The sequence below is a fragment of the Melanostigma gelatinosum genome, assembly GCF_949748355.1.
Source record: "Melanostigma gelatinosum genome assembly, chromosome: 16".
Taxonomy (NCBI): Eukaryota; Metazoa; Chordata; class Actinopteri; order Perciformes; family Zoarcidae; genus Melanostigma; species Melanostigma gelatinosum.
The window spans coordinates 21,838,700-21,960,595 of record NC_136649.1 but is presented as its reverse complement, the minus strand read 5'-3'; the positions used below and the strand labels follow the sequence as shown (position 1 = coordinate 21,960,595).

The following is a 121,896-nucleotide window of genomic DNA, read 5'->3' as shown; positions in this document are numbered from 1 at the left end:
GGAGGAAGTTCAGTGTGGAAAGAGAAAGACTGAAGGGCAGAGTGATCGATTCAGGAAGGGAGTGGAGCATCAAAGGACTGTTAGAGATAGGGGACAAACAAGTTCAGCTTAAAAGGGCTTCATTTAATTTATGAATGGAACGGGTTTAATCAACAATATAACTTCTGGTTGGTTTATTATCATTTTTCCTTTTTTATTATTTTCTTGAATTTATAAATAATTATTATTGTGTTTAAATGATAACTGTCATAACGTCATGATGTTACACACTCCGGTTCACTAGGTGGCGGTATGCACCTTAAACATTGGTTTGTAGTCCGCCATTAAACTCAAAGAAGAAGAAGAAGACGCAGAAGACTCATCTCCCAGTAGTCTATAAAACTATTGCAGTTAGCTTAGCATGCTAGCTGGAAACAGACCGACGGGGACGGAAGTTATCAACACAGCGCTAGTCAGAGTTTAATGAGAGTAAACGGTGTTTTAACGGAGTTTGTCTGGAGGAAACGTTTCTGTCGCTGGTGGATTGTTTCCTGGTGTCCTACGGAGCTAATGAAGTTAGCATGCTAGCAGGAAGTAGACGGACCCGAACGTAACCAGTAACACAGTGTAGGCCAGAGTGAGCAAACCGTGTTTCACGGAGTTTGTCTGGAGGAAAAGTTTCTGTAGTTTAGTGAAAATGTCTAAAGTCCAAATGCTGAGATGTTTAGTCAACCAGCGACTAACTGCGGCTGCTGAAGAGATATTTGGTCTGTTTGAAAGAACGATAGCAGAGTACGAGGAGGAACTCAATCGTTCAAAAGAGCAGAACGAGCAACAACAGAAACTACTGGACGCTGTTTACAACCCTGCAGTCCGGATACAAAGAGCACGTGGGTTCACTTTATTTACACTTAAAGTACACGTTTGTTCTCTTTGATATGTTCATGGTCACATGAACATATCCTGAACAACCTGATCAATGATAGAATGAATGAAACAATCATACAACATAGATAAACCTTGTTATTGTGACACATACAGACCTATGTAGATATTCATGTGTTCAGATCTGGCAGGAGCTGGTTTGGTGACTGGCAAGTGTGAAAATTAAATTATTGATAATCATAAAATGATTAACATCAATAGGATTATTAAAATATATCAATGATAACAGGGACCATCCTGGGATCAGCTATTGGTTCAGAAACGGAGCGCACCTCTGATGCACGTCCACGGTTACGTTGTGGCTGCTTCTGAAGGTTCTATCCACTGTTTCTACGGTGGCAGGTTTACGTACATTCGTCAACTATAACTGCCCACATGATCACATCTCAGCCGGACTTGATGCAGGTTCTTTGAATACTTCTTAACAATGTTGGGCAGTGCCACACTTTTTTGCCATGTAAACTATTGATGACCTCATTGCTGCTGGTGCGTTGTCTTTACAATTTGTGTCGGCATGTCTGTTTGGTAACTGTGCACAGGGAGTGTGAGGGAATGATGGCAGGAAAAAAAAGTGTATCTACAGGAGACTATTTGCTCAACACTAATATTTATTTGTCACGTCTCTGTGTGTGTTTACTGTTTTCCAGCAGACGTCCAGCAGCTGTTGGTGGTTAAAGAAGAGGTTCCCGCTGAGCAGCAGGAGTGGAGCTCCAGTCTGGACCAGGAGGACCCAGAGCCCCCACACATTAAAGAGGACCAGGAGGACCCAGAGCCCCCACACATTGAAGAAGAACAGGAGGAACACTGGACCAGTCAGGGGGGAGAGCAGCTTCAAGGGCTGGAGGAGGCTTATTTCAAGTACTCATTCACTGGAAGTGAAGATGATGAAGAGGAAGCTCAGTCCTCACAGCGTCAAAGACAAACTGAACAGATGGAAACAGAAGCTGATGGAGAGGACTGTGGAGGACCAGAACTAGACAGGAACTTAGATCCAGAGAGACGTCCAGAACCAGATACTGATAACAAGACTGGAGAATCTTCCGACAGTGATTGGAAGGAGACCAGAGAACCTCAGTCAGGTTTACACTCTGTGAAACCTGATGAAGTCCATGTTAGTGATTCAAGATGTAGTGCTGGTGAGAAACTATTTAGATGCTCAGAGTGTGACAAAACATTTGGCAACAAAGGAAATCTGAAGATACACGTGAGAATCCACACAGGAGAAAGACCTTACAGCTGCTCAGTTTGTAAGCAATCTTTTTACAAGTCTTCAAATTTACAGACACACATGAGAATCCACACAGGAGAGAAACCTTACTGCTGCTCAGCTTGTGACAAAAGATTTAAGCGCAACAGAGATCTAAAGGTACACATGAAAACTCACACAGCAGAGAATCCCCTTTAGCCTTTTTACCCAATCAGCCCTCCGCATACCCCTTCGAGCGGTGGGCCCATAGGGCGGCGGCTCAATGTAGATTTTTCGGGTTGTTCCTAGTCGAACCATATGTCTCATGTCCCGGAAACCAGACCCTCACCAGCAGTTATATGCTTTTTGTTTCTTTCATTGTTTCATCGAAATGATTGATTGAAGGGTAAATATGGAGACAAGTGTATTGGCATACAGATGAGTATATGTATGTGTGTTTGAAGACGATAAATTTTTTTTGTCCTTCCCTCTCAATAAAAAGAATAATAAAACAAAAGATATCCACTCACAGCAACCATTGGATACACAAACTACCAAGTAGACATATCAGAGAAGTTCAGGAAAAGTTCATTCTTTAACATAATATCGTAATATAGAACATTATAAATATAGTACAGGATATGTAAAAGATGCAGTATAATAACATGGGTAGCTACCAGTGGCGGGTCGTGCATTTTATACCTGGGCCTTCACTGCTGTCCTGCAGCTGAAATACCACCTTACAACCACATTGTGGCGCCACAGCACATGTTTAAGGCTGTAACTATGTACGTCTCGTATTAAACAGTTCGGTCCGAGTTGTTTACGCTCGAGCATTTAGAGAATGCAAAAGCCTAAATTCAGGAAAATATAATGTTCTCAGCTGGTCTGGCTGTGGGATCCACCGTCGTTCCTTAATGACTCAGAGAGAGTGACATTTTACTTTCACAACTTGAACGTTGAGCTCACCTCTGCAGTGTTTCTCTTCCTCTCAGCACCTTGTGTCATGGTGCAGCTCAACTCAGTCAGAATGCATTTTGATTGGCTGACGTGACTCACATGTGATTCAGTACCCATCAGCCTCAGCTGGCTGTTGAATTTCGTGATAGGCACGTGCTCGCCCACTGACCAATCACAGCACACTGCACCTAGCGGGAAAGCTACAGATGAACACTGAGCTACAGTAATGCTGACGTCATTATAGGCCGCCAGCGGCCGCTGACACCTGTAAGTTAAAACTGCACAACTACAACATGCTGCTTTCACGCCAATGCATCAGTAATAATAATCTCATGTAGCACATAACAGTACTGACTTATTTTAATACTTTAAGTACACATTCTGGATTTTAGTCACAATGTCGCAGGTCGGAAGAAAGTCATGAAAAGGTTATATGATAGTATGATGAAAGAAGTCAAAGGTTTCTCAGGAATCTTAGACTTTTATCTCAGTCGATGTTTCGCTTCTGTTTATCTGTTGAAATCCACTTTTTCCAAAAGACACAGTCGACACAACAAATGTACAAACACTCGATTTTTATTCCCAAGAGAATAATCCAACAAAGTGTGCAGAAGCGTTGTAATAAATGAAGCGCTGGGATTAAAAGGACAGTAATCAGGTTGGGCTTTAAAGTGCAGCTACAAACACTGGCTGAGTCCAAACCTCTGCATCCACTAACAACTGAGGACATTCTGAGAGCTGCACAGAGAACGTCACAGTATGATCATATAGACGAGTCTCAGATTCATTCAGGTTATGAACCATCACTGATAAATAACTACACATGTTGGCATAACAGTGATCTTGAGATGGTTCAAGCTGCACCGCGCAAATGTGCTTTAAATGGAAGTAAAAAATGTAATTATATTGAATTAAACTGTAGAAATCCATCTAAACTTGTGTTTTTGATGATTTTGTGATTGTGATTGAAAAGACGCAAATTAAAAAAATGTTAAATGAACATAACTGCCAATATCACCGGATTTAGATGTTAAAACCTGAACGATGATGCGTCTCTTTAGTGCCAGATAAACTGTGCAGCAGGCAGCCAGAAGACAAGCGGAGGAATTAAAGAAGAGGATTACTTTAGACTTCAGTTACAGAGGACAATATGATCGTTTGTGTTCCCAACTGTGCAGCCATCACATGCGTCTTCATAACAAACAGGTCTGTAATGGAAGAACTCAACTGGATAACCATCGAGAAAAACCTCACGGAGCCTCAAACTAAAGGACAACTAGTGATTTTATTTCTTAGGTGAGCAGCGTATAAAAATAAACTTTATCTTACAAAGTGGAGGTGCTGAATGTCTGACACAAAAAAGGTAAAATGCCAACAAATCCAATTCTGTTCTTCATTAAACTGCTTTTAAGTTGTTTCTTCAAGTTTATAGAGAAAAACAGGGAAGACACGAACGGCAGCAAGATGATACTTGGTAATCTCAGCAAAATACATCACATAGTGTTAGCAACTGAAATGCAACCGTGCATTTAAAATTGAAGTGTGAACTGTTTTTGACAAAAAAAAGTCTTAATATCTTTTTTTAAGAGCTTTCATCCACATCTCACGGTCGTCTTCGGCCCGAAAAAATCTAGTAAGAGGATGCAGTTCAGATGTTTTGTGTTACGACACTTATTTCTTACAATATTGATCTCAATACAAACACACTTCATGCGTAAGCATATTTTCAACATTATAAACGTGTTAAAAAACTAAATCTTGAGTGATTCAAAATTCACAAAATTGTTCACCAAAAAAAAAAGGTTTTCAGTTTAAAAACTTAGAGCAACCTTGCATGAGGGGATAGTTTGGGTTAAGAAATGTTTAAATTTCGACTTAAAGGTCCATTCGGCATTTTCCATTTTGTGAGAAGTTGAACTCTGACTTTGTGCCTCTCGTGCAGCACCGTTAGAGTGACGCCATGTTTCACCAGCTGAATGCTTTTAACGTGACGCAGCAGCAGTCAGAAAAGTTTTAACGTTACAAGTAACAGATAACGGCGGACTCCGCCACAAACGAACGAGCTAATGAGATCTACTATCGAGAGAGGAAGTCCCTCCTCGTCCGGCGTCCCACCTTATTAACCGAGATGTGCAGACAATATTTTATTTGATCCTGTTTGAATTTTGCCATGAAATACACAATTGATGTTTGTCAATTTAAAAGATAATTATGCAAGTAAAGAAAGACGTAGTTTGTTGTTAGTTTTGTGTGAAACCGCTCACTGAACTACATCTCTCGTCTCGCTCACTGTGCAACACCAACGTGGCCGTTAGCTCGGCTTGCTAGCTAGCTAGCTTAGCGGTGTTCCGCGCACAAATGTCACGCTGTGTTACCGGACGTGTTTTCATCCAACGTCGAGTCTTTCTAATTACGTATTTTCTTCTTTATAAGTCAGTTTTACGACAGACTGCCACTTCCTTGACTTGCAAAATTATCTTTTAAATTTGACAAATATCGTCGGTGTAATTTAAGGCACGATTGAAACACGATGAAATAATTATTTGTCTCTGATCGTTGACTACCGTAAATATTTTTTCCCAGAATTCCCATGGTGGTCCACCGGAATGGGCGGGACTTGGCCTCTCTATAAAGTCTATTTATCAGACAGAGAGGTAATTACTAAAAGGTAATAAAGAGGTCATAACTAAAAATAATTTTTATTATATCGTACTTATAGTTAAGAAATAAAGCTAATAAAGCACAACTTAGCTCCCAAACGGACCCCCCCCCCCCCCCAACTCAACATGATGGAAGGTGATGAATTCACATCCTGGCTGTTACGACGATAATAACAAAAAAAATAAAAAGAGGGAAAAACTCTGTTTGGGACAAAAGTGATTACTGTTTACAAATGTTACAAAAACTATGCGTCAGCGGTAAAAACGATGCGAGTACGTCGTACCTCGTGTTAAAAGTAGGAATAGTTGACAAAATAGCTCATACAAAACTTCAATACATGAAACTACATTCAAAGCATTTATTTATGCGTTTAAGCTTCACTCGAATCAGTGAATAGTCGTTTCCTCAGACGCCGAGGCCTAAAGATTTAAATCTGTGAGTAGTTGTAGCAGAGAGGAGAGTTCATAATAAAAGTTTACAGAAACGTGTCACCTGAACTTCCTGCTGTCTCTTAAAGGACAAATCCAACTATTTTGTGGATACATCTGTGATGTTCTTTGCATTTCAGGACGTATTCTCTCATGAAATCTTCCTCACCCTGCCTCTTCTGGCTCCTGCTTCAGTTAGAGTATCCTACATTTCCCAGAATGCCTTTCACTCCTGCTCAGAACTCGCCCCTTTCTGGTCTGTTTCCTGGTAAACTCTTTGTTCTTTAACCTGCGTGAGACAATTCTTCATCTGGAAGATCCGCGTTCAAACTGGTCAACCGTCACGTATCCATCAGCCTCTACTTGGTGCTTAGCTGACCTCTGTGGCGAGTCGGTCAAATAAAAAGAATTATCCCGACAGGGATCCGTGAAGTGTCTCATCACCTCTTCTAGGAAATAAAACCCAAGATGACACAAAATAACTGCAGCATATAATGATTAAAACAACTGTGCCTCTATCTCACGTTTTACTGCATCTCTGTGAAGTTATGAAAAGGTGTAACGACACATTTAACATTTGTCATCCTGTGAAACGTTCAACAGCATCAAAGGATGATGTGGCGAACAAAAGTTTGTTCCATATTTATGTAGAAACAATGCTGCATGTCCTGATTTATGTGTTAAATCAAAAGGGATTAAAGAGCTCTGACCAATGCGACGAGAAAATAATAAGAAGTATCAGCGTATTTGTGGTAAACAAGATGTACAAAGTACTGGTTATAGAGGTAATAAAGTGTTTCCTTCTGTATATAAATCACCATGATAGAACTGGTATCAAGGAACCGATGAGGAATCAGACGGATAAGCAGAATCAGAACTGGCGTTAATAAAAATCCAAACGATGCCAAACCCCCGGTGGGACCGGGTGTGTGCTGCCCAGAGGGAAGTCTTGTGGACTGCCTGCACGTCACTGGTCCCGAGCTTCATACAGCAGTTTAGCCGCCTGCGAGGAGACATGTGAGAGTACATTAGATCAACAGCTGCAGTCAAACACAATCTGCACAGTTAGACATCAACGTCAGCTCGCTGTGCATCAGTCGTACCTTGTGCATCGCAGCCAACCACAACGAGGCCGCCTTCTTGTCCTCGTCGTCGGCCTCCATGCGGAGCTGCTGGGCGTCTTGGGAGCCCATCGGCTTGAAGTGGAGCAGCATGCCGTTAGCGTGCGACGTCCCTCCTGCACACAACACACACACACACACACACACACACCTTCAGTTAGACATGGACACACACACAAAAGAAAGACTGATGGATTTAACTACATAAGCCGATTTGTTTTATTTATTTTGTGTCTTTTGTCTTTCAGGCAGCAAAGAAGAAGATTTAAGTCTTCAGCTCAGACTGGATGAACTTTTGAGGAAAGTTATTTCAACATTTTAAAGTTATTTCTCCACAAACAAAGGTTTGACAACAACTTGTCTCTCTTCTGGCTCAATAGAAACATTATTTAATGAATAATAAACTGAAGAAAACGAGAAGAGTGTGTTACAGTTTCATGTCTAGTGAACACAAAGAATCAAAACTTTATTGTTCCCTCGACAATATTAATAACAAACCCGACCTTAAAACATGTCTTATTCTATTTGAGCTTGTTTTTATTTTATGTTGTCTTGGCTCTTAAATGACAGTTTTAAATTTTTATTTGAATGAATTTTTGTTTATGTTTTATGTAAAGCACTTGTTGCTGAAATGTGTTGTGTAAGTAAACTTGCATTGCCTTAGAAATGATGAATAAAGAGACACACAGATGCAACAACGAAGAGACGTCGGGTAAATTGAAGGATGAGAAAAACACGCATGACGTTTTTCAAAATAAAATGCCGCACAAAAAGAACGATGAGAGTAAATTAGAAAGTGTAGACGGGACTAAAAAACATCAGATAATTTGCCACCATGTTGTGAGAAAACACAGAGAGGAAGAGTGACTGGACAAACCATGCACTGCACAGGGAAACGTTATTGACATTTGTGTTTTATTTTCCACCGAGATGCTTTTGGGACTCAATGAGGCGTAAAAACATCTCTTTCGGTTTAAATTTCAGGCATGCACACAAGATGAAGAAACCACATCTGGAAACAAAGAGGAAAAGGAAATGATGATGATGATGATGAGCGAGCAAACACCGGAGTGAACCAAAGCTAACCTTCAGAGACATACTGAGTGTCCAGCAGACTGGTGTAAGTGTGAATGTCATTCTCTGAGCCCAGAGGAAGACGAGGAAGAGGAAGAGCCACCAGAGACAGCAGAGGACAAAGAGTTTGTTTGTGTAAAATGTTGATCAGGAAATCTCTGTTGAGTGGATTCATCTCAAGGAAACCAAACATGGAGACACAACAACTTCCAGGAATTTAAACAATAGAAAAAGATCCAAAAGGCTTTATTTTTGTTAGTTTATCAAAAGAGTCACAAACATGAATTAAATTCTGATGTTTCTCACCTCCCGGACTCGACCCGTCCATCAAAATCTGCATGCTGGAGATCCGAGACAACTCCACCTCGAAGTGACTTTCACCGTCCAGGAACAGATACCTGACGTGTGGATTGTGAAAGACAAGAAAGAAGGAAAATAAATGAATAAAGGACAAATCAAAGCAGGTTGACGAACAACAACAGTCTGAATCTTTTGGTGTAAAAAGTAAAAGGTTTCGAGTATTTCTCGATTCACAGTGACTTTAAGAACTAAAATATAAATGCTGCCTGCTCCATGAATAGAATCAGGAGACTCGGAGCCTTTTTATTTCTCAGACACTTACAAAGTGACACTGGAAAACTTTCTGTGTGATTCTCAGTGTGTCGGATTCCCGTCCATCAGGAGCAACAGAGCCTCGGTTTGTGTTTTTAAAGCTCACCTGTGGTTGTTGGAGAGGCGACACGTCATGGTTTCAGACTTCTCCGACGTTCCCAAAGTGACGACGAAGGTTCCACCTGGAAACACAAGAACACAAGTCCACATGTGGGTGAAGAGAGGAGACGGGAACATTCAACTGTGTTCACATCTGGAGTACGGCTGCACAACGCATCTTAGTTTTATAGAAATCACAATATTCAAATCGCAGGAGGCGCAATATTCATTCATTGTTGAAATACCATTTTAGATTAGTTATCGTGGTGCTGTAGATGATGTCCTGGCCCACACATCACATTCTACAGACTTAAGAAAACATCTTTGTTTGGTACAGAATGAGAATAATCTCCTCTAATATCACAAATCACATCGCAACTTCAATATCAGTCGAAATAATCGCAATAAGATGTTTTTTTCAAAATCATTCAGCTCTGATCTGAAAAACAGCGAACAGATAATCATCGTGAGTGTTTTGGCAATAATGGCGCAGACAAATGTTCAACCTAAAAACATTCAAAATGTTTCCCACAAAAGAAAACCAGACCCCCAAATGTAACCGCCAATAGAAAAGCTTTAATATAAATCTGGCTAGATGTCAAAGCTCTATTCAGCACCGGGTCTCTGACCCAGAGAGTGTCTGCTCTGAAAGAATAACTATTTTATTGATTAACTATTTTAATCATTTGTCAAGAAAATAAAAAAGTAAAACATTCTTTGGTTCCAGTTTCTGACATGTGAGCGTTTGTTTGTTTTATATCTTCGTAAACTACTACTACTACTACTACTACTACTACTACTACTACTACTACTACTACTACTACTACTACTACTACTACAAATGCTTTGACTACTAATACTACAGACTGAGACTGTGGAGCTCCTCACCTCCCAGGAGCACTTTGATCTGCTTGTCGTAGAACTCCGTCTCTTTCTGGGAGGCCAGGCTGCAGTCGGCACACTGACGCACCGGATCCACGAAACACATGCGAGGCAGCGCCACCTTCTTACTGCAGCACTTATCACAGAAACACCGGCCGCACCGCCGGCAGTGGTGCTGCAGGAAACACGAGTTACAGTCACATTTAATGTAATCATGATAATATAATGTTGTCACGTTAAACACAACACACTGCATATTACTCAAGGAATACCTGTGTGTGAAGGCGGTTTGTTAAAAGAAGCACTTGTGCTGCCTCAGCACTGATTAATAAAAAGGTTGTTCATTTCTTTAACAAACGTTAACGTGAGTGCTTAGTCCCTCGTCTGTTTCTGTTTTCTTAGTCAGATAAAGCTGTGATTTGTCGTCACGGTGTCGTGTTGCCAAAAAGGAAACAGACCTTTCTTCTGATGAAGTCGAACTTGGTGTCACACTGCATACACCTCGGGCACTGGAAGACAGGAAAGAGGACAAACAGGAAGTTACACAACATGCCGAGTCGGGGCGAATTCAAGTGCAACAGCAGCTCAGAAAAGATACTTTCTATATATCCTCGTATATCTTTAAATCCATTGTAAAAAATAGTTGCAGAACAATTTTATGAAGACTCACTAATTAATTGTTATTATACTAATTGTTTCATCAATTCTGAAAGCAGGACTTTCACTTGCATAGTGTTGTTTTCCATTTTGGTTTTGCTACTTTTACTTCAATAAAACCTGTGAGTATTTATTCTACCACTTTACAACCAGTCATAATCGTGCCTGTTGCTTTTATTCACCGTTTACATTTTAATCTTGAGCGGCGGAACCAGCAGCAGAGTGATTATTGACTTGTGTTGGCTGTAGTTCAGCGTCTGTCTGGTCAAAGTGCCTCTGAGAGCAGCCACAGCCTCCCTGAGCCTCCTCCTGTCGCTTTACTGACACGAACACACAGAAAGCAGCTAGTATAGCCGCTACTAGCATAGCAGGTAGCTACTAGCAATCCTGGGGCCTGCGATGTCCAGCGGCGCATCAAGTTAGCCACAGTTAGCGCGGAGGGAACCGGATGTCAGGAGGCTTTCCCTCGAAAATAAAAGTGCTTCACCCACAAAACACAAAAAAATGAACATAAATGAAATAAATGAACATAAATGAAGCTCCCCAGCAGTATATAACTTAAATAATATGCATATTCACCAGATACAATCTTTAAAGCGATAAACGCATAAATGCATCAATACTTTGTACTTTTACTCGTATGTATAGTTTAAAATGCATGACTGAGTACTTTTATACTGTGGTATTGTTACTTATATAAATAAAAGACCTGAGTAATTCTTCCACCACTAGTTTTCATATCTTTCCCTTAAGTACATAATTCAGTAAATTCATTTTGTAACTTTCCACCACTTCATTTAGTTTAATCCAGTCCCAAACCTCATCCACAGCCTCCGAAGAGTGAATATTTAGGATCAGATTTATAAAGTTCTACTGTTACTAACATAAGCAAAATACTTGTGTCATTATTATTATTATTATTATGGCTAAAACTAGGAAATTGTACAATAAGTGTGAGATTGTCTGAAGTGTCATTATTGTTTTAAATGTAATGTCGTTAAAGTAAGGCCACCAATCAAGACAAACAAACAAACACCACATAATCTTTAATTAATTGTAATTAAAATGTGTTTTTAACTCAATTCTGTTAAAGTCGTTTCAGTTCACAAACAGCGCGTTTATTTTGAAAATCTTAACCGGAATAAGCTCTGTTTACCGTCCTAGCTAGCTTGTCGCAAGTGTCCGCAGCTTCGATAGCTTCTCGCTGTCAACACAAATCCGCCCCCCGTTGCCTCACCTCTTTATCCGGGACCCACTGCGGCTCGTCCAGGGAGAACGGGCTGTTGAAGGCTCCGTTCTCAGGCACCATACGGAGACCGCTGGGGCTCTGGACGAGCTTCTTCCCATCGGGCACCGCGGACATTTTCCCTCGTTAGCAGCTGTCTCTCCTTTCGTTACAGGGACTCTCCGTCAGCCACGAACTCACGTCTGGACACGCCCTCTGACGAATGATTGACAGGGGGCTGGACGAATCAAGAGCACAGAGCTGATGTCACGTGGTCCGTTCGGGTTAAGTGGAGTGTTGTTGTTTTTTACAACTCCACCCAAAAGAGAGCATTACGAGTTATTATTTGTTATTCATGCTAATTTCAGACTTTGTATTAAACTGCTGCTGCTCACTTAAAGTCCTCACGTGTTTGTTTTATTTGATGAATGTATAAAACTTCCTTCTTTGCAATGGAAATATTATATAAAATACAATAAACCTTCATTGACGCACAAAGAAAGAGAAAATGGGTTATTACTGGAGCAAAAAGACAGCTGTAGTACAGATGAATGACATAAGAAAAATAATAATTAAGGAGTACATATATATATATGTATACTTCTTAATTATTATTATATATACTGTTATATCTACTCTATTCCATATATTCCGTAGCTGTCATAAAAATTACAATTTCTGCTTCTGAAATAAATAAGAAGAACAAATTGCTAAAATTGAATCAACTCAGAACTGTTGTGTGAGAGTTCTGTACATTATGTTTCGCATGACATCAGATATTAAAAATCACAAGAGACACGTCACGGATTTGAGCGTTTTATTTAAACACAGAGGAAACCTAAAATAACTTCAGTTTGCAGACAAACGTCCTCACAACTCCAGTGAAGTTAGAGAGTAAAGAACACCGTTCTGAACAGGTTAACATATTTCTGGTGAGATCTGCTGTCATGATGATGCTCTATTACACTGTTATTACACTGTTATTACCGTCTAACAACACTACAACAAGAGGACTGTGCAGTCAGCCTACATGTCCGAGAGGACAAGTCATGAATGCCAGTTTCATCCAGGAACATTTTCTGTACGTACGAGATGCAATGCTGCTCTGCAGGAAGCAAAAACATCCTTAAAATGATTTCATGTTTCACACAAAACAAAAACAAAATCTCACTTGAACGAAGCTGCTGAAGATCAGACATAAAAGATGTTTGTTCACTTTCTTTTAACAGAATACAGTTTTAAGTTTCTCCAGACTTCCTCTGAGTGACTTCAACAAAATAACTGAACAAAGAGCAGTGGGAGCTGGTGTCTCTTATATCTTAACTATACTGTTAATAACTGAGACGTTCTGTCGCAGGACGTGACCAGAATATTACATTTGTAGTATTATACAGTAAAATATAAACAATTATCTGATTATTACTTTTAGAGCTGCAGATAATTAGTTGAAAATTAGTCAGCAACAAGTTTTTTTCTTTAGCAAAAATACGAATATTAATTTATATAATTTACTTGTTTTCGTTTCTCCAGCCAACTTGGAAGATTTCCTGTAGAAACAAATCTGTAAAATCATTATTTTCTGACATTTTATTAGAATAAAAATGATTTATTCAAGAGCATAATCAGCAGATTAATCAATAAAGAAAATAGTAACGTACTCAACCGCTGGCTCATTTTGTAACATCTTCTTCAACTTAATATAACATAACATTAACTGTGACATAATTATTCCAATTAGATTGAATTAGTTTATGTAAGAAGGGAAAAGCTATTTTAACATTGCTGCATTTCCCCCAGACTGCTAGAAGGTGATTCATTTAAACCCTCGTCCACATCACGGCTCCACACAACAACACGCTCCACACAACAACAACACGCTCCACACAACAACACGCCCCAAGGGTTTTTATGTGGAATTTCCAACTTTGAAATTTCAAGTTGTGCAAAAACATGATTTATTCACAAATTCAGGTAGAAAATTGTGTCCAAATATTTATTAAAGTTGCCTAATTTCAGTTTTTCATTTTCTGATTTCTGAAAAACAATATTTATGATGATAAATTAAAAATGTAACAACAAATACGTTCAACATCAGGTTACGTTCTATCAGTTCTATCATCAAAGAAACAAATTCAAAAACTTAAAGTTTCCTTCAAACCACATAAGCTCAGATTCAGATTTTTATTTTTCACATTTGAATTATTTCGGTCTTTCTTTGCTTCCATATAAACCTAATTTGCATTTTATTCTTGTGTAAACTACATTCAGAACATTAAATTACATCTTTACAACACTTCGTCACTTTGTTGCCAGTTGCTGCAGGTGTTGCCTGTCTGTCGTTGCCCTAAATGTTGCCCGGTTCATCAGAACCAGCAGACGTCGTGAAGTTATGTGCCTCGTTACTTTGTGCAACAAGAAGACGACGCGGATTAAAAAAAGACTGATCAACAGTCGACAAGAAGCTTCTGTCAATAAAATCATCAGGAAAACAATAAGAAGCTCATTCAAAAAATTCGATTTTTAACATTTTAAAAATCACTTTGACTAAATTATTGCCGGCACAGAAGGAAAAATAACCATGAATATTATTCAAGTCATCAAATATATTCAGTTTATATATTTACATGTCAGGTCTTCATCTTTGTTCTTTTAATGGAGGGAAAAATGATTCTTATAAAATAAGGTTTTGAAAGCTTTCATTTAAATTCTCTACTTCGCTCCAGATGTTAATTCATTTTCATCAAATCAGAATCAGAAGAGTTTGTTTTAAACACAGGAAGGTAAAGTCAAAGCAAAGCTTATTGCACATCCCAACTAGAGTCCATGTACTCTCACACAACAACAAAGAATGTAAAATGCATCAGTCACATGATCTGATCTGTCAGTACAATAATCAATAGAAAGTTAAATGTTTGCAGTGCAAACATCTCATTTATGAGAGACACATTTACACACATGAAACTGAGTTCAACTCACCCCAGCTTCAGCCTTTCTGTTGTGAGGATTTGCAGCTTTTCTTTCTCTTCTTCTTCAGTAAATTGAATATTTTTGGAGTTTTGCAGTTGTTTACGTTTATGTTTGCAGTCTTAAGTTATTTGTGTTTTGGATCCAGCTGCTGCTCAAACAGATGTTTCCATCCTTCTTGTTAGTGATTCATTCTAGTTTTAAATAACACTTTACAAAGTGAACCGCTGATATACAGTGATATAAATATCTGTTAAATTATATCTAATATAACGAGCTATAGGAGGAACATCCCTCTTATTTTGGTTAAAGCAAATATATATTTTTACATTTGCAACTTCGTCTCTGGAATAATTCTTGCATGATAATAAGTATTTTTAAATATTTCATAATTTGCACTTTTTGGTTGGATTTGTTTCGACTTTCCTCACGTGGTAAAGTGTTGTCTTGAGTTAACACCGACAATCAGGAAGTAACCCGAATGCTGTAACATTTCTCCGTTAACGTGAACGTACAGCGATCGATCCTGAGAGCGTCCCGCCTCCGTACTTAACGTTTAAGAAGACAGCGCTGATATTCAGGAAGATATTAAGATAAACTCTTCAGAGCAGCGCGAGGACAGAAACCAATAAAACATCATTTACAAAAAAAAAAACACAAATGTAAACACAGAACTTCATTCGGAAAAAGCTAAATGAACACAGGACGGAACATTTTAGGGAAGAGATGTAACTTCCGCTGTCTTAATTCATGCGGAAAATAATCTATTTCAAATATTCTCTGTTTAGCTCCTCGTGTAAATATTTCTTTGTTACAGATCTTATTTTCTTAATTAATGTAAAAACCCAGGTCAGAACCTCCATTAGAAAGCTGCTATTATCTAAATCTTCTGTTATGAACACGAAGAAGAGGAGTAAAGCCGTGACTTTTAGACTCTATTATCGACGAACATACAGTCGTGTTTACGTCCAAATGTCACGTACATTTGAACCGGATTTCTACAAACTTTGTACAAGAAGTTGCAAATGTTTCCATTAATTACCGTAATGTGATTAAAACGGAGCACTGGATTATCTGATGAAGATAAAGAGTTTACTCAACTCAAACTGCCGAGCTCATCTTCGTCTTCACCGACTTTTTAACTGGACCAACGAGCTGAGAGAGAAATGTTTGTACAAAGAGCTCCACTCTGCATTCAAGCGCCAGCATTAAATATAAAAAAAGGACTTGGATTTGAGATCACTTCCACCAGCACACATGTAACAGTACATACACATATATACACACACACACACACACACACACATCTCTCTGTATGCTCCTCTTGTTGTGTCTCGAGGAAACAAAACACCACAAACTTTCCCAAAAAGTGCAGAGACACGTAGGAACCTGCACAGTGAGCACTTGGTGGTGCGATGCTGAATTAGGAGGGTCTGGACAGGAAGTGACCAGGAAGTGACCTCTCAGGCTCCGCCCCTAAACTCCTCCAGGGCCGAATCGACCTTCAACGCGCCAGGTCGGTGTGGCTGGCACTCAGGTCGCGACTTATTCTCAGACGATTATTTCGTTCCTGGAGGAAAAAAAGAAGAAAAGAAAACAGATATTAAATTAAGATTATATTATATATATAAGATTAATATTAATGCATCATATTTATATTTGTTGATTATTCTACATCTCATTGATGTCATTAAAGTAACTAAAGATATTAAATAAATCATGAAAAAAACTACAATATTTGTCTGTGAACTAGAAGTAGAAAGCAGGAAATAAATGGAAATACTGAAGTATCGTTAAAGTACGCTAAATTGTAAAGACAGTACTTGAGTAAATGTACTTCCCACCACTGGATATGATATGAAAACATTTATTGTTCGGTAGCTCTGTGATAAAAGTTCAGTCTTAAATACTTAAACGTTGAATGTGACTTTATCTGAAAGAACATTTCTCGATGTGTCAAATAAGAACAAAAGAAAACCATTCTGTGTGTTAATAGTTTGTGTTGATTAGTCAATAATAACGATGTGAGAAGTTGGTGTGTGAGTCTCACTCATGTTGTGTTATCAGTGATGAATATGACAAAGAACCTTTAAGACATGAAGACACGAGCGCGACTGAGAGGAGAGTAAAAGTTCTGCAGTGGTTTGTTTCAACAATCTCAGTGAACTGACCACCTTCAACTTTGAAGTATTCTTATTAAAATGTGTATTTTTGAGTCCTATCGAGAGCATTTGGGGATGTATTAGTAAATGAATGTTTTGTTGTTTCTTTCTGATCTGCTGTGACTTCAGTCTCTAATGTGTTGAACACTCAGACATCCGTTGACGTGATAATCAAACTTTAGTTTCACTATTTAGTTTCAAAACTTGAAGAAAAACTCTGTAAGTGTTGTATTTTATCAGCACACTTTAAAGTGTGTGTAATCTTCCTGTATTCAGAGGTAGAATAACCTGGTTAGGGCCACAAACAATTTGGATTATCAAATAATCAGTTGATTGTATATTTTAGTAAATGATTTTTTCGTCAGAAAATACTTAACACCGCTCACAATCTCTCAGATTTAAAGTTGATTATTTTTCTTTGCCCGACAGCATAAAAACTTAAAGATATTAAATTTACAATCATTTCTCATGATTCAGAAGCTGGAATAATAAGTTATTTTGCATTTTTTCCTGATAAATTACAATGAATTAAATATAAATGTGGTTATAAACATCCTGTAGATGTTTTCTGATTCTTTCAGAAAAGAACCTGATCATTTGATAAATCTTTGTCCGAATTAATAAAGTTATTCCGTGTACGGAAGACATTAATCCATTTAATTAATAGATTTTATCGTCTTAAATAAAGCTCAATAAAACCTTTATTGGAGATCACAACAGTGTGACTGTGAGCTCGACCTTTGAGGAGATGTTTGTCCTTTAATAGAATCACAGTTTTACTTTTAGACGTCTTACTTGGTCGGTCGCAGCCTTGTCCACCACGTTAAGAACCCCCAGAGAGCTGGCTCGCTTCATGCTGCACCCAGAGGGACATGCGGGGGGGGGGGGGGGGGGGGTCAGAGGTGAGGGGTCAGAGGTGAGAGGGGGGTGGAGAGTCAGCTGTGAGGATTTTAGCTCAATGGAGATGGTTACGTTTGTTTATAACATCCATGATATTTTCACACAACGGTTACTTTAAATAAAACTTCCTGTTTATGAGATTTAGAAAGTTCAATATCAAACTTTTGGCATCAGTTTCTAATATAATAATTATAATTTAGGCTTTTTAACTTTTCGGTCCTTTAATTTAAACCACCATCATGTGGAAGAGCGCTGCTTTCACTTCTACGGTTAGTTGTAAAAAAAACTTTGATTATTCTACAGTAGAAAAACATGACAATTATTTACTAAACTGATCTTTAAAGCATCAATAAATGACTTATTAATAAAGCCGTTAGTTACATCTAAATAAAAGGCTCCTTATTGGAAAGTGGTACCAACATTCTAGTTCATCTGAAACAATCTTTTTATTGATCAGCTGTGAACTGAAATGTATGTGTATATATATATATATATATATATATATATATATATATATATATATCAGTTAAGTTCGTGCACACACCGACATTCATGCAACAAAAACGTCAAGTTCAGTAAAGTCAAACTGCAGAAACACTGTCCAGATCCAGCTCATTATATAATAATCAGAACAATACATAACTAATAATATTACTACTTTTTTGGAAGATATACGTCCTACTGAACAAAACAAACACTCAGTTTCATGTCTGTTAAAGAGAAATCTACCAAAAGCTTTTTAGACATTCAAACTCAACATTAAAAACACGATTTAAAATTTTAACTGAAGTTTTGTTGCACTTCAACCGTTCTCTATTCCCTTGTTCCCTATTCCCTTGTTCTCTATTCCCATGTTTCCTATTCCCTTGTTCTCTATCTATATCACAATCAAATAAAAAGGCATATTACACTGTATTAGTTGAGATAGGAGTGGGTTAAGAGAGCTCTTTAAGTTCTACACGTGAAGCGAAGCGACCTTTGAAACCTTTAGGAGGATATTTTGGTGACTCACCTGATTTATATTTTAGTGTTGATCTGGAAAAAGGTATTTTTATTGTCAGATATCAATAATAACGTCTAAAACCGACTTCATTCGCTGGCGGGAAGATTCAACTTCCATTCTAGAGAAAACATTTATCAAAGAAAAATCATTTCTGGTGTAGTAGATGGTGGTTTCTTAAAGATTTGTTAAAATGGACGTTTCTGCAGTGATCTGACGTCACTGATTGGTCCTGATGATGATGATGGCAGTGACATCATCGTGTCCATCAGAGAGGAAGAGCACAGAGAGGAAAATGGAAACCAGTGAGCACACAGATGAGGCATGCAAGTTCAAACATTCAAGGGAACAAATTTATTCATAAATAAAAAACAAAAAACAAAAATGAACAGCCATGCAGACAAGTTTGTTTTTCAGAGTAAACCCCACAAAGAAAAAATGAAAATAAAATCCAAAGAAAGTAAAACTGAACTATATTTCAAAACAAATTGAAATAAATCGTCCAAAAGCCACGAAATGCAATAAATAGGTTTCACCATTAGTTGTTAAAATAATTAAAAAAAAGGCGTCACAAGAATAAAAGCATCTCGGAAGCAGACATCAGATTCTACACGTCGCCCGTCACAGCATGCCGTCAAGTTCAGAGCGTTTTCATCAGTTTGCTTCTGTACATGTGCTGCTTATTGTACACACACTTTTCTACTAATCATGTTCAGGTTTGGTTTCTACGACGGAATATTACGACCGCTGAAAGAAAAAGAGACTGAAGCTGAAATATTTCAAGACTTAAGCTGTAATATTTAAGTAGAAAGTAATATTTCAGGAATTAAGTCAAAGTTTTGAGAATAAAGTAGGAAGCACCGTTACCAAAACTTTTAGATTCTTACATACAGCTTTCCCTCAAAATCTTGCAATTCTTTTTTCAAAATATTAAGCTTTTTTAAATTAAAATATTTCATTTTTTAAAGTTAAAATATTGCATTTTCTTCCTCAAAATATTAACAATTTTTATTAAAATAATGGGACTTTTTTCTTGACATAATGTCCCGTTTTTTAAATCTAAATATTACATTTTTCCTCACAAGATATGTCAAGTTTTTTTTTTTTTTCTCCATAGTCTCTTATACTTACTGACCAAACCAAAGCATGAAGAAGAAAAGTTGTCCACTGTACAGATGCAGTGAGGACAGAACAGCAAACCAATGTGATGGAAAAAGCACCAAAGTGTGCCAGTAAGAGCTCCATCATTTCATGTGCAAACAGCTTTAGAGTTACTTCACCGCCAGCAAAGCAGAGCCAATCCCTTCTTTTACGTTTCGGTTAGTCCTCCGGGCCTCCAGTGCATAAAGTCACCTGTCACCTGGGTGGGCCAGGTGTCTGTGGGGATAGTTACCCGGGGTTTTTGGGCTCGCTGTCTCGGGACGAGCCGCCGCCCTTCAGCTTGCGGACGAGTTTCTCGCTGCTGCGACGGATCGACGCTCTCAGTTTACTGAAGGAGCCGCTCCTCTTCAGAGAGCCGGAGCCGTCCTGATGGGAGACGTCACAGCGTTACACTCTTTCACAACACACTCCATTTTATTTATTGTTTTAATCGCTGCACATACATACAAACCAGGAGTGTATAACATGTGTGAACATTAGCGTAAGACTGGTGTGTTGTTGGCCAAAATTCAGGCCTTCTTTTGAATTTAATCATCAGAACTCTGACTTTTTCTCATCTGTAAAAAGACATTGAGTTTTGAGCAAAGAATTCAAAATACTGCATTCAGTGGCTGAAACAACATTTTTATACAATTTAGTCTCATTCATTTGGAATTTCTGGGACCATATGCCAAAAATATTCAGGTCATTCTGGATGAAATCAAAATGTTTGTGTGCAGCAGTCTTTAAACGTCATGCACACAACAGAAGTGCATGATCGTCCATGCAAAACGATGCAGATTTGTAAAGTTCTGTAAAGTTGCATTGTGACTCCCATGCTGCACAACTTTGGTCCGCCCACACAGGCGAGTCCAGTTACTGAGTGGCACCTTCATCTGTTGCTGCATGGAGTCCTACGTGACCCAAAAGACTAAATAACTAAAAACACCTGCGTGGTTGTGCAAAAGCTTTAATTTAATGTTTCCTGTTCCAACCAGTCTACTGAGCCTGGACAGATTCATAACCTCAACACAGACACAGAGGAGTTTTTAGTTCTTCAAACCAGAGAATATGAATCTAAACCTCAGTGACTACCAGTAGTCAGTGTCTCTAGCAGAGTAATGTTAGTCTGGTGCCCAGTGAAACGGAAGAGGAAGAAACTGAGAATGAAGCAGAGCATGCTGGGTACTGGGAAAAAGTATTCAGCCAAACTTCTAAAATCTGATTTCATCTCGAAAACAGTGGTGGAAGAAGTACTTTTACTTCAGTTAAACTAGTAATACCACAGTGTAAAAGAAAAAAGGTACTAAAGTGTTAGCGTCATAATACTTTAAGTACCAAAAGTAAAAGTACTCTTTATGCAGAATGGCTCATTTCAGAATATGACATTATTGGATTATAATTATTGACGCATTATAAGTATCATTAATGTTGCAGCTGGTAAAGAAAAACACACAAATATAAAATAAAACATGATTCATTGGTTGACTGTTATTAATTAATCTCACTCTGCAGTGTAACTAAAGCGGTCAGACAAATGTAGAGGAGCATAAAATAAATATATTCATACAGTATATATATATATATATAAATATATTCATACAGTATATATAATTATATATTATACATTATATATAATATATATATACACAACATATATATATGATAAAATCAATACTGGGCTGGTAATTGATAAACTGTAAATCAAACACGGTGGTTCTTTTGGTTCAGTCTTTATGATGATGAATATATAAATAATACAGTGTCAGAACATTTCTAGTAAGTAAACTAAATCTAAGGATTTGATCTGTTGCAGAGGTGAAGAATAAACTTTCAATCTGAATAAAATCATTTAATTCAAATTCAATTCACCAATTTTCCCTCTGTGATCAATTAAAGGGAAAATCCGCCTCCTTTTGTGTGGACGTCCAGTCCGTGTTGATGGCTAATGGAGCAATAAAATCCTCCCTGCATGTTAACTTGATGCATCATTCTCCCTTAAAGATCATCGAGTGCTGAACGAGCGTCATTACTTGTGGAGGATAATTTCTAATATTTGACTGATGGATAGTTTTTACTCCTTCTGGGACAAATGTGAGTTATTTTGAAGCTAACAAGGACCTGGTGATGTAGAGATCTCCCTTCAATGAGACAACGTTGCGTTAGCTTGAAGTATTTTAACTACTTTGACTCGAGTTCCAGGACCGAGAGTGCTGCTGCTGAGAGGTGTTATTGATGTTAAGAGCTCACTCACACAGAAAGAGAGGGAACACACAAAGAGGCGACAGCCACAGGTTTCAGGTGAGCAAAGAGTTTAGGTTTTATTAGAAGTTAAGAAAGACAAACTGTCAGATGCACAAACAGGACAGGAAGGACACGCAGAGGGATTGTTAGCAAGGAGCCGAGAGCAGAGACTATTTTAAATTCCCAAATTTCAATTGAACTTGTTTACAGCAAACTCCCTTCACCCATCGGGACATCTATATCCAGAGATATACAGAAGGTTACAGGCTGCATAAAGTGTTCGAAGCTTTAACTCGGACCATTTCATACCTGGAAGGCAACTGACACACGGTTGTATTGTAGGTTTAGTTTTCGATTGATCGGTGGACCGTCAGCAGGATGTAATCAGCTCTGTGTCGTTATATTCCTCCTAACTCACGTTAATCACAACCTGATGAGTCCAAACGTTGACTTTTTTCTGTCCAATAAAGATTTGGGAATGTTGTGAGTGTGGATAAATAAAGGACTGAATATGAACACAACTTCTATTTTACCATATTTTTGACAACCTCTGTTTGTAGGGAAATATATTAATTGTGCAACAGGCTGTAAAATCTATATTTCCTCTTTTATTTTATCTTTGCTGTTTTAGTCGTACAGATCTTCAAAAATGTCGATAATTTTTATCACGTTTGTTCGACGCGTCTGATCCTTAAATGTATCAAAGAAAACATAGAATGAGTGCTAACATTGAACTTATTGTTATGTTATGAACTTTGTATTCATCCATGATATGTTGATGATTAATCTGCTGTTCGTTTTTCTTGATTAACAGGTGTATTGTTTTGTCTGAAAATGACAGAATACAGTGATAAATATTTCAAATGATAATTTACCAAAATCCAAGATGACATATTTAAATTGTTGATTTTATCTTGAATGTTCAGTTTACGATCATCGATGACAGAAAGAAAGCATTAAATCCTCACATTTGAGAAACTAGAAATGATTTTTGCTCGACATGATTATCTGTTGATCGACTAATCTTTTAATTTCTACGTGCGTCACGTCACCGTTTGTTTGGTACATTATTCTAACATGCTTTAAAAAAACAAACAGCTTAAACGGCCTTCTAATCATTTCTTCAAGCTCCAAGAAAGCAAATAACTTTAAAGCCGGCAGCTGTTATTCTGGTTAAAATGATGTTTGTGTGAGATTTTAAAAGTTGAGAATCCAGGTAAAAATGGAGAGAGTTCTGCTTTAAAGACAAAGTACAACCGTCAATCTCCCCACACAATGTCCCCCAAAACAAGCTATTCACTCGACAGCCAACACGAAGGTTTAAAGACAGAAAGTAGAGAAGCGGAGTGTTAGAGGACAGCAGAAACAACATGAGAAGAGTTTAACGTCTCTCGAATACACACAGTCGAGTACAATGCTTCAAAGACAAACCCAACAGAGAGGAGCTTTTAAAAGCAACATTATCGCTGTGGTTCGACCCGGCGTGAAGAATCCCCGCCAGAGAGCGAGAGAGCGAGAGAGCGAGAGCGAGAGCGAGAGAGCGAGAGCGAGAGAGAGAGAGAGAGAGAGAGCGAGAGAGAGCGAGAGAGAGAGAGCGAGAGAGCCAGAGAGAGCGAGAGAGAGAGAGAGCGAGAGAGAGAGAGAGAGAGAGCGAGAGAGAGAGAGCGAGAGCGAGAGAGAGAGAGCGAGAGAGAGAGAGAGAGAGAGAGCGAGAGAGAGCGAGAGAGAGAGAGCGAGAGAGCCAGAGAGAGCGAGAGAGAGAGAGAGCGAGAGAGAGAGAGAGAGAGAGAGAGAGAGAGAGAGCGAGAGAGAGAGAGCGAGAGAGCCAGAGAGAGCGAGAGAGAGAGAGCGAGAGAGCCAGAGAGAGCGAGAGCGAGAGCGAGAGCGAGAGAGAGAGAGGGAAGAGAGCGAGAGCGAGAGCGAGAGAGAGCGAGAGCGAGAGAGAGAGCGAGAGAGCGAGAGAGCGAGAGAGAGCGAGAGAGAGAGAGAGTCAGAGCTGAAGGAAACTGCAGCGCTGAAGGGGTTGAGGCGAAGTGAAGCCAGGCGAGGCGTCCGTCATGCAGAAGACAAGTTTTTTAGAACCATTACAAGGCATCTGGAGTTACGCCTGCCGGACAGACGGAGCAGAAAGAAGAAAGAAGGAAATACAAACAGTGGAAGAGAGATGAGACAGTTTGAAAAAGAAGTCATGTAGCAGAGAGGAAGGAGAGAAACAGTGGAGGAAGAGAAGAGAAACAGGAGATTAAAGAGGCGACACGGTTATCCAGTTCCCAGATCAGACACAGCACCTCTCCACCAGCTTGTGCTTCAGCTTCAGACACATCTACACCTCTGAACCTCGAAATGTCAAAACACAGCGACCATACAGCTTCTGTGTTCACCACAAATGTATCCATAAACTCTATGGCTATTAGGCTGCTTTATAAAATACAAGGAAAACTAACTAATCCTTCGAGATGCAACAGCCTCTATAGTCCTTCTCTACTCACTTAAATATAGATAAACACGAATACAAACGCAGAAAGGCATCAGATGGTGATCACAGACCGTCTACGCAGAATAACTTCATTCCTCTGTGATGTAGTTTATAGAGCTCGCCACCAGGTGGAGCCTTTGCACAGTTTAACATGACGGAGAGATGCTGTGTCTGAATATCTGGAACATTTGTTAGCACAAGTAGACCGAGGTTACACTTTGTTAGAGCACCACAGAATAAAAGACGGAGGGGATGCAGGCAGGAAAACACATGAGAGCAGCCAGTTAGATACTTTGATGGTGATTTCATACAGAGTTATGAGTACGTTTCCTTCTGTAGGTTCCATTTGAGAAGCTAGAAACTGTATTTTGGGCAATTTTTGCAAAACCAATTACTCGTTTAAGTCATATTTGCTCTGCTTTTGAATGGATAAAACAAACAACCGTTTGCCTAAAATGTAGCTGTAATAAAAAACAGCACATTAGTGATCACAATAATAAACGTATCAGAGCTAACAGAGCTTTGGAGCCTGGTTAAAGGATATTCAACACAAGTCAACCTAAAGATAACCTGCATATTTGGAGTTTAAGCGTTTAATATGTTTTCAGTAAACATTCTCTTCCTCTCTGGCTGCCAACATGCTGACAAAGCAAGCAAAGGAAATAAAATAAAACCACACTTTACATTCTCCGGCAGCAGCTCGTCACACAGACGCAAAGGAGAGGTACATATAAACACAAACATCACACAAAGAGTACAGTACAGAGCCCGTGTTGAGTCAGACCAACACACTGATGAGTCACAGTGATCCTCAGAGGACCGGTTTAAGAGTCAAGTGACTGTTTTAACACCTGGAGGAGAGGGCTGGAGAGCAAGTGAGGATTTGTTGGAAGGCAAAGATTTAGTTTGACAGCTGCAGGGAAGCAGTGGAGGGCAAAAATACCGTGAACACCATGTTTCTACCCATCTGATATAAGTTATAGTCGTCTGTAATATTAGAAACCTGCGCTGTACAGTAGAGCTGCACTGAATAGTTTAAAGCGTGTATTTCTGCAACGTGTCAGATAAAGATCAGGCAACACTAATATTATTTATACATGTGTTTATATGACAAAATATTCAGCTACAGTTCATATTTGTTGGCGTTTAGCCTTTTAAACTGGGTTTTCTACAGACAAGGAGGCAATCTAACAGCCCCATGATTACATTTATACAACCACAATAACACGAAATCTACTTATTTTCCATGCGCTGATGTCATAATATATGACATATGAGGCTTCATTAGAAAACCTCAATAGAAGCTTTGAAGTGTAGTAAAATACACTGGGTAGAGCCCTAATACACGTTTAAATTATATTCATTATGCATACATACTGATCTATATACACATGTTCATTTAATGTGTGCACATTAGTTAGGGTAGCATTGTCACTTTTCTTGTTCCCGCCTCTCTGGTCGCTGCTGTGATGCTGAATAAAGTTTGATTTTATCTTAAATAAAATTGTGTCGTGAAGTTCGTTATACTTTATGGACTTTGTGGAGACATATGAGCCATACCTTTGTTTACTGTCAGGTGAAAGAGAGTCAAACAAGAGCAGCATTATTAAAATGTACTTCCAGCTGAAGCTCTTTCCAGATAAGCCGATATAAATATGTGCAGACATCAGCTGGTGACGTGAGACTAATAACAGCGCGTCTCTAACCAAACCTCCCACAGCCACAACCAGAGGTGCAGGAGGAGATGCTGATTGGCTGTCCAGGGCGCTATGACTCGTGTTGCTGTGTGAGCAGGCAGCAGAAAATAAGATGAGGAGCAGCAGCCTGCAGCGACTCTACATCTACATGTTGTTGTCTCTCCGCCGCTAGAGGCTGGAGGAAACCTGCAGCCTCTGTGAAATGTACCCGCTCAGCTGGGCGTGGTCAACGTGTGTTAACATGAGATGTGAAGGCAGCTTTAAGAGTCACAGTTAGTGGGAAAAGCTCTATAGAAAGAGAGTTTAGTGGTTTATCACGAACAAAGTGCTATAGTATGTAAGTAGGTCAGAGGTTTAGGCAGCGTTTCACTTATTAATCAAAGTGTAACAGTGAAGTACAAGCAAAAGCTACTACGGGAGTTGTGACAGTCAACCAGCACAGACCGTCTTCTGACTGTCGTTTTAAGAGATATTTCTAAAGATTAACGGAGTAAAGTAACAACCTCGTGGTGTCTTTCTGGACAGAAACCACTGAAACCCTCAAACATTTACATCCTTTAAAGTCGACCGCTCACCTCTACGTATTAGTACCCAGCAGATAAAACACGGAGGATCTAATCTGAATGCGTTCGTCAAACACAAAGCACACAATGAACGAAGGGATCAAACTGGAGATTTTGAATCTTCACTTACAGTCAATCAACGAACAACTTTGATTTTAGGTACATTAAAAGCGAAATCACACTATATTTAACCATCATTTGTTGTTTTTATTGAGCAGAGTTTTGATATTTTCTGTCATCTTGAGACAGAAATCAAAAACGCATCTTTTAACTTCAGCTATGAATAATAAACTGGCCTCGGCCTCTTCTGGTTTACGAGTTAACGCATGAAGAACTGTACTTTAACGGCTGTCTATCAGATAACTAGAGAGGAAAACTAGTGATGTGCACAGCAGATGTACTGTAGCTGACATCAGCGTGGATGCAAAGAGGAACACATGCACACCGGCTCCCAACCACAAAGCTATTTAAATGGACCACAACGGTTGTGGAGAAACTTGTGGTTTGTCACATTGCAGCTGTTTCCTGATGTTTCAAATTGCATTTTTACTCGTCAAGGATTCACCCGAGACTTGCTGCGCATTTTATGGTTCTATTTATATTATTTTAATAGCGCCAACCTCACCAAGACAAAGATAAGTAAAGCAGTTCAAACAATCTACATGGAGGGTAATATGCAGTTATTAATCTCTCTGTATTAACAGTATACATGTAGATACGGCTCATATTTATCAGACTCGATCTGGTTCTATGTGGCTTCTGTCCTGAAAGAAACGCGTTGCTTGTTACATAAACATGTGTGGAGACTCTCAGTAGCGTGTCGAGGGCTGTGTACTGTACTTACCCCGTTCCACTCCACGCTCATACTCACTTCCTCGCCACCGTCCGGCCCGCTCTCGTACTTCACCGCGTCGGAGGTCAAGCTCTCGCGGCTCCGCTGCTTCTCGCGGGCCTCCGGCTCGCTCAGGACCTCCGCCACGCGCTGCTTGTGCACAGTGTCCAGACCCTGATGAATAAATAAACACACACACACACGCACACACACACAAAGGCAGCAATAAATGCCAATTCAACGAATCCAATCAATGTAAAAGCTGAGCACCTCTGCCACCTGCAGCTAGAGCACCCTGCCACACACATGGACACTATACAGCTGACAGGAGCAAATTCAGATGGATTGATCTCCAGGAAAACAAGTAAAATGAAGTAGCGTCTGCTGTAACGCTATCATTGTGCAGCATTCATTATGACGAAGTGCAAAGACTGTTTCCTTTAACATTCTGAAGAATGAATTATTCAAGACTGGAAAACAAACCAACAGGATCTGACTCAAAATGTGTGCTCTGCTATTGTTATGAACATGCGCCTCCCTTTTAACAATTAACAGATTTGAAACTGTACTGAATCTTTAAAATTCAAATCTAATTTTGGACATTTTGTTTTAAATGTAAAAGTATAACTTTTCCATTTACAAAGTGCAAACATAAACCATGACCACATAAATTACGTGTACGAAAAAAATGTCGATACGTTTTCTCAGAACTATAATAAAGCCCTAAATATTGACTTGATTTGTTATAATAATCAGTTAGTAAGTATCGATCATTTCTAATATTTAAATTCGAATTATTTATAATTTGATTACCTAAATGATGGTCTCTCCAGCTGTAACAGCAGGAATCCAGTTTAATTTGAGCATCATGTGTAACTTCCCAACCGAGAGGTACTAAGGACATTAAATCCTGGAGAGAAATCCTAATTCATGATGAAAGCTACGGGGCTTCTCCACAGGACACCCCGTTAGATCTCATAAGCAACGTGCCTCAGAGTGTTGAAAAGCTGCACTCCACGCTTCATCACCTCAGTCCTAATTTGACACCAGATTGATCCCGTTTTGCCTTTTTAATCTGCATTAAACGCCGAGTCGACCCATCTCATCTGCCTCCAATCTCTGCAGCTTAAACACCGACAGCGACGTCTGAACCGCAGAGAGGACTCCTGCGTTATTAGTCACGTGATCCGGAGCCCGCACCTGCTTTCTGGAGCGCATGGCAGCTTCCTCCAGAGTCTCGGCCGCCTCGAACTTGCCCTGGCGCCTGTAGAGGGCACCGAGGTTCTTCAGGGTGGTGGTCACTGTGGGGCTGCAGAAAAACAAGGAGGAGGAATATATTTCACCACAGAGAATCATTCTGCTGAAGGAGGAGTAAATCCACTGATTTAGAGATATCAATATTACTCATTTCAATTAAGCGGTTTTGTTCTTCAAATGTCTTTCGATATAGTAGCAAAGCAACAGAGAGGCGGAGTGTTTTCTCTTCATGAACTCAAATATGTCTTGCTTTGTAAAAAAACAAATCCATGATAGATTCATCTGCTGGATATGTGGTTCAAATGTTTTTGTGAATAATATTTTGTTGGTACAAGAGAAACCGCAATAACTTAAATTACAAACGATAATATTTATACAGGAAAAGAGAAATACATCTACATAGCCTGTGTGCTGTGTTAACCATGTCAGAAAGAAGTGATCTAAAGGGTTAAACATATACTGTATACATATGCATGTGAATTCAAACAAAGATGAAGAGCAGCTGTTCTTTGAACTTGAGGGTTGAGAGCCATTTAAGGGATCTTTGGATCAATCTGAGGGGTCAGAAGATGATTCAACACATTTCATTTTCACAAAATTATGTTTACCTTTTAGACTTTTCTCTAAAATGTGCAATTTTTCTGGCAAATTTACTTACAAAAAAAAACTGGTCAGAACCAGTAGTTATACAACCGATGATGAAAGGGTCAAAAGTAGACCTCACTTCGTTCTAAAGGGTCACAGGATCATTACAGAACCTTGTTGAACATTAACATGCATCTCTACTTGTTTGTTTGCTGCTGAGCATCGGTCCTCTTCACTCAAACACTGAACCCATCAAACAAACTGACCTGTCCACTTTGCAGGCTTTGTACCAGCCTCCATACTCTCCAAACGGTGAGCCGTCCTTCTGCTTCCCCTACGAGACAAAAACTCACGAGTGTAACACGAAACGTCTTCATCTGCGCACCCCATGGACTAAAACGTGAAGTGACTTGTGCATTAAAAGGATGAAGATGAACCCATTTTAAAACCAGAGGCTTTTATTTTTTCAATACCGTCAACGAAAACATGAAGAGGATATTTAGTGGTGGGATTACTGTCGAGTCAGGTTTCCTTCTCTGAAACCTTTTAAAACCATGACCAAAATAAACTCCTCTCGTCGGGTACTCGCACCATCAGCACTGGCTGGTTATTACAGAGGCTTAATCTGCTAATCCAACCCTCTGTGAAGTCAATCCTTCCTATTTCATCTTAAATACAATAATGAGAGTCAGAGGAGTTTAATGCAGCTGTCAGTGTGACTCAGTTTTTCTTCTCTGTGCGTTTGTTTGTCCCGACTTGTGTTTGATTTTTCTGCTGTTAAAAGTGACTTTTTAAAGTAATCATCATCAATCTCGGGGACAAACACAAGATCCACAAAATATGAGTGTGTATATATATATAAATATATAAACAAATAACTAGAATTATACTTCACAGGTTGACTAAAAGATAGACAGACTTTGCTCACCTTGCTTTGCTCCTCTCTCTCCTCAGCATGCATCCATATTGGTTTGTTCTCATCTGCAGAGGAACACGCAGTGCAGTGCATCAGTGCTGATAAACATTCAGATAAACAGCAGCAGGGAGGACCAGTTTTAACAAGTCACTCTGGTTCTGAAGAAGTGCGTTGGCTTTTCAGCTGAAAGGTCGTTTTTGTTTAAAGCAACCAAAATGCCTGAAATATTAACCTTTACAAGAGAAGAAGAGAACAGCGGGAGATGTCAAAGAAGTACAGGTCTGTTTGTGTGTGTTGGTTTAGAGTCACTACTGAATGAGGTGTGTGTGTGTGTGTGTGTGTGTGTGTGTGTGTGGTCCGGTCACATGTCGTACCATCAACGGAGCCGAACTCCCTCTCGTGAGCGCGGGTGAGGATTTCTTTATACAGAGTTTCAGCCTGCTTGAACTTGCCCTGTTTCAGGTAACAGGAGGCCTGAAGAAGAGAAGCAAACGTTAAGAGTCAGCATGACGCAGGAAATGATAAAGCGGTTGTTCTAGTACATACAACACTCTCAGGGGATCCATGTTTTTATAAATATTTTCCACAAGTACAATTAAAAAGGTGCAATTTGTAAGATATGGCCACACGCAAAAATATAGTGGGCAGTATTTCACCTCTAATACTGGAATTTACAGTCATCAAAAACTACTTCCGAACAGCAGGGCAAGAATACGCAGAATTCAACCAAACTGCCGAAGAGAACACTCATCTTACACTCTCCTCGTGTGGCGTCGGCCTATAGGTTGCATATACTCTCCTCGTGTGGCACGCTCACCACTAAACTCGATCAGGCCAAAGGAATGACAACACAAGTGTTACTGGCTGACAAACGGCTTCCTCTCACCAGGTTGTTCTTGGTCTTGGCCACGTTGGGGTCGTCGGGGCCCAGTTTGGTCTGGTAGATCTCCAGGGCTCTCATGTAGTAGTACTCCACCTCCTCGTACTTGCCCTGGTTCTGACACAGCAGGGCCAGGTTGTTCAGCTGCTTGGCCACATCTGGGTGGTCCTTCCCCAGCACCTGGGACGGAAGCAAGAACAGAGTAAAGGGGGTTAAAACAACAGTCATTACATCAAACTAAATGACTTTTAGAGGACAAACTGTGTCTCACATGGGGCCATTTGGTCAACAGCTCTTCTTAAAGCTGAGAAACCACCACCAGGTGCTGTAGCTGCTCCTCAAATCAGTTTGCAGTTGCTCTCTTTAAGTGGCTATAAAACTTTGGAATTCACGAGTAACTGGTCAGCAATACATTTCGCTTCCATCTCTGAATTTCCCTCAGTTTAAATCCTCTTGTCTGGTTTTGTCATTTTGGATTTCCTGGACCACAAAGCCGTCTGGCAATATGTTGTCCATCAGCAATATTTGTTACATCTCTTGCCAGGTTGCGTTGACCCTTTCACTGCTTAACGCTCATTTGTAACGTTGCTGATCTTGAAGTTTGAGTCTTTACTCACGTTTCCCTCAACAGCAGGATCACCTGCATATTATGAGCTATTGGAGACCAATAAATCCAGGACGCCAAAATGGAAATTAAATCTGTAACTGGTGTCTAACCTACGGAGGCATCGCCTAACAGACTTCGACCTGCGGACTATCGACCTGCTTGATTAAATAAAAGCAGAGTACAAACACCTGAGTGCAGCAACAAACAGCTTTTATCACAGAAAACGATACCCTGCTGACTAAACGCAGCCAAAAGACGCAGAACCGGCATGAAAAACAAATCTTTGCATTAATGTGGATATGAGAGCGCTGTAAGCTTCTCCTGTGCGCTGAGGCGGCTTAAAGTCATGAAAGGAGAGTGCAGCGAGCGTGAAAGAGATGCAAAAGGACCATGAGAGACTAAGGTGACCAGACCTAGAAAAAGTGCAGTGAGGGTTTCATCTGCGTCTGACTGAGCAGAATAGAGAGGGAAAGACGAGGAGACCGGCTGAGACTTTGAATCTCTTTTTCCTTCCTGGCACTTCTTTTTCAAAAGAGGATGAAGGAGGACAGAATGCAAAAGAGAAGACGACATTAAGCGAGAGAAAGCTAGAGCTCTCTGCTGGCTTGAGAAACGCTTCAGTAACAACACTGAGGAATGGGAGACGTGAACAGAGGAAAGAGCACTCGGTGTGAAAAATCAGAGATGAGACGTAACTCAAGCAGCTTGTTGTTCAGATTATTAAAGTATGAATCTGTAGGAGGTCTGAGATCAAGCCTTCACAGGATCATCTACCTCAGTCCTCCTCCTCCACGTAACACATCTGACAGCTTTCCTGTAAACATCATGAGCTGGAGAAGGATTGCCATAAGCCGCGTGCGACGACGAGGTCTGGGTCACCGACGTGTTTATCGACAGACACCGTGTCTTCAAATACCAGAAGTGCAGCAGTCTGAGGTGATTTCTGGGAAGCTCTGAGAAACACTAGCTTCCTCTAAATGTAGGCTGAAGGGCCTCTACTTACAGGCCACAGACTGAATCCATGTTTTATCCAAATATTTACTGAATATGGGGATTTTTCTTTGGAGAAATCCTGAGATCCGTTTCTATCCCTCTGAGACATATTTCAATAAGCGGAAGTCTGAGTCTGGTGATGAAGAAAAGAAGCAGAAAACAGCTGCTTAGTCATGCTTGCCTGTCGTTTGTGTGACTGCTTCTGAATCTGTTTAGTCGTGGTGTTTGATGACCTTTGACCTACCTTTTCTCTGATCTCCAGCGCTCTCTTGCACAGAGGCTCCGCCTCCTTGTACTTCCCTCTCTTCCCATACAGGACGGCCAGGTTGTTGAGGGTGGCGGCGACCTGACAGGGACACAAACGCATCCATTACTTCATTTCATTCATTATTGGTGGTGAGCCTAAATCGTCTTCAACCGCAAGACTCCGCCACAGCAGCAAAGTGCCATTGATCTGGTGAGAGAGCAATCATCGAGGAGGAAGCGGAAACAGGAAGTGATTATGGTGGGCTGTAATTTGATCCCAATCAGATGTACGATGAATCTTGTGCACTCAGGAAGAGGGAGACTACCGAGGTCGCCTCTGATCTCTGATTCAGACAGGCTCTGGTGGCCATGTGGGCAGAGTGGGAGGAAAGGAAGGAGGGAGGGCAGAGGTGACTAGAGGAGGGGAAGGGAGTGTAACAGGAAGAGAGGAGGGAGATAAATAAAAGGGACAGTGCAAAAAGAAAATGCTATCACACTTACAAAACACTTTATCAATAAATTCATTCCTTAACTTTTCCTTCACAATCTATAAGAACGAACTCTAAAAGATGACGATCATTCCCCACAGACTCAGATATCAGAGAAGACAAACGACTGCAAATCAAATGATTCGACTACAAAGACGACGATCAATCTTTAAGTGTTCTTATGAACTACTTCACGGTTTCTTAACCAGGGGTCCTCAACTCTATAACAGGGGTACGTGTGTATATACGGTATATTTTAAAAAGTCAGACACGGCATTTTTCAGAGAGGTGACATGGTACATATCCAGAGTTATCATGCCGAGGTCCAACCTTCACCTGTCACCGGATCTGATTCACTGGATGTAGACTGTGGGTGTAAATCTGACATTGGTCGCGTATTTCAAGCGCCATTCTGCCCCCCCCCCCCCCTTACTATTTTGTAAGGACACCAACACTGCAACCTGGGCTTGACGCGCTCAAGATGTGAATGGTATAAAGTAATACATTTTTGTACTATAGCAGAATGCTAATGAGGCGGCACTGTGGTGAGATTAGTTGCAGACCAACTGGCAAAGCGACATACCACCCAATCAGCTCCTATGTAAACACGATGGACGTGTGTTGCTGCACGCATAATGGCCAACATTCAAAAAAAGGGCGAAAAGAAACGCGAAAAGAAGAGAGTTAGAGATTAAGAAGATCGTAAATACTGTAGAAGGAAGAAACAACATGGTGAGAGGAATCCCGGTGAGATAAGTTTATATTGTTGATAAAACTATGATTTTTTTATTATAAATCACTGAAATAAATCATTTATTTATATAAAGAACCATCAGGGCCTGGTGGCAGGATGAGAGGATGGAGGGCTAACCTCAGAGAGTGATGGAGATCCAGACAGTGGAGACACAGGCCTGCTGGGGTTAACACAGTATGTTTACGGTCACACCGACAAACAGAAGCTAATGGGGTCTGAGAGCAGGAGTGGGTCAATTATTTATGAACTCTACCGTGTTTGCTGTGATCGTTCTGGACTGCAGTCACAGATGCATCGCAATGTGTTTGGAAAAATGTAATTAGGAGACCTATAACATTTCCCAAGAGGCTTCAGGGCAACATGTACTCCTGTATTCCACTAGAAAACATAACAATTTAAACAGTAATTCAGAAGTTGTTGTTTTGTTCTTGACAAACAATATCCTAAAATAGAGAATTTCTTCTTCTTTTTGTATCTAAGAAGTAAAATTCATGTTCTTATATAGAGCAAATTCAGCAGCTGGTGTATTAGCACAACCCTTTTATACTATAAACCAGTTGAAGCTCCTGTTATTTAGAAGAGATAACACTTTTCTTTAGGAGTTCCACTTAGCAACTCTGAAACTCCCTGGAAGCTTCACAGGCTCTTTAATAATGATAAACGCCTCAAAACTGGAACTCAAGCACGACTTTGGCTGCGCTGTTATTACGGCTGTCAGTGTTGTTGTATGTGTTACCTGAAGGGGAGCAGGGTCACATGTTATTGATCGCCTGAGGGGGAAACCGGGACACTGCAGCAGCCAAAAATAGGTGTAGATCAAAGGTAGAGATAAAGAACGCTTGTTTCCTTTAAATGTATTAACTGCAGGTTAAAGTGTTTATTGTACTGCAGCCAGGAATCCATTGGTAGAGCTCTTCTTTGACTTTTAGTGAAATACACTTATTGGCTTTCTTTACGAGAGTGAGCGGAGAGGATCAATACCACCCTGGTGTCTGCACTGTAAATATGAAGCTACCGCCAACAACTTAGCTTAGCATAAAAACAGGGGGGGAAACGGCTAGCCTGGCTCTAACCAAAATGATATTATAATGATATTAATAATATTATGTTTATTCGTGATCTTTGGAGACGGCAGATTTTGTGACCTTTGACAGAGTAAGGCTAGCTGTTTCTAGTCTTAATGCTAAGCTATGCTAACCACCTAATCACTGTAGCTTCATATTTACGATACAAACTTGAGTGGTAAAAATCTTCTCATCTAACTCCCAGCAAAAGAATAAACGTTAAAAAATCAACGTCAAATAATCCGTTTAATGTTGCTCAGATGGGAGAAGTTGCTCAAATATTACTATCTGCCCTACATCCCATAATGTTAACAAAGGTACTGTGCAGAAAAAACATGGCTCAGCTGAATAAGTTAGACAGATGTACTCACAGCTGGATGGTCCCTGCCGAGAGTCTTCTCCCTGATGGCCAGGGCGTCGTTCAGCAGGTTGGCTGCCTCCTTGTATTTGTTCTGATCCCTGAAACAGACAGAAGCAAAACAGAGTCAGACAGAAACACAGCAGACACAGGCGGACGGACAAGCCCACAAAGAAAAGAAACATTAAACTAAGCTAACAGTTTCCACCAACAGTCCATTATTTTCAGGTGACGTGGGCCACACAGCTTTGCAGCAGTTCCCACAGTCGATGCAACAGTCTGCAGACAACAAGTCGACCCAGTCTCTCATTCCTGACTATTCACGGCACCGACTATTCACTGGATAAGATTTGTGTGAGAAAGAAACACGGGTCCAACCGCCTTGTGTGTCACGCTTTTGTTCTTTTCTTCTTAACACTTCGCCCAGCTCTATTACAATACTGTAAATCTCTGGTTGTGTCTGCTATGTTTGCTGTGTTCCACTTCTGTGTTCCACTTGCTAGAAAGGCATCCAACTATTATTTGGGAGGTCCTACAGAGGCCTGTCACACAATGCTTTGATGGTTGTTACCCAAAGTGAGTTGTGAGGGGTACAAACAGACTACATGCTGGAACCGTTATCACAGCTTTCTCTCTGCAAAAAAGCCGCCCCCCCCCCAAAATAAGAGCAATAAGAGCAAAAAGGTTAAAACAATTCCTTTAACTGATAACTACTAAAACGCTGTCCCAGCATTCACAGGCTTCAACTCTATTCTGAAGTCCTGAGGAGGCTGGTAAAGTCGTCGGCGTGGCCGAGGACTTTAAGGATTTACAAGCGAGTAAAGACTTGTGTTTTCATGGTGCTAACAGTGTGATGAAGGAAACAGAAGAGAAGCTGTATGTTAGTCCCAGCACTGACTGCAGTTGTTTAATATTATCATCATCTTCATAGGAAGTGGACAGAGAAAGAAAAATCTGATCTAGATCTTAATTTAAATAAAAAATATATTAACCATGCCACCAAATCGGATTAAATGTATTAACTTTTGATTTAGGTTAAAATGACACTCTTAAACGACTGAAAGAGGAAAGTGAAACAGTCGGCCATAAAGTCCTTTTGTAGCTGGTAAACTCCTGGAACTGCCTCCTTGATGTCTAAAACACTATTTAGGGAACAACAGCTAACAGCTCAGAGCCCAGAGGAAATACCTGATAGACCCACCTGTAAACAAGGGCGAGGATATTGAGCATGGTGGCCACGTCCGGGTGGTCGTGTCCAGAGGTCTTCTCCAGGTCTTCCAGGGCCTGTTTGCAGAGGGGCACAGCCACCTCGTACCTGCCCTGGGAGGCGTACTGGATCACCAGGTTGTGGAGGGTCCTCAGGCGGGCCGGGATCTCGTAGCCCCCCTGCTGGGCCGCCGCTGCCGCAGCGCTGCCGTGAGTCGGCTGGACTGGAGACACATGGAGGAAAGATTAGACGCACAGGACACACACCTCTGTTTTTTACCTTTTCATTCACGAATATATATTTGATGCTTTAGAGAGGGTTTATCTTTTCAAACTGTAATTACAGATAAAGTCAGTATTGTGTTCACCAATAATACATTTTACAACTAGTGATCTTTAAAATGCCAATAGCTTTGGTCCACTGATTATTTTCTTCAACAATCAATTCATCGATGTTCTATAAATTAAGTCACACTTCCCCAAATCCCAAGAAGACGACTTTAATACTCATATTTTGTCCGACTAACAGTCCAAAACCCAAAGATATTACATTTTCTATCACATAAGACAAAGAAAAACTTAAAATTCTCATGACTGAGAAGTTGGAAATAAGTCATCTTTGGCATTTTGTGCTTTAAATGACTGAGTGTTTGAATATGAATCAACTCAAACGTTGTTGGTTCAATTTAACATTCCTGTGAAGATATAATTTACTTGAGTTGCTATAAATAAGTCAAAGCTGAAACCACAAAAAACAAACAGGCTACTAACATATGGCCTGCAAACAAGATTATTCACACATAACCAATGACCTCATTCTGCTACAGCGCACAGCAAATGTGCTGCTTTCTGTGGGTTTACGAGGTCAGGAGGACAGGATGAGGAACGTCTGCCTGTGTAGAAGTGTGTGTGTGTAGAAGTGTGTGTGTGACAATGTATACGTGTGTGATGAAAACACCTGATTGAGTATGTAGCACTCTATTTACTCTGAAGGACAGACACTTTATCTTACTGTGTTTGTTATTGTACCAAAATACCGAGGCCAATTCCTTGCATATGAAAAGTCTCCTGAAGCCCAATATGACGTCTTAACGTCGCTTGTTTTGACCAAAACTAAAGATATTTTCAGATTATTATCGGTAGACATCGACCTGGTACATTGTGGTTCACGGTCGGTATCTTAAACCCCCGAACTCAACCAGTTTATACACATCAAGGCCAGTTTACCAGTTTAGGGAATACTTGAAGGACAAAAAGCCATCAAGTTGCATCATGGGAAGTGTAGGATGCATCTTTTTTCTTTAAACTGTTGCAGGGACTAAAAGTGAAGCTCTCTCTTAAACATCCTGGAGGTTTAATGGAGGTGTTTTTCTGCAGCTCACCGAGTAAACCAAATGACGGATAATGTAAATATTTTGTACAGAAACAATCTGCGCCACTTTAAGCCGAAGGCCAATTTAAATAAAGGCAGGGCTGTCATCACCATTATCTCTTTCCTGCTGATGGCAATTCACCAAAACTGCAAAAGCCCTTCAGACAGGAAAGACATCTAATCTACTCCAGCATGACACACACACACACACACACACACACACACACACACACACACACACACACACACACACACACACACACACACACACACACACACACACACACACACACACACACACACACACACACACACACACACACACACACACAGTCTTACTGTCCTCTGTCATCCATCACACGTCTCCATTTATTCAAAAACACAGCGCACTTTAAGTTCTGCTCATCTGCACACGTGATTTATGTTCCCACTTTTATTTGACGCCATGAAGGAGGAAGAGAGATTTTTGGAAACATGGAACCAATAAACCTCGCGCTTCTCTCCCCCTCCAGGCTTCCACCCATCTGTTTCTTATTCTTTAGCCCTCCGAGTGTTTGTGTACACCGTCCTCAAATGTAGCTCGATTGTATTTACTGTAAGCACTGACGTGTGGGCAACAATGAGACATGTTTATGTGTAAATGGACATGGGTGCAGAATTACGAAAAGAATAAATTGTGTTTATCTCAAACATGACTTATAACTTATTTGCAAGTTGCTGTGAATGATTTCCAACATTAAATAAATCGGACATATACAGTATATACCTTTATATACACGCTACTATCTCAATAACCCAGAGGAGAAGCCTCATTTGATTTTTAATTCATTGTGCAGTATTGACATCTTATGATGTAGAAAGTCAATCTCATGCTCTCCAACTTTCCCAACCAAACGTACAGCTACATTTTATTAAGTGTGTCTATTTATAATTCATACCCAGTCTGTGCTGCTGGGAAAACACTGAAAATCAGCATCACGAAGCCAGTTTTCCACATAAAAACATCAAATCAATGGAGCCCCTCTAATTTGACACAGTATCCCGAAACCAACCTGCTCCGCTCTCTCTGCTCTACAACCTGCTCTACAGTCAGAATTCAGGCCAAAACACAGAAGTCTGGATCAAAACCTAAAATTACACCCACCAAAAAACACTGTGCGAGTGGGAAATTACCACCAGACACGTTCTGGTCGGCAACAGTTGAAAAGCTGGTTTCTCTTTGAGAGCAGAAACTCGGAGAACAAACTGCTCAAAGCAGAGAGAAACGTGAAAAGCTATTTCTTCAGTTAAAGAAGAGCATCAGACTTCAAATGAGCTGCAAATATGTCACGAACATTATTGTTTTTGGATCTTTCTGTTTAGTTCCCCAAACGTCCTCAAAGCTACGGTACATTTATTTATATACATCAGCAAAGTAAGTGCTGTATCTCTTCTGGTTGAGGTGTTGGATTTAACTGTCGTTGAGGAACAGGTTGGTTTAATATGGTATTATAGTACCAAATGTTTACGCATTTAATTCATATTTAAAGCTAAAGTTCACAGCAACACTATGGTCTTTTGCCAAACATTACCTCACCCGACTACAGCGACACAAAAATAACTCGCTGCAGAAACCCTGAGACTATATAACACGGTTTATAACACCACACTGGTTGGGAGTTTTTCACCCCATTTGGCCTCCCTCCAGGCTGAACTAGGTCCTGACTAATGGGCCTTTACAGCCAACACAGCTTCACTGCCACTGGCTGCTGAGCGACTGAAAGAGCAGCCCATCAAACACTGAGGCAAGGGGTGGACATGGAGAGTAGGAGCAAAGAGCAAGAGAGAGAGCAAGAGAGAGAGCGCAAGAGAGAGAGCAAGAGAGAGAGACCAGGAGAGAGAGAGAGAGAGAGACCAGGAGAGAGAGAGCAAGAGAGAGAGAGAGAGAGAGAGACCAGGAGAGAGAGACCAGGAGAGAGAGAGCAAGAGAGAGAGCAAGAGAGAGAGACCAGGAGAGAGAGAGACCAGGAGAGACCAGGAGAGAGAGAGCAAGAGAGAGATCAAGAGAGACCAGGAGAGAGAGAGCAAGAGAGAGATCAAGAGAGACCAGGAGAGAGAGAGCAAGAGAGAGAGAGAGCAAGAGAGAGAGCAAGAGAGAGAGCAAGAGAGAGAGACCAGGAGAGAGAGAGCAAGAGAGACCAGGAGAGAGAGAGCAAGAGAGAGATCAAGAGAGACCAGGAGAGAGAGAGCAAGAGAGAGAGAGAGCAAGAGAGAGAGAGAGAGAGACCAGGAGAGCGAGAGAGAGAGAGAGAGATCAAGAGAGACCAGGAGAGAGAGAGAGAGAGAGAGAGAGAGAGAGAGAGCAAGAGAGAGAGAGCAAGAGAGAGAGACCAGGAGAGAGAGAGCAAGAGAGAGAGCGAGAGAGAGAGACCAGGAGAGAGAGAGCAAGAGAGAGGCCGGGAAGGTCAAAGCAGACAGAGATGAAGAGAGAAAGATCCATGAGGCTTCTTACGTAAGGCAGGAGAAATGCACCAACATATATTCGGTGATGTATATATTCTGACGCTGGGGACATCCACCGAATAGACTTCGGTATATTTCATTGTCGCTGGTGTAACGATTTGTTTTCAGAGGACAAATCCATTTTTAATAAAGGAGTGACATTTTCAATATTCCTGCAACCATCAGGGAGAAACCTGCACATCATTAGTCACAACCTTCAACTGCAAAGTATTTAATGTTCTAGAAGCTGAAGTTAACTATGTCATTCAACTATTGCATAACACATTTAGGAACACTGTCTCCCCACAATCACATCTACGCCCCAAGGACAGGAACTACATTTCATACGTGGGTCCAGGACTGATTATGAATCCCCCCCAGAGTAGAAAGAAGAGGAGGGACACTTACTGCCTGGAGGTTGGTCGTCCTGGTCATCTGGGAAGAGGTCGTCCAGAGTCTCTTTACTGGAATCAGAGTCCTTCTCCTCCTGAGAGGAGGTGTGAGGGGAGAGCAGGAGGACAATGATCGAACTGACTCCATGTTTACTAAATTCATAAAAGAGTATTCTCATGTATCTGCTCATGCTTCTGTAGCATAGGTCCAGTCAAGCAAATTTCACAAGTGTTACAATATTACAGAAATTGTAAAATTGATTGATTTGTATCGAGGCAGAACAAATGAACCACTAATGGACAACTTCAGACCTTTTCTCCTTTCTGTTTGACTTATAGAAACTCTGAAGCTCGGTGAATCCCGACTCTGTTACCGAGCGTCTTTGTTTTGGAGGATAAGACGTCTCGTCAAACACACTCTGAAGAAGACCCGGGGACTCACCGACGGGGACAAGTCCTCGTCGTACTTCTTCAGCTGGTTCATGAACTCCAGGTGCTTCTTCTCCTCCTCCAGCTGGGCGACGCTCTGCTCGCTCTTCTGCAGTTTCTGCTGCGTCCCGGCCAGCTCGTCCCTCAGCCACTGGTTCTCCTGGCAGAGCCGGCGCACCTGAGCCCGAAGCTTCTGCTTCTCCGACTCCACCGAGCTCAGGTGGCTCGACAGCGCCATCATCACCTGGACAAAGACGAGGGGGGGGGGGGTTCTTAACACACCACAGTTGCTCTGGGATGTTTAGGAGTCTGTCTTTAGGGTGGTATAAAGTACACCATGTTTCCCTGCAGTCATGAACATGATCTCATTTGTATGAATTGACTTAGAACCACCTCATAACAATATTCACACTCATAGCTACAGTCATCCTGGGCTGTAGACCAACATCCTTCTGTTAGTGTGATAATTATCTGAAGATATTAAAATATCATAATACCAGAGTCATTGATACATAAGGCGCTATATTCCTAAACAGTTCAATTCTAAGGTGAACAGCGGCAGATTGAGAGGCAGCATCGTGTGTACATTAGGGTTTAAAAACTGAACTAAACACTGGTGTTACTGTGAGGCACTTTGGGTAAAAGCATCCACCTAACAGCAGATGGTGTGAGGTACTGCGAGGGGTATACTTAGACAAAGTGTTTGAGGCATAGAGAGAAGAGGATAATTATGCAGAAAAATATGAATCACACTCTACTTTACAAGAACTGCGAGCTGCCTAAAGAGCTGAAGGTGGGTATTAGCATGGTGCAGTGTATTGCATATTTATATTTCCTTTAGAAGAGGAACTTAGTCTTTGGAGTGCGTATGCTTTGTCTTCTTAGTCTGTTATTATGTGCATCACTTCAGAAAGAGTCAACTTAAGGTCAGTCAGCAGCATCTTTTGAAGCCTTTGTGAAGTCTGTCTCAGACACGCCTCCATTCTAACAAATCTATGAACAATAAATAAGTGATGTACAGTCTGTAGTTTGTCCTTTTAGCTCATCACGTGTGGTGCTGCTGACAGGCAAAGAAAAAAACAACAAGAAATGCCATTTCTGTATTTCTTATACATTTAAAAAAGGAGTGAGAAGAATGGCGGTGTAGTACTGGCTCTTGTTTGCACTGTCCACTTTGCTGCTGTAATCCTGTGAAAGTCCCCTCTGTGGGACTAACAAAGGATTATCTTATTTTATATTTCAGCTGGTGATGATTCACCGAGGACTGACGGTACCTGTGCCTCGCTCAGCCCGAGCTCCAGCATCTCCAGAGACTTGCGGATCATGTGGGACTTCTCCTCCACCAGGACGCCCTCCTCGTCCTGCTTCAGGCAGCGCAGCGTGCCCAGCAGGCCCTCCAGGATGGAGTGGTGCTCCTGCTTCAGGGCGTCCAGCCCCTGGATCACCTGCTTGGTCCGGGAGATGATCTCGTCCTGGGACAGCTTCTCCCCAGGGTCCTCCTCCTCCTTCATGCACACCATGGTGGACATGTCCTCACGCATCCTGCAGATGGAACAAGAGGGACAATCCTGTTTGAAATGAGGCGTCGTCACTTAAGATGCTTTGTGAAAAAGAGCGACTTCAGTGCGGCTGCGATGAAAAGTTGAACGTGAAGCACGGACGATAAACCTGCTGCTGCCTGCTGACGGTTTGAATCCAGATGTGAGGCTCGTGGGCTGCGTGTGGTTTACAGATAACGACAGATATGCGGTGAGGAAAGCTCTGCAGGGAACAAGTGCAGAACTTAAATAAATGATGGGTGCTATAGCTACCAGGCATCTTTTCTTTGGTAACCACCACAGCGTTAGTGTTTTAGTCAGCGGCTATTAGCTTTCCACGTATCTAGTCAGTTTTAATCACCAACCAAAAACCTACTCAAATATGACACAATTTTAGAAAAATCAAACATAACGTTTGTTGTATTTTTGACGTGTTTACAGTCAGTTTGCAGTTAGAAATCACTGCACAGTAAAGTAGAACCAACCCTAAACCTCCATATTCAGGATCACAATATCTCCAATAACAATCAGCGTCTTCGTGCTGCCATAATGCGGTCACAGCACATAATCAGATCCTGAATCCGCCCTGGTGATTAACGAGGCAGACTGACAGGAGTGGCAGGTAAAACTGATGTTATTATTATGCAAATATGAGCCAAAAACACTGCACATTAATATCGGTTCCTCTCACATTGACTCCGCCCCACTCAATCCTGACTTTCTTTGCTTTGTGTTCACCCCACCCCCCCCACCCCCCCACACACACACACACACACACTTAAGAGGATTATGACTGATCGCTTCGGCAGCACTTGTAGTGAGCTTCCTAATAAATCTCTGCGAGCCGTCCAAACTGGATAATTACAGAAACACTGACTGAAGTTGTGTTTCTACTTCACGGCTCCATGAAGAACACAGAAGTGAAACAGCTCTCAGTGTGACTCGCTCAGCAGTCTTCTGCTTAATGCTGCAACGACACAGGGAGTTGGACCAGCCGGCCCACCTCAGTATAAAAGCTGCTGTGGTACCAGAAGACATTTTGAAAAGATCACATTAACTTCAAACTTGTACTCAACCACATTTGAAAAAGGATTTCCTAATATTGTAGGCAAACCGATAAAGCAATATTGTTCGTATTTATCCTGTTGTTGGTGCTTATGTTTCACTTTGTTTGTCAAAATCAACATCAGATCCAAATGACACTTGAATCATTATATTCCCATCAACACCTACAAACAGAAGAAAAACAACTATTCTCATTATAGATTAACCTGCTGGTCGTTTTTCTCAATTAATTGACCCGTCATATGGTCAATAAAACCTCAGAAAGAAGTGAACAATGCAGCCAAATAAACCATCAAATCCTCAAAGTGAAGAAGCTGGAACACAGGTGCGTTTTCTATTTTAGCTTGAAGAACGATTCATTTAACTTACAATACTTATACTATAAAATAGTTTACAGTAATTCCACATGAGAATTACATGAGAATCAACAACACAGAGCAAGGTCGACTTTAAACCACTGGAAACACCCAAAACTGCAAAGAACGAGACAACTACCACTGCAGGCAGAGTAATACAGAAGTGAAAGTGACAGCACAAGCCTTTTATTCTGGGCATCAGATGAGTCTCAGAGCACACAGCACCACAGGGAAGAAACAGAAACTACTTCTGATGTTAACTTCTGAAATGTGAAATGTAGCTTGAAGCGGAGCGCCCGGGGGACCCTGCAGCTCTTCATGTGAGCAGGTTAAGGCAGAGATGTTAGTCTATTGGGAGGCTGGTGGGGGGGAGGGGGGGGGGGGGTTCGGGTTGTGTTTGGGACCAACGAAGAAGAGGAACAGTGAGTGTTCTGCAGGAAGAGCAACACCACACAGAAACGATCTGAGTCAGCAGGCAGTGGGCTGAGTCATTGGACAATGAGAGCTGTGATTCAACATTTACAGAACATTAGCCTCTTGCTAATGTGTCATGTGATAAGTTATTGGCTTCAGGGTGAATAAATCAGGCAGTCACGAGACAGGACCCTGCACGGCTGAAACGCAGGAAGAGACGAGTATGATTGGGATCAATAATTGACAGATTTGACATCAACTTTAACCCAACTCACCAACAGAACTGCCTGGTTCCGTGTTAAACTACGTGTCTTCTCCTAAACGGAGTCTAAGCCCTCACATGACATGAAGAGCACCAATGACTTGCTGTATATTTCCACGAGCGAGCCTTGGGCGAGAGGTTAAGTTGATCATTGGAATCAGTGAAGTAGTTTGAGATCTACGGGGGCAGGAGTGGCCCCCGAAGGCTGAAAGATACGCGATAAGAGAATATACCGGATTTATTTCTATTACAGACACTGCCTTTAAAATCCGGAGGAACTCGTGCAGTCTAAAAATTATTTCTCAACCCAGTATATATATATATAGTCTGTTTAAGACAATGAACAACCCTAGAATTACTAACGAGGATCTGAGGATTATATTCTCTAAAGTTTAGACAAATCAATAAAAATAAAATAGTGAAAACGCAGATGAAAAACGTCTTTAAGCCTAAAGTGATGTCTTCAAATTGCTTGTTTTGTCCCACCGACCTTCCAAAACCCAAAGCTGTCCAGTCTTAAGTACTTTAAAAGAAAGTGTCTATGTCACAGTACACAAACATGTTTAAGAAACAAAACACATCTTACATTTAGTGTTATAATTCAAAACAAATGAAAATACTGATGTTTTCAGCTTCAAAAATCAGTATTGGTTAGGCTATAATTCAAACACTAAAATTCATAATTACTTCTCTGTACTACATCTGCAGTGTTTTCAGCAGGCGTTATGTTTTCGCTGTACGCTGGTTCACCTGCAGAAGAAAGAGCTCCGTGCAGCTCAAGCCAACCTTGCAGCGACAACACATAGTTGTCTTTTCACACCAGCAGTGAACACACACACCACACCCACACACTTCTGGGATCTCTGAGCCAACAACAAGCCTCCCCAGAGAGCAGAGGGGTGTTAGCCTGCAGGTTGTCATGAGTACTCCTTTGGGTGGATTAAATATTAAAGACCACAGGACACAGTAAACAAAACTCAGGTACTGAGATATAGATATTCACTACTCACTTGGAGACAGAATAACTGCTCGTTTGATCTATTTAGTCTCCATCTTTCTTACAACTACATTTTAAAACAGGCGTAAATCTTGAGGAGCTTCAACATAAACATCAATTAAACAAATGCATCGATTGAGTCTGTTCACCTGCACTTTACTATAAAACACACCAGGGCTCAGACACTTTTACCACATTGTCTTTGTTATTGGACACCTTTGTCTGCATTTATGTCATGTTTTGGGTCCAGGGTGTTGGTGATTCCCTGTTAAGGTAATGCAGTTTGGGATTGCAACATTCACTACAGCTAAAACAACCACATACACTTTGTGAAAGGTATGTTTTGAACGTCTGTTGATGCAACTGATGGCATAAAATTGACATTTGTGTCACATTTCTGTGTGTGTTCCTGAGATTTCTGTCGTGCACTGAGTCCTACATTTCAAATATTCACAGACACCTCTGAGTGTTTCCCAGCTGTGAGTCCTCACACTGAGATCCACTGTCCCTTCTGAAGCAGTCTCCTGAACACGCTCTGAATATCAATGAAAAAGGGGAACATCCAGCTATCACATGACAAAACATCCAGACTGTCGCTGTGAATGCACTAAAGCCCCAACAAGTGCATCTTTTCCCCGGCATGTTTCAGCTCCTGCTGCTGCTTTAGTCCCAGCTATCTCGCTTACAAATGGATTAACCTGAAGAACCAGTTAGTTAATTCCTCCCTGTACACACACACACACACACACACACACACACACACACACAGTGCTGAAGAAGCTCTCTCAGTGACAGTGGATGTGCTCTAAAGCGTCTAATTCCTGCAATTAGACGTAAACACGGAAAAAACACATCAAAAGGGGTTCATCTTTAAAACGTATATAAAATGATATACATTAATAATAATTCAAAATGCTTGTTGTTTGACTACTTGAAAACAACAGGAACATTTCTGTCAAAAGTGGTTAATTAGTTAGCTGATGATAGAATTCCAAGAAATACACGGAGCCATGGATACAATTCCAAGAAATACACGGAGCCATTGATACAATTCCAAGAAATACATGGAGCCATTCCTACCGTTCTCTATGACATCCGATGTAGCGTCACTGTAACGTCCGTTTATCAATTTTTACCGTCTGAATCACGTCTTCTTTGAAATTTAGGTTGTTGTTCTTTTAACCGACACCGTCAGTCGATAATAGTCAGTGACTAAAAACACAAATATCCACAAACTGTGTCCCGGCTGACGCTGGTCTTCACTGCATCAACCGCCGTTAAAATGATGACCAGCTAAAGCTACATAGCTAGCCCCCTAGCTGTCAAACAAACAACAACACAGGCTTTAGTCGGAGCCACACGAGAAAAGCCTGTTCTCATGTGGTTCCATTGCAGGAACGAGTCCACATTAACAACTTGATCGTGAAGATGACAGCTCGCTGGTCCACTGACTGACTGTGCGGTGCGTGAAAATGGCGTTAACCGGCAATGATGTCATCGGTAATGACGTAATCCCCGCCCGGGTTAAAGGAGAAGCTGCGGTGCAAGTGAATCAGCCAGATTTATTTTAATGCTTTTAATACTTCTTCTACAGTAAAGACAAAATACACTAATGTGTTGGTTGTTTGGAGGAAGTATTAACAACTTTCACTCAAGTAAAAGTTGCTCCCAGTAAAAGTTGCTTCCAGTAAGTTGCTTCCAACACAACACAAAACACCTGTGCAATATAAATACACTGTGCAACACCACAATTATCCTGCCTGTATATATAATATTTTAGTTGTTGTGGATTTTCTACTTATTTAATATTCTTTACTGTTTTATTACGTATTTATAATACTTGTTTTGATCTCTTTTACTACGTCTCTTGTTTGCACTATGCTGCTGTAATCCTGTAAATGTCCCCGCTCTGACCAATAAAGGATTATCTTATCTTAAAAGTACTAATACCACATTGTAGAAATATTGAAAATGCATGTATTTGCATTAAAAATATACTTAAAAGTACCAAAAGTAAAAGTACTCATGATGCAGAACTCAATTATTTAATGTGTTCATCACTTTAATGTTGCAGCTGGTAAATATGTATCTTATTTCACTTACTCTGTACACTGGTATAGTTTAACCTACAATAAAAATATACCTTTTTTGGAATTGATTTAAATTTCTTATAAATAATAATATCTGCAAAGTGAGTAATGTTGTCATAATGCAGTGAGGTACAAAGTTCAATATTTGTACTTTAATACAGTACTTGAGTATGATTTGAATGATGATGAATTGATGTTTATGCTGATGGGAGCTCAAGATTCATGCCAGTTTTAAAATGTAGTTATAAGAAAGATGGAGACTAAATAGATCAAACGAGCCGATCTTCTGAGCAGTGAATATATATATCTCAGTACCCGATTGATTGAATCAACCACACATCAGAAATAGAGGACAGAAAAGAGATTTAAATCTTCAGGTGAGTTTCTAATTCAGTGAATAATATGATAAATAAGCAGTGAACACAGAGAGAGGACGGTGGGTTAATATTGTATTTATTATCAGCTGTTTTTCTTGCTGTTGTATCTTTCAGTAACAGTTCTCCACATGTTCTTCATGGCCACTCGGGCCATGAGCAAGGTGATGGTGAAGTTACGTCGGTACCATTCCCTGGACATGAGGAGGAGGGAGAGTTAGTGGCACAGTGATACAGGATGACTTACCAAAAACAAAAATACAGTTTTACAGAAGATGTTTAACTAATTTGATGGTTGTAAATTGTTATTTTTCCCCCAAACACAAATCATTTTATAGTATTTCATACAATGGAGGTAACAAAAGGTAAAAAGGTGAGGGAGCAAGGGAAGAAGCAAGGAAGGACAGAGAGAAGGAGATGAGGAAGAAGGAGAGGAGACAAAAGAGGGAGGGAGAGAAAAATTAAAGGAAGGAGGGGAGGAGGAAGGAAAGGGGAGCGAAAAGAGGAGGAAGAAAGGAGACAGCGGTAGAAAGGTGAGAAAGGAAAAGAAGGGAGCAAGGCACAAAGCAAGGAAGGACAGAGGGAAGGATGGTGATGAAGTAAGAAGGGAGGTAAGGAAGGCAGAGAGGGAAGTGGGGGAGAAAAGGAGGACAAGAGGAGACGGAGGTAAAAAGGTGAGAAAATAAGGAAGTAAGGGAAGAACAAAGGGATGGCAATGAAGATGATGGGGAGGAGATAAAGGGAGAGAAGGAGGAAGGGAGGAAAGGCAGGCAAAGAGGGAGGTGGGGAAGACAAGAAGAGGAGGAAAGGAGACAGAGCAAGGAAGAAGCAAGAAAAGGCAGAAGGAAGGAGATGAAGATGAAGGAGAGGAGAAAGAAAAATAAATGAAACTAAATCAGACGCAGAGGTGATGTGTTATGGACGAGTCTCTCACATAGAAACAAACTGTTTTTGAATGCTAATTCACAGAAAGCTTTGTTCTTCTCGAGGTTCAGTTTGATTTAAAGCCCAGCGGCATCATGGGAAACAACCAGAACAACTCACTTGTTATAATCTGCATGTCGTGTTACGTTTGTGTCCAGGAAGCATTTGTAAAACACGGCCATTTCTTCACTGTTCAGGGAACGCCGGCGTCCTGGGGGGGAGGAGTGAGGACACAGGAGATGATATTATATACAAAGGAAGCAGTGAGGGAAGGAAGGGAATGAAGAGGGAGGTACGGAAGAAAGGCGGTGGAGGAGGAGACAGAGGTGAAAAAAGGAAGGAAGGACGGGAGCAAGGGAAGATGTAAGGAAGGGCAAGGGGAAGGTGATGAGACAGGAGGAAGGATGTAGGTGAGGAGGAAGGGAGGAAGGAGAAGAAGACAGATTTAAAAGGTGAGAAAAGAAGGAAAGAAGGGAGTAAGGGAAGTGGCAGGGAAGGACAAAGGGGAAGGAGATGAGGAGGACAGAGGAGACAGAAGGAGGGAAGGAAGGAAGGAAACAAATGCAAAGAGGGAGGTGAAGGACAAAAGAGGAGGAGAGGACACAGAGGTAAAAAGGTGAGGAAGGAAGAAAGAATGGTGCAAGGGAAGGACAAAGACAAGGAGATGAGGAAGAACGAAAGGAGACAAAGGGAGAGAATGAAAAAGCAAGGAAGGACAGAGGGAAGAAGGAGATGAAAGGAAGTGAGGAAGGAGAGAGGCGGAAAGGAAGGTGAAGAGGGAGATGGGGAGAAAAGACGAGGCGGTGAGGAGACAGGTAAAAAGGTGAGAAAGGAAGGAAGGGAAGAAGCAAGGAGGAACAGAGGTAAATAGATAAGACAGAAGGAGGGAATGAAGGAGAAAGGGAGGGAGGAAAGGAAGTCGAAGAGGGAGGTGGGGGAGAAAGAGTGGGAGGAGGAGACCACAACATTTCATCACATGGTCTGACATCAGAGGATGTGAATAAATGTAAAAGAACAATAATTGAATCTTCATCTGTTGAAGAGCTGCGTGTTCTGACCTTGCTCGTCACGCACACTCAGGCCTTTTGAGTTCAGCTGTGAGAAGATGAACGCATCTTTTTCCTGCAGAGAGCATAAATATGTTTTTATTTATTTAAATCCAACAACAGAAACAAAAAGCCAAGAGTCAACACAATGAGCCACATCTAACTATTCTAAAATAAATAAATGAGACAGGATCGGTCTAAACAACAGAGAAAACTTCACAAATAGTTACAATAAAAATATTCAATATTCCTCTTTCCTTTCTCGTCCAACGAGCCTGTTTTAATTAGAATGTTTTAAACCAATATATGCATAAGACCAGTCATGAATGTCTATTTATTGTGTTGTAGACAGAACCCCCGTTATAAAATGTATAATATTAATTTAATAAATACACAAACCAAAACATTTGGAAAGTCACACATTCCCATGAAATAAAAATAGGTTTTATAAAATATCTTCATTGTTAAATAGTATCAAACTGAAGTTATTTAATTCCTTATTAGGTTTGAACTCAACAGCAACAGTTCTTTGTGCGATGCTGCCCTCTGCTGGTGGAAACAAGAACTGACATAAGAGCTCAGCATGCAGAGGACACTTTAATGTTCACTGACGCGACACACTTGATCAATAATGATGACCGTGATCATGTGATCGATTGTTTATGTCATTGAAAGAGGGAAGGAGATGAGGAGGAAGAAAAGGAGACAGAAGCAGGGAAGGGAGATGAGGAGGAAGGGAGGAAAGAAAGGCAGAGAGGGAGGTGAAGGAGAAAAGAGGAGGAGGATAGGAGACAGAGGTTAAAAGGTGGGGAAGGGAGCAAAGGAAGAAGCAAGGAAGGACAGAAGACAGGAGGAGGGAAGGAAGGAGATAGGAAGGGAGTAAAAAGGGCAGAGAGGTAAGTGGGGGAGAAAAGGGAGAGAGAGAGAAGACACAGGTAAATAGGTGACAAAGAAAGGAAGATGAGGAAAAGGACAAACGGGAAGGTGATGAGACAGAAAGAGGGGAGGGGGGAAGGCAATAGAGGGAGGTGATGGAGAAAAGAGGAGAAGAGACAGAGGCAAAAAAGGTGAGGAAGGAAGGAAGGAAGAGAGAAAAGAAATATGCAAGGAGGGACAGAGGGAAGGAGAGGAGACGAATGTCGTATTTTCACACAACAGTGTGTGGCCAGTGAGGTGTTTATGAGGTCTCTGAAGTCTTTATCTTGTATTTCATGTTGTTGTACATCATCCTAGTAAATAGAGTCGTTGAATGCATCACTACCTTGCTGAAGCCGATGTTCTGTTTGGTCCAGAAGTCGTGATTCCAGTCCTCGGTCTCCTGTCTCAGGTGTCTCAGACGTCTCTGCAGCTCGGACTCGTTCTCGGGGACGCGGTAGACGATTGGCCGAAGGTTGGAGAGCGGGTTCGGTGGACCGATCCAGTCGTGCGTGGCGCTGGCCGCTGGTCTGAAGGGAGATCTCTGCATAGAAATAACAACCGATTAGACGCTATGCTACATTATCTGCTACATTAACCCACATTTTTTTCAGGCTCTGAACTTGAGCTTCAGCTCTCTACGGTGGCCCGGAGGGCTCAACACCCTGCAATTTAAAAAGAGATTCAACATTGTACTCTTATAACAATGTCAGATTCACGATTGAGAGTTTTAAAATATATAAAGCAGTTTTTTTCTTATTCCTTTTCAAGTCTTGGTGCATACATTACCCACAATGCAACTGGGCCCGGTTGGAGATTTAAGTGTGTTAAAGTTAAAATAAAGCAGAAACTATTCACCTCCTAAAGAGTGCAAATACAGATATTCGATACTTCAGCTACTATATTTAAATGATACATAAATACAAAAAAATCAACTATACATGATGATGTATTCTTTTACATTAAAATAACTCAATCTTGACCAGTTCCAACATTAAAACGATGAACACCTTCATGCATCAACATTTTACTGCACAAACAGTACTTTTATTTATACTTGTAATATGTTTACATGGTGGTGTATTTACTTTTCCTTACATATCTTAGTGCTTCCTCCATCACTCGTATTACCTACTCTAACAATAATATGATCTGTCAAACGTGGACACGATAACACTTCCTGGAGATGAACTTTTCAGAATAAATGTCCTGCAGCTGTTAGGTTGCGTGTTATTGTACGAACCTTTGTTTTTTTGTCCTGCTCGGTTGCCAGTTTGGAGCTGCACTTCCGTATATTCAGTGCTGGTGAACTGCGTGGAGCGTGGAGGGTAAAAGGACAGAACATCCTCCGTGTTAAACAGCCCGCTGCTGCTGTTGTCTTGGACGCCATTTTTAATCAGCTGAAACTAAACAACTGTTTTAAAGGAGAGGTACTAACACTGCTACAGTAACAGAGGTGTTAATAGTATCCTACTTCAAGAGAGTTAATGTCGGTGTCCTTCTGTAGGCGCAACTTCCGTTTGGTCACGTGATTCCCACAATGAAAAGATGGGCTCGGAAACTCTACCGGCGCAGCCCCGGATTGAGCGAGACGGGCGGGGTTTGAGAGAGAGAGAGAGAGAGAGAGAGAGAGAGAGAGAGAGAGAGAGAGAGAGAGAGAGAGAGAGAGAGAGAGAGAGAGAGAGAGAGAGAGAGAGAGAGAGAGAGAGAGAGAGAGAGAGAGAGAGAGAGAGAGAGAGAGAGAGAGAGAGAGAGAGAGAGAGAGAGAGAGAGAGAGAGAGAGAGAGAGGTGCCAAATGTTGAAAAAACAATTTAACTAGATTATATTGCATAGTTTATGGAGAATGAAATTTGTCTTACATATAAATAAAGCATTTATTTATTTCAGTATTTATTTCAGCTTTTAATTATTCTTTTATTTCTGTATTCAAGCATTTATTTAAGCATTCATTTATTTATTCCTGTATTTATTTATTCATGCATTTATTTATACTTAAGTCATAATCTGTCCTCCATAGTTGTCAGTGTGTCTGATGAAGGTAAAAAGGGTCAAACAACTGGACAAAGGCAGATTTTTCCAAAAGGACAGTTTGTGTGCCAAGTTGTTTTTCTCACATTAAAGTAATTTCCGGATAAAGAAAATCCTCCTGTGGGGAGCACTGCTATTGTCCAAAAGGTTGATTGTAAAACAGCCACTCCCATCATAAATGTGTGTCTAGAGATGTTATTCAGGACATGTTGGATGCAGTTGCAGGGAACCATAATTTACAAAGATGCAGTCAGAGTTCACTGAGCTCCGGCTTTGGGTGGAACCCACTCGTGGATCTTCTTGCTTCTGGACTAGTCTTGCTTTGCATCGCTCTTCAAAGTCGTCGTCTGTCTGTAGAGTGAACATAAGGTAGCTGGCTTAAATGACAAGCTCATTCTTTTCTTATTTATTTGACAAACTGCAGGTCGTGCAATTTAGCTGGATCCATGCGGCCGTCCACCTCCCACATGGTGTTCTTTCCGTTCATCTCTGAGGTGTAGATCACCCAGCAGTGACGTCCTGAACACGTTTTGGAGACAAGAGTTTATTAATCCAATCTAACAGGTTATTTGTCTGCGACAGATTAGTTCTAAAAGCGTGATACCCAGAACCCAAATCTGAATATCCTTTGCAAAATACTCCTGACAACTACATTGTTTAGTAAATCTCCTGCAGTGACTGGTTGAAATCATGCACATTTGGGGATACTCGACTCACCAAAGAAGTCGTTCTTTTTTTCCTCAAAGTATTTATTTCCATATTTATCCACACCAACCTTCACATCATTCACCCTGCCAATGGAATAATGACAGTCAGGTAGACAGTCCCAAGACATACAGTATGGTCAACATTTCTACCAGTTTATTTTGCGCAAACAAGCACTGTGAACCAATTATATAAGCTGACATGTTGCTCCAATTAACACAATGTGTTGACTAACGCTAGCTATAGCATGTAGCATCCTGGGCATCACTGGGAATCAAAACACCGCGGCTTTGAGAGCACCCGTTTGCAATTTTGCATTAACGTGATCAACCAATGATTTAACTTGCTGCTCGGACCACTGATTCACCAAACCTGCTTGCTTGCAGTCTGTGTTCCACCACAGTCCCCGACGCTGCTCTCATGATTCATTTTTTTTTAGAACGATAGATTTGATTTTGTAGCGAGTAACGAAGGTTTCAGGGGAAATGTATCGGAGTAAAAGTATCAGTTTTCTTTGCAAAATGTAGTGAAGTAAAAGTAAAAGTCAACAGAAATATAAATAGTAAAGTAAAGTACAGATATCCAAAAAAAACAACTTAAGTACAGCAACCTAGTATTTCTACTTCGTTACGATACACCACTGCCCTACAGGAGGTGGTGGAGAGGGTGGTCCGGGTTATCCAATATGGATAATGGTTTCTTCAGTGTCCTCCTCTCCACCACCTGTTCCGGATTGTCTGGTTTGCAACAAATGATGGCGCCGGCCTTCTCAACCAGTTTGTTCAGTCTGTTGGTGTCTCCGGCTCCAATGCTGCTCCCCCAGCAGACTACGGAGAAGTAAAGTGCACTGGCCACAACAGACTGGTGGAACATCTCCAGCATCTTGCTGCACACGTTGAAGGATCGAAGTTTCCTCAAGAAAAAGAGTCGACTCATCCCCTTCTTGTACACAGCGTTGATGTTGGTCTTCCAGTTCAGTCTGCTGTCGATGGAGACACCGGGAACTTGTACTCCTCCACCATGTCCACATCCTCTCCCAGAACTCTCAGCGATCGTGGAACCGTCGTCTTCCTCCTGAAGTCGACCATATTGATAAATATTTGATTGTTGTTTTCTATGTAAAAATGTTTTGCTTTCCCATCTCAATAAAAAGAGAATATAAAACAAAAGATATCCACTCACAGCAACCGTTGGATACACAAACTACCAGCAGACATATCAGAGAAGTTCAGGAAAAGTTCATTCTTTAAAGTAGTTTCCTTGTACTCCTCACCACCGTTACTCCTGACGTCTACCCTGCTTCCTCCGGTAACCAGTCGCTACCAGTCGCGTCAGTTATGGCAGCTTTCCTCTTCTGGATCCGGGCTCTTGGTAAATTGCCAGGTTTAGGTTTTAACGGCTAGGATTACAACTAAAACCGTAAGGGATTGTTAAGTGGACCGGTCACTAGGATAACCATTCAGAACTCTTGTTGTTAAACATACAATAGATTTAACCTTTTACTGCCACTTTTACGAACTAAGTTAATGAATTCTCTTGAGAAAGTTACTTTAAATGCAGATTGGATATTTATTGCAGGATATATTAGCAGGGGCACAGCTACAGCTCACATACAAATAATACTATACTTGATTAGATCAGTTTACAATTTCTTCTTAGATTATACTCATTAGATTCGTTGCCGAGGCGGCTCGGTGGAGCTGGATAAAAGATGTGATAAATCCTTTTGGCGTTTTTAGGAGCGAAGGTCTGGCCGAACCTTCGGCTCCTCCTGCGCGGTCAACGACGTCTGTTCAGCGATCCTTCAGGCTCAGTACAAAGTCTTTTAGGGCGGCTGTGTCCATCTGTTGTCCGGTTGTTAAAGTCAAACAGGGGGGAGAGGAAAATCTCCGTCTTTCAATATTTGTTCACGAACGGCTGTCTTCTTTCCAATGCACAGGCATCAATGGCTCCAAAGTGAAAAATGTGCTTGGTTACAGTGTCGTGTTATTGACGATGTTTGTTTCAGCACTGTCGGGTGGGAGCTGTGTGGGGTGGTGGGTGGGGGGGGCGATGGAGGAAACCGCTCTGGGGACGAAGCTGTTCCTCAGCCTGTTTGTCCGGGTTTTGATGGCCCTGTATCTCCTTCCTGATGGCAGTGGAACAAACAGAGAGTGACCCGGGTGAGTGGTGTCTGTGCAGATGTTTCTGGCCTTCTTCTGGAGACGGCCCCCATACACAGCGTCCAAGTCAGGCAGGGTAACTCCCACAATCCTCTGTGCTGTTTTAACCACCCGGGCCAGGTCCCTCCGGTTGTCTGCTGTGCAGCTGGCGTACCACACAGTAAAGCACTGACACAGGATGCTTTCGATCACACTTCTGTAGAAGTTAACCAGAAGTGCAGGGGGCAGGCCAGCTTGTTTGAGCTTCCTCAGAAAGAAGAGCCTCTGCTGGGCTTTCTTCACCAGGTGTGATGTGTTCAGGGACCAAGTGAGGTCTTTAGTGATGTGGAGCCCCAGGAATTTGATGCTGTCCACCCTCTCCACCTCCTCCCCACTTATGTAGAGAGGAGAGGGTGTGGTCTTCCTGGATCTCCTGAAGTCCACTCTGACTTCTTTGGTCTTGGTGGTGTTCAGGACCAGGTTGTTGTCCGAGCACCACTCAGCCAGATGTTGGACCTCCTGTCTGTAGTGTGTCTCGTCGTTGTCGGAGATGAGTCCCACCACAGTGGTGTCGTCAGCAAACTTCACTATTGTGTTGGAGGAATATGTGGCGGAGCAGTCCTGAGTGAAGAGGGTGAAGAGGGCCGGGCTGAGCACACAGCCCTGCGGTGCACCAGTGTTCAGGATGGTGGTTGTTGTCAGGTTCCCTATCCCCATATTGCTGCTGGTGAGGGTCTGGTACATGAGACATAGGAACAACCCGAAAAATCTACATTGAGCCACCGCCCTATAGGCCCACCGCTGGAAGTGATATGCGGAGGGGTGATTGGGTAAAAGGGCTAAAGGGGATTCTTTCCTGTGTGAGTTTTCATGTGTGCCTTTAGATCTCCTTTGCGCTTAAATCTTTTATCACAAAGTGAGCAGCTGAAAGGTTTCTCTCCTGTGTGGACTGTCATGTGTTTCTTTAAAACCCGTTTATACGCAAAAGACTTATTACAGACTGAGCAGCTGTAAGGTTTCTCTCCCGTGTGGATTCTCATGTGTTCATGGAACACCTGTTTATATGCAAAAGACTTATTACAGACTGAGCAGCTGTAAGGTTTCTCTCCTGTGTGGATTCTCATGTGTCTCTTCAGATCTTCACTTCCAATGAAACCGCGATCACAAACTGAGCAGCTGTAAGGTTTCTCCCCTGTGTGGCTTCTCATGTGTATCTTTAAAACCCGTTTATATGCAAAATACTCATTACAGACTGAGCAGCTGTACGGTTTCTCTCCCGTGTGGATTATCATGTGTCTCTTCAGATCTTCACTTCTAATGAAACCTTGATCACAAACTGAGCAGCTGAAAGGTTTCTCCCCTGTGTGGATTCTCATGTGTTTCTTTAAAACCCGTTTATATGCAAAAGACTTATTACAAACTGAGCAGCTGTACGGTTTCTCTCCCGTGTGGATTCTCCTGTGTCTCTTCAGATCTTGACTTCCAATGAAACCTTGATCACAAACTGAGCAGCTGTAAGGTTTCTCTCCCGTGTGGCTTATCCTGTGTCTCTTCAGATTTCCATTCTTGCCAAATGTTTTCTCACACTCAGAGCATCTAAATAGTTTCTCACCAGCACTACATCTTGAATCACTAACATGGACTTCATCAGGTTTCACAGAGTTTAAACCTGACTGAGGTTCTCTGGTCTCCTTCCATGCATCACTGTCATAAGAGTCTCCAGTGTTGTCATCAGTATCTGGTTCTGGATGTCTATCCGGATCTGAGTTCCTGTCTGATTCTGGTCCTCCACAGTCCTCTCCATCAGCTTCCGTTTCCATCTGTTCAGTTTGTCTTTGATGAAGCTGTGAGGACTGAGCTTCCTCTTCATCATCCTCACTCTTCACGGGAGTGAATGAGAACTTGACATCAACCTCCTCCAGCCCTTGAAGCTGCTCTCCCTCCTGACTGGTCCAGAGTTCCTCCTGTTCCTCCTTAATGTGTGGGTCCTCCTGTTCCTCTTTAATGTGTGGGGGCTCTGGGTCCTCCTGTTCCTCTTTAATGTGTGGGGGCTCTGGGTCCTCCTGTTCCTCTTCAATGTGTGGGGGCTCTGGGTCCTCCTGTTCCTCTTCAATGTGTGGGGGCTCTGGGTCCTCCTGTTTCTCTTCAATGTGTGGGGGCTCTGGGTCCTCCTGGTCCTCTTTAAAGTGTGGGGGCTCTGGGTCCTCCTGGTCCTCTTTAAAGTGTGGGGGCTCTGGGTCGTCCTGTTCCTCTTCAATGTGTGGGGGCTCTGGGTCCTCCTGTTCTTCTTCAATGTATGGGGGCTCTGGGTCCTCCTGTTCCTCTTTAATGTGTGGGGGCTCTGGGTCCTCCTGGTCCAGACTGGAGCTCCACTCCTGCTGCTCAGGGGGAACCTCTTCTTTAACCACCAACAGCTGCTGGACGTCTGCAGGAAAACAGTAAACACACACACAGACGTTACAAAGAAATATTAGTGTTGGAGCTATTTATTTGACATTGTATTTTGTTATTTAATTTACAAGTAGTATTGTTTAATTATTGTAGATGTTTGATATATTAAGATTGTTTTTTCTCTTTCACAGTAATTTGTTTAGTTATATTATTTTTTGTTGTTTGGTTAATTACTGTGGGCACCTGTTGCTATACATATATATATCAGGGTGCATACACATTTTGACCAATGGATTTCCATGACTTTAAACCAAATTTAGAAACGTAGTATTTAAACTAACAATGAGAATTCCAAAGCATACAGTATACCTTTAATGACACAAATGAATGAGAGACAATCGTTTGATTAAGAGAATAAATATTTATCAATATACTCTGGTTGACAGGTATTCATAACACTGACGCATCAATAAGCGCTTTAGTAGGTAGTAGCATCCAGCTACTACATTGCTTTCCCTTTTATAGTGCACATTTTAACAAAACATTGAGTTGGCAACTAACTCTTTGACCATAAATCAACAAAAACGATTTCACATTTAACAGGTTTATAAAACAACATTCGCAGAACAAGCGCTTTCTTTTTGTTTGACTGACACACACACACATGCACAGACACAGTTCTGTCCCCTTGAGAGGCTAGTGAGAGAGAATAGCTGGTGGCAACCTGACCAAGTTGTAATGAACTGTCCACGGGACCTTAACTGAACTTGCCAGATTTGCGTTTCATTTCTGCAAGCTTCGCATCCGTCTGCTTTTCAATCTCCAGCAGAGATACCTTCTTCTCTTTTGCAGTTCGGCGGAAGCTGTTGGATTTGGTGATGAAGGTCAGTTTGTTTGTAGCTTCTGCTTTCTCAGAATATTCATCTGCGGATTTCTGAAGTGCGCTAATATCAGTCTCCATTCTTGCCCTCTTCTTTTTCAAGTCATCCAGCTGATCTGTGAGTGCCTTTCTCTTCAGGTTAATGCCTTGCCTCGCCTTCTTTCTCTTCTCTTCATCCAGGTACCCATGGTAATTCTGCCTGGCTCTTGCAGCTATAGCTTTGCTAGCAGCAGCGCTCTGATGTTTGCTTCCTTTAGCATGGTTCGCTAATGCCGCCTCTCCTATGTTTGAAATGTCAAATGTTTTGCCACTACACAACCTACATTTTGCTCATCCCTGGTCTTTGTCTGTTGCAACCCATGACATGTATTTTTCCATTTGTCGCCAAGCATTGGTTAAATATACACCATTCCATGACTTTTCCAGGTTTTCCATGACCGTATGAACCCAGATAGATAGATAGATCGATCCTGGGGTTTCTTTGGCCCGATACGGGGCTACTTACTGACTCAGCTCTCTATTAAAAGATTGTCGAGCTGGTGTTATTGCAAGGGAACTCGCCTGGCTCTGCTAACGGCCGTTACTCCCGACGTCTACCCTGCTTCCTCCGGTCTGCGCTCACTCGGCCGAGGGGCCACCCTGGCCCCGGGCGCTCCTACCAGTCGCGTCAGTTATGGCAGCTTCCCTCTTCTGAATCCGTGCTCTTGGTAAATTGCCAGGTTAGGTTTTAATGGCTAGGATTACTTCTAAAACCGTAAGGGATTGTCAAGTGGCTCGGTCTCTAGGATAACCTTATAGAACTCAGTTGTTAGACATGCAATAGCTTTAACCTTTTACTGCCACGAGAAACATTTACTACTTAAGCAAATAAGTGTCTGTTCCCCCTCCCTTTCTGAACACATGATCTTCATCCCACCCTTATGTGTGAGTGCGTATGTTTATGGAAAGAACCTTGTATTCCTCCGCGCCTTGTTCTGGGGCCTAGCGCTCTTTGGATTGTGCAATCGGAGTTTCAACAGGGCTTGAAGCCGCGTGTCCGCTTACGGGACCGCCGCCCAAAACATCTGTTTCTGATTTCGCCCTCCCTTACTTCCCCAAAACCTCTCCCTGAAAGACACACTCTTCACATTTCAACTCTGATACACAGATTATTGTTGGAATGCTGTTAAGCATTCCAACAACAGGGACATCATCTTCGCCCTCTATCAATTCTTTAGGGCATGGGGGAATTGCTCCATCTTTTAGGGCACAACATCATGCAACAGGTCCGACTCGCTAGCTTCTAAGCTAATTTTAACATTACCGCCAATGGGGTAATGCTAACCGCGATTAGCATTAGCGAATATAATATATCTTCGTACATCTTTTCATCAAGAATTAAATAGACTATGTAAGCAACTAGTATTAATTAAGGTTACATGTTTTAATCAACTCTTATGTGACCATGAACATATCACAGAGAACAAACTTGTACTTTAAGTGTAAATATTTTCTGTCATCTAGAAGCTGAGAGAACAGATCAGAAGAAGAAAAAGATTCATTGCAACCGAGTCTCACTCCAAACTACATTAAAAGTTATCAGCCGGAGCATGAACAGAAGAAATAAAGAGAACCAACCTGCTCTGTGTACCGGTAACCGCAGCTGAGGGTTGAAAACAGCGTCCAGTAGTTTCTGTTGTTGCTCGTTCTGCTCTTTTGAACGAGAGAGTTCCTCCTCGTACTCTGCTATCGTTCTTTCAAACAGACCAAATATCTCTTCAGCAGCCGCAGTTAGTCGCTGGTTGACTAAACATCTCAGCATTTGGACTTTAGACATTTTCACTAAACTACAGAAACTTTTCCTCCAGACAAACTCCGTGAAACACGGTTTGCTCACTCTGACCTACGCTGTGTTACCAAGTGACGTTCGGGTCCGTCTACTTCCTGCTAGCATGCTAACTTCATTAGCTCCGTAGGACACCAGGAAACAATCCACCAGCGACAGAAACGTTTCCTCCAGACAAACTCCGTTAAAAACACCGTTTACTCTCATTAAACTCTGACTAGCGCTGTGTTGATAACTTCCGTCCTCGTGGGTCTGTTTCCATCTAGCATGCTAAGCTAACTTCATTAGCGTTGTAGGCTACCGGGAGATGAGTCGTCGTCTTCTTCTTCTTCTTCTTTCAGTTTAATGGCGGACTACAAACCAACGTTTAAGATGAATGCCGCCACCTACTGGACCGGAGTGTGTAATATCATGACTTTATGACAGCTATCATTTAAACACACTACTAATGTTATTTAAAAGTAAAATTAAAAAACAAAAAAATTAAAATAAACTTCCCTTAGAAGTTATATTCTGAATATTAAACCCGTTCCATTCACAACATGAAATAGATTCACATGACCTAATCAGGGAGATGCAGACAGTTGACCAAAAGCAGAGAGTATATGAAATATGCATCTTCATCAAAAGAGAAATTCTTGTTTTAAAATATCAAGCTTCTCTTTAATAGTTGCCTGCCTGTTTGTTGTCGTTGTTTTCCATTGACACTGAAAACACACAATGAGACACAATGATGGATCAATATTCACCGTTGTCATGCAGCAGATTAGTCGGCTTTATGAAGCTCACTTTGTGCCACATTAAACAATAAAAATAATAATCTTAATAATCTGTGAAAACATTTCAGCTGCTGTTACAACCAGGACTGATAGTTAGAAAATATGGAATATAATATAAATTTAAAGGTTTTCTGCAACCTGAATATCTGCTTTAAAACACAATGGAGCTGAAAATCAATCAGAAAATAAAATTTTCCTTTTTTTAAAAACACAAACTTGAATTTCTTTCACTTTGTTCCTAAAAAAATTAAAATGGTAAATAAAGATTACTTTAACCCCCAACGATTCAGCATCATAAGCACTGTATAAACATTTAATACATTCTTTATAACGCACCATAATGTATCTTTATGCAGACAAAAGGACGTTTTAAGTATTTTGTAATGTCCAGTATTTGTGATTCAATTATAACTTCTCATATGAAGACATATTTTATACTATTATATCTTTATTTTACTTCATTGTATTTCACACAGCAAGGGAGTGTTGCACAGAATATTTCATAAATCACACGGGAGCATAAAAAGATAACAGAAGCATATCAGCAAGCCAAGGTGCATCACAAAATAAAATATGTTTTACAATATTCATGTGTTTGTATTTGAGAAATGTCATTAAGAAACTAACTCTACAAAAGGAGTTACAAAAGGAGCAGTGGTTGGCTGGTTCACCCTAACCACTATAACCAGTATTACCACTGCTCGACTATCCCCTGCTGATTTTGCCTGGGTTCTTGCGGATCATCAATGTCCTCTAAGTTGATGAAGAAGACCCTGCTCATCGTCATCAAGTTGGTCACCTGACTCCAAACTAATGTTGTGAAGAACGCAACATGCTCTGACAGTTGCACTGACAGTAAACAAATGTATCAGTTATTTTACAGAATGGATTACTGGACTTTGTAAAGTATTTCTTGTTCTGTTGGAGACCAAGATGGCGTTACTGTTTCAACAGCCAATCAAAGTGAGCATTGCAACGTGCTGCAGAGAGAAAATGAAGAGTTGATTGATTTGATCATTTTTTTTTCACACACACACAAATGCACACAATTAACTGCAGACAGGAGATTGTTCACTTTACTGTGACTTCAAATCTAACAGAGCCACTTCAAAGCAGGACTCTTGAATCCAGTCTGCAGAGGTCCATACGCTTTCCTATTTTACATTCCAACTTATTTCATGTGCCCTATCTAATTGTGATTTTTAAATATATGTGTCTAATAACTCCTGTTTCACATCCTCATGATTACTCACTGAAAAGACATGTTTTTGAGCCCAGACTCGGAAAAAAATAATCACAATGGAAATCAAGTGATCTACTTTATTTAAGTGCCTGGATGAATTAAGGCACAAGATGGCGCTATCAGTCTTTAAAAAAAAACTCATTCTCCTTCAGCATCTACCAAAATATGTTTTATTGGTCAAACACTCTGGCTAGATTTGTAAAATTCTTCTAAAGATCGTTTTGATCTATGTAAAGAAAAACATCACTTAAAGCCTTTCTGTTCACATAACTCCGTCAGCTTTGGGAGGAACATCAACTGATTCAGAAAGGGAAGTTGTAAGCATTGGTTTGTCAGGATTATTTCAGCAAGCATACTGCACATTAGTCAGATGATTTATAGATTATTATGTGAACAATATTGTGTTTCAATTTTATTTACATGTGTAGCTGAGACATGAAGGTGTAGTTTGCGGTGTTATTTTGTAGGAGTCTATTTCCTGTAGAGTCCAACAGTGTTCAATGCAAGTGTCAAGTGCCTCAGTGGACGTCTGTAGACACACGCACACCAAATGTCACTTCAAAAAAGTTCTTGAAGTCACAAAAGTAACATTACTCATAATTTAAAACAACAACCAGCGAGTGTTAGCCAAGTGTTAACATCAATGTGTTTAATGTATAATCTTAATCTGTGAGAGTGACATGTATAGCTGTCATTTAAACAGTAAAACAAACAGAGATGGTTTCTGTGGTGGAAAAAAAATCTCTTTAACCTCTCGGAGAGAAATAATCACAATGGAACTTCTTAAAGTACTAAAACCATATTTAATGAACAGACACTTCAATACTAATTCAGCTGAATTGATAGAGCTCTTTCCCCACGGATGGTTCGGAGATCTAACAACAATAAAAAGACAAAGCAGAGTATATATGCACGTTATCTCGTCTCCCCTCCCTTCACCCTCCCCCTCACAGATGTTGTCGGCCGCTTCACCCACCAAGGCCAGCTTCCCAGCCTTCCCGTGGGAACAGGGTTAGGCTGGTATATGCAGGTTTAAGTGAGACAAGTTATAACTAAAAGAACCATGTGATAAATTTCCACCACAGTTTCTCTTTTCACAGGCAGCATAGTGGCCCACTGTGACCCTGCAGAGTCCACAGCAGCAGCATCTGGTCTGAGAGCCTGGACGTTCACAAGGACCGCAGAAGAGTAATTAATGTTCCTCAGTGCATTTCTGGTTCTTTTTTATTTGCATTTAAATGTGTATTCGTCCAAACACACCAACACCATACACACATACAAAAACAAGGCCTGTCAAGACAGGAACTAAATAAATAAAAATAATTTAAGAAATTACATGAATCACTGAACTGAGTCAGTAAAATCAACGTCCTTTTCTGGAAGATCAAAACAACTATTAAATGTTTGGTCCTTTGCACCTTTATACTAATCTAATAATAATAATAATTAAAGTGAGGAGTACAGGGAAACTACTTTAAAGAATGAACTTTTCCTGAACTTCTCTGATATGTCTGCTTGGTAGTTTGTGTATCCAACGGTTGCTGTGAGTGGATATCTTTTGTTTTATTATTCTCTTTTTATTGAGATGGAAAAGCAAAACATTTTACGTAGAAAATAACAATCAAGTATTTATCAATATAAACTGAAATACAAGAAATTATTTCAAGACATGATGCTTCAAACACATACATATACTCTAGGGGTGTAACAATACGCGTATTCGTATTGAACCGTTCGGTACGAGGCTCACGGTTCGGTACGCATGACGAACCGAACAATACGTTTGAATAAAAAAAACAAAAAAACAAACATAGAACAAAGAAAACTCCTGCCGTGCTGTCTCTTCTGTGATGTGCTGGTAAAAACTATAAGTCCACTCCGGTGCATGCTGGTCCTATCTTTCTACTCAACCGTGAATTTTGTGAACCGTTACACCCCAAATATACTCATCTGTATGCCAATACACTTGTCTCCATACCCTTCAATCAATAATTTAGATTGTTACATCCTGGGGTACTTCTGGCCCGATACGGGGCTACTTACTGACTCAGCTCTCGATTAAAAGATTGTCGAGCTGGTGTTCTTGCGAGGGAACTCGCCTGGCTCTTCTAACTGCCGTTACTCCCGACGTCTACCCTGATTCCTCCGGTCTGAGTGCACTCGGTCGAGGGGCCACCTTGACCCCGGGCGCTCCTACCAGTCGCGTCGGTTATGGCAGCTTCCCTCTTCTGGATCCGTGCTCTTGGTAAATGCCAGGTTAGGTTTTAACGGCTAGGATCACTTCTAAAACCGTAAGGGATTGTTAAGTGGATTCGGTCTCTAGGATAACCTTACAGAACTCAGTTGTTAGACATACAATGGATTTAACTTTTTACTGCCACGAGGAACTTTTACTACTTGAGCAAATAAATGCACTTGAGAAAGTTACTTTAAATGCAGATTAGATATTTATTGCAGGTTATATTTAGTTAGTTAGCAAGGGTTAAGCTACAGCTCACATAAAATGTTACGACACTTGATTCGTTACTTAAATTTTCTTCTTAGATTATACTCATTGGTTTTAGATGCGGAGACGGCTCGGTTGGAGCTGGATTTCCAAAGGTGCGATGAAATTGTTCTTTTGGAGTTGTTAGGAGCGAAGGTCTGGCCAGACCCTCAGATTCCTCCTGCTCTCGCAGCGGAGTTCGGCCAACAGTCCTCAAGGCTCAGTACAAAGTCTTTCTAGGGCTGCTGCGTTCCTCCGTTGTTCAGTTGTTAAAGTCGAGCAGTGGGGAGAGGAAATTCTTTGTCCACGAACAGCGGTCTTCTTTCCGTGAACCGAGACGAAGTCCTCGAATACTTCAGTTGCGATCGTCCGTATCTTCTTCTCAGAGCGTCTGGACGGCTCGTGTAGAAATCCCAGTTTGGAGCTTGCAAGCGTCTCCTTTTATCCTTGATTTGGGCTATCTGTTCCCCCCCCCCCCACCTATTCTGAACACATGATCTTCATCCCACCCTTATGTGTGTGTGCTTATGTATGGAAAGTACCAGAGTTCTCGTCTTGCTTCGATGAGTCATCTCTTGCAACAGACTTTGCTGCCGCGTGTCTGTTTTTCCGACCCACACCCAAAAACATCTGTTCCTGACTCACTCGGTCTGCTGACACACCATGACAAACACTTTTCCACATCTCAGCTCTGGTACACAGAACATTATTATAATTAGTTTTTACATTTGTTAAATCACTCTATGCATTAAACATTTGTTATATAATGATCATAAACCTTATCTTTCGATTGTACTTTAACTATTGATTTCTGAGTATATGCTTCGTGCTTTTATATCCTGTCTTTCCCCTGAACGTGTATGCATGTATCCAAGGCGGCTTTCTCTGTGAGCTCAACTCTTCTTGACAAGATTAAACAATGAAAGAAACAAAAAGCATATAGCTGCTGGTGAGGGTCTGGTTTCCGGGACATGAGACATATGGTTCGACCAGGAACAACCCGAAAAATCTACATTGAGCCGCCGCCCTATGGGCCCACCGCTCGAAGGGATATGCGGAGGGCTGATTGGGTAAAAGGGCTAAAGGGGATTCTCTGCTGTGTGAGTTTTCATGTGTGCCTTTAGATATGCGTTGCGATTCAATCTTTTATCACAAACTGAGCAGCTGAAAGGTTTCTCTCCTGTGTGGATTCTCATGTGTGTCTGTAAATTTGAACGATGGTTAAAAGATTTCTTACAAACTGAGCAGCTGAAAGGTTTTTCTCCTGTGTGGATTATCACGTGACTCTTCAGATCTCCACTTCTACAGAAACCTTTCTCGCAAATTGAGCAGCTGAAAGGTTTCTCTCCCGTGTGGAATCTCATGTGTTCATGTAAATGTGAACCATCGTTAAAAGATTTCTTACAAACTGAGCAGCTGTAAGGTCTTTCTCCTGTGTGGATTCTCATGTGTCTCTTCAGATTTCCTCTGGAGCCAAATGTTTTCTCACACTCAGAGCATCTAAAAAGTTTCTCACCAGCACTACATCTTGAATCACTAACATGGACTTCATCAGGTTTCACAGAGTGTAAACCTGACTGAGGTTCTCTGGTCTCCTTCCAAGCATCACTGTCAGAAGAGTCTCCAGTCTTGTCATCAGTATCTGGTTCTGGATGTCTATCTGGATGTAAGTTCCTGTCTGGTTCTGGTCCTCCACAGTCCTCTCCATCAGCTTCTGTTTCCATCTGTTCAGTTTGTCTTTGACGCTGTGAGGACTGAGCTTCCTCTTCATCATCTTCACTCTTCACAGGAGTGAATGAGAAGTTGACATCAGCCTCCTCCAGCCCTTGAAGCTGCTCTCCCTCCTGACTGGTCCAGAGTTCCTCCTGTTCCTCTTTAATGTGTGGGGGCTCTGGATCCTCCTGGTCCTCTTTAATGTTAATGTATGGGGGCTCTGGGTCCTCCTGGTCCTCTTTAATGTTAATGTGTGGGGGCTCTGGGTCCTCTTTAATGTGTGGGGGCTCTGGGTCCTCTTTAATGTGTGGGGGCTCTGGGTCCTCCTGTTCCTCTTTAATGTGTGGGGGCTCTGGGTCCTCCTGTTCCTCTTTAATGTGTGGGGGCTCTGGGTCCTCCTGTTCTTCTTCAATGTGTGGGGGCTCTGGGTCCTCCTGGTCCAGACTGGAGCTCCACTCCTGCTGCTCAGGGGGAACCTGTTCTATAACCACCAACAGCTGCTGGATGCCTGCAGGAAAACAGTAAACACACACAGAGACGTTACAAATAAATATTAGTGTTGAGCAAATAGTCTCCTGTACATACACTTTTTTCCTGCCATCATTCCCTCACACTCCCTGTGCACAGTAACCAAACAGACATGCCGACACAAATTGTAAAGACAACGCACCAGCAGCAATGAGGTCATCAATAGTTTACATGGCATAAAAGTGTGGCACTGCCCAACATTGTTAATAAGTATTCAAAGAACCTGCATCAAGTCCGGCTGAGATGTGATCATGTGGGCAGTTATAGTTGACTAATGTACGTAAACCTACCGTAGAAACAGTGGATAGAACCTTCAGAAGCAGCCACAACGTAACCGTGGACGTGCATCAGAGGTGCGCTCCGTTTCTGAACCAATAGCACTCCACCTTGGTAGTCAGCCGGAGAGAACATCCATGTAAAGATGAAACTGAAATGTGACAATAACAACACAATCTGAACTAATGAACTTCGTCTAGAGACTGCTCTCAGGAACCTATAGGTCAAGGTAGAACCCCCCACCCCCTCCTACACACACACAATTGTTTGTTGCTTTTAGGTAGTATGCTTGTAATTGTTGATCGATGTTTGTTGATGTATATTATTGATTTATGATCAGTGTTGTTCAGTGTATAAACTGTTATATTCTAGGGAGCAGTTTTCTGTGATGATTTTGTGCATTTGTGTTGTGATAATAGCTGGATGTTATAGTCAGTGCTCAAAATTTAATTTTCATACTTGCCAGTAACCAAACCCGCTCCTGCCAGATCTGAACACATGAATATCTACATAGGTCTGTATGTGTCATGATAACGAGGTCTATCTATGTTGTATGATTGTTTAATTCATTCTATGAAGGCCGCAGGCAAAGCTAATGACTGGGCCTGAGACTCTGATTGTTGGTGACTATGCTGTAAAAGATGTCAGAAAACTGTGCAGCAAGAATACCAAAATCCTCTGCTTTCCGAAAGATATGGTCTCTGACATGAGAGACAAAATCCTGGACATCGTGGCTGACATCATCGTGCATACAGGAAGCTGTGATATTGTGAAACAGCAGTCTGAAGTTCTGAAGCGAGACTTTATTGATCTGTTAAACACAGTCAGCTCTGTCAAGGCTGAGGTGTTCATCAGTGGCCCTCTTCCACCAGTCAGAGGAGGCGATGAAGGATTCATCAGGCTGTTTGCACTGAACGAATGGCTGTCAACTGCATGTACTGACCATTCAGTACATTTTATCAACAATTTCCACCTTTTCTGGGAGCGCAGACATCTTTTTACAGCGCATGGAGTTTGCCTGAACAAGTCAGGGGTAAAACTGTTTACCTCTAACCTGTTTTTCTCCCTGCGTCACCCGTCTGTCCCTACTGTCAAGGACAAGATACAAGGAGTCTAAACAAGAGATAACCACACAGCATCGTCATGGAGACCTTACGGGAAGGATGCCCCCGCCTAACGACAGCCAAAAGGAGGAGTCTCCAACCACATCCCTACCTTTCCTAGACGAGGAGTCTTTACCTCCCTCCCCAGCACCTACTTCCACCCCCCAAATTCCATCCAGGTCCCTTTCCTCTCTCACACTCTCCCCATCCTCCCCCCTCCTGGAGTTCACTGACCACATGAAAGCGCTGGTCATTGCTGGAACCAAACACACTCCTCTCCCCACTCCTCGACGGTTCCACAACCATGGTTGTCTCGGGTAAGCAAAGATCTCCTTGGAGAAATGCTACGCTGGTCAAAATAGAGAAACGAGAGTGTCGGAAAGCTGAGCGCAGGTGGCGAAAAACTAATCTCCAGGTTCACTGTGACATCTATAAAGAGAGACTTCGCAATTATAATTTGGAACTTAGACCGTAGAAGCCTAGAAGACATTATACAACATCTGAAGTCATCCTCCTGCTGCTTGGATGTTCTACCAACACACTTTTTCAAAAATATTTCAAACTGCATGACCACTGATCTCTTACATATTGTAAACACATCCCTTCTCTCAGGTGTCTTCCCACAAGCCCTAAAAACTGCAGTTATTAAACCGCTCCTAAAGAAGGCTAGTTTAGACTCCGCAACGATGAAAAATTATAGGCCAATATCAAACCTCCCATTTTTAAGTAAAATAATTGAAAAAGCGGTTTTCCAACAGCTGACCGACTTCTTGGCCGTAAATAACTGCTTTGATGTTTTCCAGTCAGGCTTTCGACAGCACCACAGTACTGAAACTGCTCTTGTTAAGGTTTTCAACGACATCCACTTAAACATAGACAATGGCAGAAGTTCAGTCTTAGTGTTACTGGATCTCAGTGCTGCATTCGACACGGTCGACCATGCCATACTCCTAGAAAGACTAAACATCTGGGAGGGACTCTGGCACAGCACTTAACTGGTTTGAATCCTACTTGAAGGACCGAGAATACTTTGTGTCTGTGGCTGATTACACATCAGAGCTGACTAAAATGACATGTGGTGTTCCCCAAGGTTCAATACTGGGACCTCTTCTGTTCAACATCTACATGCTTCCACTCACTCAGATTATGGAAAACAACAAAGTGTGTTATCATAATTATGCAGACGACACACAAATCTACATAACTATTTCACCAGGGGACTATAATCCCATACAAGGGCTGGGTAACTGCATTGAACAAACCAACAACTGGATGTGCCAGAATTTTCTTCAATTAAACAAAGATAAAACAGACGTAATTGTTTTTGGTACCAAGGATGAACAATTGAAAATCACCGCTCAGCTTCAGTCACTGATGTTAAAACCCACAAACCAAGCCAGAAATCTAGGTGTAGTTATGGATTCAGACCTCAACATGAACAGCCATATCAAGACAATTACAAAATCAGCTTACTATCACCTGAAGAATATATCAAGGATTAGAGGACTTATGTCTCAACAGGATGTGTAAAACATGTCCACGCATTTATCTTCAGCAGACTGGACTACTGTAACGGTGTGTTTACAGGTCTCTGTAAAAAGTCCGTCAGAAAGCTGCAGCTGATTCAGAACGCTGCAGCTCGAGTCCTCACTAAGACCAGGAGGGTGGATCACATCACCCCAGTTCTGATGTCTTTGCACTGGCTTCCTGTCCAACAAAGAATTGACTTTAAAATCCTGCTGTTGGTTTACAAAGCACTGAATGGTTTAGGGCCAAAATACATCTCTGATCTGCTGCTACCTTATGAACCATCCCGACCCCTCAGGTCGTCTGGGACCGGTCTACTTTCTGTTCCCAGAGTCAGAACTAAACATGGAGAAGCAGCGTTCAGTGTTTCTGCTCCACATATCTGGAACAAAGTCCCAGAAAGCTGCAGGTCTGCTGAGACCCTCAGTTCATTTAAATCAAGATTGAAGACTTTTCTGTTTGCTGCTGCCTTTAATTGAACCACGTTCAATTAATATATTAATCAATTTCCTGCATTTCTGCATTTTACTACTGCATTTTATTTCTTACACTGTTTTTTAATGTTTTAATGAATTTTCTTAATTGTTTTTAAATCTACTTTTCTTTTGCCTTATGTTTTGATGCTTTTAATGGTTTCATGTGAAGCACTTTGAATTACCTTGTTGTTGAAATGTGCTATACAAATAAACTCGCCTTGCCTTGCCTATCATTGATCAGGTTGTATTCAGTGATTTATATCCAACCGTTTGGTACCATTCTGCAGCTGAGATAGTCGAGATTTTAAAAAATGGAAGAATTAAATAGACTATGTAAGGAACTAGTATTAATTAAGGTTACATGTTTAAATAAACTCTTATGTGACCATGAACATATCACAGAGAACAAACTTGTACTTTAAGTTTAAATATTTTCTGTCATCTAGAAGCTGAGAGAACAGATCAGAAGAAGAAAAAGATTCATTGCAACCGAGTCTCACTCCAAACTACATTAAAAGTTACCAGCCGGAGCATGAACAGAAGAAATAAAGAGAACCAACCTGCTCTGTGTACCGGTAACCGCAGCTGAGGGTTGTAAACAGCGTCCAGTAGTTTCTGTTGTTGCTCGTTCTGCTCTTTTGAACGATTGAGTTCCTCCTCGTACTCTGCTATCGTTCTTTCAAACAGACCAAATATCTCTTCAGCAGCCGCAGTCAGTCGCTGGTTGACTAAACATCTCAGCATTTGGACTTCAGACATTTTCACAAAACCACAGAAACGTTTTCTCTAGACAAACACTGTTTGCTCACTCTGGCCTACACTGTGTTACCAAGTGACGTTCGGGTCCGTCTACTTCCTGCTAGCATGCTAACTTCATTAGCTCCGTAGGACACCAGGAAACAATCCACCAGCGACAGAAATGTTTCTTCCAGACAAACTCCGTTAAAAACACCGTTTATTCTTATTAAACTCTGACTAGCGCTGTGTTGATAACTTCCGTCCCCGTCGGTCTGTTTCCATCTAGCATGCTAAGCTAACTTCATTAGCTTTGGAGGCTACCGGGAGATGAGTCGTCTTCTTCTTCTTCTTCTTCTTCTTCTTCTTCTTTCAGTTTAATGGCGGACTACAAACCAATGTTTAAGGTGCATGCCGCCACCTACTGGACCGGAGTGTGTAACAACATGACTTTATGACAGTTATCATTTAAAACACACTGATAATGTTATTTATAAGTACAATTAAATTATAAAAAAATAAACTTCCCTTAGAAGTTATATTCTGGATATTAAACCCGTTCCATTCACAACATTAAATAGATTCATAGATGGGTAGATAGATACAGTGCCCTCCAGAATCATTGGCACCCTCAGTGAATTTGAGCAAAACAGGCTGTGAAAACATATTCTTTGCACACATATATACACGCACATATATACACGCACATATATATACACACACATATATATATATATATATACACATATATATATATATATATATACATATATATATATATATATATATATACACACATATATATATATATACACACACACACACACACACACACACACCGGAGAGGAGGAGGGCACTGGGGTATTGTGTCAGCAGACTGCTTGTCAGTGTTTCCTGCCCCGCTTTCCCCGGGGCAGGATCCGTTCATGCTACACTACCAAGCAGACATATCAGAGAAGTTCAGGAAAAGTTCATTCTTTAAAGTACTTTCCCTGTACTCCTCACTTTAATTATTATTAGATTAGTATAAAGATGTAAAGGTCCTAACATCCAGTATGAATAGTTATGTAGAACATCTGTACTTTACTATTGCCTGTTGTGAACTTCTCACCATTTATGACTAACACTGCAAAGTCTTCACCCAGGGAACTTACTGTAAGCTCCTCTGGTAGAGTCAGTCGTCACATCTGTATCACACGGTTAACGGACAGGGGAAGAGGGGTAACTTGATCTAAAAAAAGAGTCTTCAGTTCGGATCCAGCCACTGACAAATGGTAAGGCTGTGGTTTTATTGAAGTTTTTCCAAAGCAATCACATATAACAATTTCAATTCAATGAAACAGTCTCAGTGGTACTAAAACTAATGCTAAATATCCTGATTTAATCAGGGGTATCTATCTTCCATTAAAGAAGTCTATCCCAGTCTCTAGAGGTGGGGGAAAAAGCAGAATCTGTTTCTCTGCTACTCTGAGACTAATACCTCCCGTAACCACATGCATCACACATACAGGAGACATCTTGTACCAGAGTTAGCAACAGAATGTAACTGGTTGTAACTTGTTTGGTCCAGTTAGAACCGGAAGCACTATATAAGGCTCAAGTGACTATTTTACATTAAGTGTCTAAGCAGGTTATATGTTTCTATCACGAAGTAAAACATTTAATGCTAAATCATATCTAATATGAAATAAAAGTTTATATGTTGTGATGGTTTTACTTTTATGCTTTCATATTTTTCTACAATCTCTTAACGGTAGTTTGTGTATCCAACGGTTGCTGTGAGTGGATAGCTTTTGTTTTATTGTCTTTTGTTTTATTGTTGCAAAACACTTTATCGTCTCCCATGGATTGATTTTTTTTTACAGAGAAAATAATCAAATAACTGTCAATTGGCTACAAACTAAAATCTAAGGATTTATTTCAAGACATGATGCCTCAAACACACACATATACTCATCTGTATGCAAATACACTTGTCTCCATATTTACCCTTCAATCAATCATTATTTTAGATTAAGCAATGAAAGAAAGAAAAAGCATATTGCTGCTGGTGAGGGTCTGGTTTCTGGGACATATGGTTCGACCCGGAACCCGAAAAATCTACATGGACCCACCGCTGGAAGGGATATGTGGAGGGGTGATTGGATAAAAGGGCTAAAGGGTATTATTTCCTGTGTGAGTTTTCATGTGTACCTTTAGAGCTTTGTTGCGCTGAAACCTTTCAGCACAAACTGAGCAGCAGTAAGGTTTCTCTCCTGTGTGGATTCTCATGTGTTCCTTCAAACCTGCACTCCGTGTAAAATACTTATTACAGACAGAGCAGGTGTGAGGTTGTTCTCCTGTGTGGATTCTCATGTGTTTCTGTAAATGTGAAGAATCGATAAATGAGTTCTGACAAACTGAGCAGGTGTGAGGTTTTTCTCCCGTGTGGATTATCATGTGGTTCTGAAAATGTCCACGTTGGTTAAAAGATTTCATGCAAACGGAGCAGCTGTAAGGTTTTTGTCCTGCGTGCATTATCATGTGGTTCTTCAAATCTCCACTTCTAAGGAAACGTTTCTCACATTCTGAGCAGCTGTAATGTTTCTCTCCTGTGTGGATTCTCATGTGTTCCTTCAAACCTGTACTCCGTGTAAAACACTTATTACAGACAGAGCAGCTGTAAGGTTTCTCTCCTGTGTGGATTCTCATGTGCATCTTCAAACCTCCACTCCGTGTAAAATACTTATTACAGACAGAGCAGCTGAAAGGTTTTTCACCTGTGTGGATTCTCATGTGCTTCTGAAAATGTCCACGCTGGCTAAAAGATTTCATGCAAACTGAGCAGCTGAAAGGTTTTTCTCCTGTGTGGATTCTCATGTGTTCCTGTAAAACCTGTTTGACTGCAAAAGATTTCTTACAAACTGAGCAGCTGTAGGGTTTCTCCCCTGTGTGGATTCTCATGTGTTTCTGTAAATGTGACGAATCGTTAAATGAGTTCTTACAAACTGAGCAGCTGTAAGGTTTCTCTCCTGTGTGGATTCTCATGTGTCTCTGTAAAACCCGTTTCTGTGCAAAAGATTTCTTACAAACTGAGCAGCTGTAGGGTTTGTCGCCTGTGTGGACTATCTTGTGTTTCAGTAGATGTCCACGCTGGCTAAAAGATTTTGTGCAAACTGAGCAGCTGTAAGGTTTCTCTCCTGTGTGGATTCCCATGTGGTTCTTCATATCTCCACTTCTACAGAAATTTTTCTCACATACTGAGCAGCTGAAAGGTTTCTCTCCTGTGTGGATTCTCACGTGTCTGTTCAGATCTCCACCTCCAGTGAAACCTCGATCACAAACAGAGCAGCTGAAAGGTTTCTCTCCCGTGTGGATTCTCATGTGTGTCTGTAAATTTGAACAATAGTTAAAAGATTTATCACAAACTGAGCAGCTGAAACGTTTCTCTCCTGTGTGGATTATCATGCGTTTCTTCAGATTCCCACTCTTGCCAAATGTTTTCTCACCAGCACTACATCTTGAGTCACTGGCAAGGACTTCATCAGGTTTCAAAGAGTTTAACCCTGACTGAGGTTCTCTGGTCTCCTTCCAAGCATCAGTGTCATAAGAGTCTCCAGTCTTGTCATCAGTATCTGGTTCTGGATGTCTATCTGGATGTAAGTTCCTGTCTGATTCTGGTCCTCCACAGTCAGCTTCTGTTTCCATCTGTTCAGTTTGTCTTTGATGAAGCTGTGAGGACTGAGCTTCCTCTTCATCTTCACTCTTCACAGGAGTGAATGAGTACTTGACATCAGCCTCCTCCAGCCCTTGAAGCTGCTCTCCCTCCTGACTGATCCAGAGTTCTTCCTGTTCTTCTTTAATGTGTGGGGGCTCTGGATCCTCCTGTTCTTCTTTAATGTGTGGGGGCTCTGGGTCCTCCTGTTCTTCTCTAATGTGTGGGGGCTCTGGATCCTCCTGTTCTTCTTTAATGTGTGGGGGCTCTGGATCCTCCTGTTCTTCTCTAATGTGTGGGGGCTCTGGATCCTCCTGTTCTTCTTTAATGTGTGGGGGCTCTGGATCCTCCTGTTCTTCTCTAATGTGTGGGGGCTCTGGATCCTCCTGTTCTTCTTTAATGTGTGGGGGCTCTGGATCCTCCTGTTCTTCTCTAATGTGTGGGGGCTCTGGGTCCTCCTGGTCCTCTTTAATGTGTGGGGGCTCTGGGTCCTCCTGGTCCTCTTTCATGTGTGGGGGCTCTGGGTCCTCCTGGTCCAGACTGGAGCTCCACACCTGCTGCTCAGGGGGAACCTCTTCTTTAACCACCAACATCTGCTGGACATCTGCAGGAAAACAGTAAACACACACAGAGACGTTACAAAGAAATATTAGTATTCAGCAAATAGTCTCCTGTACATACACTCATTTCCTGCCATCATTCCCTCTCACACTCCCTGTGCACAGTAACCAAACAGACATGCCGACACAAATTGTAAAGACAACGCACCAGCAGCAATGAGGTCATCAATAGTTTACATGCCATAAAAGTGTGGCACTACCCAACATCGTTAAGAAGTATTCAAAGAACCTGCATCAAGTCCGGCTGAGATGTGATCATGTGGGCAGTTATAGTTGACTAATGTACGTAAACCTGCCACCGTAGAAACAGTGGATAGAACCTTCAGAAGCAGCCACAACGTAACCGTGGACTCTAATTCAGGTTTAGTTTATATAATTTACACAAAGCTCTGGTGAAGCCCACAAACAGGAAGAACAGTCACAGAATGTCAGTGTAACTAAGCACATCTGTGCTTGTTGATGGTCCTTCTTGAACATCATCTTGCTGAGACATGTTGTCCACCTGGCCAACTGTTAAATGTATGCAATAATAAAACTAAGAATACTTTCATAATATGCCTTTTAAATAAAATAAATTGGATATTTAATGTTTTTTTAAACAAATGGCCATCGACTGACATAGCCTGGCTAACTGTGAACTATATTATCTGCCAGTAATTGATATGGCATTATGACATTCACATTGAGAAGATACAGCATAACTTGCAAGATTAGATGGTCAGACGTCTCTTAATAAGGTTACCATGAACAGACAAGCTCCCAATCTCCCTCTTCCTATATAGCTAGCTACTCGACTGATAAGTTAACTTGCTAAACACTGGCTCTGCACTAGCCTAGACAGCATGCTAGCGTCATTAGCATGTTAGTATCGAGCTTGATATTATAACCATCACCATGTAGATACAATAGGCTATGTAGCCAGACCCAGACATCAATTATACATCAAGCTAGTTGACATCTGTCACACTCAGATACAATATTTAACTTGACAGACAATCCATTAAACTTGAAGATCTGAAGACTGAACTCGTGAACAGTTTTTTGATTTGTGGAGAAAGTATTTTGAGTATTTTAAATACAAAATTACTCCACTAAAGTATTTTGTTACAAATTACGTTCGATTTTTATCGGCCCTATCAAATATAAATTACAAAATACTCAAAAGTATTTCCAATACGTATTTCAAATCCAAGTAATAGAAATACTGCCCATCTCTGGCTAGAGCAGTGGTCGCCAACCGGTCGATCGCGGAGACTTTCCCTGTCACTCTCCAAAATAAAATAAAAATAAATTCAGAAACACATTGGGCCTCATTCTCGAACATTTTCTGAAGTGTCTTCTGAAATGTTTTCTTACGGACTTCGGAAGACCATCGTCAGAAAAGATCTCCGCCTGAAAATGGGTTCTTACACAGCCGAAGTGCACTTCCTCATTCGGGGGAGCACAGTTCTCAGCTGTGCTCCCCCGAATGAGGATTCTTAAATCTCGTGCACCTGGATTTGCATACAGAAACGCCCCGCCAGCTCCTTATAAGGGCATGCAACTGAAGAGACGTGTGCACAATCGACAGGCAACGCGAAAGCAACTTCAGACTGATTAAAATCATGTCAAAGCGGAAAGTCCTGTCCGGATCTAGTCCCAGTGTTTTTCTCTGTACATTGTAATCCTAGGTTGACTTGATTATATTGAATGCATTGGGTGCCTTCCATTTCAGCCCATCATACAATATTTATCATTCGATAATTAAGATGTACTTGAAATGTGTTCTTTTATTTTTGTTATTCATGTTTTTTTTCCATTGAATGGTATATTTGACACTGAACTAGTTAATCTTTATCTCAGTGATAGTGTCCAAATGAGCATAAAATATCACTGGTATGTAAAAACTACACGGACAACAAAATAGATGTAAATGTTGATCAAAATCTTATTCCCTTCTGCTCATAATAAAACAAGTAAACAAGTCAAAAGTTGACACTGTCAGCTCCATTCTCCATACATTGTGTGCGGCCCCTTTAAGAATCAGGATTTGGGAGCGACGCGGATATGAAAGCTAGTTTATCCGTCTTTCCTTTATAAGCAGGAAAATTATTTCTCTCTTTATTTGAGAAAAGTTCATATTTGTGTTGTCAAATTTCACTGTGACCCTGAAATTCTGTCTCTTGTGTTATCATATACTGAATGCAAGCAAAACTACAGAGCAAAATAACACTTTCTGATTGAACCAATCTGTGAACTGTCTGAAACAATGGATTTTCGCAGCCCCAAATAGGCCCCAAAAGAAATTGCAAACATGCCGCACTCCCCTTAGGGCTACGTCGCCCTTTCTTTGAATCCTAGAAACGCCCTGGGTCTGGACAATCTTTTTCTCTCAACAGGTAGATCTTCCCTGTCACCAAGGTAGGGGTCGGGGATCTTGGGCTTAAAAAGGTTGGTGACCACTGGGCTACAGCGACGGTCTATAAAGAGTCTCCAACATTAACTAACACATGTTTATGTTCACTGTTGACCCATGCTGCTGTAGCTATAAGCTAACATGCTAACGCTACAAGCCTCGCCCGCATGGTGAGCATAAAATGATACTAATGGTTTTAATTTAGGTTTGCAATATTGCAATCCAGTAGTTCAAGTACTTACAAAGTGTGTTGTCAGCGTGAAGCCTCACGTTTATTCCGTCAGCTCGTTCACGTCGCTCCTCAAGTCCCGTGCCGAGTTTCCAGAAACAGTTCATGTTTCAAAGTGTTAGAAGATCTCTGAGCCTAAGTTCCTGTAACCGAGTCTCATTCCAAACTCTTCAAAGGTTATCAGTCGGAGCATGAATAGTGTTTAAAGACTGAGGGAAGAAATAAAGAGAACACACGAGCTCTTGTATGAGGACTTCCGGTTTTATCTTCTTCTTTCTTCTTCTGGTTTTACGGAGGTTGGGATCAAACTTATTGGTGCATTACCGACACCTTCTGCTCCGGAGTGTGGATCAGACGATATACTTACAATATTTACCCCAAAACAAAACAACCAAATAAAATAATAAAATATTAAAATAATACAGTCACTTGTACCGTATCCCTGCATTTCAATCATACCCTGTGTTAGAGCCAAATATGGTGTTGTAAATACAACTGTATTTCTCAGTGTGTACATTGGGTGGCGCAGGTATATAACGTTAGGTCCTGAAATCGCCGTAGTTGTCAGGTGTTTATCTTTTGTAATTTATCTTTAGTAAAGGTCATTAAGTACCCTTTAAGAGTATTGAGACCATAAACCAAGGTGATGGCTTGATCCTCATCCGTAATTCGTTGAGTCTCAAGGTTTGTTAGATGTGTTAATGTTTGACCCCAGAATGGCAAAGGGTTTTGACCGCTATACGCTAACGTGGTGCATTTACTGTCGATGGAAGGAATGGGACTTTTTGTACGTTGTTCCACAACAAAGACAATAAACGAGCTATCTATCATGCAGCACACTTTTCTGCGATGATGTACTTGATGCAACGCACATCACATGTAATCTAGACGTACAACGAGCGCGTCAACCAGGTCACTCCAGAGGGAAAGACACCTCAGGAGCTTACAGCCACAGGACTGGGCTTCTTTAACACCCTGTAAAAAACCTGTGTTCCTTAAGAATGCTAACAGTACCCTAACCTGTGCTCTCTCACCCATACGCATAGATATGTAGATATATAGGTAGATAGGTGGATAGATAGATTCATAGATGGATATTGTAAATGCATCTATTATACTCTACTTGTATCGCAACACAAAGAAGCATCAAAACACATCAAAACATCGTCACCTCACATACTTTATTTGACAATCAATCACCTGAAAAAAAGTTGTCTGACCCTTTTTCAAAATAGTTCATCTTAAATATGGAATATGTGTAACAGAGTTAAAAATGTACTTTATTATTCTGTTGAGTATGTGTGAATTCTATCTTTATGAGCTATTTTTATTTCGCGTTTTATTTTGTTAATGCTTCCTGCGGAAGCGGCGTCTCGCCTCTTTTGTACCTCCGAAGCCCCCGTAGTCCCGACTTTCCCTCACAGTGGTGTTTCGTACTGATGAGGGTAAGTTGTGTGGAATAATATCGTTGCACTGTTTTGTTGTTTTCTTCGGGAATGTAACTGTTTACGTTACGTACTTTAGTAACTGCTAAGGCGACGACCTTATGAAGCTGTTACGTGCCGTTTTGACTGTGGAAAATATAAGTTTACTGGCTGTTTCAGTTCGCCTATTTGGCGCCATTTACTTTTACGTCAGGCTGCCCTGTCATAACGTAACGACGCAGATACTTTGGCATTCCTTTGTGTGAATTCTGTGTCTTGCATGTTTAGGAGCGGATGTATACAGAGAGAGTGAGACCAGGAAGAAACTAATGTGGTTTATGTTGTCTTCTGCAGGTATGTATTTTCCTTTGTTTAATGTTATAATTTTCGCGGGTTTTGTTCATCGGTCCACCTCATGTAGTTGTTTGTTTTGTCCACTTGATGGCGCTGTTAGTCCCGACTTCCCCAGACAGTGGTGCTTCGTACTGATGAGGGAGCGGATGTATACAGAGAGAGTGAGACCAGGAAGAAACTAATGTGGTTTATGTTGTCTTCTGCAGCGAATAAATGCTGGAAAACTACCGTCTGAGTCGTCTCCTTCAATGCCATTCCAAGTCTGTTACATATGCATTGTCATCAAAATATAAATTCTTGTTTTAAAATATCAAGCTTCTCTTTAATAGTTGCCTGCGTGTTTGTTGTAGTTGTTTTCCATTGACAGTGAAAACACAGAATGAGACACAATGATGGATAGGGGTGTCACGGATCACAAACATCACGGTTCGGATCACGGTTCAGGAGTCACGGTTCGGATCAACAAAGAAAAGGGGAGGAAACAAATATAACTTTGCTTTCCATTTATTAATTAAAGAACTTCAAGAACACTTAAATCAAAGAACTTTGGGCTATAGTCTTACATGAAAACAAAAATATTGAAGATGTCCAATTTGAAATAAATACATAAAAATAAAACATTCAAGAATACTCAATTCTGATATCCTCGTCCTTTCATCAATACTGAAAGAAAGAAACAGCCAGTGAGCTAGCTTCCACTGTTTACACTGAACTGAACTGCTCAGCAACAACTTGGTCTGTGTTTACTTCCTGTCAGGTTATGCCATTCAAATACACAATAATGTTTACCATTACTGTGACATTATTTTCAATATAGAGACAATGGAGAATATCTCCATTGTCTGGGGAGAGGGTCGACCTTTCTGTGGTGACTGGAATATTATTGGGCCTGTCTAGCTTCACTCTGATGCTTCTGTCAGCACCTGAACCAGGTGTGTGTGTGTGACTCTCACAGAGGGGGCGTGTCTGCAGCACCGGCTTCTGACGTTCCTCCGCTCGCCATGACGTCACCGTTAAATGCTTCTAAGCTGCTCCGGTCACATGAACACACTACTGCTTCATATCTGTTCACTGACACTCTGCATTGATATTCGGGGACTTGTTACTTGAAAAGGAACAGCAGCAGTCGAACTTACTTACACACTATGATGATTACACCGTAAAATAAAAAATACTCTATTGATCCGCGGTTCACAAGTGATCCGAACCGTGAGGGCTGATCCGAACGGATCACGGATCGATCCGTGATCCGTGACACCGTTGTCATACAGCAGATTAGTCGGCTTCATGAAGCTAGCTTTGTGCCACATTTAAACAATAAAAATAATAATCTTTTCACACTTTAGCAAAACGCTGTGAAAACATTTGAGCTGCTGTTACAACCAGGACTGATAGTTAGAAAATATGGAATATAATATCAATTTAAAGGTTTTCTGCTCCCTGAATCTCTGCTTTAAAACACAATGGAGCTTAAAATCAATCAAATACATTTGTAGCAGAAAATCAAATTTTCCTTTTTTTTTTAAAACACAAAACTTGACTTCTTTCACTTTGTACCTAAAAAAATGAAAACAGTAAAGAAAGATTACTTTAACCCCCAACTATTCAGCATTATAAGCACTATAAACATTTAATACATTCTTTATAACGCACCATAATGTAGTTTTATGCAGACAAAAGGACGTTTTAAGTATTTAGTAATGTCCAGTATTTGTTATTCAATTATAACTTCTCATATGAAGACATATTGTATTATGTTCATATACCAGTCTTTATGTATGGGTGCCTGCAGCAGGAGTTACATTAATACACACTTAAATCTGCTTACAGCTGCATTATGGTGCGTTATAAACCATTTATTAAATGTTCACATATTGCTTATTAATGCTAAATTGGGCGACTTTCTTATCAATCGATTGAGATTTGAAAATATCAGTCAATAAAAAAGGCTTAAAGATGAATAATTTCACCAGCAGAGGGCAGCAAAGTGATGCAAAACACAGGACATCAAATCCAGAGAAAGCACCAGTCTTCCCCACGGGCAGTGAACGCACCTCAGAGATCATGATTCACACAGCAAGGGAGTGTTACACAGAATATTTCATGAATCACACTGTAGCATAAAAAGATAACAGAAGCATATCAGCAAGCCAAGGTGCATCACAAAAGTAGCCTGCAGTCTGTAAATCCCTGAATACGCTCACGGTTCACATGAGTGATAAAAAATAATGATCATAAAAATAAAAATTCAATAACATCAACAGCCTGCTTCAAGTCTCTCACACTTTGCACGTAAAAGTAAAATGGCAGTGATGCTGCGACAGTTTGACATCGACATCAGAGACCCTGTTGATCCTGCGGAATCAGGGTGTTTTTAAAATTCTCAAATCCACCGCAAGGCGTCGAGAGGAGGTGACATCCTGGCAAAACCAACAAAACAAATCCCACAAGTACCTCAAAGGTTGTTTTTTTGTGAGGGAAAATGTCAGCAGCTTTCCTTTCTGGTGATTTTTTTGAACAAACAGAAGGTGACCACACGTTGTAACATGAACCCACGTTGCATTTCCCAGCTTTAGAAAAGAGGCAGTAAAGGTTCTGGAGTGTCAGCCGTTGTCGTCCAGGTTGTACAGAAGGACCCGGTGGTTGGGCGTGAGGCCCGGGCAGGTACCCAGGCTGTACAGGCAGCCGGCGGACGGGTAACAGGGCACCAGCCGGTAATGTTGCAGCTCTTCCAGGCCGAACGCCGGAGAGCAGCAGTCCATCACCAGCACCTTCACCCTCTTCCTGTCTGGGTACAGAAGCTCCTCCTCCTCCTCTTCTTCTCCCTCCTCTTCTTCTTCTACTTCTTCCTCCTCCTCTTCGGCCTCCAGCTCCTCCTCCTCATGGTGGATCTTCCTCAGCAGGTTGTTGATGAGGACGGAGCGCCGCAGGTAGGCCTCGGGGTCCTCCAGGAACCTCAGCTTCTCCAGGGACAGCTTCAGGATGCAGCTCCGGTCCTCCTGCAGTATCAGGTGCTGCAGACGACAAACAGGAGCATCACTGAGACTTTTTTAGCAATGTTATCACGAGCGGTTTAGAAGGAGGACATCAGGGGGGACAACATTTGTAGCTTATCCTGCAGAATAAAGTCTCAGCAGCTAAAACATTGATGTGATTCACATGTTTCTTGTTAAGACATCAGCAGATAATCAGAAAAAGCAGACATAAGAATTTAACAGATTTTATAAAAACAACCAACGTTTTAGGATGTAAATGATGTTTATCTCAACAGGAAACAAGTAAAAGGAGACATGGAAAGACACACACACAACCTTAAACATGATGAAGGCCGTATAGCTGAGAATAAAAATAAGAAGTTTTGCCTTTAAGTTTTTTGACATTGTCCTTAAATTGTGAGGAGAAATCCGACAAAGCAAGTTCCTTCTCAACTCTCCTTCTCAATGCAGGTTAATTTTTCAGCTTTTCTGGACATTATCAGAGTCAGAGTTGACATTCACAATATTAACAAAGAATGCACTGTGTATAATAACTTCAAATATTTGAGTGAATTAAGAAGATTTTGTATGTTTTTGCTTCACTTTTCGAGTTTGTTTGCAGTTAGAGGGTCCCAGGAAACATTTGCAGACCAGTTACCTGAATAAGCTTCTTTTTTCTTCTTCTAGAAACCCTTCATAGTTTCGCCTTCTTTTTTTTGCGGTTTATTTCCAGAGATGTTCTTTCTTTTTATCAGACATAACCATGACATGAACTATTATCTCAAGGTACAAATGTGTAGTTTCACCCTCTGTTGAGACTTTCTCTTGTGTCTCATTACGTTTTCATGCATTTAGAAGGAGAATTTTAGAGGAAAACACTTAGATTTGGATCTGCATAGAAGAGGAGAACGAGCGTTAAAGAGTGTGATTGACTCTTGTGTGCAGCGATTTAAAAGCCGAAGGACAAACATGTAAAGTGTGAAATCTATGTAATGCAAAGACCAAGAAACACTTGAGGAGGGTCAGGGTTTCTCAACACGGAGCAAATCAAATTACACGAAGATCAACTTGAATGTTGAAAAGAAAGACGAGAAGAGAGAAGAGGTTCATACTTTTTGAAGATATCCATGTAGGCCTCCGTGTAAATCCTCCTCCTCCGCATATTTCCTCTTGAAGTAAGCAACTTTCGACGTTGTTGAATGGTTTGGTCTCTCTCACAGGGAAGGGGCTGCTGGAGGGAACAAAACTAAACATTAGACGACATGAATCCAACAGAGGGAACGCTGGGAAACAGCATTCTATTGTTGAATCGTTGAGTTTCAAAACAGTGAGCTTGGAGAAAATTTCAGGGCATGAACAAAATCAAAGAGCATCATTCAGGTTTTACTTACAGTTTTCCGGTAAATTCAAAGCTTCATCGGTACTTAATGTTTTATATATAAAGTCCATTTCACTAAATAAGCAATAAGCAATAAGCTAAATGGTCCATGTGTTGAGCTGACATTTAAATTAAGATCATGACCTTTTTAAAGCAAGTCATATAATTAGAAGTCTGATACTAAAAGATAGAACAATATCTCAAAATGTTGTATTTTAAAATATTTTCTGTTATATTTCACCTCCAAAACTTTGAAAACCTTTTTAACAGTAGTTTAACTACTGTATTCGTAAATAAAGTCTTCTGAGCAATTAAGCACAAAGTGCCTTCATTATTTCAAGTGTTATTGTCTTCTACTGAGGAATAAACTAACCTTGAGTTAAGATATAAATGAATACAGGTTTAAGTCACAAAAGCGCCCCTAAATCCCCCGTTTTCCTCCGAACTGTAAATGAAAGCGGCCACGTGACATCGCGTCATGTGAGGCCGTTTGGGCTAAATGAGGAGACAGATGTGATTACCTGCTGCTGACGCTCCACAGCCGGCGCTCAGCTCTCTGAATCAGTGCGTCTGAGCTGATCTGAGCCTCCACATCGCCCTCAGACTCCTGCAGGGCGGAGACAGGTGAGGAGGAAGAGGAGGAGGAGGAGGAGGAGGAGGAGGAGGAGGAGGAGGAGGATGGAAGGAGAGACAGGACCACAACATCAGAACATGAATGAAGAAACTAGCCGTGACTGTAATCTGTCAGGCTGGCAACCAAAATCACATTTGTGCGACCTGGATATAGAAGTCTACTGCTACCCTCCTTACAATTTTATATTTAACTTCTGACAAAAACACTGACATGTTTTGATGTAAAGTCTGAATCAGAGCTTACATGACTGCAGCTCTCTTTGTAAAGGTTCAGCTAATCATCGCCTTTACACCTGTCAGCAGGTAAAAAAGTCAAAAATAAAATTAAATAAAATAAAAATAAATAAAATAAATGTCAATGAAATGATGTATCAATAAAAATAAAATAAAGGTGAAAAAATAAATAGAAATGTATTAAAAACAATGAAAAGGGAACAAAATAACGTTTTGAAAATGTATTTGTAAAGTGATGTATAAATGAACATCTGCATTTTATTCTGACATATTTCCACATTAAAAGTAGACTCACAAACTGTAAATGCAGAGCTGAACGATATCCTGATTTGCCCTCTTTAATGTTTAGCATATCTTTGCATAATATTTATAGAGCTGTCGTTTCAGAAAATCTGCTGTCCTTGAAAGCTCATTGAAATTCAAGAAAGAGAAGGAGGAGAGATAAGAGGGCGGTGTGTGTGTGTGTGTGTGTGTGTGAGTGTTATTCTAAATGCCACAAATCAATCACAAACACAGTGGGAAGCTTTATCGTTGCGAAACATTCACACCGGCTCTCCTGAAACTGCTGCAGTGACTCACACAACATCCAACTGCAGCCCGAATATTTAATCTGTGGGAGAATGATGCATGATGATGGAAACATGAGAGAGAGAGAGAGAGAGGCTGCGTGGGAAGTGTGTGTGTGTGTGTGTGTGTGTGTGTGTGGATGCAACACTTGCTGTACGATCTTTTTACAGCAAATGCTTCCACTAAAAGCAAAAGTGTATGTGCACAGAACGACATGTTTTCTCCCTTAAAACCACATTTATCTTCATTAAGATTGGTGTAAAATGTGCATAAACTAAGTAAAGTAACAGGACTTTGATTTAAGACTGTTACTTTCACCAAATATCAACTTTCCCGCCCTGTTTTGAGCATTGTTCATGCATTATTTTACTATATTATATTATTAGGATTATGAGGAAGATTTGATCAACACGTAATCCTTCACTTTACCAGAAAAAAATCCATCAACAACAAAAAAAAGTCCGTTAAAGCTTCTTACCTTTAAATAATTCCGTTCAGCAGCAGCAGGTCAGTAAAATCCTGCAGGTAAAGTCCTCCGCTCCTCGGCGCCACATCTACCGTCCTCACACCGACTCAGCGACGCTCCAGCTCGGCCTGAAGTCAGAGGCTCCCTCGGCTCCTGCAGACAGACGGACGGACGGACAGACAGCTCCAGCTCCAGCTCCCTCCGGGGTGAGACGCTCGCTACTCTCCAGCCTCCTAAAATATCCCGTTCACGGCAACACGAGACAACACGCTCCGCTCTCCGCGCGCCCTCATTGGTCTTCGCGGAGGCAGATGTTTCTTGTTGCTAGGAGACACAGTAAGCGAGGCGATGACGCTCCAGCGTCAACCTCGTCTTCCCTGCACATGTGTGTGTGTGTAAGTGTGTGTGCAAGTGTCCGTGAGTGCGCGTGTGTGTATAAGTGTAAGTGTGTGTGCATGTGTGTGTATAATTGTAAGTGTGTGTGCGCATGTGTGTGCATGAGTGTGTATAAGTGTAGGTGTGTGTATATAGATGTGTGTGTTTGTGTGAGTGTGTCTGTGAGTGTGTGTGTATAATTGTAGGTGTGTGTGCGTACGTGTGTGCATGAGTGTGTGTGTATAGGTGTGTGTGTGTGTGTGTGTGTGTGCTGCTTTCTATCGACACAGAGCTACAGAGACAAATGTCCGCCTCCACAAGTCAAATATCTTCTGTTGTTTTGTTTGACATGAGGCACAGTTGTGGTAATGTTGTTACCAGTTGTGGAGGCATGAGTTGTGTCTGTACACACAAATACACAAATACTACACTGATAAAGTTTTTTCACACCACTTCCAAAAAGTGATTAAACAGTTATTTTTATCTTAATACCCGGTTATGTTTGTTTTGTTTTCTATTCATTTTTAAGCTTTATTTTTGTTAGAAATTTCAAATGTTTTTTCTGTTTGTTGAGTGCAGCGGTTCTCAAACTTGTAAATCTAAAGCTGAATGAAATTAATTCATTGGCTTTTTTAGTTTTCCCAATATTGTTAATGACAAATAGAAAAATAAATCAGTGCTTCTTGTAAAAATTTAAATTATTTTATGGTTTGTTATAGGTTTTTTTATCCGCTCTTTCATACATATATAAAAAAATACAATTTATCAGACTTTGTCCAGGACAAAAATAATGAAATGTCTGACATAAAAAAAAGTAAAACTAGAGAATGTATTCCATCACCAGCACATAAAGCAACTTTCATCCATTTTATACTTGAATCTATAAGGATTTTAACTTTCAACACCGTTATGAAGTTATATTCTTTATAATAATAATAACAATCTATAACAACCTTATTTTTGGAGATTTTTAATTGAAACAAAATGCCACCAAGCTGATATTGTATCGTGCTGAAATACTCGTAATCTTATTGTAAATATTGTTGGAAAGTAGTGATATACATTGGATAAATTTGACTATTTCTTGGCTATTAAACATCCTTGAACAGTAAATTCTGAGAATAAATTGTAGATTATAAAGTGACCCAATGACAGATCGTTTAAATCCTGAACATAAAACAGCTTCTGGTGTCATGTTTAAAATATTTGAGAGAGAAAAATAAAGAATATTATTTTTGAGAAAGAATAACGGTGAACTGAACACATGATACTATTCAGCTAATAAACAGCAACTACATCTAAATCTGAAACCAAAGCATCTGCTGCCAAAGATTAAATTTCCCCCCAAAAAACCCTAATCTGTAATCCACTGTGTGTGATTTCCTGAGTGAAACTGGAAATCTCTCCTACCAATCAGAGTGGGATGAACTTGTTATTGTTGTAGTAGTTAGAAAAGCCTCGTTCTCAGAATTAAGACATCCGAGCAGGACGGAGACCCAAGAAACCAGATGGCGGACAGACGATCCCACAGCAGGGTCTTCTGGGTTTTATTGGCAACGACAAAACTTGGTACAAAAAGTGCTTTCTGGGTGCGGCGGCGGCTCAGCATGCACGACCCAGACCAGACCAGGACTGCAGGTCTACAGTCTAGTCTCCACAGGAAGGTTCCACTTTGGATGTCAAATGAACATCTAAGACCATAACAAGATTTTCAGAAAATGAAAATGGGACTGTGTTCTATTTAGAAAAAAATAGATATTATATTTAATTGTATTATAAAAAAAAAACTAAATTTATAATTTAGTTTTTGTTGACAGTGGATTAAAAAGTCCTGATTTTGGTTGAAGATTATAACCGCTTATCCTTAATTTCTGGTTTTAAAAGAAAAATTCCAAGAAATGCCCAGACTGACCGTAAATGGTCCTCTGAATATTCTTGAATTCTATTTTTAAAATATGTTTGATGTATATCTAAAAGAACAGTCTACATTTAAGGAAATGCTGATTTGCTCTCTTGCAGAGAGTTAGATGAGAAGGTCCACATTATTCCCACTTGTGTGTGGTGAGTACCGAACTAGAACCAGGAGGTGATTAGCCTAGCTTAGCATAAACACTGGCAGCAGGGGGAAAACAGCTAGCCTGGCTCTTCTAACACCTCTAGAGTTCACTAATTATTAACTTGTCTTGTATGTTTAAATCCATACAAAAACAGAACTGTTAAGATGACAGTGTGTGGGTTTTACAAGGAGTTAATTGTGGCAAATCTTTATTAAACAAACCAGATAAAAATGGTTAATTCGTGAACTTTAGAGGGATTGATAGGTTTGAATATTAGACAGTCAGGCGATCTGTGTCCCCCTGCTTCCAGTCTTTATGCTAAGCTAAGATAATGATGCACTGACTCCAGTTCTGCCCTTGTGACAAGAAAGCAAATCAGCGTATTTCCCAAAAACTATTCCTTTAAACAGCATATTAAAAAATAACATTTAACAAGTTTAATTCTTTGTTTGCTGTGGCGTCTCCCTTGACTTTGGTCTTTGTTCTGACCCGTTGTGGACTTGAACCTGACTGAATCTGGTCTGACTTGGACCTGAACCTCAGTCCTGGTCCAGGCCTTGACCTCAGGGCCTGCAGCCACCTTCCATGCATGCAGACCTACATTCACAGGGAACAACAAGAAGGCTTCATGCTAATTTGGATCATCCGTTTGTTTTAGTTTTTTTCTTCGTGGTGGATATGTGTCATCTCAAAAATGTTACAGGCACTTCTTCATCAGAGTATTACGACAGCATCACATCGGCAGCACAATCTGATCGATCTGTAAATACAACCGATCTCAAACTGAGCATGCAGACGTGTCAATACAAAGAGAACATTATACATTTACTATTTTATAAAATATATAACAGATATTATAGATTCTGTACAACAACTCAACATGCATAAAATATAACAATCTGTGCAGTAAATTCATGTCACTATTCACACTCGCATGTATGAAGCCTGTAGAATAGGAGTGCTGGTATCAACATGTAATCGTCGTTAATTTAGACCAGCGTTTAGGTGACTTATTGGCAATAAACACTACCAATACCTGTGTTGGAACAGTTTGTTGTGCTGCAATATGACATTTGCTGTCTGTGTTTTTGCTACTTCACAAAATAATTATTTAAATTCATTTGTATGACTCATTCATTTAACAGCAAAACTGCCTTGGAGTTTATTAATTTTAAAACACAAAAAGTTAGGTATTCTGCTAGCTAGCTAGCTAGCTAGCTAACTGATCAAATTGAATGGCAAATTAAACTACCGACCGTTAGCTTAACCCTTTAACCAACCAGTTATTGTCAAATCATAGCTTAGCAGCTTATGTCTGACTAGCTTTGGTGATTTAAACATTGCACTCTGAAGTATTTTCTCTCATTTCCAAAACTAAAAACAAGAAGAAAACTGTAAGGGATTAAAGCGAGACGCTAACGTTAGCAGGCCCGCTAACTAGCGTAATACCTACAGTAGTAACCTAGCGACACTTTTAACATGAACATCTATCCTGCTCCTAATGTGGTTTGAGGACAGTTTACTCACAAAGGAGTTTGTTGTATAAATGATTTTGTTTGATAAATGAAGAGAAAATCCAACCTTTGTTCAAAGAGGTAAAAACATGTATTTCTATGAAGTAGTCTTGTATTGTAACTTGCTATGGCTAACTAGCTGACAATGTTAGTTTCTTTAAGCTAGCTTTAGCCTTTAGAGCTAAATTAGCATATCACGTATGCAGCCAATGCATATTTAAGATGCTGCATTGGCGGGTAATACGAGTCAGATAGAGACGTTTCCAACAATTTACAGAGCTAATATCAATTAGCTGCCATTCAAATGATTTATTATTAATTTTGAGAGGTAAAACTGTTGCTGTAACAGTAACTGAAGGAGGGCCAATTGTTTTAGCAGCACATACAGCGGTTAAATACCCATTTACTGTAAAAAGAAATAGCCACTTAGAAAAACAAGCGAACGAAACAGAAGCTAATTGTCGTAAACTTCTGTTTTTTTTCCCCAAACGTAGGTTCAACTCAAAATCCCATTATTCTGGTCTTTGAAAAGTGTTTATAAACAAAACATAATTCAAATTAAACAAAAATAAAAACCATCCAGCCTTTGCAGTACTCCTATTCTCCCCCCGATGCTTCATCTATACCTGAAGTAGTCTTCATCATCACAGATATTTCCAGTTCAAACACAGGACAGCTCGTTTCCTGCATGAAACAGATATAGAATGCGTCCATTGAATTGTGCTCGTCCACGTCTCATTCATCTTTGAATTTAAAGACCTTTGTTTTCAGTCTTTACTCCTCTGAATAAAATAAGTAAATCATTGTGTTCTCATCGTGACGGACAGGTTCTTCTCATGTGGTGGGTCATTTGTGTTAATCTGTGACATGTTGTTTGTCAAACGTCTGCTTCACAAACACGTCAGTTAAAACTATGAAAGGTAAAGTTTGTTGGAGTCATGTGCTTCACGAGGTTTCGGGTTCATGATCAACATTTGAATCTTCAGAAACAGTCTTCACTTATAAACATTGTACGTGGTTGTTCACATCCTTAGTTTTATGCATTTATCTTCTTCCATCTCGTACATACAGCAATAGCTTAATGTTAATGCTTAACGTCCTTTGTGGGCTTTTTGTGAACATTGTGTTCATGGCACCAAAAAAAAAGGTGGTTTCTTTTGTGAGTATATATTTTGTTGTGCTTCACTTTCTAAAAGTCATAACAGACCATCTTTTTTTTTGCAGGTTTTTTCAAAGCGAGCAGTTCTTCGTTTTCTAAAGAGAGCTTTGTTGTCACCTGCCTGAAGAAAACAAATGCTCAAATAAACCAACCAGCCCCCCCCCCGAGGGGTTTGGAGCTACAGTATCTGTCGACACAAACAAATATAATCCCCTGCATTATCAGCAGCACTGTACGATTCCACAGCAATACAACTACCAATTACCACAGAGCAAGTGAGCGTGGTGGGGGGGGGAATAAAGAACACACACACTTCCAGGGTAATTCATCGCATGTTGTTATCAACAGCTGCAGCGAGATATTTAAAGCCTCTTTTCAGCTCGGCGTCGACGGGTCGTTGAGATGAGCTTTGCCTCCGTGAAGGAGGTCGCTGGTTAAGAGTCTCCAGCTGCCGGTCGCTTCCTGCCTCCTGTAGCACACGAGTCGGGGGGAGAATATGAATGAGTGCTGCTGAATATGAATGAGACGTCTTCCTGCTCCCACTTGACTAAAACAACATCTTCACTTCTACTCTCGTGTTTGTTTCAGTATTTTCAGGATGAGGTTTCCATCCACATGAAGCGCAAATCTTCACCAAATCTTTAGAAAAATCGCTAAAAGAAAATGCAAATGAATGCATGTTTCCACAGAATATTACTTCATCGAGAGAAGCTCCAGTCAAAGCTACTAAAAGTAGAAAAACTTGTTGGAAATATGAGCTTGCTGTTCGTTTTATGTGTTAACGTGAAGAAAGTTAGTTTGTTCATTGAAGCCCAAATTAGAGCTGTGAAGGTGAAAATAAAGTGATTTGATGTCTGATACATGTTACGTTGAATTATTGACTCATTGATTATTATTGTTGAATTGTTTTGTTTGTTTTTTCTAAAGTTTTACATTTTCAGGACGTTTGCTTCTTTGCGTTTCCTGTCTGCATTTGTTCAGAACTCTTCATTGATTTGCCAAACAGTAAAAGAACAGCAAGCTTCAGAAATAACAAGTCACACACACACACACACACACACCTCTAATTTGTGTGTACTTTCTAACACAGCATTTCACTCGAAAAACTAAACTGCAGCTCCCCCGTCTCTCAGCTGAGCTGCTTTCACGAAAACAAAAAGCTATAAATGTGGGACACGTTCTCAGCTCCTCTTGGAGGCCGACGGATCTTCTCCAAAGACTTCAAATCCATAAAGGTTTTACCACGACAAACTAAATACTTGTCGTGGAACCTCGCTGAAGGCTTTTCTTCTATTCAATTCTTTATGACTTCAAATCTTGTTTCGGCCTCCGGAAGCGGGTGAATTTGTTAGATGCGATGACGGTGGAGTGTTGCTCCGAGAAGTCCTTCAATCCATCGCCCCTCTGAAGCCACATGCAGCATCCGGTGCGCCGATCAAAACCATTCCCCCAACATAACAAGAATAAACTCCCTTTCCTCTTACAAAACCCTAAATGTGGGTGGCGTTACGCCTCCAGCAGGACGTGCCAGCGGCAGACCTGCTGTCCTCGGCTCTCCTTCATGTCCTGCCAGTGGAGCTGCTCCTCCTCGCCGCTGCTGTTCTGGCCCAGAGCGATCCAGCCCACCATCTCCTTGCGCTTCATGCTGCGGCGGTTGTAGATGGAGACCAGCAGCGTGACGTCCGACAGCTGGAACAGCGCCACCTGGAAGATGAAGGTCTCCTTGTAGACGGGGTTGGGCTGGCCGCGACGCACCGACGTCTTACAGCGAGAGATCTCCTGACCGACCGAGTTCAGCAGGGTCAGACGGCCGTAGGTGTCTGGAGGGGAGGAAGCGGGAGATATACTAACGTGAAGCTCTTTCTGTCATCTTAGCATCTAATATATACTTTTCCCCAACTTGTGCATATAAGAATAACCTTTATCGATTAACTTCGAAACACATATCTCCGTGTTAGAGTTTAGAGGTGTTGGTGGTTCTCAACCTTTTTCCCTTGTTTCCCTCTTACTCGTATCGAACAACAACAAAGATATAACCGAGAACAAAATCCTCAATTTGAATAAAGCGTCTAATTGCTGTGATTAAATAAACGTTCTTTCATCTTGTCTTGATTCTGTTGATTCTGTTGGACCAAAGTTGGTCGTGTCACCGAGCACCAGGGTCCCTTTAGAAAACCTCTCATTTCACTGCAGCAGGGTCTGACAGGCTGCCCCTCTCAGTCCGGATTCAAGTCTGAAATAATCCTGTAATCTAATTCTCCACAGAGTAAAATACTAATATTGATCTTTTTCTGACACTGCGCACAAACACTGGGTTTAATTGTTGACCAAGGACAAATAAAATGTATTTTAAGTAGTTTTATTCACAGACTTTGGTATAAACTATCCATTATGTGTGTGATCATGATTTAAGTTATAAGATAGCAGACCTGGTGGTCTGTTGATGGCCAGGTTCCTGAAGTGGCTTCCCTTGATGAGCTCCACAGACATGCGTCCCGTGGTGGCGTTGTAGGTGAGGCCCACCAGCAGCTCGGGGACACCGCCGTGGGTCAGAGACTGAGTGGACGAGGCGCTGTCGCTCTGAGACACAGCGGACAGACTCAGCTGGGAGTCCAAGCTCTGACAGAGTCAAACACAGTGAGCAGCAGCGAAGAAGAAGAAGAAGCGGACATCGACACAAACCTGCAGCGGAAAGACCCACAAAAAAATGCACCACCTCACCTTAAGGTTGCTGCGAGGCTCCAGGACCAGCGTGGTCTCCATCGTCCCCCCGTCCGGGTCCAGCCCGCCTAAACGCAGCACCTTCTCGCCCATCATCCTCTCGCGGGACATCCGGGACGCCCCGAGCGCGTACAGCCTGAACCTGACGGCCGACATCTGCAGCTCCGACGGCTCCACGCGCGAGAAGCGAAACGTCTCGTTGAACTGCGGCAGCGAGCCCTTCTGCACCAGCGTCCTGTGGCGCTGTTTCTTGGCGGGCAGCAGGACCATGTGCACCTGCCAGGAGTCCATGCCGCTGCGGGCCTTGTCGGGGATGTCCCGCGCCGCGATCACCGAGACCAGCAGCTTCTCCGTGTCGGGGTGGTACTCCAGAGAGAGGACCAGGTCTCCACATTTGGAGATGGGGGGGCGAAGGGAAGAGGTCGCCGACTGAGACGAGACCTCGTCCTGGGGAGGCTGCTCTTGCTGAGGAGGGGAAATAAAACACGTCAAGCTTATTCATGAGTGTATTTGTAATTGTTTATAAGTTTTGTATTTCTTTTGCTCATTATTTTTGTTTGTTTTGTTGCTCCATACTGGTGCAACAGTAACATTTCTCTCTTAAGGACTCAACACATGAATACATTAATTCAGAAATAATGCAGATTTCTTCACCACAATCAAGAAAAAACACTTGATTCTGTAAAAAATATTGAAAATTGTTAATGTGATTTTAAATTCTTGCATTTTAACAAACTTAATCATAGATCACATTTTTCCGTATTATTATTTACACTGTTATATATTGTAGTTTACATACTTCTTATTTATTTTTTATATCTTCATTGTTGTATGAACAATGTATATTGTAATATAATGGACATATTTTCTATACTTATTTCTATTTTTCTCTGTCATATATACAGACAAAGTAAAAATAAACCATTTGTCAAAAGCTTTTCTCAAATGTTCAGAGACACAAACTGAGCAGTCCTCCTCCTCCTCCTCCTCCTCCTCCTCCTCCTCCTCCTCCTCCTCCTCCTCCTCCTCCTCCTCCTCCTCCTCCTCCTCCTCCTCCCGTTCAGTCGACAAACACAACACCGATTGCGTCGCGTGTTGACAGAGCCGTGCTGAGTTTCGGCATCGACATGGCAACCTCAGAGAGAGATAAGATAATCACGGCGCCGCCGCTCGAGTCTGTTGTACGTGCAGGTCAGGAGGTCAGGAGGTCAGTTCATGTTTACTACTTCTTCCTCTGCAGGCTGTAGAAGAAGTATGAGGCACCACTGTGTCGTAAACAGTGATGGAAGAAATACCACAGTCTGAAGCCACGTTTAAGTATTACAGATGGAGTATTACATGTGATTCTGCAGCTGATCTTTAGAGTAGAGCTACTACTTCCAGTACTTAAATAGTACTGCTTGTAGTGGTACTGGTAGTAGTATGTTAGATGTTACAGATATTGTGATTTAAGAAGTTAAGTATTTAACATGAAGTGTACTTGCAGTATTTGATTTATGGATTTATTTTTTAATAAAGATGTCAGTTCACCCAACGATTCAAAGTATACTGATGATGTTTCTGTGGAATACCCCTCCAGCACATTGAGTTTTGTATGTCGTTGTGTTTTAACTTTGAAAAAAATATCAGTAACGACACCAATAAATTGGCTGAGTATGCGTTTTTTTTACTGACTGCCAACGTTAGCAGCGTTTGCAATCGTGTGTGTGTGTGTGTCTGTGTGTGTGTGGGAGGTGTTTGCTGCACAGATTGCTCCCAAATTCAAAGTGTGATTCGGTGACTGAGAGGTTGTTAGATTCTACATTCCCACTCTCCTATATGAACCAACACACACAGAAATACACGTTAAGATGTATGCGTGTATTTATGCACGCACACGCACACACACACACACACTCACACACACACACGCACACGCACACGCACACACACACACACAGTGATTTGTATTCATGAGCTTCTGTTTGTTAGCCAACGCGGCGCGCAGAGCGAGAGGAAATATCAACTATTTATACGAAACCTCGAGGCCTCAGTGAGCCGTGTTTGGTTTGTTTCTTCCAAAATGAACCTGAGAGGATAACATGGCAGAGTGATTTATTACCTCAGTAAACATTGTAAACATGAGTTTATGTCTCAATCTCTAGTTTCAAGTCTTCTTCAATACAGCATGATGTTCATTTAGTACATTATGGTCCATTTAGAGTCAAACAGACCATGAAGCAGGGGATGCTTTAGGGCGGGGCTACACGGTGATTGACAGGCTCTACCAGAGACGTATATGGCATCTCTACGTCACTCCTCCTCAGTCCAAATATGGTCACTTCCTTTAATTTGTTGCAAAAAACAAGATGGAGACGGCTGAACTCAAGTTCACAAACCAATGAGTGACGTCACGATGACTACGTCCACTTCTTATATACAGTCTTTGCTCTCTACACTCTAAACTTTGATCCATTCATCGTCTAAAGCACAAAACAGTTGGAGTGTCAAAGTGCCTGCAGTACCTCAGGGCTCCAGGCGGAGGAGCAGTCCATGACGTCCACGGCCGTCTCCATCTCCTCGCTGCCGTCTGCGGCCTGCCGGTTTGTACTCGGGGCGGGACTCTCCCCGGTACCCGATGCCTCGAGATCGGCGGTTTTGTCCAGAGAGACCGCCGACGCCGTCTCGCTCTCCTCCAAGGCGGCGGAGAGCGGGTCCTTGAAACCCCGCTGCTGGCTCTGAGCCTCCATTTCTGCAGGAAGAAGGCAACATGGGAGGAAAGTCAGCATTAGGCTCCTCTGGCGGTCGGCTTTACATCTGTGGGTGTGAGGACAGTCGTTTTGAGAAGGGTTGCAATTATACGCCCTGTTTTCATGTCTAATAAGTTTAGTTAATCTAATTAGGTTTCCACACTTGCAAGTAATTAACTGCAGAATTAAATCAAATAAAATGTAGAAATAACTAAAATTAGAATCAGTTTGATTAATGTGAACGTCGTTCAACTATAACCTACAAAAAAATATTTTGGGTCTCACAAGCTCCATGAACCTCGTGTTGTGGGTTCGCGGAGGCGATGTTGTGTAATCCGTCACACCGTGGCCTTTTCCCGAGACAGAGACACTCAGAGAACAGGCCGTACCTCGGACCAATCAATAGCAGTTATCTCCAATTCACCATCATTAAGGTCGGTCTGACTGTTACATCAACGGCTGCACGGGGCGTCAACCATGGCAACGGGCTGAGGTGAGTCATCAGTGTGTGTGTGTGTGTGTGTGTGTGTGTTGAAGACGGGATTTAAATACCAGTTGAGACAGAGTGACCCCAACCGAACAATGTCACCAACAACCAGCTGCTCGTTTTAAAACAACTGGGACGATAATTAGCGTGATGCTATTTGGTTAGCAAGTTAGCTGCTAGCTACTAGCTCTGAGGAGAAGCTCTCGGGAAAGAAACCAAATGAATAAAGTCTCAATAAAGTGAAAAGTGATGGTGGAGTTCAAACTGCTGCAACTGATGATTATTTTCGTGTAGTTTAAGAAATATGAAAAACAAAGCGGAGTTAAAATGAACCTTTTTTACAACGAGCATACAAGGAAGAGAGGAGAGAAGAGAAGAAAAAGAAAGGAAATGAGAAGAGGAAACAAGGAAGAAAGGAGAGGAGGAAATGTCAGCGTAAGAAAACATAAACCATCAGATTGCGACACGCTGCCTGATTCCGGTTTAAATAATAATCCAGATTATGTTTTGTTGGATGTTGAGATTATCATTAATCACAATTATTTAGGAAGAACATTTTAGGAACCACATTACTTAACATTTTGGCAATCTATGTTTCATACTTAAGTGCAGAAAATGATGATTATTTGATGACATTCAACAAATGATCTTTTTATAAATACCAAAACACAAACAAATCGAGTACGACGCCCAAAAAATTAGATAAACAGTAAAAAATACAAATGTTTTTAAATCTTGTCGTCTGTTAGTTTTTTCCAGTTTTTCATAATTACCTGAAATTGATCAAACAACAAAAAAAGCTTATTGAACAAAAGCGAGATGAGAATATAAGTTTCCTGTTTGTTTCCTTCACAAACCAGCTGAGGACCAACGAGTGTCCTAATTAAAGCTGCAGCGGTGGATCTCACTGAGCTCTTTACAGCCTCTAATCTGCAGTAAATACGTTATTTTGGGGCCTTTTGGCTCATTGACACTGGGACGGATTAGTGGTGGATCAGTTGGTTTCTCTGCAGCTGAGAGAAGAAAACCAGGCGTGAAACATTCACTTTAAAGATTGTTCTGAGGATCATCAGGTGTCCTCCTTCTACCTTTCTTAATTCTACACTGGAGACGCGGTCGTTTATTGTGAATTAAACCTCGTTTCAAATTTAACTTCAACAAAAGTCCTCTGATGAGTGGGAGCAAAAACTTTGAGGCAAACAATTTAATTTGTTTTGATTCCTTTTGGAAAAAAAGAAACAGTTGATTTCTGCTCCACACAAATACACAAAATACTTCAAAACAAACAGAGATCACATCAGCCCATACTAACCTGTGATAGTTATGTTATTGTCTTTTTACTGTTATGTCATTTATTTTCTTTGTTTTTGTTGTTCGTGCTTTTACTGTTTCTGAAGAGGAGTTGACAACAACTAAAAAATATGACGACAACAACAAATACATTATATATTTATTGCATATCATTTAATATTTATTTTAATATTTCATATTCATAATTGAATCTAATATTTAATATATATTTAATATTTAATATATATTTAATATTTAATATATACTTTATATTTTATATATATTTTATATTTATAGTTTAATTGAATATTTATTTTTAATATGTATTTCATATTTTTTATTTATAATATGTATTTCATATTTTTTATTTATAATTTAATTTAGGTACAGGTATTTTGAATACCGGACAAATCAATGTGCATGGTTGATTTACAGCATTACAGTGATAGTTGATCTGTAAATGGACAGCGGGTCATAATTCTACTAGAACGTGTGCAGATGATGAACCTTCGCAGTCCGACGGCTCGGTGCTGCCTTCCTCCTGGTCCGACATTCGGTTGAATTTGTGGCGTCGGCCGAGCGACGTCTGCGTCTGCTGCTCGCTGATGTTCGCCGCCGCCGTTGAAATACGAAAACTCTGCGAACGCGACACCGAGATCTCAAACTGCTTCAGGACCTCTTCTTCACTGTCGGAGGAGCTGACGCCATCGTCATCTTCATCGTCACCGTAGCTGTTCACTGCAGGGAGACAAACACAGGCGGTGAGGAAGAGGAGGAGCTGGGAGAGGAGAGGAAACAAGAAGGAAAGAGGAGAGGAGGAAACAAGGAAGAAAGAGGAGGAGAGGAGAGGGGAGGAGGAAACAAGGAAGAAAGAGGAGGAGAGGAGAGGAGGAAACAAGGAAGAAAGAGGAGAGGAGAGGAGGAAACAAGGAAGAAAGAGGAGAGGAGAGGAGGAAACAAGGAAGAAAGGAGAGGTGAGAGTAAAGGAAAGAAAGCAGAGGAAACAAGGAAGAGAGTAGAGGTGAGGAGGAAACCAGAGTTTAGTTTGTTTCAACCAAACCAAACAGGTTAGTTTTCAAAGTATTTTTGTCCTGAAACAAAGTTTTAAAACCTTTAGTTTATTTTCTCTGGTCAAAGTCAGAGGACGAGTTCTTAAACTTTTTTTATGGTCCCAATCTCTAGTTTCAAGTCTTCTTCAATACAGCATGATGTTCATTTAGTACATTATGGTCCATTTAGAGTCACACAGACCATAAAGCAGGGGATACTTTAGGGGCGGGGCTACACGGTGATTGACAGGTCTCTCTACCAGAGATGTATACGCGTCTCTACGTCACTCCTCCTCAGTCCAGATATGGTAATTTACACACACACACACACACACACACACACACACACACACACACACACACACACACACACACACACACACACACACACACACACACACACACACACACACACGGTTTTATTCATACATTTTTTTCTCTTGTTGCATTTTCATATTTCTTTTAAATTTGTTTGTTTTTTCTTAGTTTGTCTTGTGTTTGTTGTTATATTGCGTTGCTTTTTCTTTGTTTTGTCTGTGAAAGCACTTTGTAAACTTTCCGTTTTTAAAGAAGCTATATACATAAAGTTAATATTATTATTACATGTACTTGATCAGCAAAATGTAACCATTATATCTGATGTTTCTGGATTAATATCCACTGCTGCATTAATGTGCATGTTTAATTTGAACTGTCATCTGAGAAGTAAAGTGGTCGAGTGAAGTAAAAAGTACCATATTTACCTCTTAGATGTAGTAGAGCAGAAGTATAAAGATGCACAAGAATGGAAATACCTGAGTAAAGTACAAGTCACAACTTGAATTTGTACTTAGACGCAGTACTTGAATACATGTGAGAGTGAAGCTATTTCAATCAGGCCTACAGTTTCCAGGTTTAAGCTACATTTTTAAATATAATTTGACAAAAACATAAAGCAACTTAACAGCCTCCCTTACCTCGCCCGCTGGAGTCCAAACAGGATGTGCTGTTTGTTCAGGAAACCAACTGGAAATACCAGAGACTCCACCTGCTGCAGGTGAGAATCAACAAACCAGTGTTTGCTCTGTTTGACTCACAGTCCTGGATTCAAACATCCTGCTGGTTACTTTTCTTTTCTTCATTTTTGCTCGAATTATGAAGCACCAAAAACCGTTTTTATTTCAGTAAAAAAAAAAAGAAGCTTCCAAACTTTGAGTTAAAATGACTCTCAGCCCACATGGAGGAAGCTCTCACTATAATGACGTTATCACAATATTTTAAAAGCTTTCCTGTCATCTTTTGTGCAGTTCAACACTGAATTGAGACTCCACTTAAAATTTTTACAGCATTAAAGGTGCGAAGATACGAGATTGAGAGCGTTTCGATTGCCTCTTAATGGCTCTCAACATGGCAGCATCGTAGCTAACTATGCTAACATCGCTAACAGTACAAACGTCCTGAGAGGGATAACAGTGTTTACCTGAGGAGAAACCGGAGGGTGGGTGCTATGCTTCCACGACGGGACGGCATTAGCTCTAACACCTTGACGGAGTTGCAGCGGGGGCGGGGCTTAGTGAAGGGATAATTAAAGTGGTAAAATAAAGCGTTAGCATTTTTTACACGTTTTTTGTTTTACCAAACAAGATTAGGTAACAAAACAGGAGCTTGTTGTGTGATTTAATGTCACAAAAAAACCTATTAATACACAGTGAGTTCAGGGATTTTGGGGGCAGTTGGTTGCTTTAATCCAACATGTAAAAACACTGTTAACTTCTTTTGTTCACCTTTTTAACCTTTGCTCTGGGTGTTCAAAGTGTTTGACAAGTGGGAGGAAAGAAAAGAGTTTTACTGGCTGACGGAAAGAAACTGACTGTCCTTTTCTCTCTTGTTCTTCCTGGACTTCTTTTGTTTTGCTGAATTCTTCTTCAAGGTTATTATAATGTTCATATTTTTCATTGTGAGCTGCTGCAGAGCTTCGTGGCCGCTGACTCACTCGACTCTTTCTCTCATAAATACAAACACACTCGCCCACAGAAACCGCTGCACAAACACAAACTCACCCACGTTCTCTTTCGGTTACTGAAGAGTTTTAATGGAGTCGTTACGCATAAAGGAGCCACGCACTCTCCGAGATGTTTCAGGTTACATAAAAGGTTGAACCTTGACGAGAAATATTTTAGGAAATAAGTGTTATTGTCTGTCTTTATGAGAGAGAGCAACATATCAGGGCAAGCTTTGCAAAAAACAACAACACTTGTTTCTGAGGCCAAATGAAAGTAAACGCTGAAACAACGGCCACTGCGGCGTTGTTTTGTTTGAGTTCAAGTGCTAAGAAAATATGAACACTCCTCTGTTTGTATAGAAGTCTATAGAAAATGACTCTACTTCTCTCTTGATTTATTACCTCAGGAAACATTGTAAACATGAGTTTATGTCTCAATCTCTAGTTTCAAGTCTTCTTCAACACAGCATGATGTTCATTTAGTACATTATGGTCCATTTAGAGTCAAACAGACCATGAAGCAGGGGATGCCTTAGGGGCGGGGCTACTGTGATTGACAGGTCTCTACTACAGACGTATTCGGCGTCTCTACGTCACTCCTCCTCAGTCCAGATATGGTCACTTCTTCAACTTTTTGTTAAAAACTAGTTCACAACCAAACTCGTCCTTCATAAAAATCCATACAAAGTCCTGCAAAAGAAAAAAATCCTCAAAGACTTGTGACTACATCTGTTCGACTAAATGTCAAAATATGCTGTTGGTCTTCAGGTAAAAGAGAGAAGAAGAGAAAGAGAGAAGACCTGCAGCTCAATGCTGCAGATATATTCATGAGCAACAAGACATGGTTAATATTTAACAATGTCACTGTTAAAAAACTAATAAATGGCATGAACACTTACTCCTGCTCTGTAGGAAAGCAAGAGTATGCATGTAAATAATATTAAAAATAAACGCACTTTTCTGTGAGGTGGAAGTACCTTACGTTTCCAAAACTGCATTCAAATACATGAATATTTATTCATGTATTTGAATATTTATTCACTCACCGAGCCCCTGGCGGATTCCCTGGCGTGTTTTCTTCCGGTGGGTGTGACGGTGCTCCAGACACGGCATGCCGCCGACGCGTGAGAAACACAGCTTCTTGTTGATGAAGAGGAAGAGGACGGCCAGAGCCACGATGAAGACGCCCACCGCCGACAGGAAGCCGATGGCCTCTGGGGGGACTGGCAGGAGGAGGGAGAGGGGACACACAATGACACACTGATCAGACCACACAAACAGGCAGTCTGGATACACACACACACACACACACACACACACACACACAGTACGCATGGTACATGTGATGCACACAGACAGAACGAGTGACACTTTAGTATTTGAGTTACCCTCGGTGCCTTGCTCAAGAGCACACAGGTGTTTTTTTTTTTTTTTCAAGCAAAAATTTTAAACAAACATTTTTTTCTTCTGAAATTATTGTTAGTCAGTTTTTCCTTTACTGAGACAAATAAAGTCCTCAACCAAGGCCCTGTCTCCAAAAAAAATAAATATAAATTCTATCCACACGACTGGCTGAATAGCTTCGGCTGCTGAGCTCTGATTGGACAATCGTTTTTTACAAAATATTTTCCGTCCACACCAGAACGCAAAAAAACGACCCCAAAGCTGGCCGGGCCGACAGCTTGCGATAAAGGCTGCGTCTACAACACGCCGGTCCAGGTGCTGACTGCTCACGCCATGTTGGAATACGGCCGTAGCCACGTTGTTGTTCAGATGTCTCAGGTTAGATTAGTGAAACAATTTGTTTCACAAACACATTTGAGGATGAGGACTAACTCGTGTTCCTGGAGCTTCACCAGATAAATACAGAGCAGGACGGAGCTGCTAGTTAACGTTTTATCGCCCAGACAAAGGAGAAGAGTAAGCTAGTTAGCTGACCATGCTAACGCTGTGTCCGGCTACGGTTGATAAGCTACGTTTGTTTTTCATGGAAGGTTTAGTGAACTGCCAATATGTCGGAAAAAAACTTTTTAGACTTTGGTACAAGGCAGTTGAGCAAAAACAATAAAAATTTGATTTTGCATGAAAATGAAAAGAGATTTGAAAAAATATCTCAAACATCTGAACACAAAGTAAAGAAGAGTAAAATATAAAAGAAGAAGAGACAGATGAATGTAAATGGCAGGTAGAGGGATTTTTATGCCTTACAATGCCTCAATGATGGAGGCAGAAAAACATCTGGACCGAAATAGAATGAAAAGAGTGATGAAAGCTGGAAGTGACGAAACCAGAATGATTGAAAACAAAACAGAGAGTAAACAAACAAGAGGAGGAACAGACGAGCTGAAGGGGAGATGAAGAGAGAGAGAGAGACGAGGCGTACTGCTCTCAACACGGATGAATAGCAATAACCGGGGTGGGGGGGGCACTGTCTCCCGTTTCCACGGTAACGTCTCAGAGAGCAGAGAAGTGAATCAATGGAAGCAAACGGAGACGAGTGCACATCCTGCAGAGAGCCGACGCCAAAGGAAGGACTGGAGGGCGTAGGAGTGTGTGTGTGTGTGTGTGTGTGTGTGTGTGTGAGGGTGTATGTGTGTGTGTGTGTGAGGGTGTAGTACTATTACATGTTTTATGTATTTCAGACACCACCATGTGTGTTTTTCTCTCTCTCTTTTCACGTTTATAGAAACTGAATCTCCCACGCTGTACAGAAGCACCTCGTCAATCTGCAGCCGAAAACATCCAATCACATCGCCAAGCAACAGTGTGTGTGTAAGTGTGTGTGTGTGGTGGCGGCGAAATAATGAGCAACAACAGCAGCTGGTTTAATCCATCCCTCCACATGCACCAGTATTTGTTTTAGTGGTGGAAGAAGTACTCAGATCATTTACTTAAAAGGTACAGTGTGCAGCGTTCAGGGGTTCAATATAACGACGATATATAATATAATAAGTGTCTTTTATTTCGTGTTTAATCACCTGAAAATAAGAATCGTTTTGTTTTTGTTCGCTTAGAATGAGACAGTTATATCTACATACGACTTAACGGTGGTTTTGGTCTTTGTCAACTCAGATTTCTTTCGTGAAATCGTGAAATATTTCATGCTGAATGACTTCTGAACGCTGGTAAACACATTATTTAAAGTGCTGCTTTTACAGATCTTTCGGTGAAATAAACGAATCGATTAGTCGACATAATGGTACAAATGTTAGTCGACTAAGAATTTCTTCTGGTGGAGGACAGCTCTAATGTTTCTACTGAAGCCCAGAACGCTGGCTCTAGATATTCATGTTTTCATGTTGGTAAAAGTAATAAGTAAATATTTTAGAGTAAAGTAAAACATATTAATATTCTCTCTTCTCATATTGTTTCTGCATGCTTGTCAAGGGGTAAATGATGCAGAACTTTGTAACTTTTAATCTTATATTCTGTTTGACTTTGTAACATCTCTCCAGTGACTACAGTTGAAAAATCGCCTTTTTGGCTAATTCTGGCGCATTTACAGGAATGTTTTATAAATGTGTCATGTCCCTGCCAAATAAACCAATCAAATAAAATAAATATGGTACAATAACCGATGGACCGACACCTTGGAAAGCCAAGCATCGGGCTGTTTGAACTGACCAACACAGTAACATTCATCTTAAAACACTGCCTGAGAAAGAGGCCATAACATCCCCAAACCACTCAACTAACACCCTACTTTATAACATGAAACATGCAGTGTTGTCTTCCTAAAAACACACACAACACGACAATCTCTTGACCCACTTTCTTTATGTTCAGCTGCTGTTCACTTCCACAGAGAGAGACTAACTCATGACAGATGCAGCATGAGAACACTTCTGTAACACAGTTCCACTTCAACGAAAAACATCATGACAGAGAAGACACTCCTGTCCTTTTAAAACCTGCAGGTGCTGATGTATCTCTGGTTAATTAATTATCTTTTTATCTGTTTTTAGTCCACACTAGCAGGAAGACTTCAGGGGTTCACCCGAAGGTATAATATATCTTTCAGGACTAAGACCTCTTTGAAAGAAGGTAGAAAAGCCGACTGTGAATACGACTCTTAATTAATTTAAATGAGCACAGAGTGACAGTAAACGTCTGGACGGTGTGTTCGGGTGCCGCCGTAAAGTGGGAGTTTCCCCTCTCAGCTGCTGCGACTGTCACAGACACACTGAGCTCAGTGTTGGAGACCCAGAGAGTCTCCTACTGTCCACATCCAGATGGACAGGAAGAAACCCCCGTGTCAAGGTCTGGCCTCACACCTGCTACACACACACACACACACACACACACACACACACACACACACACATGGCCATGGCCGCACTTCATTCCATGTGCAGAGATCTCCAACATCACGTCTTCTTGTTTTTTTCCCCATTATGTTAAAATGTCTTTGATTTTTTTTAAATATAACTATATCATATTTCTATTAGATTGTCATATTAATACAGATAAAAACACAAAGGCTCATTACCGAGTAATAAAACATTATGCAGTAAACAAAAACAACTCTTAGTTTCAGGTGATTATACACGAATGAAAACATAGTTCTGAATATTCCACTCTGTTTATGCCAATAAAACCCCCAAAATGATGCATACTGTTCCATAAAACGCAGAGTATCAGACCCCTCCTGCAGCTCTCAACATTTGACCAAAACTGGGTTAATTTATGCGTATTTGCTGAGAATATTTGTGGACCACAGGAGGAGGATTTGTGGTGGCTTAAGTGACCTCAATTTGCCTCAATTATGTAAAAATAAGAACAATAAAACTGAGAGAAAAGTTCAGTTTTTAGCTTCAGTTTCATCCGTTTCTTCTTTCCCTCACTCAGAGACAACTACATTTACATTTGTATACTTTAGATTATGAATCTGTGAGGATTTATGTCGATCTCTGCTGTGTTTCCCTCAGTAGTGTCCTCCTAAGAGTCCCGCCCACTGCCGCGCCTCTCTCCGTAGGCACAGCTGTGCCTCATCTCCGGTGATCGCCTCCAGCTGACATAAATACTCCTGTCACTCTCAACCCAGTTGTCAGTCCGTCTGTTTACCTACCTGGTGAGACCCGTGAGTCGTCCATTTGTTACTCTCTGAAGATCTGAAACTAACGTTGCCTCTGGTTTTTTTCGACCTGCCTGCCGTACAGTGTCGAACCTCGGGTTTTCACCTGTACGAGGAAGCGTTCCTGTGTCGAGCCTCGGGTGTCACACAGACGATCCAGCCTGTCTGCCAGCCGCGGACGCGGACTGGCCACTTCCCGGCTAAGATCGGAGCGGAGCGCGAGGACGAGCCTCCGTATTGACGTTGACAGTTTTCCTGTCGTCTTCGTCTGCCGCTCCGCAGGATTAGCCACTTTCCGGCTTGGAACCGGGCGGAGGCGTGGAGACGCCTCCTATTGACTTTGTCCATTTCCTGTTTTTTCCCTTGACTGAGAGAAATAAACAAACCTTGGTTTTGAAATAGAACTTTGCTGTCTGAGTCTGCATTTGGGTCCGTGAAACACCCCACATCATAACAGAACGGACTGACCCTAACAATGGACCCAGCAGCCGCAGCAGGATCTCCACCTGCAGATCCCCTGCTGGTGGCGATCACAAACCAAGGAGTTCTTCTGGGACAGCAACACCATCTGCTCCATGATATGCGGGGATCCCAGCAAGCCATCGGATCTCAGGTGGCTGAGATCGGCAGCATGGTGCAGGGACTCGCACAGCCCCATCCCTCCCCCCTGGATTCAACGGCGGGGGACGTGCAACTGGTCCGTGAGTCATCTGGTCCATCTCCTGAACCTTTCCGCGGAGACATGAGGGCATATAGAGGTTTCCTGCTCCAGACGACGTTTGTGTTCAACCAACGGCCCCGCACGTTTGCATCGGACAGCTCGAGGATTGCCTATCTGACCGGGTTGTTGCAGGGCCGTGCTCACGACTGGGCCCAGGCCTGGTTCACCCAGAACCCGTTGGATACGGTTTCTTTTGGACAGTACCTGGAGGCCTTTCGGAGAGCTTTCGACCACCCTACATACTCTCAGGACGCTGTTCAGAACCTCCTCCGCCTCAGTCAGGGCTCTGCTAGCGCCGCTGAACATTCCATCGACTTTCGCATCCTGGCCGCAGAGTCCGGTTGGGAGGAGAGGGCGCTCCAGGGGTTTTTTCTCAGCAGCCTGTCGGAGGAATTAAAGGACAAGCTTGCTGTTCTGGAGGAGGCGAGGACGCTGGAAGACCTGATCACTCTCACCATCCGACTGGATATTCGGATGCAGGAATGTCGGAGAGCGCGTAATAACAGGTTCCCAGCTCCGGTTCGTCAGCCAGTAACCACTTCCGGTCACTGGGTCCCAGCTCCTCCTCGCCACCGCAGCCCAGGCCACCAGCACTCGCCTGCTCCGGCACCTTCTCCCGAGGATCGGGATGAACCCATGCAGTTGGGACGGTTCCATCTGTCTCAGGGAGAGAGGGAGCGACGAATCCGTTCAGGAGCCTGCCTCTACTGCGGCGAGCCAGGTCACCGTATCCCTGTCTGTCCGGTGCGACCAAAAGAGAGGGCTCGCCAGTAGGAGTGGGAGTACTGGCGAGCGACTCCACCCGACTTCCCCGTTCCAAGTCCCGTCTCACACAACCAGCTAAGTTATGCCTGCCGTCCGGTGCTCTACCAGTCTTGGCCCTCATTGACTCTGGAGCAGAACAGAGTTTCTTGGACTCCTCCTTGGCCTTCGCTCATGGGATTCCCTTGGAGGAGTTGGAATGCCCTCTTCAGGCGACCGCCCTGGATGGAAGTCGTTTGACCAATGTCACTCACCGGACTTGCCCTGTTACCCTGCTTGTATCAGGAAACCATCAACACGAGATCTGTTTCTACATCTTCTCTACGCCCCTGACACCTCTGGTTCTGGGCCATCCTTGGCTCCGGGACCACAACCCACAGATAGACTGGGCAGGAAACAGAATCATCGGGTGGAGCCCTAGATGTCTTTCGAGGTGCCTCAAGTCCGGAAGAAGCTCCAACAGTTCCTGGGGTTTGCAAACTTCTACCGCCGGTTCAATCGGAACTACAGTCAGACGGCGTCACCCCTAACCAAACTCACCACCTCTAAGGTGGATTTTTCCTGGTCCTCCGAGGCCAACCGAGCGTTTAACATCCTCAAGGAACGATTCACCTCAGCCCCCATCCTAGTGCAGCCAGATGAGAGCCGCCAGTTCGTGGTCGAGGTGGACGCCTCCGACACCGGAGTAGGCGCAGTATTGTCTCAGTGCTCAACCACTGACTCTAAGCTCCGCCCGTGTGCTTTTTTCTCTCGCCGCCTTTCCCCGGCCGAGCGTAACTATGACGTGGGCAACCGGGAGTTACTGGCCGTCAAGCTGGCTCTGGAGGAGTGGAGACATTGGTTGGAAGAGTCAGTCCACCCGTTCATTGTATGGACCGACCACCGAAATCTGGAATACATCCATTCTGCCCGGCGACTGAACTCCCGCCAAGCCCGCTGGGCTCTGTTCTTTGCCCGTTTCCACTTCACCATCACCTTCCGCCCAGCGAGTAAGAACATCAAGCCCGACGCTCTCGCTCGTCAGTTTTCCCCAGACGGAGCTGACCCAGCGCTAGACACAATTGTTCCACCCGCCTGTGTCCTAGGGGTCCTCACCTGGGCGATAGAGTCTGCAGTGCGGGAGGCTCAGCAGACCCAGCCAGACCCAGGAGGTGGTCCTCCAGGGCGCCTGTTCGTTCCCCTTTCTGTCCGTTCCCGGGTCCTACAATGGGCTCATGACTCCCGTCTCTCCGGCCACCCTGGGATAAGACGTACAATCAACTGGCTCCGGCGCTCCTTCTGGTGGCCATCTTTGGACAATGACACCCGCGCTTACGTCTTAGCCTGTACCACCTGTGCGCGCAACAAGGCCTCGCACAGACCCCCTGTCGGACTATTACGACCTCTGCCGGTTCCCCACAGGCCTTGGTCGCATATGGCATTGGACTTTGTCACCGGATTTCCCCCCTCCGAGAGCAACACGGTCATCCTGACCATCGTGGACCGGTTTTCCAAGGCGGCTCACTTTATTCCCCTTCCCAAGCTCCCGTCGGCCCGCGAGACCGCAGACTTGTTGGTTCAACATGTCTTTAGACTCCACGGCATCCCTATGGATATTGTTTCTGATCGGGGTCCTCAGTTCTCCTCCCAAGTTTGGAAGGCGTTCTGCCGCAGCCTCGGTGCCACTGCTAGCCTCTCCTCCGGCTTTCACCCCCAGACCAATGGGCAGACCGAGAGGCTGAACCAGGAGATAGAAGCCATGCTCCGATGTGTAGCGGCGGCAAAGCCATCTTCCTGGAGTCGTCACTTGGCCTGGATAGAGTACGCACACAACAGCCATACCTCCACGGTATCAGGTCTCTCCCCCTTCGAGGCCTCCATTGGCTACCAACCTCCCCTTCTACCCAGCCAAGAGGTCGAGATTTCCGTCCCGTCTGTCCAAATCAACCAGCGCCGATGCAGAAGAGTCTGGAGAGAGACTCGTGCTGCCCATCTCCGTTCTTCCGAACAAAACAAGCATCTGGCTGATCGCCGCCGCACACCCGCCCCCACCTGTCTTCCCGGCCAACAGGTCTGGCTTTCCACCAAGGACATACCCCTACGCACTGAATCCAAGAAGTTCTCTCCCAGATTCATTGGCCCGTTCCCCATTGTCTCCGTTATCAACCCGGTCACGGTCAAGCTCAAGCTCCCGCAATCCATGAGGATCCACCCTGTTTTCTATGTGTCTCTGCTCAAGCCCGTTCACTCCAGTCCTCTGAACCGTCCAGCCAAACCCCCGAAGGCGGTCCGGTTTACACGGTCAACCGTCTCCTGGATGTCCGCCGACGAGGTAGGGGTTACCAATACCTCGTGGATTGGGAGGGGTATGGTGTGGAGGAACGATGCTGGGTTCCTCGCTCCCGGATTATGGATCCAGAGCTACTCCGCACATACCATCGCCTGCACCCCGATAAGCCTGGCGGGAGGCTCCCGTTGAGGGGGGGGTACTGTGAGGATTTATGTCGATCTCTGCTGTGTTTCCCTCAGTAGTGTCCTCCTAAGAGTCCCGCCCACTGCCGCGCCTCTCTCCGTAGGCACAGCTGTGCCTCATCTCCAGTGATCGCCTCCAGCTGACATAAATACTCCTGTCACTCTCAACCCAGTTGTCAGTCCGTCTGTTTTACCTACCTGGTATTCCGACCCGTGAGTAGTCCATTTGTTACTCTCTGAAGATCTGAAACTAACGTTGCCTCTCGTTTTTTCGACCTGCCTGCCGTACAGTGTCGAGCCTCGGGTTTTCACCTGTACGAGGAAGCCTTCCAGTTCGTTCCGCGGAGATCAACTGTTTAGTCTTGGCGTTCCTGTGTCGAGCCTCTGGTGTCACACAGACAATCCAGCCTGTCTGCCAGCCACGGACGCGGACCGGCCACTTCCCGGCTAAAATCCGCAGGATTAGCCACTTTCCGGCTTGGAACCGGCCGCAGGCGTGAAGACGCCTCCTATTGACTTTGTCCATTTCCTGTTTTTTCCCTTGACTGAGAGAAATAAACAAACCTTGGTTTTGAAATCGAACTTTGCTGTCTGAGTCTGCATTTGGGTCCGTGAAACACCCCACATCATAACAGAATCTTATAAATAATCCCAGCGGAAGGTGAGTCGTGTTGTCGGCCCAGCAGGAGATCAGCTGATTATTGATGAAACAGTTTGTCGAACGTGTTAAAGTCAAATTATGAAGAATGAACGTACAAATGAGGATTAAGGAGGCGATGTGACCCAGAAGTCAATATGAGAGGCATCGGATCGGAGCTAATCAGACGAGAGAAATCTCACAACACCGCTAATCCGACAGCGACACGGTAGTGAAAAGGTTGTTTGTGTGTGTGAATACTAAATCTCCTGATTACTATGCAGCTGCTGACTTTTCCACCCCGGCTTTGAAGTGAGGAGCTCCAGAGGAGAGAAGAGAGCACTTTGATGTGAGGAGGAGGAGGAGGAGGAGGAGAAGAAGACGACGAAGGCCACGTTGTTACCGCTCATTAAGAAAAGATCCCGAAGAGGATGAACACGGAGCTTTGTGGTGCTTTTTCCTCTTTCTTCTTTTTCTAGCGAGGAATAAAACGGAGCTCCTGCTGTTTCTTTCAGGTCGTCGTAAGGTCACTCACTAATGTGGGTAATTAGTTTTAGGGCTGTGTGTGTGTGTGCGTGTCCTTATTTACAACAACACACAGCTGAACGCTACGTCCTCAGTATTCAGATCATTTACTGAAGTAAAAGTATCAAGTATCAGTCTATCAGTATACTTTGAAAGTACAAATACGTATGTAAACTTGCATAATCAGTTTTAAATCACTTCTTAACACCCATATTTACATACAGGCTTTTATGTGACGTCGTCTTTTTACTGTATTATTTTATTATTATTATTATTTAATTATTTTTATTATAATTTTTTTTATTGAATTTATTACATTCTTTTTGTACATATATTTGTATATACTATTTGTGTTTCTTAGTTTGTTCTTATCATATGGATTGATGTTATTATTTCATCTCTTTTACTGTCTCATCTTTCTGTTGTTTTTATTTCTTTACTTCGTCCGTCAAAGCACAAAGTAAACTCTGTTTTTAAGGTGCTGTATAAATAAAGTTATTATTGAGCCTCCTCTGTGGCTCCTAAAGATGATGAACATGGTGATGTCATCATCATCATCATCAGGACCGATCTGAGATGTTAAATCACTGCGGAAATTCAATTGTCAGTCATTAAACGTGTTTATTAAAGAAACCACCATCTACTATACGAGAAACAGTATAGATACATAGGTCAGAGTATTCCTCTGTAGTAATAAATCCATGCTTTTATTTTGACGGTGTTCCTCCTCTCTGTTCTGTCCTCACTGAACGCTTCTCGTGTGTCTGTGGGTGTGAAAAACAAAAGCTTCTCCAAAACAATGACGTTCAGACGGAGGTTTGACATGAAAGAAGGCCGACTTCAGCATTTATTACTGCTTCTACATGAATTTATCCAAATGTTGAGTTGTTATTGACCTGATCTGCAGCGTTTTACAGATGACATCAACAGTAACTACGATAAGGTGTTGGACGGGGTGGAGGTCAAAACTTTAAGTTTAAATCCTTTTTAAATGCATGTTTAAAATCATTTCCTCAGTGTTTCTACGTCAATATAGAAACACAGGACTCTTGATGATGTCATGACCCTAAAGGTTTACGTTAAGACCACCAGCTTTTATTATTTCAACATTGTAAACATGAGATTATGGTCTCAATCTCTAGTTTCAAGTCTTCTTCAATACAGCATGATGTTCATTTAGTACATTATGGTCCATTTAGAGTCACACAGACCATAAAGCAGGGGATGCTTTAGGGGCGGGGCTACACTGTGATTGACAGGTCTGTACCAGAGACGTATACGGCGTCTCTACGTCACTCCTCCTCAGTCTAGATGTGGTCACTTCCTATTCACTGGTTGCAAAAAAACAAGATGGTGACGACCATTGGTTTGTTTCATGTCCACAAACCAATGGGTGACATCACCATGACTATGTCCACTTCGATCCTCTATGATCTCCAGAGCCGTCATGTGACGTTCACTGGCTGTTGTTGTTCTCAGCACTGGAGGTCAGATCAACCCAGAGACGTCAGCACATGGTGTTTTTCAGTCTGAGTCAAACCCACTGACCACCAGGCAGACGCACCTGAACAACATAGTTTCCCTGGAAACAGCCCAGTGGCTCTATTAAGGTATAATGAGTTTGTCTTTTCCCACCCACATGTAAGAGGGCCTCATGTTACCATGGCGCCGTCCGGCTGCTCGTCCCGATTGGCCGAGAGGACGACGGCGTCTCAGGGTTGAGATGAAGAGACGATTGAATAAGAAGAAGTCAAGAGGAGAGGAGCTCAAAGTAGAAAACGAGGCATCTGAAGTCACTCACATCCACAGAACACACGTCCTGAACACTCGACTCCGTCCACATTACGCTTCTTTTAGCAAGAAAACAATGTAAGCCACACATCTGTAAAGTCTCAAACTGAACAATTCTGCAGAACGATCGTTGGTCTCATCTATTCTCGCCTAAAAGCGCTTCAGAACTGCATGATTGTATTTCACCAGAGACCTTCCACCATTCTGGACTCAGAAGTCTGTGACTGCCGCCGCAAATGTCAGCAGTTTTAAGTTTGATAAAAGACAATATAAGATAAAATAGTACAATACAAAATTACGTTACGATTTTATTTATCCCGAGGGATATTGTTGTGCAGCAGCTGCAGAGTAAGAAAGAGTGGAACATATAAAACATATCAAATATGACTTATATATATTGGTTTGAGTTAAAGTTAAACACAGTTTATTGTCATCATTATACTTTATATTGTTATACTTACAATAATAATTGATATTATTAAATATAATATGTATACTTATTATTATTTATATACATTATTTATACTTATAATAATTATAATTACTATTATTATAAGTATTATTTACAATACTTTTACTCTTTGAAAAAACATATTTATATTATATTTGATCTTTACTTACTGTCATTACATTACCGTACATTACAGTCATTTAGCAGACGCTTTTATCCAAAGCGACTTACAATTCAGATTCATGATTGATAATAAATATAACAACATCATGATAATAAAATCCTGCTTTATTACAATTTTCGTTGTCAGTTTGAGGAATAATTTCATGACTCCTACAGTATTTAGTAGTTCTCCTAAACGTCCATTATTCTGTTTAAAATCTGCCACAAATATTGATCATCAGAGCCAGAAAACTAAGCTTTACAACACTGATGCTGAGGCGCCACCTGCTGGTTACAGGCTGCATGTCGCCGCTACAACAGCAACACTTATTTATGTATTTCACCTTTAGGTTTTAACGTCCAATCGAAGGTAAACGTGATCCTCTTGGTCCATCGCACGTCTAAACTAAAGCAATATTGTTATGGATCTAAATATGAAAGAGTATATTTCATAAAACCTGAACGCTCTTCTTCTTCTGCTGATCTCTCTCACAAAATAGACTGAACTTAATAAAGGTTATAACAACAACATTTTGGGACGAGCAAGACAGATTTAGATTTAGTTTTTTCAAACAGCATGTTTTGACTTTAAACTTATCAACGAAAGACTTTCAGGATTAAAAGATGTCGTGACTTTTTTTTCGAGAATAAGATGATTATTTGTGTGTTCATGAGACAAACATTACATTCATTATTTAAGTTATATAAATGAGTAGGACCATCGTGTTCTTCTCCTTTACAGACAAATAATATCAATAATTGTTGGTTATTCTTGTTTTATCAGTATTTGTAAAAATAAATAAATCTCTCTAATCTGATCTAAAACGAGCACTGACATGACGAGGGCCCTTGTTGTTGTTGTTATTTGCCAGAGGTCACAGGTCAACAGGGAACCATTCATTTAAACTTAACAATGCACTTTGTAAGCTCATCTATTTGTTTCTACTCCACTACATTTCAGAAATATTGTAGTTTTTACTTCTCTACATTTATCTGACAGCTTTACAGATTATGATTTCTGAACAAAAAAACACCAATTATTTTGGGCTCTGATTAATTCTGACACTATTTTCACAAAACAATCGATTGATTAATGGAGACAATTATCAAAATGAGCTCCAGCTCAACAAGATAATCGTATAATCCTGCTTTGACATGAATGCATCAGTGATAATAATCTGACAGCAGAACATTCACAGTTTGAATACTTTCTACATTACAGTGGTGCTTTTACTCAAGTAAAGGATCTCATTCATTAAATACGATGCAACATATTGGAACAAGCGTCAGCGTCTCTGCATCGACTCTCCGTCCATCAACAACAGAAAGTAGAATAAAATAGAAAGACAGCAGGGGAAACAATCACGAGATGAGAAACTTGGCTCAACCATCATCATCATCTAGTTTTTCAGGAATAAGACGGTCAAATCAAAACTCACTCTCTCCATGATTCTCTTTAGTTCCTTCTTCACTGGACATGTCTTCACCTCCTCCTTCCTTTCTGTCTTCTCCCCAAAAACAAGAGGAGAAACTTCACCTCTCTGTCCTCGTCGTCCTCTCTGTGAAATCTGACCCGCGTCCCGTATGAACCGTCAATCAGCGCCGCTTTCCTGCCTCCCAGAGGGCGAGGCGGACCCGTCTTCCTGAACACCACCAAGACACAACAAGCGAGAGGAAGCGCTGCAGAACACGACAACAAAGACCAGCGGGCTGATTATTAAAGCCTCCTCAGGCAAACCTGGTCCCTGTGGACTAAAGTGGTAGTGTCTCTGAGCACCAGACTCCCTTTAGAAAACCTCTCATGTTACTGCAGCAGGGTCTGACAGTCTGCCCCTCTCAGTCCTGGGTCTGGTTCTCCCGCGCCTCCCTTCTCTCCAGCGGGTCCAGCAATACGTCCTGGGTCTCCAGCAGCGTGGTGTCGGCTCCCAGAGAAGAGAAGCTCTGCTCCTGGAGGAGGAGGAGGAGGAGGAGGAGGAGGAGGAGGAGGAGGAGGAGGAGGAGGAGGAGGAGGAGGAGGAGGAGGAGACGCTGCTGCTGCTGCTGCCGGGAGCTGAACTCTGCTCCTCCCTCCGGAGCTCCGGATCTGGGTCTGTCCATGGTGGACCGGTCTCTGCTGGAGGATCTGGGTCTGTCCACGGTGGACCGGTCTCTGCTGGAGGGGATCTGGGTCTGTCGGTGGACCGGTCTCTGCTGGAGTCTGAGCTGAAGGAGTTTCTGGTGAACCTGCATGAGTTCATCTGGTTTCACCAGAATCCGACCCGGTGGCTCCGATGACGAGCATCAAGAATAACTCTATAGAAACAGACCATCTTCTCTCTGATGGTCTCTTTACTGATGGAGGTCCGATAGAGGATCAGGACTACACTGAGACTGGTTCATATAGAGGATCAGGACTACACTGAGACTGGTTCATATAGAGGATCAGGACTACACTGAGACTGGTTCATATAGAGGATCAGGACTACACTGAGACTGGTTCATATAGAGGATCAGGACTACACTGAGACTGGTTCAGGACCAGGTAAAAGTTCCTCACAGTACATTTTAAAGTGGCTGTAAAGGTTTTAGTGTTTGCCAGCTTGTTGTGGAGTTATATCGCCCCCTAGTGGACAGTTGTGACATGATTAACTTCACCCACTGTAAGTTTAACTCAACCAAATGTAACATCTTCCCCTCTGAGAAATCTCTCTGTGCCTGCAGAGCAAAGAGAAAGTGTCTGGAACTGACCGATATGAGTCCGGTTTCCCATCAACATCCCCAGTGCTCAAACAAACGGGAACAAACACGGATTCAATTTCCTGTCAGCAGCAATAAATATAACCCACGAGTCCCGACTGAGAGCTGCTCGATCAGAGAGCCATGAATTAGACATGGAAGCAGTCTGTAAGTAGGCCACAATAACCAGAACCGGCATGACGCACATGGCCGACTGCTTCCTACTGTTTAATGGAGCGCTTCGATGCCACTTTGAATCCCGACAACACTCATCACACATGTAGAGAGGGAGGTTATGTTCACCTGTTATATAAGTCACATCAAACTGTGTATGACATTTTGTGGGAAACCTGGTGTTCACTTTTGGGACTAATATTCATCATCAAGTGATCACTGGATTCTCACGGATAATGAGAGCAAATATGTGGCGTCAAATTCTACTTTGGTGAACTTCGACACGTGAATGTACACCTCTGACCTCGCAACACGTTACCCTCCTCTGTACGAATACTGATCCAGAAAACTGTCCTGGTTAGTAGACGGTTATGAGATCAGAGTCTCTAAAAACGTTTCATGAATAAACGATTAACTCATTCTGCATTTAGCACGTTCCCCGCCGACACATTTGGAATGTTTAACTGTGAAATGGTCTATTATGGGATGTTATGAACATTGCAGCTATATCTTCAGTCTTGGTTTCAGGTAGATTGTCACACTATTTAATAATGTGTAATAACACATGCATGAAAGGACGAGTAGAACGGAAACATTAGAGCTGAAAGAAGAAGTCGATCTATTAGTTGTAACAGAAAATATCTATGAATCAATCATGTAAGTCATACATCAAGTAAATAAATGCTGATTATGTGTTCTTACATTTGACGATTTGCTTGCTTTTGTCATTTTACAACATTGTGAATAGAATATCTTCATTTTTTAAAATATTATACAACCAAAATAAGTATTTAAAAAAAATCACTATCCTGAACAAAAAAAAGGAAATGATTCGATAAATAAATAATTGTTAGTTGCAGCTCTAAATAAATCTGTAAAGGTTCATTGAATATCCAGATGGTACAATGTATGAGGACAAATTGATTGAAATCACTGGACTGGAGTTTAAATTAAAGACTTAAAGATCTGAAAGGCATTTTAAAGTTCTTTCATTTTTTATCAAATGTAAAAATGACATTTCTGCTGAGATTACTATTTAATTCACATTTTTAATTATTATTTTTATATTAACTGTAAGCAGCAGCTTAATGTTGCGGCTGCAGCTCGAGGTGAAGATAATTACTTTGTATTCATTTGGTAGTTTAATCAACAACGATGCAACATACTTTATGTAAAATCTCAATCTGTAAAGTAACCACCCACTATCTGCATTTGTCACAAAGTATTTTTTTTAAATCTGAAATGCAGTCGAAGAATAAATTCGATGGAAATACTTGAGTCAAGTAAAAGCATCTCAAAATGATACATGCATCTATTTACACTACAATTATTAGATTATGTGAAGTATAACATCACAGCAGAATTAATAATAACAACAAAACACGCAGTAAAGGTACCACAGGCTCTCTGTAGGCCTGCGTTATAAAACAGCACACTACGACAACACATTAAAATCATACTGTGTCGTCATAACCACTCTGATGATTTACATAAACAATCCAAACCTGGAATATTTTATAATTTAAAATGAGGTAGAAAAATACGGCTTCCGTGAATTGGCCATGATGAAGCCATCAACTCTCCAGTGAGTACAACACCACACAGGAACAAATACTGCAGCAATATTACAAGTATGTCTTTGTTTAGAGGCTGATAAAGGCCCGAACAATAATGTGGATAAAACGCAGGGAAAACGACAGTATTTGGTGAAAAGATAGTGAATTGGCCTACGCAACCTGCCGCGATCAGTCAGCCAGACAAAAAGAAACAAGAGGATAGAGGCTGAAAAAAACAGCATCCATGCATCCTCCGGCATTGACACATTAAACCAACACTAGAGGCGCCCGCAGGGTGAGGAAGACGGCCGTACTTACTGTCCGAGGCCATGGCTGCGGCTGTTTCCCCGTCAGACTACCAGCGGAACCGAGGCAGCAGCATCCCGCACGCTCTTCATCCTCCAGACCCGCAAAGATCTGCAGCCACACAGCGGTGAACCGTGACGCCTTCAGGTGCTGTCGGAAACATCCACACTCAACGGGGTTTCTACGCATTTGGTAATTTAAACCTTGTCATTACTATCCCCCCCCCCCCTGTAACATTAGAGTTCTGTCCTAAAGTCACGAAATAATTTGCTTAAATTCATCCAATTTCGGAAAGAATAGGAGAACATTTACCTTTCACACATTTAGCCCATGGTCCATTTGAGCTGTGCATCCATCAGTGCTGCCCTGCAATGACAAAAAAAATAAAAACACGAAATAACGCTATATATCTATTTACAAATGAGTTAAGACCAAAGCTGACTCATTTGAAAAACATCAAATCCAAATGTAACGTATGGTGGAAAAGAAAACAGCTAAAAACAAAAGCTAAATGCTGCAAACTAACGTTAGCTGGTTTCCACGGCTAGCTTTAGCTAATTAAGCTACATTTAGTTACATGAAACAATAAATGTCAAAAAAAATCAATAAGAGATGTACATTTTAATTAACTAACGCTTTGTCATCTTTCCTAAATAAGTAGTAATGTTTTCTAAATACAGTCATAGGGACTGGTTTGTTAAAAGAGATTAACAAATCAGCTAGGCTAACCTAGGCTTAAGTTTAGCTTGTAAACTAGCTAGGCCGCTTAGCTTATGAGAGCTTTTGACTCTAGTGGAAATAACGATTTATCATAGTTACGGTACTTTTAAATGACATATTTAAATGCATGAAATAACAAATGAATACATGATAATTAACAATTAATTTCAAGGGAATTGTTAAAAATGCTGGACGCTGTTTTTAGGTCTTATCTGAGGTCTATGTCTGTTTTTCTGTCACAATATAAAGTCGTGTTGTAAAATGAACAGTTGTATCACACTTACCAAACTAAAAAGCAAAATCAGGGACATCCACACACCTTTAGCTTTTCAATATGAAATATACACAAATAATTTAGTCTGAATCAAATGTCACACAAGGAGATGTGACAGAAATAGATTTTCTTTTTTAAAACAATAGCTTTTATATAAAATGATTTAAACTTCATGAAAGCTGCAGAACAGAAATCCAGTTTGAACTTTTTTTCACAGAAGAAGCTGAACAGAGAGATGAACTTTGGAAAATGTTATAGTTAAACACACTACTAAACTTTGTGCATAAGTTAGTAGACACAACCGACAGCTTTCTTCACTGTAATAGGTTAAAAGGTATCCGACTAAGAGACAAGTTCAGGGTACATTTTCAACAAGTGATGGCTGTAAAATTGCAAAAAGAAAACTTGTTGGTGTTTACATTTTACAAAATGCTGCATTCAATAAGAACAAGAAGTTAGAACAATATTCTTTCTTAAGTTAAAGTCACATAAAGACTGCTCATTAAAAAAACAATGTAAAAGACTTTAAAATGTAAAAAACAAGATTCACGTTTTCCATGATACAGAACATTTAAGATTAATGACAATCATCTA

General features: G+C 41.5%; 7 protein-coding genes across 12 annotated transcripts in view; 1 reads left to right on the top strand and 6 right to left on the bottom strand.

The window, feature by feature from the left end:
• The first annotated feature begins 363 nt into the window (after positions 1–363).
• On the top strand, positions 364–2,595 carry LOC306790537 (uncharacterized protein). Of its 2 annotated transcripts, none has more exons than XM_079286886.1 (2): positions 364–869; positions 1,575–2,595. In XM_079286886.1, the coding sequence occupies exons 1-2, from the start codon at positions 677–679 to the stop codon at positions 2,327–2,329; spliced, it is 948 nt and encodes a 315-aa protein (XP_079143012.1). In that variant the 5' UTR covers positions 364–676; the 3' UTR covers positions 2,330–2,595. The 2 variants fall into 2 exon arrangements, with proteins under 2 accessions (XP_079143012.1, XP_079143011.1); XM_079286885.1 differs by having other exon boundaries at positions 1,572–2,595.
• A 1,035-nt stretch (positions 2,596–3,630) lies between these two features.
• On the bottom strand, positions 3,631–12,012 carry zfyve21 (zinc finger, FYVE domain containing 21). 2 transcript variants are annotated; one of them, XM_079286887.1, is made up of 8 exons: positions 11,842–12,012; positions 10,406–10,456; positions 9,954–10,122; positions 9,073–9,148; positions 8,661–8,752; positions 8,367–8,420; positions 7,263–7,396; positions 3,631–7,162 (listed from the first exon to the last, which is right to left on the bottom strand). In XM_079286887.1, exons 1-8 carry the CDS (start codon positions 11,965–11,967, stop codon positions 7,127–7,129), a joined length of 738 nt encoding a protein of 245 aa, XP_079143013.1. In that variant the 5' UTR covers positions 11,968–12,012; the 3' UTR covers positions 3,631–7,126. The 2 variants fall into 2 exon arrangements, with proteins under 2 accessions (XP_079143013.1, XP_079143014.1); XM_079286888.1 differs by lacking the exon at positions 8,367–8,420.
• A 625-nt stretch (positions 12,013–12,637) lies between these two features.
• klc1a (kinesin light chain 1a) lies at positions 12,638–47,894 on the bottom strand. Of its 4 annotated transcripts, none has more exons than XM_079287084.1 (16): positions 47,548–47,894; positions 43,110–43,377; positions 41,849–42,079; positions 41,423–41,501; positions 37,157–37,385; positions 35,969–36,056; positions 33,290–33,391; positions 31,452–31,625; positions 30,940–31,039; positions 30,578–30,630; positions 29,916–29,983; positions 29,008–29,116; positions 27,820–27,981; positions 20,249–20,382; positions 17,751–17,811; positions 12,638–16,363 (listed from the first exon to the last, which is right to left on the bottom strand). In XM_079287084.1, the coding sequence occupies exons 2-16, from the start codon at positions 43,374–43,376 to the stop codon at positions 16,298–16,300; spliced, it is 1,923 nt and encodes a 640-aa protein (XP_079143210.1). In that variant the 5' UTR covers position 43,377; positions 47,548–47,894; the 3' UTR covers positions 12,638–16,297. The 4 variants fall into 4 exon arrangements, with proteins under 4 accessions (XP_079143210.1, XP_079143211.1, XP_079143212.1 ...); XM_079287085.1 differs by having other exon boundaries at positions 27,847–27,981; XM_079287086.1 differs by lacking the exon at positions 17,751–17,811.
• A 1,099-nt stretch (positions 47,895–48,993) lies between these two features.
• On the bottom strand, positions 48,994–53,290 carry coa8 (cytochrome c oxidase assembly factor 8). The gene is made up of 5 exons (XM_079287280.1): positions 53,060–53,290; positions 52,163–52,360; positions 50,914–50,977; positions 49,976–50,066; positions 48,994–49,125 (listed from the first exon to the last, which is right to left on the bottom strand). The coding sequence occupies exons 1-5, from the start codon at positions 53,204–53,206 to the stop codon at positions 49,017–49,019; spliced, it is 609 nt and encodes a 202-aa protein (XP_079143406.1). The 5' UTR covers positions 53,207–53,290; the 3' UTR covers positions 48,994–49,016.
• Positions 53,291–54,251: 961 nt separating this feature from the next.
• LOC306790507 (uncharacterized protein) lies at positions 54,252–61,778 on the bottom strand (the record flags this gene model as incomplete). Its single annotated transcript, XM_079286830.1, has 5 exons — positions 54,252–54,364; positions 54,563–54,636; positions 56,699–57,426; positions 57,570–58,682; positions 61,662–61,778. The coding sequence occupies 5 exons, from the start codon at positions 61,776–61,778 to the stop codon at positions 54,252–54,254; spliced, it is 2,145 nt and encodes a 714-aa protein (XP_079142956.1).
• Positions 61,779–92,679: 30,901 nt separating this feature from the next.
• Positions 92,680–108,076, bottom strand: syt16 (synaptotagmin XVI; the record flags this gene model as incomplete). Its single annotated transcript, XM_079286829.1, has 7 exons — positions 92,680–94,546; positions 95,156–95,345; positions 95,448–95,912; positions 97,952–98,178; positions 100,461–100,691; positions 104,030–104,269; positions 108,052–108,076. 7 exons carry the CDS (start codon positions 108,074–108,076, stop codon positions 94,233–94,235), a joined length of 1,692 nt encoding a protein of 563 aa, XP_079142955.1. The 3' UTR covers positions 92,680–94,232.
• A 13,367-nt stretch (positions 108,077–121,443) lies between these two features.
• snapc1b (small nuclear RNA activating complex, polypeptide 1b) overlaps positions 121,444–121,896 on the bottom strand; it is a 3,901-nt gene continuing 3,448 nt past the window's right edge. Inside the window, exon 10 of the mRNA XM_079286439.1 lies at positions 121,444–121,896. This exon is cut by the window's right edge and continues 111 nt beyond it. The gene's annotated coding sequence lies outside the window, so the exon portion shown is untranslated.

Excerpts from the sequence above, each read along its gene's own strand:
- LOC306790537 (XM_079286885.1), top strand. The coding sequence starts at position 677 with ATGTCTAAAGTCCAAATGCTGAGATGTTTAGTCAACCAGCGACTAACT. Across the intron at positions 870-1,571 it reads AGTCCGGATACAAAGAGCAC|CAGACGTCCAGCAGCTGTTG; the intron begins GTGGGTTCACTT and ends ACTGTTTTCCAG.
- zfyve21 (XM_079286887.1), bottom strand. The coding sequence starts at position 11,967 with ATGTCCGCGGTGCCCGATGGGAAGAAGCTCGTCCAGAGCCCCAGCGGT. Across the intron at positions 7,397-8,366 it reads CACTCAGTATGTCTCTGAAG|GAGGGACGTCGCACGCTAAC; the intron begins GTTAGCTTTGGT and ends TGTTGTGTGCAG. Across the intron at positions 7,163-7,262 it reads GGTTGGCTGCGATGCACAAG|GCGGCTAAACTGCTGTATGA; the intron begins GTACGACTGATG and ends GTCTCCTCGCAG.
- klc1a (XM_079287084.1), bottom strand. The coding sequence starts at position 43,376 with ATGCGTGAGGACATGTCCACCATGGTGTGCATGAAGGAGGAGGAGGAC. Across the intron at positions 42,080-43,109 it reads TCGGGCTGAGCGAGGCACAG|GTGATGATGGCGCTGTCGAG; the intron begins GTACCGTCAGTC and ends GTCTTTGTCCAG. Across the intron at positions 17,812-20,248 it reads AGCGAGCCCAAAAACCCCGG|CATGAAGCGAGCCAGCTCTC; the intron begins GTAACTATCCCC and ends CTCTGGGTGCAG.
- coa8 (XM_079287280.1), bottom strand. The coding sequence starts at position 53,206 with ATGGCGTCCAAGACAACAGCAGCAGCGGGCTGTTTAACACGGAGGATG. Across the intron at positions 52,361-53,059 it reads AGCAGGACAAAAAAACAAAG|AGATCTCCCTTCAGACCAGC; the intron begins GTTCGTACAATA and ends ATTTCTATGCAG. Across the intron at positions 49,126-49,975 it reads CGACATGCAGATTATAACAA|GGAATGGTACCGACGTAACT; the intron begins GTGAGTTGTTCT and ends CCTCATGTCCAG.